The sequence below is a fragment of the Cydia amplana genome, chromosome 8 (genome assembly GCF_948474715.1).
Source record: "Cydia amplana chromosome 8, ilCydAmpl1.1, whole genome shotgun sequence".
Lineage (NCBI taxonomy): Eukaryota > Metazoa > Arthropoda > Insecta > Lepidoptera > Tortricidae > Cydia > Cydia amplana.
Window position 1 is genome coordinate 10,804 of NC_086076.1, and position 144,179 is coordinate 154,982.

Consider the following 144,179-nt stretch of genomic DNA (forward strand, 5'->3'; position numbering starts at 1 on the left):
GGCAGGTGGCGCGGGCGGTAGTGCTCGTCGCAGGACACCCACAGGCGCAGGCGCGGGTAGCCGCGCTCGGGCCGCGCGAGCCTCTCGTCGGGCAGCGTGCCGTGGTACTCGCCGTTGGGCGGGTCCGCCCGAGGGACGAAGCAGCGCCCGCGACGAGCGACGACGCTGCGCACCAAATAATTATGTACTTGTTTAGTGCAGGTATGGGGCGCTGGCGCTGAACTTCCCAGGTTGTTTAACCTGGACGCCGCGCCTAGGTGGTCGCCCGGCTAAAGCTTCCACTCAATTGGCATACTTAGAGATTGCCTTAATTTCCAGTCCAGGGGTTGTTACTTTATTTTGGGATTAATCGTAGCAGTAGAAAGTAGCTGAGGTAAAACACACCGGGCAGAAATATTAAAGGCCCAGAATAATAGTTAATAGGTACAGGGCCGGATTAAGCATGTCGGGGCCCCTAGGCAGTGCAATGCTCGGGGCCCCCGTACAGTTAATTCTGCATACTAAAGTCTATTTTTTTATTCCGTAGACTGAAATGACAGTTAATAGTATGAACATGAAATGTCATTTCATACTATTAACTGTCATTTCAGTCTACCGAATAAAAAAATAGACTTTAAGTTCAGTTGTTCAGTACAGGCAAGTAAGTTTGCGGTTTTAATTTCAACCTTCAGGTGTCGGTTGAGCCGATCCGAACATGCCGAATGTTTTTATCCCTCTTGCGTGGACATAAAGGTTTTTTATATTAGTTTTTGGCGATTCCTCCTGGCGTCCAGTGTGGGCAGAGCTCTTTTTTCTCAATAAGTAGTTAAATATTTTGCGAGGCTGAACAGCGATTATCCGACCATATGAGCCACATGATTAAAATTAACCTAATAATAAAGATTTTACATGTGTTTAAATGATTATTCATTAACCAGTCAAACTAGCATGTAAGTACAGGGTAAATCGGAAAAGCAATAAAAATCGCGAACGCAGCGAGCGCGAAATTTTTTGTGAAAAAATTGTGAAAGCGTGTTAAAAAGGCCTAAAAATCCGAAGTTGAAGTGAGGTGAGCTTTCATGCGAGGTCAAAGCCGTGCTTCAGGATAAGCTCAGCTCAGCTAGATCACAGACGACAAAACCAATGTCCATTCTATTAATAAGCGAGACCGCAGGCCGAGCTTGGCGCAGCGAGGCCAAAGGCTAAGCTGAAGAAGAGATTTGGTAGGCGAACCAAAAATTGAGGTAAAAAGTGAGGCTGAAGGTCGAGCTCAGCAATCTCCACATACTTAACAAGCCCGAAGCGTACTTAACCAGCGAGGTAAGCTTTCATGCGAGGCAAAAGGCTAAGCTTCTGAAATCAATGAATCAAAGCAGCGCTCTGATACGAACCAATCGTCAAATGTTACTCAACAATAATATATGTGTCATACAAGAGTTACTCGGAGGAGTCGGAGGGCCGAAGTTTCATTAAGGAGGTTTTAGGCCCTAGGGAGCCTGAAATTCGAGCTCGATTTACAGACTTTAAAAGCTATAAAATAACATAATTTACATAATCATTTGATGATTGTGTGTCTGAGAAACTGATATTGGACATTAGATGTAAGTAGGTAACATAAAAAATTATTTATGAATTTTGGCCATATGCCAAACTTGGCAAACACATATTTTTGGGCGCGCGCGGGGCCGCCGGGGCCCCCTAGCCGAGGCGGGGCCCATAGGCAGTTGCCTACTCTGCCTTAGGGTTAATCCGGCCCTGAATAGGTACTGTGCTTTCGTTAGCATATAATGTATGTATGTATGTATGTAAACACTTTATTGTACATAAGACAGGTTGAGATACAATTAAAAGAAAGTATACAATGTATCAATCAATCAATCAATCAATCAATTTATTTTGCTATAATAAGGGTTGGTTTACAGGTGTTATTACAATGTTATGTACATTCCTTAATTAGCCATATTCTATAGCATGCAAAATATTCACAATTATTTACATATATACAAATTCATTGAAAATTGACTAAATAACTAAATAATATTATATTATATTATATTATATATTATATTATATATATTATATATGTATAAAGGCGAACTTATCCCTATAAGGGATCTCTTCCAGTCTACCTTCGAGCAATTGAGAGTAGAGAAATAAAAATGACAGACAAACGAACACATATGTACAGAAAAGTAAATTATGGTTCAATTATTACCCAAGTAAATAATTAAAACCTAATGTTACCTATATTAGCTTTGTCAATATTCATGAAAAGGGCTCACAGAGGCATATTATTGTTCTGAGCATTGTTTCCAAAACACTACCTACCTATGTGGCTTCTTAGTCAGGGACCCGTAAAGGGCCTACAGCTAGGACAACTCACTTGGTGTTTGGCATGGTTACGGCTGTCGTTGCATTTGGATCTGGAAAGAAATGAGCGAAGCTATTAGGTTTTCTATTATACGTACCTACAGCCGCAAAATTGCATGGACACATTATGAATAAAATGAATTCATAAAGTGGCCATAAACTTTTGCAGCTCGTTGTACAATCAGCAGCAAAATATTTTTTTTATTTTATTTAACATTTTAGATCTGGCTACGCAAAAAACTCACGAAGACTCACGAAATATCTGGTCAAAATTATGGGTCTCATTTTGGTGGCAGACTGGTGGTGGTTCTGGTTTGGGCTTATAAATATAAGAAGTTCATTCGTGGGGTGAGTTCGTGAAATAACGATACCCATCAAAAACATTACATGTAAAAAGATGCAAGTCTGCGAGACTTTCGCAAAGAGACGCAATTCTTCAACTACATTAAAGTTTTGAGATGTAATGAGAAACCAAGTCGGTTATTTTAGTCAGTGCCAGGGGGTGTTAAACCGTATCAATAAGATATCTTAAGTTTTTAATACGTATAATGACTTGGCCATCGCACGGCTGAATAATGACATAAGGATCATAAAACTACTATTAAACATAATTCTAATTTAACATAAACATAACGCTAGCGCAATCACATGCAGTTTGAGCATTATATGCATAGGTATTTACGCTTATACGGTACGAGTATTTATAATTAAAGATATCTTATTGATACGGTTTTACGACCCCCTGGCACTGGCATTGACTAAAATAACCCACTTGGTTTCTCATTACATCTCAAAACTTTTTTGTAGTTGAACAATTGCGATACGAGACTTGCATCTTTTTACGTGTAATGTTTTAGATAAGTACACATCAGTTAATAATGTACGAGTAAGCTAAGTAGCAACAGCCGATAGTGTGTATATTAACCTCGTAGCGCATTAGGCGCGCCGCCGTCGGCGCCGCCCACTCCCGCCGGCACCCAGCTCGAGCGCTGCAGCACCTCTCGCCGATGCGAGTTCACCACGCAGATGAAGTATAGCGTCACTGTAACACAACAAAACATGGACTTCTTACGCGAGAAAATTAACCTCTGGTTAAGAGCGTGCGTGAAGCGGCAAATATAGGGAACAACAGTCCTGGAGCTCTCGCCCGCGTCAGCCCACAATATCCCACACAATCAGTCTACTACACGTGCTTAACATAGTTGCTGTCGTTGCTGATACCATTAGAATACTTACTTACGTATGTAGTAGAGGAGTGCGACGAGGGGCGCGAGCGCGGCGCCGCGCATGTGCAGCGCGCTGAAGCCGATCAGCATCACGATCAGCGCCATCACCATCACGGCCACGTACACCAGCGTGAACACCATCCACACCCAGTACAGCACTATACTGCTCTGCAATAGGTACAACTATTTCATTATTTAACAAGCATAAAGATAACACTCCATCTGTATACACGTTGCTGTACCTACCTATTACGTAGTCAACGACAACGATATATTCATGAAAACTTCTTACCTACCTAATATCCTAATCGTGGACGTCAGCTGCCGCTCCGTTGGTGGGTTGAGGAATGGCAGCCACCGAAACACGTAAAAAAAACAATCTTTTCAGTCATCGCGTCCCGTTTGATACTTTGCCAGATGATAGTTTAGGTGCCATTGTTAATAAAAAATATCGTCAGCCGGTTGTATCGCGGTGGAAACACCGTCAGCTGGTCACATGAACGTGTAAAAAAATTTTTTTTTCAGTCATCGCCTCCCGTTTGATACTTTGCCAGATGATAGTTTAGGTGCTATTGTTAATAAAAAAAATCGTCAGCCGGTTGTATCGCGGTGGAATCACCGTCAGCTGTGCATATGAACATGTAAAAAAAATATTTTTTTTTCAGTCATCGCCTCCCGCTTGATACTTTGTCAGATGATAGTTTAGGTGCTATTGTTAATAAAAAACATCGTCAACCGGTTGTATCGCGGTGGAATCACCGTCAGCTGGTCACATGAACATGTAAAAAAAAATTTTTTTTCAGTCGTAGCCTCCCGCTTGATACTTTGTCAGATGATAGTTTAGGTGCTATAGTTAATAAAAAAAAATTTCAGCCGATTGTATCGCGGTGGAATCACCGTCAGCTGGTCACATGAACATATCAAGCAAATAAATAAATAAAATCTAATATATGTTCATGTGCCCAGCTGACGGTGATTCCACCACGATACAACCGGCTGACGATTTTTTTATTAACAATAGCACCTAAACTATCATCTGACAAAGTATTCAAGCGGGAGGCGATGACTGAAAAAAAAAAATTTTTTTTACATGTTCATGTGACCAGCTGACGGTGATTTCACCGCGATACAACCGGCTGACGAGTTTTTTTTATTAACAATAGCACCTAAACTATCATCTGGCAAAGTATCAAAAATGGGAGGCGATGACTGAAAAAAAATTTTTTTTTACATTTTCATGTGACCAGCTGACGGTGATTCCACCGCGATACAACCGACTGACGATTTTTTTTATTAACTATAGCACCTAAACTTTCATCTGACTAAGTATCAAACGGGAGGCGATGACTGAAAATATTTTTTTTTTTACGTGTTTCGGTGGCTGCCATTCCCCAACCCACCAACGTAGCGGCACCGTCCACGAGGGTTCATCATACATGGCCGTTAACCAGTATACGAGTTTTCACCCGGGAGGCGATGACTGACGAAATTTGCGCCTGGCTCGAGGTCTATAAGAAGCGAGCGACCGGTACCTACCGGCGGCGCATTCGGCAGGCCGTGCATGCAGCTCGGTTTCGAACTGCGCCGCGTGCACTGCGGCTGGTTGTATATATACAGTGTGGAAAGTTAACTCGGGCCCTGGAGGGAAACTACCTTAAATCCTTGAGCTAGCTCATTTTACTTAAAGGAGACATTCCTTTATTTTTAAAAAGAAACAAAACTGCATTCAAAGATTTTCTAAAACTCGCTTGCCTCGCCCGGGACTCGAACCAACTAAAATTAAAAAAAACACACACACCCTATTTTTTATTATACTAATCGATAGTATTCATATTCAGGATAAAATTTCTCTAACAAACATTTGGTCTTAAAAATAAAAACAATCGTTAAATCTAACATTAACTTTATTTTACTATCAATTTGTTACACTTAAATTATTTAACTGATAAATTGTTCGAAATGAGCCCCGTGGTTCCGTCTACACAAAATTAGTCGCCGTTAAAATTCATTTCTTGTAGCCTTCATCAAAGTGTTGTGGTGTATGCTCCTAATAACATTTTCTACCGCAACCCTTAGCTCTTGAACGGTTTCATAGCAAGTTTCATAAATAACATTTTTTACATGACCCCATAAAAAGAAGTCCATGGGCGTCAGGTCTAGACTTCTTGCAGGCCATCTAATCGTCCCGTTTGTACCTATCCAGGTATTGAAATGTTCATTGAGGTAAGCCCTGGCAATTCTGCTGTTGTGGGCAGGTGCACCATCTTGTTGAAAAATGATATTATTTCGTTCCTCTTCTGGTAGAAGGTTTAATTGATTTTGTAGAAGCTCCAATATTTCAATGTATTTTGCTGCATTCAGCCCTAGTAGCACGGTCGCATTTTTATCGTTTATCACCATGCCTGTCACGTTCTAACAAGTATGTAAGTGCGAAAGTGACGGGCATAGTGATAGTCGATAAAAACGGAACCGTGCTGAGCCCGCAGATGTCCTTCGTAAATGTGCACCAAAACAACCATATTACTTTTGATTCCACACCAAACATTAAACGAAAATCTGACCTGATTGTTCGTTTCACGGACACGGAATGGATTTTGACGACACCAGTAATGATTGTTATGAGAGAGATAACAGAATTGTTACGTGTCTTTTACTTGTTAAAAGTGAACAGTAACCAAATGTTTGTTAGAGAAATTTTATCCTGAGTATTAATACTATCGATAGTATCGATTAGTATAATAAAATAGTGTGTGTTTTTTTTTTAATTTTAGTTGGTTCGAGTCCCGGGCGAGGCAAGCGAGTTTTAGAAAATCTTTGAATGCAGTTTTGTTTCTTTTTCAAAATAAAGGAATGCGTCTCCTTTAACCACTCACATGATTCCGATTTTAACAAAAGGTGCCCTGAACTGCTCTGCCATTTCGCAGATACGACGGCACAGTGTCATGATATTTTCAAAAATCGATAACTTTACTTCTGCTAAAGCATTTGCAACGATTCTTTTGGTTTTTTAATGATAAAGAAATAAAGAATTTATTTTACTACTATAGCATTGTGCTGTTATAATAAAAATAATTATTAAAAATTCACAAAGTTGACCCAATGAAATAATGTCCGCGTTATAGTAGAAAACTATTTTTAATTAAAAATCTAAATCGATAACGTATCTTTTTTTTGTATTCAATTTAAAGAAGACTTAATAAGCTTTTAATTGGTACTAAACATCTTGATAGCTCACCTATGAAATTGCCGAGTAAAACTAATTCAAATTCCGATAAGAAACTTTCGAATTGCTCAATCTGCTGTGAAACTATATATTATGTTCATGATTTTTTTGTGGCTAATTTAGACACTGAAGTACTAAAATATAGTAAAAAACAGTTTAAGACACTAATAATCTTGAAATAAAATGCATAACTTATGCAATTATAACGATGATAGTAGCTATATAACTTAAAATAACAAAAGAGTATCTACGTACCTACTAAATTTTGGTGTTTTTATAATTGCCGATCACCAACAACCGAACTAACTTATAACTACACTAACACGTTTAATACATCCACCATAACACACACTTCACAACATATTAAGCACAATAAACCAATAATAACTATTAACACATAAAATTATACTGATTACAAACGTAAATAAGCCGGTAAACTGACTTCTTCCATCTCAAAAATAAAGATGGCTACCCATTTAGGGTGGAGACACAACAGCGCGCGGTGCAGATGTTCAACAGAAATAGGAACTTTAAAATTGTAATACCTAATTAATTATTTATTTAATCGTATAATTATTTAGTTTATTCAATGTAAATAGCAAAGAAATATTAGTAAATACAAATTATAAGTAAGTAGTAAAAAAAATCCCAAAACGCGTATGCAACGCGTCTAGTACACCACATGCCTTACGATATGCAGAAATGCTTTAAGCAACCACAGTTGCCGGGTTTGTACTTACAATTTACCGTCACAGGTTTTGATCGCTAATCCTGTGTAATACACAGTGATTTAATACATTCTATGGTTTATTAATGTAACTTAATAATCGAACTATTTAATGTCTATTGGTTGCTCAAGATATATTTAGTAATCTTAGAAATGTAGGACATTCAAATAAGAAACACGTCAAGAATCTACAGAACTATTGTTTTGAAGTGATATTATTTGGTCATCAATATTAAGTAGGTCTAAAATATAGTTTTAAACTAATAGACCAATAAACGCGGAGTAGTTTAATATACATTACTAATAGAAATATCTAAATTTGAATACTTGAGGCATTTTAAAACACGCAGCAACTTTTTACACATCGCACTTCCTGAACAACTTGCAAAGTAAAATAGATAAGAAATACTGTGGTTGTGTCTATATGGTTGAAACATTTTTTAAATATTGTCACGTTGGTAGTCTGTGTTTTAAAAATTGTTTATACCGTATCTGTGCAGCCCTTCACAGATAATAAATAAAAAACCGCATACACTCCTTTTGCAACTCGAGTTGCGACGATCATTTTAGAGGTGCGCAATCTTGAAACTCTAGTTGCTGGAATCATGTGAGTGGTTAAGTAAAATGAGCTATCTCAAGGATTTAAGGTAGTTTCCCTCCAGGGCCCGAGTTAACTTTCCACACTGTATATATCGGAGAAGGATGGTCCTAATGGCGGTGGGCGCGTGGGGGTAGTACCTAGATGTATTACTTCACAGCCAAAATAGTAGGTATGCTACCAACGCATGAAATAAACATTCAGACTCGTTACCCATACTAGTGCCTACTATATTTTAGTACTAAATAATCAAAACGACCAATCACTAATTGGATCCAAAATTATTTGATTTAAAACAAAAAGATCACATGAAATCGTTCAAATCTTTATTTTACAAAAGTAAGCTTCTAATGGCACATAAGAAATCAACATAACACTTTTGGAATAAAACACTTAGCTAAACGGTTAAAGAACGTGAGAATCTATAAGCTTTCAGAAAAATCCTTCAGGTATAAGCCTTCAGGAACGTAGCGAATTAGGCACGAGGTATGGCTAACGATAACGTCCGATCTCTAGCGCGGTCCGATCAAGCAGAAGGAATTAAGCCAGTTCCAGCGGCGGAGCCAACCGCTCCCGCCTCCAATTCAAGTTGGTAAACCTGCCTGACCAGTCTACCAACATAACGACAAAAATGCCCACTCGTGCCTACGTTCACTCAAAATACACCTCTTGACGTCCCAAACCCTTCTACCTGTCATATTAGTTCAACAATACGCCAATAGATGGTGGCGTTATTCACTACGCAACTTTATTATTTCGTTACAAGCAAATAATACGTAGCCAAACATTGCTAATCGACTTTATACAGGCGTTTAAAGCTATGAACTGTAACACTGCAATACGTCCTTCTGGTGTCTCGCTCCGACATGTATATATATATATATACATGTATATACACGTCTGCATTGTTGACGCCGCGCCGCGCCGTACGCTCAGTTCAGTTTGTGGAGACTCACCGCGAGGATGCCGACGAACAGCAGGAAGCTGACGAAGCCGGCGACGGCGGCCAGCACGTACAGCGCCACGAAGAACTCGCTGCGGAAGCGCCGCGACGGCACCACGCACGCAATCCAGTGCACCTGTCACGGACCGAATACCGGTATACTTTTCATACCAATTAGCCGGTATTCAATTTAGGTATCACGGTTGTTTATTGTACCTATATTTTGCACTTAGGTAATTTAGCTAATCTGATCAATTCATTATCCTTGCCTAAATAAGTACTAAATTACCTAAGGTACCTAATATAAAATAAATATTGTGAATGCTATGCATTGGTATATATTTTTATAGGTAGAACCGATAACGTCCCTGCCTGCAACGAACAATCACACCGCGCCTTTTCATACGCTGTCGGCCAGGACGTACAGGACGGATCTCACCTCACTCGAAGCAGGCCCTGATACCGTGATACCTAGACCGCCTGCCTACCCCCACGCTGCGGGCTCATAAAGTAATCATTGACTATATAGCCGTAGGTATCATGAATTCTTGACATTAGGAATTTACTATCTATCTATAGGTAGCAGAAGGTTCAAATCCTGGTAAGGGGATTCATTTGTGTATTCATCACAAATAATTGATCCTGAGTTAAGTATACATGTTTTCTGTGTAGGTACATATTCTTCAAGTAAGTATTTATGGACAAAAATGCTTTAGGTACACAGCTCAGCAGAGCCTAGGGATTGCAATCCGGTCTGGTTTTGAATTTGGCCGGATTTTGGCCTCAATCCGGGGATCCGGCCGGATTGGTATATTGCGGATGAAAAATTCGTCCAGTCACGTATTCACGTATTTTTTTAGCGTTATATGCGCAGTTAAGGATATTTTTCTAATGGGTTAATAAAACGACAGTTTGAGGTTTCAAAAATCAACGTTTTTATTACGTAACCACAACCACTAAGTATTATTACAATAATCAGTCTCACAAATTAAAATCTTCTTTTTCTCTTAAAATATATAATAGCCCCACAATTCCCAAGTCCCACAAAAAGGTGCTTTTAATTCTTCGCTTTATTTAGTAACATAATAATAACAAAATAACATATTCTTACTTTAAATTCGACAAAACATTTAACTTGACTGCTGAATGAAGCCTTATAAATATTTCTTCATTCTATTTTAAATGCAGTTAACACTTATTATAACTGGGCTATAATGGTTTGTACTAAATTAAACGAAACAACATGTACGTTATATTATCATGTAACAACACAATTAATTAAATATAAAACAATTCAGTACTTACTTACAGTGCACGGGAATCTCAACCAACACTACGATGACACATATTTCGTCGGTAGAAGACTGGCGTGGCGTCAACTAACAAACAAGTTGTGTTGCTGTTTGCGAGCGGGAACGCGGGGAGGGGAGCATTAAAATAGAATTACGTTCGAATATTGGCGAGAACTTTTAAATTTTAGCAGTGTTTTAAGCTGTTATTTTATATTTTAGCGCTTTTATTCCTTTTACCGGATCCGGTGAAATTTGCCGGATCCGGTAGCTTGAAAAAAGTACCGGATCCGGCCAAATTACCGGATCCGCCGGACCGGATTGCAATCCCTAGCAGAGCCATATGTTATATATAGTTAAATTGATCTTAGGTATCTTAGTATCTATCTATGTGGTACTCGATCGATTAGTGTAAAATTGTCTCATAATACTTATGTACCTAGGTATAATTACGCATTACTTACCATGCCGACAACGGCAATGATTATCACGGACGTGCGGAGATCGAGACCGACAAAGGCAGGGCACTCCATGTCTCGTCATTTATACCTACTTATATCATTTCCGAATTAAGTTTAGACACAAACTGTTAATTTAGGATCGGTTGTATTGGGGATCGTGGCCCATGTTAATAATAGAATCGCTCAATTTTGTTTCAAACCGGTATTTTACCCTACTTTTACAAGTTTTACAGCAGCCGAGCCAAAATTAACAAAAGTCAGTTTTGTACTTTTGTTGTGACATGAACTTGACAGAGTAAATTATGCCATCATAAGATTCTCTCTAAACGATCTCTAAACAGGGGCAGAGAGGATCTAAGTAGATTTTGTTTGTCTATGACTTACCGCGGTATTCGGAAAACAAGATCCGTTCTGCATTAACTATAAATCGTAGCGATTAATCTGTGCAGTCCGATTTGCGCAGTTTTATCTACCGTGTGTATGACAAATCGTTACGATAATCAACGATTTGTCGTGTGTAGCCGGCAAGAGAGAAGTGAACGATACGATATGTACTAGATACCAACTAGTTTAGATTACAACTAGATATCTTTTGCAGCACAATTCGGGAAACCAATGTCACTTTTTACGTTAAACTATCTAATAGATATCTAGTTCAAAATCTGAATCGGGCCCATAGTGATGAATATAGATCGGCATCGAAAGTTGAACCAACGATGCCATAAAAAAACCGGTCAAGGGCGAGTCGGACTCGCATTCCAATTACCCAAATTTTAATAATGTATTTTTTTATGTGGAACGTGAATGAAATGTCTTAAAGAACCCGTAGAGCTCGAATCAAAATTAAGTCCGACTCACGCTTGACTGCACATTTCTAATAGGTTTTCCTCTCATCTATACATAGATATGCATCATCTATCTATAGGTTAAGAACTATTTTGTGTATTTTTTTCCCAGTTGTTTCGGAGACTTTGTAGTCGTACTTAAGTCGTTCGATATTAGCGTAAAGATTCATGATAATCATGATTGAAATAATATTTAAATTACCTACTAAATTATTTCAGATGTTTTTTTTTTCCAGTTCAATACTCTCACGTCCTTAATCGCACAAATGGAACACCTTTCAACTGTTTTTTCCCTCGGTGTATATATAGGTAGGTATACAATGAAACACACATGTCATGCGCATGAGTTTATTTCATTAGAAGCCAGTAAACATTACCTACAATAAAAACAGTACGACACTCTATTAGACGACGTACATACAAAATATCTTAACATAATTATAATATAACAACTCTTTAAATCTCATGTAGAATATGACTCGAAATGCGACATACATCGCTGTTACAAACAATAGACTTTGTTATTTAGAACCTGACTGAGAATCTAAAATAGGTAGCTAAATACGGTGTGTAGGTACAGGTACCTACCTACTTCGTACGCTGCTAATGTAAGGACGCTAAGCACGAAGAATTTCGTACACTGACCCGGCTGTATCTATCTCTGTCGCACACCCCCGCACGCGCGTATTTACCTAGGTATATTAATTGGTGTCCCGCCCACGATGCCGGCAGTCAATGACGCTGTCGTGCGACCGGGACCGCAACATAATTATGCGCGTACGATACCGATAAGAACAGGCGGCTCAATGTACGGAATTCTTCGTGTTTAGCGTCCTTAACTTTAGTAACGGGTTTTAATCTAAGGTGGCCGTTTCATATACCTAGTTCTTAGAGAACCACAACAATCGATAAAGCCATACTCGTAACACGGGAGGGATCACAGACATTAGGCAACTACAACACTAGGTACCTACCTATTAAATTAAGGGTGTCATTTAATCGATCTACAAAATATTCCCATCATGATGAACAAAAATATATATTCGGTCGGCCAAAACGTACCTATATTTGAAACGGCGGGACCGCTCGACGGTGACAATACACGGCGGGGTGAACCTCCCGGCTCCTCAAAATAAAATAAAGGCACTAGCCGTCGGCCGCTAAATAAAATATGGCACTGGATAACGACGCACTCGCCGCCGGCGTCAGGCCGCCAGGCTCAGGAAGTAGAACGTCAGCAGCGCCAGCGAGTAGAGCAGCGCGTTCAGCCCCAGCAGCGCGCGGACGGCGGCGCGGGGGCTCCGCCGCCCCGGCCGCTGCTCCGCCCCAAGCGCGCGCCGCGCCCGGGACCGGCGCCGCGCCCCGTTGTCGTAGCGCTCGGTGTCGAGCACCGCGCGCTCGTCCGCCGCGCCGCCGCCCGCCTCCTCGTACACGCGCGCGTCCTCCAGCGCGAACTGCGGCCGCGGCGCCGACTCCGGCGAGCGCAGGGACAACGGGCGCCGCGGCCGCGCCTCGCCCGCCGGCGGCGGCGGGGCCGGCGCCGCGCCGCGCCGCGACTGCCGGTACTCGAGCGGCCGCGGGCGCGCCGGGTACCCGCCCGCCGCGCGCCCCGCGCCCCCGAACACGCGCGGCAGGTCGCGCCGCGCGCGCCGCATGGGGGCGTCGCGCGGGGAGGCCGGCGCCCGCGCGGGGGGCACGCCCGCCAGCAGCCCGCGCCCCGCCGGCTCCGGCCGCGCCGGCAGCGGCACGAAGTGCGGCGGGCCCCGCGGGCCGGGCGGCGCGGCGCGCAGCGGCAGCCCGTACCGGAAGTAGCGGTCGCTGTAGGCGACGGTGGCGAGCGCGCCGCGCGACCCCGTCAGCAGGTCGTAGACGGCGCCGGCGACGCTCGGCGGCCGCGGTCGGCCGCGGCGTCGCCGGCGCAGGAGGCGGCGCACGGCCCGCAGGCGCGGCGCGGGGCCGGCCTCGTAGGGCTCGGCGTAGGTGCGGTCGGCGGCGGCGGCGGCGGCGGCGCGCGGCGCGTGGCGGAGGCGGCGCGGGTGGCGTCAGTCGGCGGGCGGCGGGCGCGCGCGCCGCGCCGCGCGCAGCTCGTGCAGCAGCTCGAACAGGCAGCCGCCGGACCAGGCCTGCGTGCGGCACGAGTCGCGGCAGGGCGCGCCGCCGGGGCCCGTGAGCTCGGGCAGGCCGCGCCACGGGGAGCTCCGCAGCTCGGCGGCGGGCGCGGCGAGCGCGGCGTGCACGGCAGCGAGCGTCCGGGCCCGGCGGCCGGCGTCGTGCGCGAACGCGAGCCGCGCGCGCAGGTAGAAGCCGAGCGGCCACGCCCACTCCGGGCCCTGGTGGTAGTTGAACCCGTGCGCGACGCTCGGGTCGGCCGAGTTGTCCGAGTTGTCGTACTCGGGGCGGTACGCCCAGTCCGCCGGGTCCAGCGTCTTCAGCCCGAGCGGGCCGAGGAGGAGCCTCTCGGTGTTGTCGAGCGCGAGCCGGGCGTGCGCGGGGTCGAAGAGGTCGGGCGCGACGGCCATGGCGACGACGGCGTTGCAGCGCAGCTGGTAGTCGGCCCAGGGCCGGGAGGCGCCGTGCGAGTCCTTGTAGATGCCGCGGCGGTGCACCAGGTCGGGGCGCAGGTCGCGCGCGGACGGCGCGGCGGGCACCCAGAAGTAGCGCTCGAAGGAGCGCCGGATGCGCTCCGCCCACTGCGCGTAGCTCCACGCGGTGAGCGAGCCGTCCTCGTGCCGGCGCGCGACGCCCGCGTGCGGGAAGCGGCCGGCGCGGTGCAGCTCCGCCAGCCACGACACGGCGCCGTAAGCCAGAGCCACCAGCTCGACGGCGCTCCCGTCCCGGGGCGTGGCGGGCTTGCCCCGCGTGCCGGCCCGCTCGGAGGAGCCCATCTTGTCCATCCAGGTGCCGCAGTTGGCGTCGTTGCCGCCGAAGGGGAAGCCGGTGTCGGGCTGGATACCGATCTGCACGTTGAAGCCCGCGTCCGTCATGTGCGCGTCGATCTGCCGCCCCGCGTTGCGCTCGCGGAACACCAGGCCCTGCGAGTGCAGAGAGGAGGTCAGTTTCGAAGAGCTCGGAGTCGGGTGTTTCTATTCCGCTTTAAAGCGTGACTCGCCTGGAAGTGCACGGTGAGCGCCTCCTGCACGACGTCGGCGAGCGGCTGGTCGGCGGCGCCGGGCGGCGCGGGCGCGCTGTCGTCGCGCGGGAACAGGCGCGCCACCGGCTCCGCCAGCAGCGCCGCGCCCTGCGGCGCCGACCTCACGTACTGAAAACGACTCATGTGTCAGCTTTTCTGTTCGCTCGGACCAGGGATGTTGCGAATGCAGATTTTTTGACATCCGCGGATGCGGATATTTAAAGGCTCACATCCGCGGATGCGGATGTCAAGATTAGGTACTTAGAAATCGTCAAATATTACATTTTAGTATTTTTTTATTAAAAAAAAAAAAACGAAACGTTTAGTATTTGAGCAAGAATATAAGGTGCGTTATACTTTATGAACAGTAACTTGGCCGACTTTTCTGGATATAGACGATTTCGTTATAGGTAATGACGAAATTACCTAGCACTTACGCCGCCGCTAAGACGTTCCCGGTCCCGTAGCCAACATGCCAATCGCTAACGCTCCGTAGCGAACGAAACGCAACCGTCACTGTCACACTAATATGGAAGAGTGATAAAGAGACACGAAGCGATTCGATAGCGATTGTCACCTTAGCTAGGCCGCCTGTACCGACTTGTTCGACATCCGCATCCGCATAAGATCCGCATCGATTTTATGCGGATGCGGATGCAGATGCGGATGTTGAAATTAATGCGGAAGTTCCGCGGATGCGGATGCGGATGTTCGCAACATCCCTGGCTTAGATTACGTGGTTTTCTCAAAGGACGCGATATGTACGAATAGGACGCACGAAACGACTCTATCGGTGGAGACGTGCCTAATACCTCCTAGACTAGAGCCTGTAGACTCTATCGGGCGAAGACCTTAAATTCTTGTGGCAATGTTCTCGTGTGATTTGTAGTAGTGTTGTGGACTTTCTTTTACCGGTCGAGTAGCCCGGTGTGTTGTGTTGCCGTTGTATTGTGTAGCAATTTTATATTTAACAGATATTTAAGATTTTCTTTTGACAAGTATTACCTGTTTGATGGCGTGCAGCCACCACCAGACGGCGTCCCTGCAGTTGAAGCGCGCGTTGTTACCGCCGTCGAGTAGGTTCGGGATGAGGCCGTGTCTCAAACACGCCGCGAAACCGAGGATGTGCGCGCGGGCCTCCTGCGAACACAAGTATATTCAAGAACGTCGTTATTCAATAGTACATTACTGCAGACGCCGGGAAAGAAGGGCTTGCCGGTTGAGTAGGTATAGCCGGATAGTGATACGAAGCCGGCAAGACCTTTTCACGGCTAGGCATGTATAGTGCTTTTTTCAAACATGCAATGAAATAAAAAAATACACCACTCAAAAAAAAATAATTTATAATCTTTATAATATAAAAATCCAACTTCACAACAAAAGATGTTTAATTTTCCTTCCAATCCCGCCATAATTGTTTTTTTTTACGGAAGTCGTCCGTATTTCGCGTGTGTAGTGTTCGAATAGACCTTATTAGGGCCATTATACACAATCTGATAATAAGAATCTCAATTTCTATAAATAAAATAAAGCAGAGGACTCTGGTGACTTACGTATAGACAAAATTTTAAATTTATTAATCAACACATTGAATCATACAGATTCGTATCGTTAATATCAGTACGTTCGTGTATAACAGGCGTTAACACGGATATTTTGGTCCGATAACCATTCATTCACTAAACATAAAAAATAAAATATAATTCGGCTGTTTAGCCTGTTCATGGGCACAGATCCCATGTTTACATTAGAATTAAAAAAAAATTACTTCCCGGCCTTCAATTTCGTATGAAATTCCTTTACAGTACTCTGGAGTCGCTCCGCCCTAAACGTGATACTTCGAAGCCTGATATAACGCCCGGAGCGACGACATTTCATTGCGTGTTTGAGAAAAGTTAGTTACCAGGCGGCCGTCGGCCTACTTCTGGCAGCGCGGGGGCGGGCGCCGCACGCTGCACAGTATAGCACACACCTGGTATCTCCCCTGGAGCAGCAACGTGCCGCGCAGCGCGATGAAGGTGTCGCGGCCCCAGCAGCGCATGTAGCCGGTGGCGAAGTGCGGCAGGCCCGCGGAGAGGGTGACGGCGGTGGGGGGGCGGGGCGGGGGCAGCGCGGGGGCGGGCGCCGCACGCTGCACAGTATAGCACACACCTGGTATCTCCCCTGGAGCAGCAACGTGCCGCGCAGCGCGATGAAGGTGTCGCGGCCCCAGCAGCGCATGTAGCCGGTGGCGAAGTGCGGCAGGCCCGCGGAGAGGGTGAGGGCGGTGGGGGGGCGGGGCGGGGGCAGCGCGGGGGCGGGCGCCGCACGCTGCACAGTATAGCACACACCTGGTATCTCCCCTGGAGCAGCAACGTGCCGCGCAGCGCGATGAAGGTGTCGCGGCCCCAGCAGCGCATGTAGCCGGTGGCGAAGTGCGGCAGGCCCGCGGAGAGGGTGAGGGCGGTGGGGGGGCGGGGCGGGGGCAGCGCGGGGGCGGGCGCCGCACGCTGCACAGTATAGCACACACCTGGTATCTCCCCTGGAGCAGCAACGTGCCGCGCAGCGCGATGAAGGTGTCGCGGCCCCAGCAGCGCATGTAGCCGGTGGCGAAGTGCGGCAGGCCCGCGGAGAGGGTGAGGGCGGTGGGGGGGCGGGGCGGGGGCAGCGCGGGGGCGGGCGCCGCACGCTGCACAGTATAGCACACACCTGGTATCTCCCCTGGAGCAGCAACGTGCCGCGCAGCGCGATGAAGGTGTCGCGGCCCCAGCAGCGCATGTAGCCGGTGGCGAAGTGCGGCAGGCCCGCGGAGAGGGTGAGGGCGGTGGGGGGGCGGGGCGGGGGCAGCGCGGGGGCGGGCGCCGCACGCTGCACAGTATAGCACACACCTGGTATCTCCCCTGGAGCAGCAACGTGCCGCGCAGCGCGATGAAGGTGTCGCGGCCCCAGCAGCGCATGTAGCCGGTGGCGAAGTGCGGCAGGCCCGCGGAGAGGGTGAGGGCGGTGGGGGGGCGGGGCGGGGGCAGCGCGGGGGCGGGCGCCGCACGCTGCACAGTATAGCACACACCTGGTATCTCCCCTGGAGCAGCAACGTGCCGCGCAGCGCGATGAAGGTGTCGCGGCCCCAGCAGCGCATGTAGCCGGTGGCGAAGTGCGGCAGGCCCGCGGAGAGGGTGAGGGCGGTGGGGGGGCGGGGCGGGGGCAGCGCGGGGGCGGGCGCCGCACGCTGCACAGTATAGCACACACCTGGTATCTCCCCTGGAGCAGCAACGTGCCGCGCAGCGCGATGAAGGTGTCGCGGCCCCAGCAGCGCATGTAGCCGGTGGCGAAGTGCGGCAGGCCCGCGGAGAGGGTGAGGGCGGTGGGGGGGCGGGGCGGGGGCAGCGCGGGGGCGGGCGCCGCACGCTGCACAGTATAGCACACACCTGGTATCTCCCCTGGAGCAGCAACGTGCCGCGCAGCGCGATGAAGGTGTCGCGGCCCCAGCAGCGCATGTAGCCGGTGGCGAAGTGCGGCAGGCCCGCGGAGAGGGTGAGGGCGGTGGGGGGGCGGGGCGGGGGCAGCGCGGGGGCGGGCGCCGCACGCTGCACAGTATAGCACACACCTGGTATCTCCCCTGGAGCAGCAACGTGCCGCGCAGCGCGATGAAGGTGTCGCGGCCCCAGCAGCGCATGTAGCCGGTGGCGAAGTGCGGCAGGCCCGCGGAGAGGGTGAGGGCGGTGGGGGGGCGGGGCGGGGGCAGCGCGGGGGCGGGCGCCGCACGCTGCACAGTATAGCACACACCTGGTATCTCCCCTGGAGCAGCAACGTGCCGCGCAGCGCGATGAAGGTGTCGCGGCCCCAGCAGCGCATGTAGCCGGTGGCGAAGTGCGGCAGGCCCGCGGAGAGGGTGAGGGCGGTGGGGGGGCGGGGCGGGGGCAGCGCGGGGGCGGGCGCCGCACGCTGCACAGTATAGCACACACCTGGTATCTCCCCTGGAGCAGCAACGTGCCGCGCAGCGCGATGAAGGTGTCGCGGCCCCAGCAGCGCATGTAGCCGGTGGCGAAGTGCGGCAGGCCCGCGGAGAGGGTGAGGGCGGTGGGGGGGCGGGGCGGGGGCAGCGCGGGGGCGGGCGCCGCACGCTGCACAGTATAGCACACACCTGGTATCTCCCCTGGAGCAGCAACGTGCCGCGCAGCGCGATGAAGGTGTCGCGGCCCCAGCAGCGCATGTAGCCGGTGGCGAAGTGCGGCAGGCCCGCGGAGAGGGTGAGGGCGGTGGGGGGGCGGGGCGGGGGCAGCGCGGGGGCGGGCGCCGCACGCTGCACAGTATAGCACACACCTGGTATCTCCCCTGGAGCAGCAACGTGCCGCGCAGCGCGATGAAGGTGTCGCGGCCCCAGCAGCGCATGTAGCCGGTGGCGAAGTGCGGCAGGCCCGCGGAGAGGGTGAGGGCGGTGGGGGGGCGGGGCGGGGGCAGCGCGGGGGCGGGCGCCGCACGCTGCACAGTATAGCACACACCTGGTATCTCCCCTGGAGCAGCAACGTGCCGCGCAGCGCGATGAAGGTGTCGCGGCCCCAGCAGCGCATGTAGCCGGTGGCGAAGTGCGGCAGGCCCGCGGAGAGGGTGAGGGCGGTGGGGGGGCGGGGCGGGGGCAGCGCGGGGGCGGGCGCCGCACGCTGCACAGTATAGCACACACCTGGTATCTCCCCTGGAGCAGCAACGTGCCGCGCAGCGCGATGAAGGTGTCGCGGCCCCAGCAGCGCATGTAGCCGGTGGCGAAGTGCGGCAGGCCCGCGGAGAGGGTGAGGGCGGTGGGGGGGCGGGGCGGGGGCAGCGCGGGGGCGGGCGCCGCACGCTGCACAGTATAGCACACACCTGGTATCTCCCCTGGAGCAGCAACGTGCCGCGCAGCGCGATGAAGGTGTCGCGGCCCCAGCAGCGCATGTAGCCGGTGGCGAAGTGCGGCAGGCCCGCGGAGAGGGTGAGGGCGGTGGGGGGGCGGGGCGGGGGCAGCGCGGGGGAGGGCGCGGGCAGGCGCGCGCTGGGCACGGCGCCCAACAGCTGCACGCTGCACAGCGCCAGTGCACGAGCCAGCTCGCCTGTAGGGACGACAATCACCTAGCTGTCAGCGTGCCGGCACTTTCATCATTGTTATCATAGATTTATAAAGAAAGGGTGTTTTTTTTTAGAGGTTTGGTTTTTAAATTGGCATAAATGTTTCTAGTGATTGTCAATGTAACAGTTGGCGGGATATTTGTGGTTAGTACGTTTTGCCATTTTCACAATGAATAGACTTACTCCAGAACAACGACTGCAAATTGTACAAATTTATTTTGAAAATCAAAATCACCATCAATTTATTGCGTGAAACATTCGATGACCGCATAATTTTCCGTAATGGACCTGTGAACTGGCCTCCACGATCGTGTGATTTCACACCTGTGGATTACTTTCTTTGGGGATACCTATGTGAAATCACAGGTCTACGCAGATAACGTTGGACCACTTGGAAGCCAACATTCGCCGCGTTATTGCCAAGCCAATATACGGCCCCAGTTGCTCGAAAAGTGGTCGAAAATTGGACTTCCCGATTACGCTTCATTCGAGCCAGCCGTGGCGCCCATATGCCCGAAATCATTTTTAAAAACTAATGGCATAAGGATATCTTTTAAATAAAACCAATAGAGTCTGTGCGGAAAGGGAAGAGTCGTGGGATTTGAGGGCGCGCCAGTGCTATTTTATGATTTTTGCTATGCTGACAACACTGGTCACGTGATTATAGTACGACACTAAAGGTCATGATACTTGAATCCCTTTTGTTCCGGTTTTTTGCCACGGCTTACTAAACGAAGCCTGGTGGTGGTGTCGGCTCGTCGACTCAATCCTCTGATTTAGCGCTGGCACTAGTTTTCTTTTTAAAACACACTCTTGTTTTTATGTCTCAGATACTAAATAAAAAGTGACAGTGCGATTGACAAAACTGCTAAAACTAGTTAAGAATCTGCCCAATACAATTGTCATTTTAGTACCAAACAAGAGTCTCATTTATGTACTGCCTAATCTGTGTAGTCCAACAGTTATTTTAATACAAAACCGGGTAGATCGGGTAGAAATTGGGCAATAGAACTGTAATTTTACTATCTGGGATATAAAAATAGTGCCTTTTACTTCGCCGAAAAGTAACTGCTAAATATGTAATATAATTTCGTAACTAACAGAACCTAGTAAACGAACTTACAAAAAGTAAAGAAATATTTTATTAGAAAAAGTTTTATTATTTGTAATCGAAGTCTGAATTAAAATATTCAATGTTACTTATGTTTGATTGAGCTAGCTTCTGAACAACCAGGGACACTCATAGAACTATCTTCATCTGAATTGGATGTGCTTGAATCCGGCACGTAGATTACATTACAAATTATTGCATATCACCTAACATAGCGGTCTTTATTCGAGATACCGTAGGTACTTTTACTCAATCCTGAAAAAGAAATTACATATAAATATGCATAAAATGGCAAGTACCAAGACTATTTGTCAGTTATTTTAAAGATCATGAATGGCCTGCATATTTATGAAATTGAATATCCCATCAAAAACATGACATGTAAAAAAGGTGCAAGTCTCGCAACGCTTTTACTACAAAAAAGTTTTGAGATGTAATGTGAAACCAAGTCGGTTATTTTAATCAGTGCCAGGGGGTGTTAAAACCGTATCAATAAGATATCTTTAATTTGTAATACGTATAATGACTTGGCCATCGCACGGCTGCATAATGACAAAAGGATCATCGTCACCTATTAAAAATAATTCTAATTGAACATAACGCTAGCGCTAATTGCAGTTTGAGCATTACACATATTTACGAGTTCTGTACGAGTAAAGCATTATTTGCGATTGCCAAGTCATTATATGTATTACAAATGAAATATATCTTATTGATACGGGTTTAACACCCCCTGGCACTGATTAAAATAACCGACTTGGTTAATTTCACATTACATCACAAAACTTTTTTGTAGTAAAAGCGTTGCGAGACCTGCACCTTTTTTACATGTCATGTTTTTGATGGGATCTCATCTCTTTTTGTAGGCAGTCCTTCTTTTCGGGTACTCATACCCATACTATGTATACACATATCATAACTAAACATAATTATTATCTTCATTCATACTCACATCGTACATCGTAGTGTACCTTTACTTCACCTACTATTTATAGGAACTGCAACAGTAACTTTGTAATATCATATATTTATATGGGATTACAAACTTACTTATGCAGTTCTTAGATCTTTAAAACGTGACTGATATTGCAATATTGTTAGGTTTTCCCTTTATGTGGCCATGAAACCCTAACTCTGTACCAAATTTCAGCTCTCTGAGTTTATGGGAAGTACTAGTTCCATTCTGATGGTCATGAGTGAGTGAGTGAGTGTCATAAATGCGAAACTTTGCTTTCGCTTAACTTCGGAACTAAATGACCTACAGACTTGAAATTTTGGATTTTAAGTATGTGATTATAGCTTACTGGATGACGAAAATTTCTGCGTTCTGGTCTTATCCAGAGGTTCTCAAATAGGGGCCTGAAAATGCGGCGAAATGGTTCCAGTAAAGGATGGTACGGCAGTGTTTGCTTGGCGCTCGACTTGGCGGGGGCACTGCCGTGCCCCCAGATATTTTAAATGAATATACTTACCAGTTATGTACCGGAAACAAGTTACTTAGCGGGCTTATTAAATAGGTAATTATTTAATATTAAATACAACATCAATACCCGTCAATAGCGGAAACACGTTCCGCGAGTTTTTGTAAGTCGATAGTCGGCTTTTAGCCGTTTTCTTCCCGCTGACAAAACCGAACAATGTTAAATATAATTTTCTTTGTGGTTTTATGTACGGTTTTATCGTGTTTTGAAAATATTTTATACTTATACATAAAACTTGCGGTTTTTGTTAATAAAAATATACAATGACAGAAGTTTGTTTACTTTTTACAAGACAAGTGTCAAAGGTTTGATTGCCATATAAAATTGAAAATGTTAGTTTCCGTTTCTGCTACGACTCTTCTCTTTCCGCACAGACTCTACCATTATAATAAAATGTATTGTTACGTTATTTATTTAATTTTGAATTAGTATACCTTTAAAAAAAACACCCTTTACTATTTTTATTATACATTTACTCAAACTTCTAGCTAGACGTACTTTTTTAACACAATCGGCCTATAAAAGTTTAAATACAAAAAATCAAGATACTTTTCCATTTCTAACTCTGCATGGATTTAGATGAAAATTACTGGGAAATTCGAATCATGTAATAATTAAGCCGTCTATCTTGTCTTACCGGAGCGGCATTCGGGCGTCATGCGCGCTAACGCGGCGCGCGTCACCACGTCGTACACCGCGCGGAACGTCGCTTCCGCATACGCCGGTACTAAGTACCTACACACAAAAAAACGCTTTAAAAAATCCAACACATTCTATAAATTCTTTCTAACCATTCTCAAGACTTCATAGGTTATCAATTATATCACTCTGAATATAAGTAACATAATAAGTACTGATGCATACCTGATACCTGATGATGGTTACCTAAGCATTGTAATTTCGCCAAGAGACAACGAAATCTTACAAATTAAAATGTCATTCAATAGAACTTGCTAACTATGTAAACAAACCGCCATACTAAAATTTACACTAAATGTCAATTTACTAGTAACTTTTGTTTACATTGTTAGCAAGTTCTATTGAATGACACTTTAAACAAAAATCAACCTTGTTTAGTAACCTCCTCCAACCTCCCGCACCACGGGAGGTTTTTTTTTGTAATCTATAATTCATAAAGCACGCCCTGTACACAGTACCTCGGTAGGTCGGAGAGCGGCGACAACAATTCCCGAAGCCTCGTGGCTACGTTCGCGAGCTGCGGCGCCGCGAGTCGGCGCCACGTGTAGTCCAGCAGCCAGTCGCCGGCGCGCAGGTTGTCGCACACGGCGTGCCCGAGCGCGTCGCCGGCCCGCACCTCTTCCAGCAGCGACACCAGCCCCTACATGATCACAACTTATCTATACCACTTATGGCAAGATTAAAATATTTAACTATTACCTGTTCATTTTGTGTCTACATTTTATTTATGCGAGTTATTTTATACGAGGAGTTATCATTAGGCATCGGAGTTTTTGTCGCATGGTAAGACTAATAGCAAGCTATGGAGTCGACATTTGCTATAAATGTAAACTCTTATTCATACTCATACTCATTTATTTAATTTATCTTAAAATGCCTTTAGAGCGGTCAGTCGTGTATATTATCTTAGTCAAATTATATAAAAAAATATTTTTCTATTACATTATGAATTCATAACTTCATCTATTTTAACATACAACTATACAAACTACATCGCTGCGAAAGACCTAATGTCATGTAGGTACTGACCGCTGATAAAATTGATTCGACCAAATCGCACATCTGATTAATCTTTCCAATTTCTCGTTTAAATAAGAATGAAAGTATAGACGGACACATGTTGAAACGTAAAATATCTTTCAAGTAAACAACTAATCAATGACAGTAGTGATAGAATTAATTCATAACTTTTTTAATTGCGGAAGGTTATTTTCTTAGGTGACAGTTCCATTCACTTTCGGCTCTATTGCAACAAATGAGGTTTAATAAATTAAACTCATATACGTAGTAACTATTTTGTAATCCGTTCTCATGTTAAATAAAATTAATCATGAGTATGAGTATGAATAAGAGTTTACATTTATAGCAAATGTCGACTCCATAGCTTGCTATTAGTCTTACCATGCGACAAAAACTCCGATGCCTAGTTATCATACAACCTTTGACAAATAGAGCAAACTAGGGTAGTGTTTACGTACACCTGAGTGGCGTTCAGCGCAGTTCCGCCGAGGCGTCATAGAGTGCGCTGTCAAAAATGAAATCCAGAACAATTGACGTTATGCTGTAAATCAATCTTCAGATGAAAACGAAAGAGAGAAGATGACGTCTGTGGCAGTTCCTGGGTCTTATCCACTGGTTTGCTTCGAATAAGAAGTGTTATGATTTGTAATCGGTCTTGTCCAAATGTCCAGTAAAGACAGTGAGTCGAATAAGGTATTTCATTGAAAGTCCTCTTCATCCGCGATTGAAGGCCCCGATATACTCCTGATAGTATGATACGCCCACGATTCTCGACATATATATTAAGCGAATCGATTTATATTATTAGAAAAACATACAAGCGGCAAAGAAATGGCAATCGTATTCATTGTAAATGTTTATCTACCCAAATATCATAAACCCTCTATGATGCGTCCAAGAACCACACATTATGACCACCATAAAAATATACTGTTTTGTTAGAACAAATTTCTTATCTGTAACAATGTTATTATTGCTAAATAATAACATCGATTTCGATAATATTATGCATTCAAATTTCGAACATCTTTGAAAAACAAAGAAATTTGATTTGACCTCTATTCTAATATCAGTCGAGATGACGTTTAGTTCGAAATGAATTGTTAATTTTCAAACAAATTTGACAAATGTCGCACGTAAGTAAGATATCGAACGATATAATAGTTGGGGCCGACTCTAGTTTGTCTCTGAATTAAAAAAAAAACTATGACAGCTGCCAGAAAACTTTTCAATACTGCCATTACAGGTTAAAATTTGTTTTGTTGCATAAAATTGTTCAATTTGTTGAATTTAAACCATAAAATGAGCGATCAAGGTGATATAGATATTTCGGCGACGCCTCCTGATATCCGTGACAACGCAACTAACGTTATAAATGACTTATTACCAGCTAAGTCAAGGAAACAATACAAAGGAACATACTTCTGTCCGAGCTGGGTAAGTGAATTATAATAATTGCACCATCCAAACTGTAGGTAAATCATTATTATTCTTCTAAATCAATTTCTTCATTTTCGCATTTGTTTTCTGTTTTATTTTACTAATAATTATTGTTAGTGGCCCTGGACAACACCGCGATGCCGGTCATAATATGCGGCTCCTGAATGCATCATGAAGGCTTATGATATGTGGGTAGATAAAGTAGTATATGTAACTGTACATAATTAGGCATTAAAACACTCGTGTGATCCTTTTAAGAAACTCACTTCGTTCGTTTCTTAAACCCACACTCGTGTTTAATGCCCTTCATTATGTACAGTCACATAAACTACTATTATGAAGTCGGCCAGGTCGGGCGGCTGTATACAGACTACCGACCTGCAGGCCGGCGTAGACGAGCGGGCCGTGGCCGGGCACGTCGTAGACCCCCCCGACGCCCGCGTCGCGCTCCTCCGCGTCGCAGCGGTACAGCAGCACGTTGAAGTCGGCCAGCTCGAGCGGCTGCAGCGCGCGCTCCAGCCCGAGCGCGTCGGGCGCGCGCGCCTCCCACGCCGACAGCGTGCGCGTGATGCCGTCGAGCGCGGCGCGGTGCGCGGCGCGAGGCGCTGCCGATCGTGACCATAGTCAATTACATATACATTAAAGAAAATATTACGATAAGTGACCTTAAATAAAATACAACAGCGCGCCAGTTCAAAATAGCAGGATCCGCGTCTCTGCACACGGCCGATATGGATCTGACTCGTAAACGTAGCGAGCACACCTAGTACACAGTCTCTCACCTATGCGCACGGCTATGACCGCGCCGGGCGGGAAGGCGCGCCAGTCCAGCACGGTGTGCAGCCCGTCCCTCCGCGCCGCCGACACGAACCGCGCGGCGTCCAGCGCCGGCCGGCGGCGGACGGCGGCCGTCCACTGCTCCAGGCCGTTGATATAGCGCGCATTTCTGGTGTACACCGCGCCGCTCCTGTACGAGTCACGTGGCTTGTTAGATCGTATAGACAAAACTAGTGAGTGCCAATGATGCAACATTTAGTACACAATTGATATACAATTAATATTTTTAAATCGAGGTCATGTTTTCGGCAGAATATTTACAATTTAGTGTAGTATAAACAACCAATTGAGTACCAGTACTCAAGTGGTTAACCGTGTGTAACAAAAGTGACGTGGGTTTTTTACAATTGGTGCCGTGACCAGGATAAACACAAAAAAATTGTTTTTTTTTTTTATTAAAGTTTTTTATTAAGGTTCAACAGTGGCAACAACTGCTTATGGAGTATTATGGACTAACACACTTGCGTACTATTAAACTATGATTGCGCCACCAATTACAGGCGCAACACAGCATGTATTTTATTCTTGATAAATTACGTAAATAAGCTTCCGCCATATAATAACCAGGCTAATAACCTAAAATCTACAAAGGGGAATGTCAAGAGGTACTTCAATCGGGAATCGAAGTAAGTTCCTTTTTAAAGCTTTTCATTAATTATTTGTAAAATACTATGAGTTGTAATACAAACAGCAACACTCCTAATGTACATCGGTGGACCTTATGCCTTTTGTATTAAGGTCCACCGAAGGACAGTTCTGTTAACAGTGTGTGTAAAGGTACAAATTGTATTACTAAATACAAATAAATTAGTATGTTCGTTACTTAAAGAATCCGTTAAAGTATTGTTATATTGTATTTGGATTTATTTACAAACAAGATATATACAGTGGTATTACTAAAAGAAATTAAAAACTAGCTCAAATCTAAAATAGGCCTTCGAGGCAAGGCCACATGCTGGCGACATTTCCTCGCCGTATCGCAATGCTGATTTAGTTCTCATTTGAGAAGTTGTAAAAAAAATATATTGAACATACTCGTAACGTAATTTAACATATTTCTGTAAAGCAATTCACACAAGCCCTCGGAATTCCTACCCGGGCTGCAGCTTCATGTCGACTTCCTCTAACGCGAGAACGTGTGTAAGATGAAGCGCCGACACGTGGACGAGTGACGGCCATGCGCCATCACCGCGCCAATCATCTGATCCACGTACTTGACGCTTGATATGTGTTACCTGGGCTGAAGCTCCATCTCAAAGAGTATTTCCTCGAGATCTCCCTCGAAGCGCAGCGGGGGAGGAAGGGGGCCGTCGCCCTGCGGCGCCGAGAACGCCGTGTGCGCGACCAGCAGCACCGAGCGCCGGGACGTGGACGAGTGCCGGGTCACCGCGGTCACCGCGTCCGTCATCTGGTCCACGTATACCTGCACGTATCAAGACGGGACCTTGCATATTTAAAACCGTCGACAACATTTTTAAAGTGCCATCTATATCTAAGAAGCGTCTCGATACGTAATATTTTTTGGGTGCCATTTAATGCAATAATATTCCTATTTTGATGAACAAAAATATATATTTGGTCAGCCAAAATGGATAATTGGTCAGCAACTTAAGGCACAGTATAATAAAGAGTACTAGCGTACAGTATGGACACTCCCTACCTCCCGTTAAAAGTGCCGCCCACCCGTTCTCGGTTACCTCACAGTTACCCTACAATGTCTTATCTCACTCACACAAGCATGGTACGCGTTCACCTACACGAGCTTAGGCTGTGTGCATAGGAACGCGTTTGTTTCATACATTTGATCGCCAGTGTCCGAGGTGTGCTTAAGGTTAGCAGGTATTTCTAAACCAGTTCGCAATTAGTGTCATACTGAGCCGCTCTAAATTGATTTGGTTGTCAAATTAATTAATTGAGCGGCATTTTTTTTTCCGACGGTCTCCACTTTTGCAAGGCGCTCATGTCGGGGTCCTCAGTTCCCCGTCGGGGTGCCTCCGTTACAGCTGCAACATACCTCGTCGTAGCCTTGTTGAGCGAGCTGACAGTGCAGCAGGTTGAGCTCCCTCCTAGCCCGTATCAGGCCGTGCGAAGCGCCCACGTCGCCCTCGTCGGTGCCCCACTCCGGGTACAGCCTGGCTTCGTCCACCACGTGTATGTGGTGCGGGACCAGCTCGTCCAACCCGCGCGTCGAGCCCGACGCGCAGAACGCCATGGTCACCAGCGCCGCTGCAATATAGAAATGATCGTAATATCGAAACCGGAATCGATTGTGGGGCGCCACGACGCCGGTCGCCATCGTCGATCCGTACGGCGACGGCGACGCGCCAGCGTACCTGTGGGCAGCACGTCGTGCACGGAGCGCTTGTCGAGCGGCGAGGGGTTGTCGTGCGTGAGGTCGAGCAGCAGGGCGGGCGCGACGCCGGGCCGGGCGGCGTCGGCGCGCGCGCGCCGGAACGCTCCCACCGCCCGCCCGCCGAAGCGGTGCAGCAGGCGACCCTGCTCGCGCGAGTCCCATGCGGCCTGCGCCTCTATTACCATACAAGGAAATATACATTAGCTTATAGTTTGTAGCTTTCTAGTAGAGCCGGAAGGCTTATCCTATTATCTATTGTTCGGTAAAACCGCCCGTGCTACTTACCTGCAAAAAAGGGTCCTAATTATTCTATTTGGCACCTGAGCGCGGGCTAGTCCGACGCTCAAAAAACCAGTGTAGGTGCGCTCTCCGATAACGCGCCTCTGTTACGCATCTCGATGACACATTTTAGACTGGTTCTGTAGCGTTCGACTCGCCGGCACTCGGTAACCGAAGTACCGATTTTTTATGCAGGCGGTCGTGGCACGTGGCACGAGAAGTTTTAGTTAACAATAGACAATAGGTTTAGCCTTCGGGCTCTATTAGAAAGCTACAAACTATACACTAGAATCAAAATTCTCTGTTAAAAACTAAACCGCAAAAAAGCGGGTCCGATGAAAAAAAGGGGAAAAAGTTGTCGGCGTGGAGACTTTAAATCGCCTCGATGGCGATGATGATGAGAAACGGCGCATCGCAAAGGCCGACCGCCGAGACGTAATCTGACTAGACTGACCGCGGATGAGCGCGGAGATGCCGAGCCGGTTGACGAAGATGTTGTCGACGTGGTCCGAGTTGGTGAACAGCTCCGCCGCCACGAACAGGTCCGGCTTCACGTTGCGCGCGCGGTCCATCATGTACTCCGCCACCTGACGCACACACACGCGACGATCGTCATAAAGTTCACATCGGTGCATTAAGCCGGCCACACACACTAGGTTATAACCGATGGTTATGCCTGCGCAGTTTACTTGTGCAGGCATAACTGAACGTGTGTATGACATGACTCCTTGCCTGCGCAAGCAATCTCCTTGCCTGCGCAAGCAAAATTGAAAATATCAAAATTTATATTTTTTGCCTGTCGGTTGTGCTTGCGCACTTCGCTTGCGCAGGCATAACTGAACGTGTGTGGCTGGCAGGCTTGATAGGCTTCAGTTATCCAGTGATTGCCGAGGGGATAGGTCGCAAGTCACTGTGCAACAATGTCGTCTCGCAAACGGAATGCAATTGTCGAGGATTTTTAGGGTTCCGTAACCAAAGGGACCCTATTACTAAGACTCCACTGTCCGTCCGTCCGTCTGTCACTAGGCTGTATCTCATGAACTATGCTAGTTAGACTGTTGAAATGTTCACAGATGATCTATTTCTGTTGCCTCTACGAGGGGTATTCAAAATATTCTCGGTATGAGAATGAAAACAAACAAGTACGAAAAGTTTGATATTTTTATTTTTCAATATACTCCCCCCCTATGTTCATACACTTAAAAGATCGATCAATTATTTTTATTAATCCTGCATAAAAATATTTTTTATCTTTGGTGTAAAAATGCTCCTCCACTGCCGCCTTCAATGCTTCATCATCGGAAAATTTATTTCCACGCAGATCCTTTTTAAGATTGGGGAACAAAAAGAAGTCGCTGGGGGCTAAGTCCGGACTATACGGTGGGTGAGTAACAGTTTCAAACCCACATTCAATAATAGCTGCCTTGGCAATATGAGCAGTATGGACGGGGGCGTTGTCATGCAGAAGCATAACACCTTTGGTTAACTTTCCTCGCCTCTTTTCTTTGATTGCATCCTTTAATTGACGTAGAATGTTAGCGTAGTACTGTCCTGTGATATTTACACCTTTTTCTTTATAATCGATCTGTAATACTCCTTCACAATCCCAAAATATCGTGGCCATGACCTTGCCAGCTGAAGGGATGACCTTGAACTTCTTGGGATGAGCTGAACCCTTAATGTGCCACTGCATGGACTCTTGTTTACTCTCTGGGTCATAATGATGAACCCAGGTTTCATCTCCAGTAACTATTCTTTGCAGCACCTCATCAGGATTTTCACCGCACAGGTCAATAAAATCGGAACAACAAGCTACACGCATGCCTTTTTGAAGCCGAGTCAGCATTCGCGGAACCCATCTTGCACTTACTTTTGACATATTAAGATGGTCATGGATAATATCATGTATGGTACCAATAGAGAGATTGGTTACTTGTGCTATAGATTTTACCTTCACTCGACCATCTTCCAATATAAGTTTTTCCACTTTATCAATATTTTCTTGTGAAGTAGCTACTACAGGCCGGCCAGGTCTAGGGTCGTCTTCAACACTCTCCCTTCCACGTTTAAACTCGCTTGACCACTTTTGAATGGTAGATAAAGAAGGAGCAGACTCACGGTAAACACAATCCATTTCCTCTTTTATGGTTTTTTGATTTTTACCCTGTTTTGTCAAGAATTTTATCACGCATCGATGTTCTAATTTAGTTAACATTGTCAATTCCCACATGATGTTCATGTTTGTTCAGCAATTGCAGAAAAACAAAAGAACATCTCGCTTCGAATTATACTTTTTTTTAATGTCAATGAATAAACCTTAGCGGCCAGTAACGAAAGAAATTTTAGAAGAGGTTGTAAGATATCAATACCGAGAATATTTTGAACGCCCCTCGTAGTACAACAAATACTACCGGCCAAGTGCGAGTCGGAGTGGGGCTCCCATGATTTTTTTTCCGTTTTTATAGATAATGGTACGGTACCCTTCGTGCGCGAGTCCCACTCGCACTTGGCCAGTTTTATTATTTTTTAAGTGTGGAGTGGATTCATGGTTTGTATGCGTGTATGGCTGACGAAATATAAACCTAATAACGCTATTGCGTCGACGTCAACCACCGCTACCGGTGCCATGATGGTTTGAACTGAGAGTTTGTGCAGGTTTGTCGTTACGTGTGTGTGCCCTATGGAACTCGGTCGTGCCTGTTGGTTTTGCTTGCACAAGCAAAACTGACACGCAAAACCTAGTGTGTGTGTGGCCCTTTAGGTGGATGTCTTCGTCTAGGGCTCTCCTGCCGATTGACCACCGAAAGACGGCGCGATTGTGCACGATTTGCGAATTATCACCATCGTTTCCAAAACTCAAACGTATTCTAAGACGTGTTATATGAAATAATGTAATCGACATGTAGAACTATGTTTTATAAAGGAGTAAATGAAATTAAATGAGAAATGTCGATATCGACAACCGTACGCCGTCGCTATAATGTCTAAACTCACGTGCAGCGGGGTCGAGTGACAGTTGTCGAGCCGCAGCCCGTCGAACAGCGCGGCCGTCAGCTCCACGTACTCGCGCATGCGCGCCCACAGCCACGGGCTGTCCTCCGGCTTGTCGCCGTACCTACACATGCCGACGACATTCATAATAACTATATATCAATATGATAGGTTTATTGAAGGATTTGTGGACTTTCTTTTTTTATATATCGATTGGTTGTAATCCTGCAAAGTTGATAGGAGATGTGGATTATGATCGGCATCCACGAGCCAACAGCCGTCGTGCGCCCTCTATACCTGAGCTTGACGCTGTCGCCCCAGGCGATGAGCTCCCTCCGGAGGTACACGTGGGAAGTGTTGGCAAAGTCCATGAGCGGGTCGGCGTCCATGACCCAGCCGTTGTGCGCCATCACGTGGCGGCCGCCGTCGCCGAACACCAGGGCCTCCGCCTCCGCCGCCGAGCCGCACTCGCCCGCCGCCGTGAAGTATCTGAGGGAACGTTACGTATCAATTATACGACCAAAAATGTATATTATTATATAATATTACCCTAGGAATTACCCTACTTCGACACACCTTTCGATAAGTACCTAATCGCAGAGTTACGAGAGCTTTCGATATCTCAAAAATCTTTAAATCGGCGCTCAAAAACTAGGAACGACACTCACCTAGGCACCAGTGGATTCTTCTCGCTAACCTCTTCTATTTTAGGCCCGTCGGCCTGCAAGCGGAAGTATCTAAAAAGGACAAAAATATATAATTTATAGGTACTCTCTTGCAATCTTTAGTAAATGAAATATTTGTTATAATTGAAGGTATAAGGATTATGATTTAGATTTAGAACTCAAATGTCGACTGTTGTTGTTGTTGTTGTGAGCAGTTGTTGAAGCTCCTAGCTACACACCTCATGCCAGCGATGCAGTTGTCGACGGCGGAGCGGAGATGCCCCTCCACCTCGTCTCTGGCTGAAGCGTTGAGTTGCTCGAGCCTGCGGCCCCCTGTTAAAGCTCCTAGCTACACACCTCATGCCAGCGATGCAGTTGTCGACGGCGGAGCGGAGATGCCCCTCCACCTCGTCTCTGGCTGAAGCGTTGAGTTGCTCGAGCCTGCGGCCCCCTGTTGAAGCTCCTAGCTACACACCTCATGCCAGCGATGCAGTTGTCGACGGCGGAGCGGAGATGCCCCTCCACCTCGTCTCTGGCTGAAGCGTTGAGTTGCTCGAGCCTGCGGCCCCCTGTTGAAGCTCCTAGCTACACACCTCATGCCAGCGATGCAGTTGTCGACGGCGGAGCGGAGATGCCCCTCCACCTCGTCTCTGGCTGAAGCGTTGAGTTGCTCGAGCCTGCGGCCCCCTGTTGAAGCTCCTAGCTACACACCTCATGCCAGCGATGCAGTTGTCGACGGCGGAGCGGAGATGCCCCTCCACCTCGTCTCTGGCTGAAGCGTTGAGTTGCTCCAGCTTCCTGCGGAGCTCCTCGCAGCATTTCTTGAGGCGCGCCTCCTCGTCGTAACAGTCGGCGCGGTACACGTTGTATAACTGTGTAAGATGTATAATTGCATATAGTTTATTGAATGCTCCAAACCATATATGTACACATTTCACCGAAATGAGATCTCCAACTAAATCTGCCAATGAATTAACCCTTTAATATACCAAATAAAATAAAATAAATCACACACAAATCAATAAATCACTTAATTAGGGTTTGCGATCCGGATCCGGAATGTATGAAATTATCCGGATCTGGATCCGGATCCGTGGATCTTCCCATACATTTCGGATCCGTCGTGTAAACCTACATTTAAAAGTCCTAAAACTGAATCCACACTATATTATCCATACTAATATTATAAAACCGGCCAAGTGCGAGTCGGACTCGCGCACGGAGGGTTCCGCACCATCAACAAAAAATAGAGCAAAACAAGCAACAAAACGGTCACCCATCCGAGTACTGACCTCGCCCGACGTTGCTTAACTTCGGTCAAAAATCACGTTTGTTGTATGGGAGCCCCACTTAAATCTTTATTTTATTATGTTTTTAGTATTTGTTGTTATAGCGGCAACAGAAATACATCATCTGTGAAAATTTCAACTGTCTAGCTATCACGGTTCGTGAGATACAGCCTGGTGACAGACGGACGGACGGACAGCGGAGTCTTAGTAATAGGGTCCCGTTTTTCCCCTTTGGGTACGGAACCCTAAAAAGGAAGTCTGTCTGTCAGTCTGTTACCTCTTCACGCTTAAACCGATTTAGATGAAAATGGCATAGAGATTGTTTGAGTACCAAGGAAGGACATAGGATAGTTTTTATCCCAGAAATCATCCTTTAAAGGGGTGAAATTTTGTACGGGGACTTAACAACTACTGCATAACAAACTTTGTCGATAGGAACTTTGTCGATAGCACCGGTGCTGGTGCACGGTTTAGTTGAAGTTTGGCATAGAGATAGTTTGAGTTCCGGGGAAGGACATAGGATAGTTTTTATGTCGGAAGTCATCCATAAAGAGGGTGTGGAAGTGAGAAAATAAATGAATTGCCTGTTAATTGGTGTAAGCAATAAAGCATTATTCTCAAAATTATTGCTATTAGATTTTATCCAGGCGCTATACTTTAACTGCTAGAACGAATTCCACGCAGACGAAGTCGCGGGCAAAAGCTAGTAATATTATAAATGCGGTAGTGTGTTAGTCTGTCTACTGTCTGTCTGTTACCTCTTCACGCTTAAACCGATTTAGTTGAAATTTGCCATGGAGATAGTTTGAGTCCCGGGGAAGGACATGGGGTAGTTTGTATCCCAAAAATCACCCTTTGAGGGTAAAAAAGGGGGGTGGAAGTTTATATGAGGAATCGTTTAAAAGTAGATCGGGTAAAAATAAGCTACCCAAATTACTAACTCCACGCAGACGAAGTCGCGTGAAAAAGCTAGTAAAAAAATAAAAAGAGCTTATTTATGTCGCGTCAATCGCGTGATCAGCTAGAACGGTGATTTTAATAATCTTTTTTTTGTGAGAATTCATAAAAATCACACTAACCGGCAATAAATGTGTGTAGGTATATATTGTAAGTAGAACCTACCTGTAGCGCTCGGTCCATGTCCACAGTGGCGTGGAGGCGCCGGTACAGCGCGTCCGGAACTAGAGTCAACTCCGCCGCGGCGCTCGCCGACACCGGGGGCACCCTGAATCACAATTCAATCAACCGAACCACGGCAAGTAATAGGAATTAAAACATCAAAAACCCGACAGCGCAAAGCAAAGTTTTAGATAAATATACCTACAGCTAGAACGCGACAGTCTATCGTTTAATTCGGCGCGAAAATTCCAGACTCGGATATAGAAAGTGGAAACGTACTTGTTCCTCGCGAGGCAGTAAAACTGCTGCAGCAGCGCGGCGACATTGCAGGTGTACAGCTCGTGCAGGCGCAGCTCCGGGACGGCCGACGACTCCAGGTAATGTCGCACGGCCTGCAACACTCACACTTGTAGCGTCCACGGTCTCGCCACCCGCACAAAACAGATACAGTACAGAAGTCAATCACATGTATGTACTTCACTTTTCATACCTACGCTCGGCGGTCGCTCTAGGGTTGTCAACTATGACTTATGCACAAAAAATTATCGTGGTAGTGGCACTCGTAGTATCTAGTAGTGGTCGAGGCGGGGTGCTCACCTACCTACCTAACTGTTCTGTTTAACGTTAAAACGAACCTTCGAATTACAAGCGGATACCTACTTACCTAATAACTTACCTCTCTGAAACCACTGGTAGTTTAAAAAACGACAATTCACAGTTTAATGTTGAATTTAAACAACCGTCCACTGAACAGTTATAATAACTTTTTTTTTGTTTCTCCATTATTGCACAAAAAAGTTCACAGACGCGTGTCTCAAGCGGATGGCACTCGCGCTCGCACTGGTCCCAACCGGTCCGAGATATCGTGTCCGTGAGCAGTGTCTATGTGTGCGTTGCTCGAGCGCACTTTGTATGTAGATTGATTTCTGTACTGTATCTGTTTTGTGCATTCGTTCGAGAGCCTCACCTCCAGCTGGTCGTGGGAGTCGAGTCTGGCGGGAATGCCGCGCGGCAGCAGGTCGCCCCGCGCGGCGTCGCGCGTGACGCGCGCCAGCGCCGCGTCCAGCAGCGCGGCGGCGCGCAGGCGGGGCGCGTTGGCTGCACACATTACAAACATGTCGTTCACTAGTCATTATACAGTCGCTTCACATTCATTGCACGGGAACGGGCTCTCACCGCAGTTGTAGGTGGCCTCGGGATGGAGCGCCAGCCACGGCGTCTCGTTGGCGGTGTGGTTCAGCACCACGTCGCACATGGAGGCCACGCGCCACTCGCGGCGCAGCTTCGCGAGCAGGTTCCCGACGTCCGCGAAGGAGGCGTCGGCGCCGAACGCGGGGTTCAGCTTCAGCTGGTCCGCCAGGCTGTAGCTCGACTCGGAGGCGCCCAGCTCCTGGACAAACAGTCGAGGGGACGCTCGGAAACATTACATTTCTATCTCGGACGAATATAAAGTATTTTTTATTTAGGCTCACTCGGTTTTTGGAAATAACAATAATTTTAAAATCATTTCCGAAGAGTCACAAAAAGTAACGATTCCTCGCCCGTACGATTTCACGAGTCGGTCCGCGAGGCCCGCGAGACAAAGGAGAGGTAAAAAAGCTCGGAAAACCTGTATGGGGGTGAAGTGTATCATGTTGTAGCCGCTCTCCTTGGCGACGCGCAGCGTGGCCTCCCACCTTGGCAGCGGGCCCAGACACTTGGCCAGCACGGTCTGGCACGCCAGCGCCTCCACCGGCAGCCCGCCCGGCCCCGCGGGCACCCGCGGCGCGCACTGCAGCCAGCCCGACCCCGTCGGACCCACCGGGGACTCCCTGCGACATCGTAATGTTTAGCCTGACCCGACCCGACCTGACCTTCCGACCTCCAGGAAAACGATTCGACGACGGACCGGTTCCGCTTCGAATACCGGGGGCCGGGGGGCCCAGCCGAGATGACGATCGTTGATAGAAAACACCAATCTAAACTTAAATAATGTATTAAGATGGTCGCTTTTCGTTGCGTCTCTGTCGTCCCGATAGAGTCAGTATTCCCCCCGCGCCGCTACGGGTCGGACGCGCGAGAGATCGCTCCGCAGTTTTTAATCACAAAATACATAAAATGTCGCTTATAAATATCGAAAGTGATGTGCAAAAAGTGCTTCAACACGTGTTTAAACTAATGGATAAAGTGAACCAGTTGGAAAGCGTTATTAGTGAGCAAAATGTGAAAATTTCAAATCTGTCTCAGCTAACTCGCGAGTTTACAACAAAAATGGACGGGAGTCAACCTACCCCCAAGTCTCAGCTTAAAAAGCCAACGGTCACACCGGCACTTGCTCAGCCGCGTCCCCCGCGGCAAGCGCGCATCAACGCAACTGCGGCGTTAACTCGTGCAACACAGAGTCGAAAGTCGAGCACTCCGGCGACGGTCCTGACACCGGTTGTAGATGCAACCGTCGCGAACTTACCTACGGATACTATGCACGAGATACCTACTGGACCTGGGTTAAATAACACGAATGTATCCCCAACGAATCCTGAAATTCAGCACAAATCCACCCCTGAACCGACAGCTAAAATCTCACCAGAATCGGCAATCATTTGTGATTTATCCGAAAATATTGATGTCACGCAAACATGGGAAGAAGTACGGCCACGAAAGAAAAACCGAAAAATCATCCGTAGATCTGTTATTAAAGGCACCGGATCGGTAGATTCTGAATTGCAATCAATGGAGCGAGTAAGACGCATTCATGCATGCTTTTTTAAGGCCCAGACCACACCCGACGTCTTACTACGATATATGAACAAGAAAAATAAATGCGACGGATACAAAGTGGAACAGCTTAAACTAAGGCATAATTACTACGCCTCATTTTCAATAACACTACCTAACGACAAATACGACTATTTTATGGACCCGAGCAGCTGGCCGGCAGGAGTAGAAGTCAGTGAGTGGTTTCGTGGCGGCACCCGGCGCGGCAAGCCCGCGCCTGACAGTGCCACTATCAGCCCGAGGGCCTAAACACAATGAGACCGGCAACAGTGGAATCATACCAATTAATGTACTCCACCAGAATATAAACCGTCTAGAAAATAAAACCTATAGATTGGAATGCGAACTCCAATTACGCGATCCTGCCGCTGACGTGGTTTGCCTGACGGAGCACTGGCTGCAGTCAAATCAGCTAAGTACAGTCAATATCCTTAACTACTCCCTTCGTGCTCAATACTCTAGACCCTCGCGCCGTGGCGGAGGTGCCTGTATTTACGCCAGGACCGAACTAATAACAATAGAGCGACCAGAAGTTGGAAACCTGTCAGTTGAGATGCACTTCGAAACCTGTGCCGTCGAGTGCATCGGCGCCGACCTCATCGTGGTGTGCATTTATAGACCTCCTAGCGGTGACGTACAATTATATTTTTCTAAGCTAACCGAATTATTAAATATGACAATCATGCAAAATTATAAGATCTTGTTAGTTGGTGATATTAACATAGATTTGCTGACAAAATGTAGCCTGACATGTAAAATGAATGATATAATCAAACAATATGGATTTAAACAATTAATTAATATGCCTACTAGAATAAGTACTTTATCTAGCACTTGTATCGATCATGCATTTACTAATGTTCCGAAATCTGACATCCAAAGTTTATCTTGTATTGAGCTTAACTTGTCTGACCACGTAAGCATAAATGTTACTGTAAATATTAAAAATAATTTAAATACAAGTAAGCATGTATTAAAGCGAACTTTTTCAAATAGTAACATAAACAATTTTATTTCAAACATGGAACAATATAATTGGGTTGAAATTCATAATAAATGTATATGTCCTGGTGCTAAGATAGGTTTAGTTATGAACGTAATAAAACACTATTTTGACATATGTTTCCCACTTAGAAAACAGTTGGTAAAAAACAATGTGAGTAACTGGGTTACCGAAACGGTTCGACAAATTCGTTACCGAATACACAAACTTAAGTTAGAAATATCTAAAACGCCTAACGATTGTGAGTTACGCCTGACCCTTGAAAAAATGGAAGTACTGTATTGGTCCACGTTGAAAACTACACGTTGTGAATATGTAAACAGTCAGATAGCTAGATCGAATGAAAACTTGTCTCGGTGCATATGGCGCGTAATCGCCTCCGAAACATGCAAAACCTCTAATAAGAATAATAGTGCCATAAACGTGTTTATTTCTAAATCAGCTGGTGAGAGCGATACCGCCCGCGCCGCAGCTGCCGCCGACCGCCTAAACCGGTACTATATACAAACAAATGTAAACAATACAAAGCCGTGTCATCGCTCCGCTCTTACCTATTTGTATAACTATTTACCAGTGTATGTGCCTACATTCCAATTTGAACCCTATACTCTAACTGAATTAATTAAAGCCTTCAAAACAATTAAACGAAAAAAATCTCTAGATATTAATGACATGTCTACTTGCGTGCTGGATTATCTACCGCCAGTGGTCGTGTCATTATTCCTACTATTATTCAATGAGTGCCTACTTAACGGAGTATATCCAGATATATTGAAACTTATAAAAGTACAACCTATATATAAGGGTAAGGGAGAAATGGACCTCGAGAAATATTTTCGACCAATTTCTCTAATACCCATTATGTCTAAAGTGTTCGAATATCTTATGAGTTCATCTGTTATGAGATACTTCATAGGGAATGGTTTATTAAATAAACAACAGTATGCCTATCAAGCGGGGCGGTCGACGACAGACGCGACACGCGACGTCGTGGCGCGGACGTTGTCTCATCTCGACGCCGGGCGACAGGCCGCTGCTATTTTTTGCGACCTGTCGCGCGCCTTCGAAATGATCGACCATTCTTTGCTCCTTGAAAAATTATCTAGGTATGGTATCGGAGGCCAGTTTCATAATACCATACGCTCCTTTCTAAATAACCGCAAACAGAGTACATGCGTTAAGAACTCTAAATCTAATTTAGAAAACATAGGAAATATGGCTGTACCACAGGGGTCCACAATGGGAAATGTCCTATTTTTGATCCTGGTAAACGACATCTCATCGGCTAGTCCTGATTTGGAGTTCATAACGTATGCCGATGACACTTGCATCCTGGTAAGTGCTGACAACCTTCAAACTTTAAATTCTAAGGTCGAAATTGCTATGCAACTAATATCTCAATGGTTTGCAGCAAACGGAATGCTATTAAATTTAGAAAAAACCAATATTTTACATTTCCAGCTTAGACATAACATCAACAATAAACTAGTTATAAAGCTAAATGGCGTTGAGGTACCACAAGTTAAAGAGGTAAGGTACTTGGGCTTCATTCTGGATGCCGGTCTCACGTGGTCCCCTCACATCGACCGTATGTGCGACAAACTGTCTTCTGCATGTTATGCGCTTTCCAGAATAGCACCGACCTTGTCACATGAAAATGTGTTAAAAGCGTACTATGGATATTTTCATTCCGTTCTTATTATGGGTGCTGACCTGTGGGCGACGGCGGCTGACCGCGAAAGGCCTTTCAAATTACAAAAACGTGCTGTTCGTATCATTAGCGGAAAGTCATTTGATCATCCCGCAAAAAGTTTATTTAAAGAGTATAAGATTCTCACTCTTCCAAGTGTTTTCATATTAACCGCATGTAAGTATGTTAGGGCTAACGTGGATCAATACGCTACCCATTCGCAGGCCCGTAGAAATAACCGGTTAAGAGCGCTCCAACAAGAAAAGTCAAAATAATGCAAAATTGATGATATTCCTCGATGACATTCAGTACTTTAGGGTAATTATTAGAAACAATGAGTACTTGTTACGGTAAAAGCGTCTTCTTATCTTTAGGAATTACTTTTTAAATATTAGAAAAATAATTTATTAAATTAGTAATGATTTTTTTTCTGATGGTCGTTTCCGAAAAACCACGTCTAGTACTGAATTATGAGCTCGTATTTGTAAATGTTGAGAAGTTTACTCTGGTAAAGCTGGCTATTTTGTATTACTAATACCCTGTACATTAGGAATTACTTTTGACATTTTTCCTAAATACCTTTGAGAAAGAGAAAATCGAAGAAAAACAAACTCAATTTTCTCTCCGAAACAAGTGTCAATTCCTACGAAATTCTACTTAATATCGAAGTCATTTTCATACTCAAGCAATCTACAGCGTTTGCTTATACTGATGGTATACATTAGTGTTTATGAAATTCTACTATAATTTTTTGGCAATTTTTTGAAAACGACTCTAATATTACCGATGACGCGCGGTCGTGAGCTCAGTGCCGCGGCAGAGCTTGTAGAGGTAGGACGTGTGTCGGTCGGCTCCGCACGTTTTCAACGGCGACGACGAGGTTTTTTATCATTGTGTGCGGCAGGCGCCGTGTAAAATGCTATACTGTGTGCGTGACAGTGCGTGTATACGGCGACTGAGAAACTTTGATCCTAGTACTGTGTATTTGGTTTTATAGTATAGTATGTAACTACCGGACAGCATTAAAGATATTTGAAATGATCTGATATTTTATAGGTACTAAATTAAAAAATGGCTGAATACAAATGCTTTTGATGACATGTCAGAATCAGAATATATAGGTCTGATGATGGAGCTGGGAGGTGGTCACCGGTACCAATCAACCATGCAACTAAACCACTTCGTGTTTCGGCTCGTTTGATTCGTCTCAACAAGATCTTTGACACAAGATAGGACTCAGGGTCTGATGATGGAGCTGGAAGGTGGTCATCGGTACCAGTCAACCACGCAACTAAACCACTTCGTGTTTGGGCTCGTTTGATTCCTCTCAACGAGATCTTTGACACAAGATAGAACTCAGGGTCTGATGATGAAGCTGGAAGGTGGTCAACGGTACCAGTCAACCATGCAACTAAACCACTTCGTGTTTCGGCTCGTTTGATTCGTCTCAACAAGATCTTTGACACAAGATATAACTGAGGGTCTGATGATGGAGCTGGAAGGTTGGCACCGGTACCAGTCAACCACGCAACTAAACCACTTCGTGTTTGGGCTCGTTTTATTCCTCTCAACGAGATCTTTGACACAAGATAGAACTCATGGTCTGACGATGAAGCTGGAACGTGGTCAACGGTACCAGTCAACCATGCACCTAAACCACTTCGTGTTTGGGCTCGTTTGATTCGTCTTAACAAGATCTTTGACACAAGATAGTACTGAGGGTCTGATGATGGAGCTGGAAGGTGGTCACCAGTACCAGTCAACCATGCAACTAAACCACTTCGTGTTTGGGCTCGTTTGATTCCTCTCAACGAGATCTTTGACACAAGATAGGACTCAGGGTCTGATGATGGAGCTGGAAGGTGGTCACCGGTACCAGTCAACCACGCAACTAAACCACTTCGTGTTTGGGCTCGTTTGATTCCTCTCAACGAGATCTTTGACACAAGATAGAACTCAGGGTCTGATGATGAAGCTGGAATGTGGTCAACGGTACCAGTCAACCATGCAACTAAACCACTTCGTGTTTCGGCTCGTTTGATTCGTCTCAACAAGATCTTTGACACAAGATAGTACTGAGGGTCTGATGATGGAGCTGGAAGGTGGTCACAAGTACCAGTCAACCATGCAACTAAACCACTTCGTGTTTGGGCTCGTTTGATTTGTCTCAACAAGATATTTGACACAAGATAGTACTGAGGGTCTGATGATGGAGCTGGAAGGTGGTCACCGGTACCAGTCAACCACGCAACTAAACCACTTCGTGTTTGGGCTCGTTTGATTCCTCTCAACGAGATCTTTGACACAAGATAGAACTCAGGGTCTGATGATGGAGCTGGAAGGTGGTCACCGATACCAGTCAACCACGCAACTAAACCACTTCGTGTTTGGGCTCGTTTGATTCCTCTCAACGAGATCTTTGACACAAGATAGAACTCAGGGTCTGATGATGGAGCTGGAAGGTGGTCAACGGTACCAGTCAACCATGCAACTAAACCACTTCGTGTTTCGGCTCGTTTGATTCGTCTCAACAAGATCTTTGACACAAGATAGGACTCAGGGTCTGATGATGGAACTGGAAGGTGGTCACCGGTACCAGTCAACCACGCAACTAAACCACTTCGTGTTTGGGCTCGTTTGATTCCTCTCAACGAGATCTTTGACACAAGATAGAACTCAGGGTCTGATGATGGAGCTGGAAGGTGGTCAACGGTACCAGTCAACCATGCAACTAAACCACTTCGTGTTTCGGCTCGTTTGATTCGTCTCAACAAGATCTTTGACACAAGATAGGACTCAGGGTCTGATGATGGAGCTGGAAGGTGGTCACCGGTACCAGTCAACCACGCAACTAAACCACTTCGTGTTTGGGCTCGTTTGATTCCTCTCAACGAGATCTTTGACACAAGATAGAACTCAGGGTCTGATGATGAAGCTGGAATGTGGTCAACGGTACCAGTCAACCATGCAACTAAACCACTTCGTGTTTCGGCTCGTTTGATTCGTCTCAACAAGATCTTTGACACAAGATAGTACTGAGGGTCTGATGATGGAGCTGGAAGGTTGGCACCGGTACCAGTCAACCACGCAACTAAACCACTTCGTGTTTGGGCTCGTTTTATTCCTCTCAACGAGATCTTTGACACAAGATAGAACTCAGGGTCTTACGATGAAGCTGGAACGTGGTCAACGGTACCAGTCAACCATGCACCTAAACCACTTCGTGTTTTGGCTCGTTTGATTCCTCTCAACGAGATCTTTGACACAAGATAGTACTGAGGGTCTGATGATGGAGCTGGAAGATGGTCACTGGTACCAGTCAATCATGCAACTAAACCACTTCGTGTTTGGGCTCGTCTGATTTGTCTCAACAAGATCTTTGACACAACATAGTACTCACAGGGTCTGATGTGCAGCTGGAAGGTTGTCATCCCAGACACGAAGTGGTTTAGTTGCATGGTTGACTGGTACCGGTGACCACCATTCAGCTCCATCATCAGACCCTGAGTATCACCTAGTGTCCAAGATCTTGTTGAGACGAATCAAACGAGCATAAACACGAAGTGGTTTAGTTGCATGGTTGACTGGTACCGGTGACCACCTTCCAGCTCCATCATCAGACCCTGAGTATCACCTAGTGTCAAAGATCTTGTTGAGACGAATCAAACGAGCTCAAACACGAAGTGGTTTAGTTGCATGGTTGACTGGTACCGGTGACCACCTTCCAGCTTCATCATCAGACCCTGAGTCCTATCTTGTGTCAAAGATCTTGTTGAAATGAATAAAACGAGCCCAAACACGAAGTGGTTTAGTTTCATAGTTTACTGGTACCGGTGACCACCTTCCAGCTCCATCATCAGACCCTGAATATCACCTAGTGTCCAAGATCTTGTTGAAACGAATCAAACGAGCTCAAACACGAAGTGGTTTAGTTGCATGGTTGACTGGTACCGGTGACCACCTTCCAGCTCCATCATCAGACCCTGAGTCATATCTTGTGTCAAAAATCTTGTTGAAATGAATCAAACGAGCCCAAACACGAAGTGGTTTAGTTGCATGGTTGAATGGTATCGGTGACCACCTTCCAGCTCCATCATCAGACCCTGAGTATCACCTAGTGCCAAAGATCTTGTTGAGACGAATCAAACGAGCTCAAACACGAAGTGGTTTAATTGCATAGTTGACTGGTACCAGTGGCCACCTTCCAGCTCCATTATCAGACCCTGAGTGTCACCTAGTGCCAAAGATCTTGTTGAGACGAATCAAACGAGCCTAATCATGTTACTACATGGTTGATTGGTATCCGTGACCACCTTCATCATCATCATCAGGCTTCATCATCAGATGCTTAGTATCAGCTCGTTTCTAAACTTAAGATACAAATTAAAGGTTTTATTATATAGCTAAAATAGTTTCACTATACAACCTATACCATATGCAATGACGAAAAATGAAAATAAGCGAGTACCTAAGTAAGTACGTATAATTTCTTTCTAGTAATAATGACCTACATAAGTATGTATATTTGCACTGGATTTAGTATTTTCGTACCAAATAACATTTTTAGGACTTTGATATTAAAGTACAGTTAGTGTTGTTATGATTGATTTCAATATGCTTCACGATCGGATCAAGAATGTTTAATCCATCATTGTAGTGCGACCGAGGGAAAATGCGGTGGAAGGGTTCGGCGACCTGAGATCGCGGGGCCTGCCGCAGCGCGTAAAATACCTAAACTCGCTCATCCCCGAAATGTAATAGCACTCTTAATTGTCCCGCGGTGCAGGCTCGCAAAGGCCCGGAAGTCACTTGGGATCTTAGGCCTAAAATTATATAACTTGCTACCTGAGGAAATAAAACTATCAAAAACTGAAAAAAAGTTTGACGGAAATCTTAAAAAAATGTTAACTGACTTAGCATGCTATAGCGTCGACGAATTCGTTGAAACGTGCACTAACCCTAAGTAATTTATGTACTATGTATAACCTGAGATGTATAATCAAATGTATACCATGTATGTATTAGTTGAATACGTACCTACCTGACCTGTAAAACATTGACTTTTATGAATAAATGTCTTGTATCTTGTATCTTGTATCTTGATATTATTTTTTTGCCTTTGTCGATGTACGATTGTCATCTTGGCTACACCCGCAGGTGTGATAGCTATTCCTCTTAAGTAGCTAGCTGAGACTTGTAGAACTGAAGATTACTATGAAGTGACTCACGTGCGCGTGAATAGACGAAGTTGTAGTGGAAGGCTCCAGATCGTGTCATCTTCGGCTCGGCGTAGATATCCATATCGGTGATGAGGGCCCCTTTGTCGGGTTCCTCTATCCCTTAAGGTGGAGGTTCGCGCCACGACGGAGACGAGCGACCGAGACAGAAGACCGCGACCGGAGAAACGCTGTCGCGTATATGTCGCCTATCGTCGAGTGATGGTCGCGGTCTCCGGTCCCGGTCTTCTGTCTCGGTCGCTTGTCTCTGTCGCGGCGCGAACCTCCACCTTTACTCGTCCTCGCGTCGTCACTCTAGTAGTACTAGTTTTTACGAAAGCGACTGCCTTCTGACCTTCCAACCCAGAGGGAAAACTAGGCCTTGATAGGATTAGTCCGGTTTCCTCACGATGTTTTCCTTCACCTACTAAAAGTGACTGGTAAATATTAAATGATATTTCGTACATAAGTTCCGAAAAACTCATTGGTACTACCCGGGGTTTGAGCCCGCGACCTCCGGATTGAAAGTCGCACGCTCTTACCGCTTACCGCCACCAGTACTTCATGCGTAATACCTAGATCTAGTAAATGGAGTATGTAACTCACGCGCTGTCATAAACGAAGTAGTAGTGGAAGGCCCCAGCGCGTGTCAGTTTGAGGTCCGCATACAGATCGGTGTCTGTGACGAGCGCTCCCGTGCCGAGCTCCTCCGTCCCTTGCTCGTCCTCGCGTCGCCACTCCAGGGCGTAGTACTGGTTGCGGACGAACTCGGACACTTCCGCCTTTTCATCCTCTGGACAGAAACAGAAACAACTCATGGGAAATGATTAAAGACACCGTTCAGATCCGGAAAGCCTGCCCATTACCACCAACTTTTAATGTTGTTGCCGTTGTCGGACATGATAATGGGACCTGAAAACTGTCAGAAGACAGTAGTGCAAAAGTTGGCGAAGATCTTCGGCTCTGAAGTCTGCATTGTTCCCGTAATTCTATGTAAGTATCTAATACGATGCGTGATCGCGTTCGACGATATTTATTTCGAAGTCAGCATCAAATGAACTTATAAAATCTTTGAACAAAATGCTGCAGAACTTACGGCTGTCGGTGATGATGTAGTTGGTGTAGAGGAACACCTTGCGGCCGAGCAGACTGGGCCCCGGACAGAAACGGATGGTCGTCCCCTTCTCAAACCTAAAACGGAAACTCGTATCAGATATCAACAGTGAGGCTGCCTTGCCACTGAAGCGGAGACAAGACTCCTCTCATCTCGCCAGATAGACACTCGCCGTGCACTCACCGCACGGGAATCAACCAATAGCATTGGTAGTATGTAATCCAGCGGAGCGGAGAAGACAACCAATGCGCATTTGTATTTTTAACCGACTTCCAAATCTAAAAGGAGGAGGTTATCAATTCGGTTGTATGTTTTTTTTTATTTTTTAACCGACTTCCAAATCTCAAAGACGGAGGTTATCAATTCGGTTGTATATTTTTTTTTTATTTTTTTTTTTATTTTTTTTTTTTTTTTATGTTTGTTACTCCATATCTCCGTCATTACTGGACCGATTTTGGAAATTATTTTTTTGATTGTATGTATATGCATACAGATTGGTCCCGTTTTTGTCAAAACCCAGTTCTGATGATGGGATCCATGAGGAATCGAGGGAACTCCTCAAATCTTAAAGGCACACATATAGTGATTTTTGTATTTTTATCAACAAATCAAGCATATACATTCAAAAAAGTGACATTTGATGAGGTGGAACTGCTGATGATGATCAGAACGGAACTCTTCAACGATGCATAGCACACGTCTGACGATTTGTCCTCTTCGTTATGTTTGTTAAGCAAGTTAAGTTTTTAAGCTACATTTTTGTCAAGCTCGAGTGCTGATGATGGGATCCATGAGGAATCGAGGGAACTCCTCAAATCTTAAAGGCATGCGTATAGAGATTTTTGTATTTTCATCAGAAAATCGAGCATTTTTATTAAAAACTGTCGCATTTGATGAAGTGGAACTGCTGATGATGATCATAACGGAACTCTTCAACGACGCATAGCTCGCATTTGGCGATTTGTCCTTTTCGTTATGTTTGTTAAGCAAGTTAGGTTTTTAGGCACATTTATGTCAATCTCAAGTCCTGAACGTCCTGAAATCCATGAGGAATCGAGGGAACTTCTCAAATATTAAAGGCATCCGTATAGAATTTTATATATTTTCATCAGAAAATCAAGCATTTACATTAAAAACTGTGGCATTTGATGAAGTGGAACTGCTGATGATGATCAGAACAGCGGGCTCAGCACGGTTCCATTTTTATCGACTATCACTATGCCCGTCACTTTCGCACTTACATACTTGTTAGAACGTGATAGGCGTGGTGACAAATGATAAAAATGTGACCGTGCTACTAGGGCAGAACTCCTCAACGACGCATAGTACACGTTTTGTGATTTTCAATTTCGATTTTGACTTGGATTGGGCCCCGGACTCCGGACTCGGACCCGTACTCGGACTCGGACTCGGACCCAGACCCGGACCTTGACCCGGAAAACCACTATGATACCTAAACTAAATCAACCACTATGATTACCATAAAATGTATACATATTACCAAATAAAGTATAAGCACCGTTAAGTGGGTTAGGCTAGTAGTTAGAGAAGTCGGTTTTTTTCTATTAAAGATTATGTTGTAATCCAGTGGAGCGGAGAAGACACCTATGATATATTGGATTAGTTGATTCCCGCATGTCTCCTCTCATCTTCGCCTCAGTGGAAAGGCTAACATATGCTGTTGCTGTTGTCTGTCTCGCTACGTACTTTTTACGCGCACATCACTAGTATCTGGCACGTTGCAGATCCTTCATTCAATTCTGTCCGGTCTGAGCTTTGTAAACAATTCGGGAGTATCTGTTGATGATTAAATGGCCCAGTGGAGCAAAACTCGAAGGTATCCAAGGTGTTACCGACCGGTAGATGGTGGAGTCGTGGTGCTCGCCGTGCGCGAGGGTCAGCAGCCGGGTGGCCGGCTCACGCGGGGCCTCGTCCGGCGCGGGGCTGGCGGCGCGCGGGGTGGGCGCCACCTCCGCCGCCGCGCCGCGCTCGATCGCCATCTGCCTCTGAACATGTAAAACAAAACGTAACGCCATCTTGACTGATGGAGAATAGTGGCCAGTCTAAATCGGGGGTCTCCCAGATTTTAAACCTGACCAGGCCTTCCGCTCTTTTCGGCACTTTTCCATGGGCCAATACTTAAGTTTAAAGAAGAGTCGAGGCAGTAGAGTAGCATAGGGTTGTATAGGTATGCCTCTCTAGCTGTTAAAGAAATATCTAAAATCCATCCATAATTGATTAGCCCGAATCTAATAGACAATAAATTATTTTTATATCCATACTGTTTCCAAGAATAATCTTAAGAGGAACTTGAACTGAATGAACCGAAAGTGTATTACAAATAAATAAGTGAAAGACAAAGTGATACGCGAGATCGCACCCTCGCCAGAACAGCTCCATCGGGCGTGCGCGCTCTGGGCCTGATCTCCTTATCGCGCTTGTCCTTGTCGCGCCTGTCAGGCTTTTCTCGCTTGTCGTGGTCGAGCTTCTCGAGCGCGCGGCCGTAGTCGGTCTCGCGCTCGCGCGCCGAGTCGCGGCGCAGCATGTCGTGTCGCCCGCGGGAGTGCGCGCCGCGGCCGCGATCGGCGTTTATACACGACACGCAAGCGCCCAAGCGTACATAGCCCCACCCTTGTCTTATAACACAAAAGCACTAGTGATATACTAACAGCAGCAATCTTGACTGATCATCGGTGAATCTTATATCTTTGCAATAAGGTTTACAAATTGTCAGTTAACTGTATGGACGATGGCATTAATTTTAGACGTTCTTACTACCATTCTCTATTGCGTAAGCTTTGACATACCCTCTGAATGACAATAGCTGTAACTTCCCTACATTTCCGTACGTTGTAAAGTCCTTTCTCTTCTGCTGACAATCCGTTTCAGGTTTCACGGGACGCGTGAGCGACGCCGCACAAAGCCGACACTCTAAACCCCATTGTGCCTGTTTCAGGTTTTCCTACGCAACTACGCATAACTGTTACCATGCACTGATTTGTGTTTTACTTATTTAGAAATGTGTAATGCAATAAAGAGAAAATGTGAGAAAAACATTTCCCTTTTTAATCATTCAACATGTGTTAGAGACAGGCAATTAAAGTACCTACATGTTGACAGCTAATGCAGTTTAATCTATTGAAGATTGGACCTTTAAATTTTAAATAGACATAAGTATATTCTTCAAATATTGTAGAGGTCCACTAACACAGGATTTTCTGATATTAAACTGAAATTATACTAAAATCTATTAACTAACAACTACACTGTTAACTAACAATTATTAAGATATAAAGTCCACCAGCAGTCAGTAGGTACAGTGACTACAGTCTACACTCTACAGTAATCTACTGTATGAGTGAACTCTGAGCATGTCTGGTCATTATTATTATTTGTAAGAATCCACAAAAATCCTTTGTTTGGAAAAAATGAAAAACCATTTAATTTCACAAGTCAACAATATCATGTGTATTACGAAATTAACTTAACTTAATATTAACTAATAACCTAAAATGTACATACTATTCACTTTGTTTGAATACCTAACTAAAAATCTCACCATAAGTGATTCTGAGCACCCCATTAGTACAAGGAGTTAGTCCCAATCCCGAACCATTTACCATCACTGAGAGCAAAGTACTGCAGAGCTGCATTTGCCCAAGCTCAGATAATGCTGATAACCGTCACAGTCCACAACCTACAGCTATGGTAGAAATGCACGCCCATTGTTAAAGTGTAATGTAATGGAAAGAAAACTAAATCATTTACAACGTTACATTATTATTGTATTCTAGTTAAAAATCTAACACTCAGGGGACCATGCATTTTGAGTAAATATTTATTTATTTAAACTTTATTGCATAGTAAAAGTTGTACAAAAGTCGAAATTAATGCCAGAAGGCATTATCTGCCAGTTTAATAACTTTTGGGCCAAATAGAGATCAAATAGTAATAGGTGCGGAAATATTTACAATAGGTATAAGAGAAATTGAATACTAAATACAAAAATGTATGCCAAATAACATAATTATTAGTAGTAATTCTAAACATAGGTATACTTCGTTTTTTTAGCATTAGAAATTAGGTAAACAATCTTGATGGGTCTTTTAATTGAAAAACACATTTTAAAAATAAGTTAAGGTAAATATGTAACAATTATGAATCTAATACGATCTTTTATAGTCTTCTGCTTTCATAAGTAATAGTTATTGATTTTTAAAAAGTGTTTTTCAATTAAAAGACATGTCAAAATCGCTTACCTTCTTTCAAGTTCTTTCTAATGCTAAAAAAAACGAACTATAGAAACATAGATTTATAAGGCATTGCATTATTCGTTTAAGGGTAGAAATATGCGTTTGTATTTTATGCAGCTTTTATACTACATTATTTTTACACTACAAGGTGAGCAAGAAGACAAGATGGTCCATAATTATAGATAAGAGAGATTCATGATCTGTAACATTTCAGACACAATCAATTGGAAAAGGTACTGTTGGTTTTATGTGCAGTTGTATTCAGAAACCCTCAATCTCCATGTATTGAGCATACAAACACCTATTTACCCAGATGATTTGTAAAATGACAGAACAAGATGCTGAACTTTCTAATCCAGGTATTATGGGACAGAGCAGTTTTTCTTATTACTTTTCCAATGTACTTGACCTAGGATTTGCACGACGGATCTGAAATGTATGGGAATATCCGCGGATCCAGATCGAGATACGAATAATTTCATACATTTCGGATCCGGATTGCAAACCCCAACTTGAGCCATTGTTTAACAAATTCATTGATCTATCATCATAGTAATACAAGGGATAAATTTAATACTAGGCTAGCACTCTAGTAGAAGTAACCTGGGTTTTGTACTAAACTTGCGTGTTACTTTAATACCTTTCGAGTAGGTGGTATTGCTAAAAACGTAATTATCACGAGTATCAATACCTCTAATTGTGTAGACAACGTAGATTGCGTGTTTAATTAGGTGGGTATGAGAGGTTTTCGATGGGCAAAAGCCAGCGGAAGCCGGGCGCTTACACCTAATACACTTACCGTTCAAAGTCACTCCACAAGTTGCATACGCCTTCTCTCTGCTCTCGCACAATGCGTTTTACTCAGTGCACTTGACTACACCACTTGTAGCTATCAGCTATTGACTAGTTTAAAGATATTTTAAAATGTTCAAGCAATGTTGTTGTGAACTAGCCGATTTGATTTTGATATATAAAGTTTTGATTTTGACAGCTGCGTCCTCTGCGTGACCTTCACAGCTGATCGGGTGTGTTTACGAATCTTGATACGAGTTCCAAATTTTTGTAGATCAATACTACATAGATTCACGAACAAAAAAAAATACTGAACTTTTTGTTGATGATCTCTTGTTCTAAACTATTGAATAGAACATTAGAGTCAGACCAAGAAAAGTCTGCAGCGGATTTGATAGCCCACGCAGTGCAAGTGTTATTTTAAACGTCAAACTTCTATGAAATTATGACGTATACATAACACTTGCACTGCGTGGGCAGAGATGTGAAAAATACTTTATAAAAAGTATTTAAATACAAATACTTCCTTGATATACTATTTCAAATGCAAAATACAAAATAGTTTTTGAATTTGTATTTAAAATACAAAATACGAAATAGGTATTTTCAAAATACTTTTTAAAAATACAAATACTTTGCGATAAAAGGTACTCTGAATAGTGAATACCTAGTCTGAATTAAAAAGTATTAGGTACTCAAAATATCCGAATTGAAAAGACTCTCTTCATTCTTTGAAAACAGTGTGTCAATCAGTCCTCTAAGTGCAAATTTCTTGTTGTTTGCTCATATTAACCGGAAGGATGGATGGATGATGGTTTATAACGGACAATTTTTAAAAGCATTAATTTAGATTTGTAATTTTTTACAGCTAGTATAATGCCTCTCGTTAGTGTGATGAAAACGTCTCGTTTGTGCAGAAAAGTTTCATCAGGGCAGAAAAGTTTGTTCTCCTCTCGTACCTTGAAACCCTCGCAACACTCAAGATTCCACTTTTTTAACCACTCGCTACGCTTGTGGTCATGTGCGACGTTACTAAACAGATTCAACAGTATGAGAGAGTTGCCAGGATTGTAACATCAGAAGAGATTGTAACTCCTACCTACATTATCTACTATAAAGTATTTTGTATTTTGAAAATAGAAAATAGGTCCCAAAAACTATTTCAAATAAAATACAAAATAGTTTTCTTCAAAAGGTATTTAAATACAAAATACAAAATAGGTATTTTGCATTTAGTATTTGCATTTTAAATACAAGTATTTCAAATAAGTCACATCTCTGTGCGTGGGCTATCAAATCCGCTGCAGACTTTTATTGGTCCGACTCTACCTACTTTCTTTAAAGTCCGTATTCTTCTTTATTGAAGCCAAAGATTCAGTTCGGATTTCAGACATAGCATGGGCACAACATGACACTCGATCACCATCAAAGAATATAAAATGATCACCAATATCACCATTCAAATAAAATTATACCTACAACTTCCAATACCTAGCAGCACAAACAACAATGTTGAGCTAGATGGGTGGGTTCACAAATACTTACAACTACGGACTCGGAGCAGCCCATCTTCTTAAAAGTCCAGGAGCCGCAAGCCCCGCGCAGCGCTCAGTCGCTCACGTCACGCCGCACCGCAACCGAACACGGCCAGGCGACGGCTCTGCACGCCAGGCCAGAGGTCATACGCAAGGGGTGACCCGTCATCTCTATCTCTAATCGCCAGTAATCGCGTATTATTAGAATAAGATTAAGCAGATAAACCTATTAGACTCGCATTTAACAGATCGCCCTGTTCTGTATCGAGGGAATAGGTAGGTAAAATTAAATTATACCTACCAATATACCTACGCGCCCATATAAGGACCAAGGGCCGAATGTTTCGGGTTGAGCACTCCGAAATCGCAGAATTATCAAGTAATTCTGCTTTATAAGTTTAATTTTAGACATCTACCTACTTATTTTATTGGAGTGGATTTTATTAATGATCACGCGGTAGGTACCTACCTAAAAGTATATAAGTTAAGGTCAGCATGTCATCGCGTAGGTATGTACCTACCTATATACAAACAACCGCATAGGTACAGGCGGACATTACCCGATTGATATTAAGTAGGTATAGAGGTACCTAAAGCTGATAAATGACTAGTTAACAAAGTCGTCGATAGTACCTACACCGTTATCTCTGCTTCAATTACATAACTTCTCGAAAGATTTACTTAATTAACACCAATATTATCATTATCACAAGTCAAGATTTATTTACTTACTTAGACCAATGTTCCTACTCAGTAATACAAATAGGTTTAATCAGTTTAAAAACAACGCTCGAAGAACTCACATCGGAAATATTCTGGTAGAAAGATACATACCTATAAGATGAAGTTAGTAATAACGGGAGCCGCTGGATTTCTGGGCGCTCGGCTGGCAAAGGCCTTGCTGGCCCCAAACTCCGCATTGGCCGTGTCCGAGCTGGTGCTCGTAGATGTGACAGCGCCAACTCCACCTCCTGCCAGCATACCGGTGCGGGCCCTGGCTCTGGACCTAGCCGCACCGGGTGCCGCAGAACAAATCATCGAGGCCGATACAGCTGTGATCTTCCATCTGGCGGCCATCGTCAGCGGCAACGCGGAGAAAGACTTCGACTTGGGATTCCGCGTCAATTTCGACGCGACCCGCGCGCTGCTGGAGGCGGCCCGGCGGCGTCGCGCGTCGAACCTGGTATTCGTTATGACTAGTACTGTAGGGGTGTACGGTGGAAAGTTACCGGACTCGCCGGACGAGGATTTCGCACCGATGCCGCAGACGTCGTACGGCTGCGCCAAGGCGATGGCGGAGCTGCTGGCAAGCGAGTACGGGCGGCGCGGCTGGGCCGACACCCGTGTAGTTCGGCTCCCGACGGTCTCGGTGCGCGGAGGAAGCGCCAACACCGCCATCTCGTCTTTCGCGAGCGATATTGTCAGAGAAACGCTCGAGGGCCGCGAAGCGACGGTGCCGGTACCGCCGGAGCTGTGCATGTGGCTGTCGGGTCCGGCAACGGTGGTGCACAACTTGATTTACGCGGTGACGTTGCCGGCGACCGCCTGGAAGGAGCGGCGCGTGCTGTCGCTGCCGGGGCTGACGGTGGCGACGCGGGAGATGGTGGCGGCGCTGGGCCGCGTGTGCGGGCCGCAGTACGCGGCGCGCGTGCGCTGGCAGTCGGACCCGCGGCTGGCGGCCATGATGGCGTCGGTGCCGGCGCGGCTGGCCGCTCAGCGGGCACTGAAGCTCGGCTTCCGAGAGGACGAGACCTATGACGACCTCATCCGCGAATACATACGCGACGACCTCGGCGGCCGCATACCCAAGTAGCCGCATATCATTTGATTTTAAATTGAACTAAAATTTGGCAATACTTGATTCATTTATTCAAAAATAAAGATGCTCAATCAAATGCAGCTTCAAAACATTTTTTATGCTTCGTAAGTATGTACCTATTAACTTTGTACGACATAAGTGCATTAAACTTATCCATAACAATAATAATAGAACTATTACCTAAGTATACATATAAATGTAATAAAATACAAATACGGTCAAATTAAACGTTGTAAGGACTATATGTAAACATCATCTCAGGGCCACCGCAGACAGATCAGAACTCTGTTAGACAGACGTGTTAGTCTGTCAGTTCTTTCTGACAAATTTCTGTGACGATATCATATCTGAATCATTTGTCTGTGGACTCTGTGGTGGTCCTTTAAGAGGCAACAGGAGTGGTCATTTCTCCATACAATAAACGTACTCGACTGTTTCCTCCGTGGATTTTGAAGCTAGAGCAATGTTTTTTTTCAACACAGATTGTTATTATTATTATCTGTGTCGGACTGTTTTGTTGCTTCTTTTGATATTTTTGTTTTTAAGGCGCTAGAGCACATCAAATATTCGCAAAAACGGCCTCATTTACTAGGCCGCAAAGAGAAGCATGGTATTCAAAACTGACATCAATTAGCCTAAAAAGCAAAACAGTCCGATAAAAATAATTTCATTACCATTTAGACCTCAAAATATCGTTACATTACTTACATTTGGTTAAGTTATGGGGGAGGTAACAGTCGAGTACGAAACCTTGTGTTTTGAGATTTTTATGCAGGATTTTTCGCCTTGTCCTTTCGCACTAGTTGTAGGAGCCGCTTCCATTAGCGGGACGGGTATATTTACCTAAAATATTTAAATCTCAGCTCCCGTATCCTCTTAAATGTTGAAATCAACAATTTCAAAACAATCCTGTTTAAGTTATTGCAGAAACAATGGAATTCAGATTTGAATAAATTATAGCTTTTGAATACGTTACCCCTGCCCAGGCAGAATCGGCTGAATTCCTTTACGTCTCCATTGAGATTTATACACGATTATTAATTTTTGTAAAATACATGACTCAAAATATGTTGTTCCTCTGATGTTCATCACTTAGGTACGATAGAGCGTTCGATCACTCCAAATCAGTACTTTTTCTACTCCCGTACACACACCGTACATACCTTTAAACGGTTTTATAGCATAATTTCTAAAATCACATTTCCTAAGTACGAAATTCTTAAAACAGAACATCGAAAATTAAAATGTCTAATGTATGAAATTCCTAAAGACGCATGTCCTAATACACTTTTAATCGAACGATCTCATTTTCGAAAATCAATATTCCTTTGTACACAATACCTAAGGACAATACTTTGAAAGTCAATATGTCTAGTGCTCAAAATAGCTACGTTCAAAAAGCCTAATGACAATATATTGAAAATCAATATTTCCGAGAACATTTCCTTCTTACCCTAAGTTGACGGAGCCCCGAGCGGGGCTCCTATTTCTGGGCGGTTGCCCTTCGGGCATCTGAAGCTACCTAACGAACCTAATCTACCTACCTATTGATTTAGTTTAGTGTGACGTCCGTGAAAACAGTACACTTTGGGGGAAAAAGCGTAGGGAGGTAGGTAGGTTAGGTTCGTTAGGTAGCTTCAGATGCCCGAAGGGCAAACCACCCAGAAATAGGAGCCCTGCGAAGCGGGGCTTCGTCTAGTTAAGTTGTAAAGGAAGTTTTTTGGAAATAAAGTTGCGTACGTTTGACTCTTTAAGCTAAGGTCAGCTAAACGTAGGACAAATGTCGTTAGAAATTTCGCAGTTTATACATTTTAAACTTACTTAGGTCAACTGAACGTAGGAAAAAAGATCGTTAGTATTTTCGTGCACTAGCAGTATTGTACTTTAGACATTTAAATAGTAGGTTGATTAACCGTAGGACATGTATTTTTAGGAATTTCGTACATTAGACATTTTGATTTTCGATGTTGTCTTTAGGAATTTCGTACTTAGGAAATTTGATTTTAGAAATTATGCTACATAACCCTTTAAACCCCTATCTTATAGTTGTCAAGACAAGTCTTGATTATGAAGTAGCAAAGAATGGAGGGTACGAGCGGGAAAATAATGAATGAAAAAAAAGCGGCCAAGTGCGAGTCGGACTCGCCCATGAAGGGTTCCGTATTTAGGCGATTTATGACGTATTAAAAAAAAAACTACTTACTAGATCTCGTTCAAACCAATTTTCGGTGGAAGTTTACATGGTAATGTACATCATATATTTTTTTTAATTTTATCATTCTCTTATTTTAGAAGTTACAGGGGGGGGACACACATTTTACCACTTTGGAAGTGTCTCTCGCGCAAACTATTCAGTTTAGAAAAAAATGATATTAGAAACCTCAATATCATTTTTGAAGACCTATCCATAGATACGCCACACGTATGGGTTTGATGAAAAAAAAATTTTTGAGTTTCAGTTCGAAGTATGGGGAACCCCAAAAATTTATTGTTTTTTATTCTATTTTTGTCTGAAAATCTTAATGCGGTTCACAGAATACATCTACTTACCAAGTTTCAACAGTATAGTTCTTATAGTTTCGGAGAAAAGTGGCTGTGACATACGGACGGACAGACAGACGGACAGACGGACAGACAGACAGACATGACGAATCTATAAGGGTTCCGTTTTTTGCCATTTGGCTACGGAACCCTAAAAAACATGTCTAATAATGTTCACTCATCTGTCAGAGATGACAATTAAATGACAATGGCAACAATGTATTTCGTACAATATTTTTTAAGCGGTGTTTAAACGAAGTATCGTAAAAGTGCCAAAAAGATACTGCGTGCATGTACAAATACTTTTTTTGGGGAATAGACTAAAGACTCGTCTCGACAACTATAAGATAGTCGTTTATTATTACGACCCTTTAAATGACAAATAAAAGTACGGGAGTAGAAAAAATACTATAACACGACATAATTAAAAGTCGAAGAGGTTCTCCTCGATGGCCCGCTCGGAGTCCCACACGGCGGCGTCGTCGCGCCGCTTCTTATCTCTCTTTTCTTTTTTGACCTTCCTCTTCCGCGGCGGAGACTCCCGCTCCCGCTCGGGCTCGCGCGGCCCGGGCCCCGAGCCGCGTCTCCGCTTGCGTTTCCTCCGTTCGGGCTCCGGCTCGACCTCCGGCTCGGGCTCCGGCTCGGGCTCCGGCTCGGGGTCCGGCTCGGGCTCCGGCTCGGGGTCCGGGCGCTCCCCGCGCTTCTTTCTCTTCTTCTTTTTGTCTCGCCGCGCGTCGCGATCGACCTCGTCGACGACCTCCTCCGAGCGGGCGCCGGCGGCGGCCAGACGTCTCCTCACGTCGGGCGGCAGCGCGCGGTCGAAGTCGGCGCCCAGCAGCGGGTGCCTGGGCCTCGTCTCGGGCAGCGGGACGCGCTCCGGCTCGCCGTCGTCCTGCTGCCGCGGCGCCGGGACGCGCGGCGGGCGCGCGCGCAGGCGCAGCTCGCCGCGCACCGGCACGGCGCGCACGCAGAACCCGCGCCCGCGCGCCGCCGGCGCCAGCAGCGCCACGCGCGCGCCGCCCTGTCCCGCCGCCGCCGGCGTCGCCTCGTACGCCCGCCCGCCGATCTTCACCTTGCTCCTGAAGTCGACGTCGAGCGCGATCCCCCTCAGCGCGCCGACGGGCAGGTCCCGGGGGCAGCGGACGATCCACACGTCGTCGTCGGCGGTGACGGCGGCGCCGGGCGGGAACTCGCCGAGGACGGGGCGCATGTGCGCGTGGGCCCGGAGGAACCTGCCGAGGCGGCCGGCCGCCTCGGCGCCGCGCCCCGGGGCCGGGGGCGAGGCCGCCCGCGCCGCGGCCGGCGGCTCGGCCGCCCGCTCCGGCTCCGAGTCGGAGTCCTCGAACGTGATCCTCTCGGATATCCTCCGGCGTTCGACGGGCGGGGATCCCCTCCGAGTTATCTTTTGAGCCGGCGCGGGAGGTTCGGGCCCCGCCCGCGAGTCCTCCTCGAACGTGATCCTTTCCGATAGTCGGGGTCGGCGGGGAGATTCCGTCGACGCGTGCGATTCTTTTCGAGTTTTAGATGCGGTCTCGGCCCGCGACTCCTCCTCGAAGGTTATCCTGTCGGACGTTCTCGCTCGCCGGGGAGGTTCGACGGACTCGGCGTCGCTCGGGCTAGCTCGGGAGCGCGCCGGGGGAGCCGCGGGCCGCTCGTCCTCCGAGGAATCGTCGTCGCTGACGAACTCCTTACTCGTGAAAGGCTCGACTTCTTCCTCGCGCTTCTTTGGCGTCGGGCGTTCCCGGACGACCGTCTCCTCCGCCTCGAATTTCCACCTCCCGTCGAAATGTTCCCGGTCGTTTGAGGATTCTCTTACAGTTTTCTTTCTTTTCTTTTTTTTCTTGGGGGGCTCGGAGCCCTCGGCCGGCTCGTCGGTGGCGGCATCGTCGGGGTTCTCTGCGGGCTCCGCGGCGGGGCCGTCGACGGCCTCAGGAGCGGAGGATTCCTGTTCGTCTCTTTCTTTGTCGCGCTTCTTCTTTTTTTTCTTTCGAGGCTGTTCGGGCTCGGCCTCGGGCTCGGGCTCGATGTTGGCGGCGGAGGCGCGGCGCTTGCGCGGGGAGCCCCGCGGGACGGCGAAGCTCGCTTTTTCTTCCTTGATCTTCCTCTTGAGCATGTGCTCGGCCGCGGCGGAGTCATCGTGCCCGTTGGCGAGAGACTCGCGTTTGACGCGGCGGGGTGAAAGGGATAGGGAGGAGGACTCCTCTCGCTTCAGCTTCTTGAGTTTTTTACGCTCGTGAGACTCATTGTGGTCGCCATTTTGAAACAGCTCCTTTTGAAGTTTCTTTTTGTAGATTTTGCCAGACTCTGATTCGCCATCATATGGCCTGAAATAAAAGAAATAGTATGTGAAAATGAATGCAAGTCTCTCAGAATATGCTAGTTATTCAATCACCTACAATCATCTTTATTAAACTAACAGATAGACAGGGTATGGGTTGCGAGGGTCATAGTCAGAGTGCGCTTCGACCATGGCCGGCTCTCTGTAGGAGTTGACGGCGCCCCAGGTCATATATCGGTTTGAAGGCGGGAGCCGGTGGGGTTGGTACGTGTCTGCTTCTGGTTCGGGGGATTGGAAAGATGGTGTGACTGAGGAGAAGACGTTTTTGATGGCGCTGAAGGCGGTGTGGAGGATGGAGGAGGGTGGTTCGAGGAGGGTGTGGCCGGTGTGTGTGTGCTGGGCCTCGCTGGTGCCGCCATCTTCCAGCGGCGTGAGTATGATGAGTCCGGCGTGAACTCCGTTCAGTTTACCTCGCCCTGTCTCGGAGAATCAGTTCTTATTAATCATAAAGGTATATGGAACTTAACTAAACATGGGCATATGGGGATTAGCTAGCGTAAAGTTATTAAGATAAGACGTCTGTTATTATTATACTCTTTATTTACTTGAACTCTTAGGCTAGGTGATTTATAATATGAATATAAAAGTAAAATATAAAAACACAAAACAATAAAAAAATACATATAAACATATTTATTTATTTATTATAAAAAACCTAACCTATGGTGCCGCCAGCAGCGGGGCAAGGCCCAAGCTGCCGGTGCTCAGGGTCGCAGAGAGGAACCGGCGGACTATCCGCGCCGTGTCCAAGATCACCGCCTTCTGCATCTGGCCCTTGATCCAACCACCTAGCAAGAGTCTCTCAAGATGTTGGTCGAGACTCTTCGCTATTAGACCGTTCGCTGAAACAACTATCGGGACAATGATCGTCGAATCAACATCCCACATGACGGTTATCTCGTGAGCCAAGTCTAGGTACTTACTGGACTTGTCCTTCTCGGCTTTCACGAAATTCTCATCATGGGGGATGGTGATGTCAACGGCGTTGCGCTCGATCTATTATCACAATGTCAGGCTTATTGGCTACAATAGTCCTGTCAGTGATGATAGATCGATCCCAATAGAGCGTGGCACGACCATTCTCGAGAACTGGCGCAGGTGAATACTTGTGGTACGGTACTTCGCGGTCCACAAGGCCGTATAAAAGAGCAAGCTGCTGATGAATAATCCTGGCTACGAGATTATGTCTGTGCAAGTACTCGCCGTTAGCAAGATGAGAGCAACCGGAAATGATATGCCTGAGTGACTCTCCGGGACGGCGGCATGCCCGACAAATGTCGACCGTACCGTCCTTCAGGATATATTTCCGATAGTTGTTCGTCATCATTACTGCGCCGGTCCGTCACCGTAAACGCAAGTTCCTGATGACACTTCTCGGTACGAAGTGAAACATGTCGAGCGTTTTTCGACTTAAAATACGTGAGTGACCCGTTTTTAATATATTTACTATGTCTTTGTCTCACGGAAGTTTTGTTATTAAAATTACTTCGTCCGCAATATTATTATTCACTTTATTTATTTTTGATCTTAGGTTAGGTTATTTTATAATATGGATATAAAAATAAAATACAAAAACACTTACAAAAACAATACAAAATACTAGAGATGCAACGGATAGTTGTTTGGTCGGATACCGGATATCCGGCCTGGTCACTGGCCGAATATCCGGTATCCGGCCGCCGGATATTCGGCCAGCGGAACTATACCTATAGTTTGAGTTTTGCAGGTGCGCGTCGTGCAGGTTTCGACCTGGGGGCCGACTTTTGAATTTCGATTTCGTGTATTTCGTTCAATAATATCTCCACTGCTAAGCATTTAAAATCTACTAATAGAATTGAAATCTAGTGGTCAATACCACTAGATTCCAAATTTCTATTGCTCGTATTATGACCGTGACTGTTTTTTAGATTCCATTTTTTACCCCAAAATGTGTTAATTTTACTAACGGTATCCGGCCGGATAGTAGGTCACTATCCGGTATCCGGCCGGATACTAAGATAACGGCCGGATAGGCCGGATACCGGATAGTAACCGGATATCCGGTGCATCTCTACAAAATACATATAAACACATTATAAAAAACCTAACCTAGGGTGCCACCAGCAGCACCACCATTATTATTATTATTATAATCTGAAAAGTCCTACTGGCTTGTGATAATCTCCTTCATTTATTACACATTAACATTATACATAACTAATGAATATATTCAATAATATATTTCAGCCAACAGCTCTGAAGCCTGTGTGAATGATTAACTGAGAGTGAACACTCATTCTATGTTCACTCACTTGCTGTTTCTGGCTTGAGAGACTTCAGAGTGGTCAAGTATATCCAATGGATACAAAAAATTAAAGTTACACTCATACACTGGCATAAAAAAGTCCACAAAATTGCAATACATATTTAATGAAGAAAAAAACTCTGGAATAATCTTTTTATGTTTGGCAAACAATTAGGTAACTGATATTGTTTAATCTGGCTATCTATGCAATAAGTATGTCAATACAACAAAACTAACAAAGATAAGAGACAACACCAATTTATCTTGTCAAATCAGAATTTGGGGAAATGTTATTTCAGCTACTTTTAACATAATATTGTCTTCGGTTACTGCAATAGTTACTCATGAAATAAGACTATTAAAACGGAGGAAAATATCACGTATATTGAATTTATACAACATCACAACATTTCGAATCCTTTACAGCGTTCATGGTCAACAGGTGACTGAGGAAAAACTACTTTGAACTATGCAACAAGCACTGGAGTTGGACCAAGCTAAGTTGGCACCATAATATTGCATTTTGTCACCCAACTTACATATATTATGTATGCGAAGTTTCGACTCAATCAAATAATGGAGAGTGGGTCTAGTTTAGCTTGCAAGAGTTGACCCGAATATTACATTACATACAAACTTTGCAAGTAAAATAAAAGTTTGTTAAATAAGAGTGCGTAATGGCTGGTAGTTAAATGCTGTAAACTTAAATCTGACTTAGTTAAAATAAAAACATCACTCTTATCAATGGACATACAGTTTTTGTCTACAATTAATCTTGTTAAATAAATAAAATGTTATTGTTAGTGTTTACTAGTGTGTGAATTTGGGTTTTGAGCGGAAACCAGCCAGCAGGCGTAAACCAACTAATATTTAAAAAATCTTACTTTTCCGGTTCCGTATTGGAGTCATCATTTGATGTGTTCGTCCAACCAAACTCCTCGTCTGACGACCCCATTGCTACAGTGGACGGTGCACTATTCTTCTCAATATTTTATTTAAATAACTAATTTAAGGTTATAATAATAACATAACCTGTAAGAGCATGTATATCGGTTGTTTTGACAAATTTTTGTTACCATAACCAAAAACTCATTTTTTTCTTTTTTTAAAGTATGTATTCATAAGCTCCCTCCACACTCGTGCGCGAGTGTGGAGTCAAGTCTTTTTTATTACATACAAAATACAAATTAAAAAGATGTCGTCGTAACTCCTCTCCTTTTTTTGGTGCTTCGGTTCAAATTGTTTCAAATGTCCTAAAGATCAAATCAAACGTATCGATTTTCATACTTTTAAAGGCCCCAGTACACAAAGGGCCATCGCTGGCCACTCCAAGGGACGCATTTATGCGTTAGAGGGAGCAAGTGATATTGCTATCTCATTCTACGGCATGGCTGCGTCCCTTGGAGTGGCCGGCGATGGCCCATTGTGTACTGGGGCCTTAACACCATTTGCAGAATTTATTTAATGAATGTCAGGTGGTACAGCTAAATTCACTATGGTAGTTTTCGAGATTTTCGTCGTATTTTACCTTTAATTCTACGACTCTTCTCTTTCGGCTCTACAGCTTCTCTACAGTGTTTTGACTTCAGTGAATTACTAGTCAGACCGCGAAAAGTCTGCAGCGATTTTGATAGCCCACGCCATGTCCACGCAGTGCAAGTGTCATTTTAGACGTCAAACTTCTATAAATTTATGACGTGTAAATAACACTTGCACTGCGTGGGCTATCAAAATCGCTGCAGACTTTTCTTGTTTTAACTCTATACCAGGGATGTAACGGATGTTATCGGAACCGAAAACGGAAACAGATGTTTTCAGTTTAGTTTATCGGAAACGGAAGCGGAACCAGAAACGGAACCGAAAACGGAACTAGAATCGAACCTGAGTGATAGATATACTTGATCAACCAGATCTTGACAGTAGAAAAAGGCGGCAAATTTGAAAATTGTAGGCGCGAAGGGATATCGTCCCATAGAAAATTTGAATTTCGCGCCTTTTTTTACTGACAAGATTTGGTTGACCAGCTATAAGTAGGTGGAAGAGATGTTATAGTCCGTGGTAGTGTTAACGACAAAAAAGTGCGATTTACGGGAAATGATGATGATGGAATTTCCTTGTCAACCGAATTTCTGATGCAAAATTGACTTAAGGGGGGGTAGGCCTCCCGAAATTTGTAAAAAAATTAAGTTTTGCTATGTGGTATCGATATTTTCATGTAACTCAAAGATGCAATTAAGAATTCAATTGGCTCCCCTACTAACCTAAATCAATCTGTTAGTCAAAAGGAGCAACTCTGCAAAAGGAAATTCCATCATCATCATTTGCCGTTGCCGTATAATTAAGTGAACACCACGGACTATAAGGGTAGGTCTATTAAAAACAAAATTCCAAATCGAACTTTGAAACTGATTTTGATTTCATTGTTCGTTTTTTTACTCACTAACATTCACCACACACAGTAGCCTGTACTGTCCGTAGGTACACATTACGCAACACAACACATACGAATAGGTAGTTTTAATTTCAATAGGTAACACGAATAATACTAAACAACAAATTAGTGCAGCACGTGGCAAGCGGGGCGATGAGCGAATGACTGGTATAAACCTGTTTGTTTTTGATGGACGCTGCTCATGTCCCGCTGCCGCGCTAAGCATTGACATTCGATATACTTCCGTTTCAAAAGTAACGGAACCGGAACAGAAGCGGATGTGTAATACCAAACGGAAGTTCCGACTTAACGGAAACGGAAACGGAGCTCCGTAACATCCCTGTTGCCCACCATAATCAATACTAATTTACGGTGGAGAATAAAAAAATGTGAGACTGTGACAAGGACAAACAATAATAGGGCTTTCGCTGCTACTCCTACTGAAAGATACATAAGACTATCCCGTTCGGTCATTTCCCCCGACCCTTCATGCCAGATCCAGTTATACTAGATTCATGATCAGCCCCCTTTTTTCGCACAGAAAGTGGCCTTCTTTTTCGTACTTTCGGCAAATTCCGCCGTGGCAGACTATTGAATTCGGACTTAGCATCACTTTTATGGGAAACCATTGTACATTTCATCGTGGTATCAAGTCGGTTAGAAATTTTGCGGCCGGCTTTTCTACTAAAACAAATTTTTGGGGCGCAGATTTTGTAAGCAAGCGTTTTGTTAACAAATGTTTGCTTCGTAAATTAGCAATAACGAAACGCTTGACGCAAATGCTCAATACTCTGTGACAGTGTATGTAAAATTTGACATTTCCTTTCTGTCAAAAGTTTGTCTTAAACATGGTGAGTCTAAGTAACTTTTAAATGTAAATCCATAAAAATCGCCCATTTTATGTGCATAAAACTAATTTAATCCTATTTGTAAAATTTGCGTAGTGTCTGGGGATTGATTAGACCGCGTATTTTGATTTATAACCTTATATTTACATAGTTATTGTGAAGACAAAATTTGCGGGTTACTTGTCGTCGTCGATTAATAACATGATATAAGTTTACGGTACAGTGATTATTTTCTCTCGTGAGAGCTGTCTATGCGGCGCTGCCGATCAGGCCGTTCTTTGGCCTCATTTGCGGTTTGTCGGTAAGTGTGTTTGTGTGTGCAGGCTCGCGGCCCCAAAAAGCACTTGAAGCGTCTGAACGCGCCCAAGGCATGGATGTTGGACAAGCTTGGAGGCGTATACGCGCCGCGGCCGAGCACGGGCCCGCACCGGCTGCGCGAGTGCCTGCCGCTCGTGGTGTTCCTGCGCAACAGGCTGAAGTACGCGCTGACCGGCGACGAGGCGCTGCGCATCGTGAAGCAGCGACTCGTGCGCGTGGACCACCGCGTCCGCACCGACCCCACCTACCCGGCCGGATTCATGGGTGAGTGCTGCTTCACTACTGCACGCCCTTACTGCCGGCTGAGGACTGGCAGCGGACAGTTGCCATGCTAGAGACATCTAGGTCTAGATCAACGCCTACCTCTATGCATTGTCATAAACAATTTTCTGTGGTCATTGTGACTAAGTTGCGATTAAGTTGTCAAGAAGAAGTTTTCTGTCACAGCTCTACCATACCTTGAAATGGAAGGCTATAACAGCTACTTTCTGCAAATCCTAACAGGTGGATTTTGATTTGAATGGTTTTTATGTATGTTGTATGTGCTCTACCGCTATTGAACATTATAGAATCAAGATGTCGATTAATTCGTGTTTAATGTCCTGGGTAACATCACTACATAGTATAAAACAAAGTCGCTTCCCTGTCTGTCTGTCTGTCTGTATGTATGCTTAGATCTTTAAAACTATGCAATGGATTTTGATGCGGTTTTGATTTAATAGATAGAGTGATCGAAGAGGAAGGGTTTATGTATAATTTGTTAACCTTTGCAAAGCCAGGGCGGGTCGCTAGTTGACTATATATTTGACTGCCAAAAACTTTGGTTGTTTGTGTCTATTCTTCATTATATTATGCTGGTCAGTCTAAATATTCAACACTTTAATATAATTTTAATAACTTATTGTAATTTCCCAGCATTACATCCTGTATTGATGCCTAGTGTTATATTTTGCTTGACGTGTGGTATGTTCTAGATGTGGTGTCGATTGAGAAGACCAATGAGCTGTTCCGTCTGATCTACGACGTGAAGGGACGCTTCACCATCCACCGCATCACTCCCGAGGAGGCCAAGGTTAGACACTTGCTCTATTTCATATCTTTTGTGTATTTGTGTGAGAGCAAAAGGTATTACTGCCAGAAATATGCAGTAACTTATTGTTGCTACCAACAAATGACTACAATATGGTATCTCTAATTAAAAATGTCACATTTTAATTTGTCATAATATAATTAACATCACATATATTATATCAAAAGTGCCAAGGTCTATAATATCTGAACATGCATGTTTTGGTAATAGAGGCTTTGTTCAAATATTTGCAATGATCTATATTTGATGATGACTTGAGGAAATTAAGAGTAAATAAAAATGATGTTTTAAAATGGCACGGCTTACAGCAGCGGTCGGCAACCTTTTAGCAGCCAAGGGCCACATAGTAGGTAACGAAGTTGACGCGGGCCGCACTCTGTTAATATTTATGACTAGACTAGACATTGTCGTTTGTCAATATTACATACAAAATAGCCAGAGAGGCTCGCGGGCCGCAAGTGACAGGTTCACGGGCCGCGGGTTGCCGACCGCTGGCTTACAGTAACCTAACTGCAATGTTTATTAACAAAATTTCAGTTTCGTAGTAGTAAAAAGTATAAGATGTCTAAACAAGTCTTCTAGGTTTTATAGAAAAATGTTTTTGTCACGATTGTCGTGTAAAAAGGTTAAAACTATTAATTAAATTAACTCGTACTCAGCGGAGTAGTAATATTGCTTTCTGCAAGCATTTTAGGTTATATTAGATGGTCGTTGACAGTGTTCAGTTTGCTTTCCTCTAATGGTGCCGCTAACGTTGCACGGCCTTAATACATTCCCCGCTAGCGACCCGCTAGATGCTTCTCTTTCTCGGCTCGCGTCGGCAGGGAAAGTGTTAATACTGACGCTGTCGTTTAGGAGGCGCTAGTGTGGGTGGTGATGTAGCGTGTGTGGGTGGTGATGTTAGTGTCGTGGTTGCAGTACAAGCTGTGCAAGGTGCGGCGCGTGGCGACGGGCCCCAAGGCCGTGCCGCTGCTGAGCACGCACGACGGGCGCACGCTGCGCTACCCGGACCCGCTCATCAAGGTCAACGACTCCGTGCAGCTCGACATCGCCACCGGCAAGATCATGGACTTCATCAAGTTCGAGTCCGGTGAGTGGACACGCTGATTACATTACTGAAATGTATGGAAATTATCCGCAAATAAACATGAATAAAACTCTAGATTCTAGTCGGGACAGAAGAATATACATATTTACTATCTCGTGACATTGTCAACGTCGTCGAAAAGATATAGACAAACGCGGGAGGATACATACCGATTAGGCAGTTACAAGTATACTCTTGGCTCGCAATTTGTAAACGTGATTGCAAAGACATTAAGCTTCACTGGTGTTCAGTTTTTGTTGTTAGTACTAGGTTTTGTAGGAACTACAAATACATGAGAATTTTATTAAATTTTTTCCATATCCTCATCTTGATGTTTTTTATGTTTCGTCCATATTTTCGTTACCTCATATTTTTGTTTAAAACATTATTACTCATCATTTTCCTCGCGTCGTCCCGGCATTTTGCCACGGCTTATGGGAACCTGGGGTCCGCTCGGCAACTAATCCCAAGTTATTGGCGTGGGAACGAGTTTTTACGAAAGCGACTGCCATCTGACCTTCCAACCCGGAGGGTAAACTATAGCCCGTATTTGGATTAGTCCGGCTTCCTCACGATGTTTTCCTTCACCGAAAAGCGACTGGTAAATATCAAATGATATTTCGTACATAAGTTCCGAAAAACTCATCGGTACTAGCCGGGGTTCAAACCCGCGACCTCCGGATTGCGAGTCGCACGCTCTTACCGCTAGGCCACCAGCCCTTTTTTTACAACACATTATTACTAATTGTTGTTAATGTTGTTGCATAGAGAAAACTTAAAAAGCGGCCAAGTGCGAGTCGGACTCGCCCATGAAGGGTTCCGTATTTAGGCGATTTATGACGTATAAAAAAAAAACTACTTACTAGATCTCGTTCAAACCAATTTTCGGTGGAAGTTTACATGGTAATGTACATCATATATTTTTTTTAGTTTTATCATTCTCTTATTTTAGAAGTTACAGGGGGGGGGGACACACATTTTACCACTTTGGAAGTGCCTCTCGCGCAAACTATTCAGTTTAGAAAAAAATGATATTAGAAACCTCAATATCATTTTTGAAGACCTATCCATAGATACCCCACACGTATGGGTTTGATGAAAAAAAATTTTTGAGTTTCAGTTCGAAGTATGGGGAACCCCAAAAATTTATTGTTTTTTTTCTATTTTTGTGTGAAAATCTTAATGCGGTTCACAGAATACATCTACTTACCAAGTTTTAACAGTATAGTTCTTATAGTTTCGGAGAAAAGTGGCTGTGACATACGGACGGACAGATAGACGGACAGATAGACGGACAGACAGACATGACGAATCTACAGGGTGGATTTTCTTTTTGGGTCAGTGAGGGCAGCTACCAGATCCCGTGCTGCTACGAGAAAATGGTCTTAGAAGACCTTCCCTCGATTTCAAATTAATGAAGATTGGCTTTTACAGATTTTGAAAAAAACATACAGGGTGCGAGAAAAAGGGCATTTTTGACAATTTTTTTTTTTGATGCCAATCGATCCCATTCCTATTCAGGATCAAAAACTTGTATGGAAGCAAAAAAAAAAATTCCGGCTAGAAAAGCCACAAATCGAGGAAAACTTTTCCCATACAATTTGTATGAAAATGAAAACTTTTATTTTTCATATGCTATTTTTGTATGCCAATCGATTCCATTCCTATCCAGTATCAATAGTTTCCTAGGGGTCAACTTTCGATAATGTACTAAAAAGCCACAAATTAATAAAAACTTTTGCATACATTTACTATGGAGAAAACGTGAAATTTAATTCACATTTTTCTATCTGCCCAATCAGTCCTGTTACATTTAAGGATCATAATACTGTATGAAGACATTGCTGTAAGACTGATGGGCGAGATAGAAAATTGTGAATAAAATTTCACGTTTTCTCCATAGTAAATGTATGCAAAAGTTTTTATTAATTTGTGGCTTTTTAGTACATTATCGAAAGTTATAGGAATGGAATCGATTGGCATACAAAAATAGCATGTGAAAAATAAAAGTTTTCGTTTTCATACCAATTGTATGGGAAAAGTTTTCCTCGATTTGTGGCTTTTGTAGCCGGAATTTTTTTTTTGGTTCCATACAAGCTTTTGATCCTGAATAGGAATGGGATCGATTGGCATCAAAAAAAAAGTTTGTCAAAAACGACCTTTTTCTCGCACCCTGTATGTTTTTTTCAAAATCTGTAAAAGCCAATCTTCATTAATTTGAAATCGAGGTAAGGTCTTCTAAGACCGTTTTCTCGTAGCAGCACGGGATCTGGTAGCTGCCCTCACTGACCCAAAAAGAAAATCCACCCTGTATAAGGGTTCCGTTTTTTGCCATTTGGCTACGGAACCCTAAAAATCAGTCTTTACCACAGCTTGCACATTTGTACAAAGATTATAGTTTTAAATTCGTATCTTTACGGTTATTTGATTATTTTCCAGGAAACCTGTGCATGATCACTGGCGGAAGGAATTTGGGTCGCGTGGGCACCATCGTGTCCCGCGAGAGGCACCCCGGCTCCTTCGACATCGTGCACGTCAAGGACAGCACCGGACACACCTTCGCCACCAGGTCAGCCACGTGGCACCATTATAAAGATAAAGATAAAGATAAAGATATATTTATTTGCAAAAATGTAGTGATAGACATAGGTGGACAATAATTTTGGAGGCGTACATTTCACTTGAAGAAGCATGCAAATTTTTCTTACTAGCTAGGTACTAAAACTAAATATATACAAATTGAAGCTAAGTTTAGTTATACAATAATAACATCATCAAAATACACACACATATCATTACATTTCTACCTTTGATTTACAATATTACCATTATATAAAATTATTTATTCATTTATAAATGTCAAATTTCTACCTACGATTTACAATAAGTATTACCATTAAGTATAAAAAATATTTATTCATTTACAGATGTCAAGTATTCATTAATTTTGTAATAACATTTATCTAAACAAAATTTATACAATTTGAATTTAAATTCAGGCATGTCTGAGTTCCGTATTTCTATGGGTAAATGATTAAATATTTTTATTGACATACATAGAACGTTATTTGCAAAGAAAGCTGACTTTGAGTGGTAAGGATAACATAGGTCGCTGCCGTTTCGAGATTGATAAGCGGTGGTAGATGTCTTATTTTTAAATAAACCTATATTGTATTTGACAAATAGACCTATTTCATATATATATAATGATGGTAGCGTCATCACTTTCAACTCATGGAAAAGAGGTCGACAGGGTTCTGTATGATGCACGCCACATATAGCCCGTATACATTTCTTTTGTAGAAGAAATACTTTTTGCATATTACTGCAGTTACCCCAAAGTATTAGGCCATAACGCAAATTTGACATTACATGTCCATTGAATGCTAATAGGGCAGTTTTTTGTGAAGAGATTTGAGAGAGCCTTCGCAGGGCAAATATGAACCTATTCAATTTATCTATGAGCATTTCAGTATGGTCTTTCCAATTTGTGTGGCAATCTAAAAGAATACCCAAGAAGCGAATTGATGACACACATTCTATTGCATGACCATCATAATTTATATTAACATTCCTAGGCCTCCCTTGTGGTGCATAAAATTCCATAAATTGTGTCTTAAGGAGGTTGACTTTCAAATTATTATTTACGAGCCACAGGTTTACATCCTCAAAGACTTGGTTGATGGCATTTTCATAATTTATGGTGTCTTGCTCCTGTACTACTATCGAGCAGTCGTCGGCAAAAAGCGTCATCTTATGATTAGTAATAGATGGCAAGTCGTTGATATAAACGAGAAAAAGCAATGGTCCAAGGACACTGCCTTGTGGGACCCCAGATGTAGCATTAAGATAATCAGATCGATATTTTATTAGCGTTTTTGTGGCATCGTCATATTTCGGTATTTCTGTACATTGCACACGCTGGTTTAAGTACGTTCTTATCCATTCATAACAGTTCCCCCTGATACCATAGTGGTGTAGTTTTGTTAACAAGATGTCATGACTTACTCTGTCAAAGGCCTTTGACATATCCATAAAAATTATAACAGTTCTGACTTCCCGGACGATTCTAAATTATGTCCGAAAATTAGGCGAGTGGGTGGAAAACGATTTCTATGGATCCTGCACAACTGAGAGCCTACCGCAAAGATCGAAGAACGAAATATCATTTTCACCTCAGCAGCTCGAACAAGGGTACATTGCTACTTAAAAACAGTGAGCAAAATCGCATTTTGCTCACTGAATGAGACAAAATGAACAAAATGCAATTTTGCTCATTTTTAAGTAGCAAAGTACCCTTGTTCGAGCTGCTGAGGTGAAAACTTAATTGTTGGTATATCTTAAGAAAACATGAGTGAATAGGTAAGTGATGAAGAAGGAATACCTTTTTACGGGTTTTCTAATATGTTCTCACTGCTGAGGTGAAAAGTTTTGTGAACTACACGAGATCAAAGTTATTTACATCTCGTGCGCTTTTGAGTCCCTTACTACGCTCAAGATTCTAAAGTAGTATAGAATCTTTCGCTTGCACGGGACTCAAAATAAGCACTCGAAGAAATATCAAACTTTGATCTCTTGTTGTACAAATAACTATTTCCCGCATCTGGGGCCCTGTTGCATAATTATTATTACCACTTAATACGAGTAGAATTAAAATCGCCGGGAAGGCAGGACCATTCTACCGGCCAACACAAAATGTAATTTCTCATTCTCCGTTTTTGAAGAATAGTTACGAGCCGGGGCCTATCGCATAATATAATACGAGATAATTTCATACACACTATTAGTGATCTTGCATGTAAAATTTGCATTTCCCATTCTGTAACTTGTTACGGGATGTATCATGGCTATCATACAGGGTGCTTCCTGTAATAGGAACAATAAATTAAACTGTAGGCTGTACTCCTCAAACTGACCAACATTTGTTCAGCAACTTTTGAAAATAACTCATGTTTTGATTTTTATTACACTTTAAAGTTTATTCTAAGACGCAATGTATTGCAAATTTTGTTATGTTTAAAGTGTGACAAGCAACGTCAAACACACTGATGTCAGCGTACATTGAAGGCAATATTTATTTTGTATGAAAAAGAGGAAGTCTAAAGGATTCATAATTTTTAAAAGTTGCTGAACAAATGTTGATGAGTTTGAGGATTACAGCCTTTAGTTTAATTTATTGCTCCTGTTACAGGAAGCACTCTGTATGTAGGTACTAAATTGTTTGAAAGATAAAGGCCTGGCAAAATGTAATTGAACGCGATCGACGCAGGGCTTGATGCGTGCGTGTTGTTTGTGCGCAGGTTGAACAACGTGTTCATCATCGGCAAGGGCACGAAGGCGTACATCTCGCTCCCGCGCGCGCGCGGCGTGCGGCTCACCATCGCCGAGGAGCGAGACAAGCGCATCGCCGCCAAGCAGCAGGCCGGATAGGTTAAACCGCGATCTAAATAAAAACATTAAACCCGATACCGTGTTCTTATTCTATCTTGTTAGAGCTAAAATCCAGGCCCCTATTTCACCACGGCGACAGGTGGGACAGTTATAAAACATCACTGGTTGCTGACGTCACAGGCATCCATGGGCTACGGTTATCGATTACCATCGGGAGGGCCGTATTCCTGTTTGGCATCATCAGTGTATTATTTAAAAAAAACTATTATATGGGAAAAAACAGACATTTCTCTTACCAAGTTTCTGACAATTGTCACAAGATTTAAAAGAATTGTCGGCAATTCTTGACAGGAAATGAGTTCTGTGTCGGAATTATGTGACAATTGTCGTGTTTCTTGTGACAATTGTCAGAAACTTGGTAAGAGAAATATCTGTTTTTTTCCCGATATATTTTTTTTTTAATAATACACTGATGGTGGCAAACAGGAATACGGCCCACCCGATGGTAAGCGGTAACCATAGCCCATGGATGCCAGTGACGTCAGCAACAGTGATGTCGACAATTGTCGCACCTGTCACCGTGGTGAAATAGGGGCCAGGTCGCACCGGTTGCGTGTGCGTAGACGTGCATGTTGCGGTGTGCATTAGTCTGCGGAGTGCGGAAAGAGAACACTTAGATGGGGACTTATAAATACATTCTATGACTTCTCTTTCCGCACAGACTTAAGCCCTTGCTACACGGTCGCCGACAAGCCCCTCAGACCGCGTGGCCTTGGTCTGGACGGACCGTGTACAGTTGTTTCCAACAAAATTTGACTAAAACTGACCAAGGACAGACCAAGGTCAGACGGTTAGAAGGCTTGTCGGCGACCGTGTAGCAAGGGCTTTAAGGAATATTACGCGAAACTGCGTAGGGGGCGCCATTTCCATGAGGGTCTGTCTGTCTGTCTCGCAAATGAGAGTCGTTTTGTTATTTAACCTCTATCGTCACTCGTCGGCATATTCGCCTGAAAATTTGTCAAAGTAAATGTGTATAAATTACTCTATGGTTTACGATGGGTGCTAGTGCTGCACTCTGGCGGCAGAACATTGCAGTAATGCTCCCTATTAGTCATCCCTTTAGTTGGGGGGGAGTAAAGAGGGGTGGCAGTTTAATGTATGGGTAATAAACAGTAGATACGTACCTAAATTATCCTTTGGATCCACAGTGTCCACTGTCACAAACGGCACAAACCGTTTGAAATAACTCATTCAAAAGACTATTCCATCGGGTAACCAGTTCCGGGATAAAATATTATAATTTGAAGCTTAATAGAATATCAGCTATAGGTACCGGTTATACGAGTTAAAAATAGTAGATTGTTAACCAAGGGGTGAAAGGCCCTCATTTCTAGAGCGCCAATAGTCCGGGGCTGAAATTATGCCTTTCACCCGAGTTAAACACTCTACTACTTTTCATTTCGAATACGAGGAAAATAAAATGCATGTGATTTTAACAAACATGACTGAGTGTCAGATTTTTATACTGTTTCTCGAGGGTTACTTTCAATTAACAATTTGGGAAAATAATCGTTATTTATGTAATATTTGGGGATTGTAGGTATAACAAATCCATTTAAAACCAAATTTCAATTGTTTAATCTTAAAAAATGAAAAAATATCGTATACTTGGAAATTTAAATGCTCTAGTCTAGTGCAGAAACGTATCACTCTCTGCAGACCTTTTAGAACAACAATGACCCTCTTTCAGAGCATGAGAAATGAAAATAAATAATAAGCGAGCGCAATGTGGATGTATTCAGATTTTTTTTATTGAAAAGTAGGTAACTCGCCTACACTTAAACTTACATATTAAATTTCATTATTAAATACTTATTATTCGATAAAGTATCGTCTCTATAAGCATGTGTAAAATATAAATACTATCACAGTTCAAAAATGACTCAAAGGTCGACATTTTATCTCGTATCCATCATTAATGAAGGTCACGTTATAGCCAAGAATTGATCGGTCAGGGTGTCGGGGAGCGGCGGGGCGTGCTCTCGCTGGTGCCGGGCGCGCGTGTGGCGCTCGAGGTCGCGGCGCCGCGCGAGCAGCTTGCCGCACACGCCGCACGAGTGCGCGCCGCCGCCCCGCCCCGCGCCGTGCAGCTTCACGTGCTTGTTCAGGTTGCTCGGGTCGCCGAACGCGCGCCGGCAGTGCGGACATCGCAGGGGCTTGTAACCGGTGTGCGTGCGGAGGTGGATCTTCAAACCGTAGCGGCGGGAGTAGAGCCTCCCGCAGTACACGCAGGCGTGGCCGGCACCGCCGCCCGCGCCGCGGCCCCACGCCGTCGCGAGCGCCTCCAGCGCCGCCGGCGCCAGAGTCGGCGTCGGCGGAACCGTCGTGTAAGGCCGGAACGCGCTCCGCAGATCCAGTGGTGTAGTTGTGGCGTGTATTAATGCGGAGAGGAAGAGCGGAGCTGAAGGTGTCCGGCAGGCTAGGAACAGGTGCACCCGTAGGATGTGTGGAGCCTCGAAGCGGGCGTCGCAGCGGTGGCAGCTGTACTCGCCTGGACCTGAAGGAAATTTACACTTTATATAAGATATGAGGTAGGTACAACTTACTTAGGTACATGAAAAAGAAAACGATGAATCTTTGCTGCTTACTTGCTAAACCTTTGCTTCATAAAGCGTTATATATTATAATATTTTATTTTAATTTTTCTTTATTTAGAAACAAACAGTCTCTTATAGTAATACATTATTACAATGAAGGGTTATCAGACTTATAGACCTACAGTTTCCTTAAATAGAATATATATTAACCATATAACTTATATAAGTAAGTATTTTATATCTAGTTCTCATAATATTACATTCGGTTGATGTATTGCGTATCCATTTAATTTCTATTCAAAAAGTATAAACATTAAGTTTAATAATTATATATTTAGTAGGATAGGAAGAAGTACTTAGGTACCTAAGTACCCACCTAATTTGTTATCCGGCGTAAGCTGCGGCACACCTGCGCGCGCCAGCACATCCTGACTGGGCCAGAGCAGCAGCTCCGCGTGCGGCGCCGCCGCCGCCGAGATAACCACGCGCCATGCGCCCGGCGCCGACGCCGCCGCCGCCGCCGGCTCGAGGACGGCGTTCCCGGGCGCGAGCCGTGCGCGCGCCGCCAGAGCCGCCGCGCCGCACGTGCCACGGGCGCCCGCCGGCACCAAGTAGCCTTCCGCGTCCACGTCCACGTATATCTGTTAAAAATAAGTTGTGTTTACAATGAACCCACATCACATGCAGTATTTTGCATAAGAGTTGGACCAAGCTATATTACAACTCTGCATAAACTTTGCAAGGACAAAGTGTGGGAGTGACAATATTCACACTCCTACACTTTATGTTTTAAAATCGGCACAGAGCTGGCATTGGCACGGCTATCTATAATCAATTAATCACCTAGTAGGCATTAATATATTATTTTCGACAAAAGGCATCACTACATTAAAACATAAATACTTAGACTTAGACATTGTTAATTTGTATCTTGAATTCGTATAACATCAGGGAGCCGATTTTTTAATTTCGAGCGCTAGATTTCGTGGGGCTCCCTTCACCACCTGCTAGGACCCCGCAACCCAAACACTTAACGCCACTTGCACCATCCTACTAACCCGGGGTTAACCGGTTAAACCGTTAACTCAGTGTCAAATTGTACTGGTAACCATGGTAACTCCAGGTTTAACCGGTTAACCCCGGGATAGTGAATGGTGCAATTGGCCCTTAGTGGTTTGACTGGTTGTAGAAATAAAACTAAAAAGAAAGAAGCGTTTACTGACCGGCCTGTCATCCGCGTCGGCGGCGGCGGCGGCGGCCAGCAGCTCGGCGGCGGCGACGGCGCGCGACGCGCGGCCGACGCTCAGCCCGCGCAGCGCCACGCACCCTGCGCCTCCCAACATGCCACACGACTTGCTGTTGTGACGACACGTCCACACCTATTGTCCAAGCTACTAGTTGCTTGGCACGACGATGATAATAGAGTTCACTACACTTTAACTTAGCTAGGTACTAATTACTTTTTGGTGTCACAAGGTTGCTGTAATTTCTTTAAGAAGAATTGATCAAAAATAAGAATAAATAATCTAGTTTTTTTTTGCAAAATTTTACTGGCATCAGAAAACAAATAAGGTACTTTGCAAAATGAGTTCTATTTTAACACTTTTTTTTATGTTGACTAATTAGTGCGACCTGTGGATAAGGTTGATGGCAAAGAGTACCCAGAGAGTGACCGGCGCGGGCGCTTGTCGAGGTATATATGCCCTCCCGGATCCTCCTCAACATTTCTCCACGACTTGTACATTTCATACGAATCTGAACCTTATTTCTTCAGGGTTGTAGAGTGACAAAGGGGAGTGCCCGCCCTCTGAGGGCGTGGAGAATCACCCCGCAGCATCCCTCGCTAATCGCGCGACGATTAAACTATTGTTAAATTTGCTAAGCCCGCTGACAAGTGACGGTACCAAAAAAATAAAATATACTTGTCGGGGATTATGGCTAAAAAATATTAAATTAATGGCATAGAGATTAACTACGCTACGTGTTGCATTGTACATAATATACGTAATATCCTCTACCTAACCTGATTTTTGCGTAATTTTTTCTCTTGTGTTACTACTCGTACTTAATTATCTTTGACTGGTAAAGTGAGTGGCATGAAGCCTATAAACGCCTAAACGCTGAAATTACGACTTAGAGTAATAACATAATTGCTAATAAGTACTATAATCTATGCTGACGACCACGAGAAGAGTAAAATGACAAAGAAGCGAAGACATAGGTAAGTATGTAGGTACTTACACCTTCCTTCTCCGAAATAAAACACGTTGCTGTTTGTAAGAAAAAAAAATCATACTACTTGTTTTTTTGTCAACCATACTTTGCTACCAATACAGCACGTTGATAACGATCACTAGTAATCATAAGAATTTTATTCCATAATAATAATAACAAATAAGGGTTTAAATATAAGTATAGAACTACACCTACACAATGTACAAACGTCGCGGCTCGACACAAACAATAAAAGGTTTAAACAATAGGTAGTTTACATGATAGTTATAAGAGTACAAAATGAGGCTAATTTTAACAAACATAGTACTTACTGAGAACTTGAGATACATATAAAAATTTATAAGTGAGTAATCACTGCTGTTGTAATAAATATTTCAATATGAAAAACGATTACAGGTTATCAAAAAAATTACAGTTATTGGTTTCCTACATAATACTTACTTCATAATTTAGTAAGCCGCTTGCTAAAATGTTAAAGCCACTTTATTAGGATTTCGTACAATTCGACTTTTCCTATAACTCTCCCTTTATGTAAGTAGGTAGGTAATTTATGTGGTAGTCAATGTATTAAGCTTCTAAGAATCTACTAAGTACCTAATAGCTTTCTTAAAAACTTGCGCATGGACGAAGTTACAGCTACCAGCTACGATATTTACAGAGAGAGATTTCTTGTGATAAAGTCAGCGTTCTCCAAAAAAGCCAATTAAAATCTTGCGAACTAAGCGGAGGTCTTGCTTTGGCTCTCTGCTCAAAAACTTGAACAGGTGAACAATGAACATCCCTACTCTAAATTTCTGTCAATTGAAACTCTTGAAGTAGGTAGACGCTTGGCATCCGTCATCCGTGATATTGGTAATATTTTGGAATAGGTATTGTTTTCCGTGATAATTCCGCCTGATGGTGAGTTGAAGTGGAAATGTTCGTGCGCCATATATGTATGTTCACAGGACGCTGTAGTATTTAAAGCCGCTCGGTGATGTTCTACGTGGCCACTGCAACAGGAAAGACAAGTTTAGTAACAGAATAAGCGTGTTTTAAGGGCGCGTGTTACTAGGTTGAAAGTCAGTTGTTTTCCGTGAAAAGGCCAATTATTGCGTAATTTGCGTACCTAAGTATATAATACAAGCTTTTATTTAACTTGTCCTATTACTTTTCATTATAGTTTGTTAGGCCAGTTATTTTGGGTCAAATCTTGGGTTAGATGTCTGTTGAAAGAAACGTACCAGCAACAGTCAGCAAACATATTAAAAGTTTTGTACTTTTAGGGTTCCGCACCTCAAAAGGAAAAAACGGACCCTTACATATAGGAGTACTCGTCCGTCTGTCTGTCTGTCCGACCATTCCCCACCCTTTATCTCCGAAACTACGAGGTCCAATATTTTGAAAAAAAAAAAATCACTAAATAGTTCATTACCTACAGATGACAGGAAACTCTATTAGAAATGTGCAGTCAAGCGTGAGTCGGACTTAATTACTTAGTTTTTGATCCAACCCCTACGGGTTTTTAAAGACATTTCATTCACGTTCCGCATAAAAAAATACATTGTTAAAATTTGGGTAATATACGGAACCCTTGGAACACGAGTCCGACTCGCACTTGACCGGTTTTTTTATATCGGTAGAATTATTATACACCGTGTTTTTATTGAATTCCGTTAACTTCGGAGTATGGTTAAGTATATACGTTTAAGAGAACTAAACGGCATAGTTACTTTACAAAAAAAAATTTTTTGTTTTTTTTTTACAAAAAAAAAGTTTAAAAAGTAATTAAATGTAGCATATAGCGTTGTTGTAACACGGGCATTACATTTAACTCAACCAAACAATTGAAATCTGTGACATATCAATGTCATTTCGAACATCGATCGACCGAGATTGTACTTAAGTTTAGTAGCAATAGTAGCAAATGTATGAACTCATTCTAAACACTAATCAATATGTAAACCGGCCCTAAGGCAAGTGTACACGCTTGTAGAGGCCTTATAGGAAAAATATTAATTATTGATTATCTCCGAAATGGAGTTAATTAGAATATCGGTGTCTTTGAGAAAGTTACTTAATCTAAGCTCAGGAATGCACCCTTGAAATTAACGGAAATAAAAAAAAAACACGGTGTATACGTTTAACAGAAACGAGATCCGAAAATCATTTTTTCTTGGTGGCGATTTTCGCTTTATTTTATTCATGACTACGGGAACCTGGCTGTCATCTGCAATTTGTCCAAGCTAAATCTGCGTAAGTAAGTGCTTAATGCCAACTTCAAACATTAAGAACATTACAAAACGCTTAGATCGCATCCACCCTGTTTGCCATTAGTCTTAACACCGTTGTACCGTCGTTCACACTGTTGACTGACAGTGACCCTTATTGCGTAGACTTAAAGTTCATCAATGGTTAGTGAAGTGTTGGTGTTAGACTTAGTACGCTGGATTAAGTCGGCGAGTGAGGCCAGTACTCGCGCGAGTGACTGCCCCGGTACTGCCTCGGTGTTTACACAAGTGTTACGGCAGTCTTTTAGACAATAAAATTATTGATAAGTTAATTGTCAATGATAACGTAAAGTTAGTTTAGTATCAATCTTTCAATATTCGTAGCACGTAGTAGCCATAGTTGGGTCGTAGCACGTGCTACGGTTACGACGCGTGCGCCTCTACGTTAGGGTGGTATTCCACCTGTCCAATTTCTTGGTCCAATGTGCATTGCGTCTCTTTCTCTCACTAAGCAAAATGTGAGACGAAAAACACATTGGACAAAGAAATTGGACAGGTGGAATACCTACGTTAGCTGATGTTTCAGCGTAGCACATGCTCCGTCAAGCTTTAACGTAGCAAAGCATTATGGAGCGGCTTTAAGAGCCAACAGGAGCTGAGATTTAAATATTTTAGGTAAATATACCCGTCTTGCTAACGGAAGCGGCTCCTAAAACTAGTGCGATAAGGACAAGGCGAAAAATCCCGCGTAAAAATCTCAAAAATCGAGGTTTCGTACTCGACTGTTTCCTCCTCCAAAACTTAACCAATCGTAACCAAATTTGGAAATCTAAATGATTATGACATTATCTGTGTCGGACCGTTTTGCTTTTTTGGCTAATTGATATAAGTTTTGAATAGCGCGCCTCTCATTGCGGCATAGTCAATTAGGCCATTTTGGCCATTTTTGAAGGGCTCTAGCGCCTTAAAAAACAAAAATATCAAAAAAAGCAAAACGGTCCGACACAGATATTGATAATATTAATCTGTGTTGAAAAAATCATTGCTCTAGCTTCAAAACCCACGGAGGAAACAGTCGAGTACGTTTGTATGGAGAAATGACCACTCCTGTTGGCTCTTAACGTAGCAAACCAGAGCGGCTTTTTTAGGAATCCAAGTAAACCTTTTTAGAGGTGCCATAAAAAAATAAACACGACTTTTCGTATCACCACTTTTTATGTACCTAATGTACCTATTAGTTTTGAGATGCATTCTTAAACTAATAGGTCTGCACATCAGTCTTTAAAACTTTTTTATAAATATATGGTAGTAGATCAAATAAGTGATAAATGAGTTTTACACAATAATTGCTCACTTGATATACCTAACCCACCCAGTTAACTAAAGCAGCAAGCAAAAGGCAGTCGGTTTACATTTCAAAAGCAACATTATTATAAAACCATTTAAAAACTGCACCAAAAAAACATCCACCCCATTAAATGAAATCACCACAAATGCGACACGTATTGTGCCTTCATTAAGTGCTCCAAATTGTAACGTTTAAGCTCTTTACACTATTGTTGGGCGCGCGGCGTGTTGACGCAGCTGCGCGCGCGCAGGCATGCCAAAATCAACTCTAAATCCTGTGCAGTACGGCTCAAAATCTGATGTAACGACTATTATGGTGAGTCTCGTAGTCCATTTCAAACAGCACTTGCAATTTTGAGGACAAATGCATGAGAATTAAAACTAAATGCGGCATACATAAGAGTCAGTTTGGTATGGGTCCAGATATGGCCCTATGGGCAGACAGGACTTACGAAAATATTGACTCTGGACGCGGAAGAGCATGGGACAAGACAGGTGGCTCTAGGGAACTCTTCGTCAATGGTCGTGTTTACTACAGACAGAGTGCTCTGTCTAATTGTTTTAATAGATGGCACTAAGAGGAAGCAGAATAAATAGTTTAGGTAAGTTGGATGTAAAAGTGAAAGCAGATGGTCCTAACTGATGTTGATGAAAACAAGAGCCTGGAGGAATAAGTAATATTAGTCCACATTTACCTCATTTACAAAACCGTGGACACTAAGTTTCGCAGTTCGCAGTGCATCTTGCAGTAATATCAATCAACTCAATATTATCACACATTAGTTTAAAAAAAACCTTCGTCCTTCCTAGTAGGCGGCTGGAGTCAGTAAATAGGTACTCCAAGCCGTGTTTTTTATACCTACCCCAGCAGACACGTTACTGAAATTTAAACTCGTAAGCATCTCTGACAGTTACAAGCTGGCTTCCCTGAATATCAAAAGTATCAAAATAGTATGGTGACCGCAATAAAATTATGTATTTATTATTCCAACATACAGCATCTCATTCTCAACCGCACCTGCGTCACAGATTAACGATTTGCATCAGGACAGACCCCGCATGTGTATATCAATCAACTAATGCGCGGTCAAGTGCGTGATTGCATTACGCGCCATCTGATAACGTTATCAGTTATCAACCATCTAACACCCCGCCCGCCCGCGCCCCCCGCTCGGCCGCAACTCGCACACGTGTTTTGATACCATTGACCAATCGCTCCCCTATTCCTACACATTTTGAACACTTCCCAGTATAAATTGACCCCTCAATTCCTAACTGATATAGGTGGTCTTTTTGAATCAAGATACACTGGCCTCAGTCATGGGCGACTGAGAATTACAGGTCTGATACCATCGCCATCGCGGTAATGCATCGACAATGCAATTTAATTGCTGCGCCGATTACAATTGAATCTGCGTAGAGTGCGTGGAGCTTATTTGATTAATGCGGATTTTGTACGGTTGTTTATGAAGTTTAGTAAATAAAATAATACTCGATGTAGATGTTTAATGCAGATACAGTTTTAGTAACTGTGCTTAAAAGATTATAGGTATACATTTTTATGTATTTGTAATGTATACGACATGTTTCTCTATTCTACAGACTACTCAGCTACTGACTGGCTGATGACAAGTCCGCCGGACGATAGGTATCGGCTTGTCAGTTGTTCCGAGCTGCCACCTTTTGCGTTTAACTGACAGGCCGATATCGTCCGGCGAACTTATCATATTAAAAAAAGAAACAAAAGGAGGAGGAATCTATTTGACTATATTTACAATTAAATTTTTATACCTAATACGTCTATTTCAATTGGTAGGAGTCGACAGCAGCGATCGACAATAAAATAGAAATCCAACTTTTATAATGACGGTATGTTACACAACAATGAATACTGTTAATAAAATGATGGCATCGTCAATATGTTACTGATACGCCATTGTGAAGACACGTGACCGCCGCTGTCGGCTACTATGGTCCCCCTGTTGCATTGCTACAGCGGACAGCGGAATATACCAGACAATTGCCTACTATTTTAATTGTAAAAAAAAAAGACTTTATTTCAGACCTGTTTACATGATCCATATTTAAGTTAGTAAGCATATTTAAGCTTGTTGGTATTTGATTAACGTTTTACTTTAATTTTTGCTTAGAAAAGCATTTTTTCTTCATCACTGTTGTTTCCAAGAACTAAAACAGCAACAGACTTCAAAGAGGCTAAGCATTTCAAAGATTGCATATACTCGAGAGATATTGGGATGAGTATTGAGTATTAAGGCCTGTGCACACCGGCTTGCGTGTGCGTGACGTGCACGTGCGCGTGCGCTAAAATTTTGGAGCCGCACACGCACACGTCACGCAAGCGGTGTGCCGTCTCTCATAAGGATCTGTATACTACAACGCTGCACGCGCACGTGCACGTCACGCACACGCAGCCGGTGTGCACAGGCCTTTAGGTACCGTCTTGACCGGATGGCCCAGAAGTTATGGCGTTAGCTGAGAAAGCTGAAGATGAATTCATAGAAATGCCCTCTGGGCATATTTGCAGTAGGTAGGGTGATCTCATCTAATTGGGTGATAAAATTGAAATTTGAATAAAAGTCCATGTTATTATCAATAAATGTCTTTACTTTTAATAGGAACTGCAGACAGTCTTACTATTGGCATATTCAGACATTTAAATCTTAATTATAACAAATAATACTGTGCATAATCTTCTTTTTTTTATGCAGCCTGAACTTCGCTAATTTGGTGACAATAACCTTAAGTCGGTGATACGTACTACTCTAATTAGACTATAACCAAATTACACAAGTTTTTATTTTTTTTATCACATAATTAGGGATAATGAAATTTTATTAAAATATATTTAGAAAACAATATTAATTATAAGGTATTAAAATAAATTGCTTGTTTAGATAAAACGTCTTGAGAATACAATCCACTACAAGAACGACACCTCCAGTCATTTTCAGTCTTTTCCTTCATTTTCTGTTTTTTTTTTGTTTTTTCTGCATTCGATTCACCTTTATTTGAACTTTTCCTTCCTTTTTTGGATCTAATGTTCTGAGAATAAAAAAATTACAATAATAAGTAAAAAAAAATAACTCATGTAATTTGGTGATACAGACCCGCAAAATAATATGCTAACGTTACTTATGTATCGCCAATTTATTAATTATAGACTTTTCAATACAATACATGCATTAAATAATTAAAATACGGCATTGTAACTACATTTCACTCATTTATTTATTTCACACTTAACTTACCTTGTCTTATTTGGTGATACCGTTGCGGCGTCAAACGTTTGAAAATGATAAATTTTTGACCGGCTTTCACAACATACTGTGAAAAAACTATGCAAGTTGTGTTAAAAATAATAATGGATATACCAAAAATAATATCCTTTTACTACTCTGTGCACTTTTTGTACAAATTAAGGCACTTTTAGTATTTAAAAACGAATTATAAACGGAGAACCAGTTTGTACAAGTCCGCGCGGCGCCGAAATGAGGTCTAGCGCGAGAAATTTGCAAATATTAACTATCTCGCTCTCTCAATTTGACCCACAAGAATGCAAACGGAATTCTACCTTAATACTTTGCCGTAAAGTCACATTTAAAAGGCCCTAAATCACTAGCTTTACTGGGTGTCATGCTTTAAAACTTGTATCACCGAATTAGGCGTGTCACCAAATAATGCGAGTTTACCCTATGTCATATTTCGAGCGGCAAAGCTGCTGCACTTATTTAATCCCTCCATTAAAAATAATAAAAAAGCATTGTATTATAACTGTTCCAGTTGAACGCCTCGCGAGAGGTTTTGTCGAGCGACATCACGCCGCCGAGCGACAAGTGACACGACAAGTGTTACAAGTGACTGAAGTGACAACGCACGTGCAGGCATTGTGCGCGCTATCAAAACGATATGTTGTCTCTGCTGTTAGATTGGAACTCAGGGTGACTGGCGCTTACGCCGTCTAGCGCCGCATTTGTCTGGGGCATTTTTAATGGCTCTTTTGCCGGAAAGCCACTTTTATTTCTATTGGGTAAAATGTTAGAGAAGAGTTGTGAGAGAAATTTTCCCAAAATTTCTAGAAATCTTTCATATCATCCATTCGTTTTTCGTCATAGACAGTCTATGAAAAATGGTAATGGAATGAAAATGTGGAGTTCCACATTTGCATTCAAGTATCGAAAGAGCCTGTGATTACGATTAGAAATAACTTAAAATTTTCCAAATTATAAAGCTGTCAACTTTCAAAAAATGGCATAAGTGCCAATTACATCACGGTCGCTTTTTCCAGGGTCAGAAATGACCCCACTCGCACTCGGACCCCTCGCTGAACCGACACCGTCCCCGCACCGGCGGAATGGCGTCATACCACTTTGATAGGATTTGGATACACTGGTTTTGCGGGGATCATTTTATTTGTGGTGAGTTTGTGAGTGTTGAAAATGGGCCAAGTTTCGACAAAGCATGGCAGTTTTGTAGCTTCAACCTTTAATCATTTTTAGGGTTCCGTAGCCAAATGGCAAAAAACGGAACCCTTATAGATTCGTCATGTCTGTCTGTCTGTCTGTCCGTCTGTCCGTCTGTCCGTCTGTCTGTCCGTCCGTATGTCACAGCCACTTTTCTCCGAAACTATAAGAACTATACTGTTGAAACTTGGTAAGTAAATGTATTCTGTTAACCGCATTAAGATTTTCACACAAAAATAGAAAAAAAACAATAAATTTTTGGGGTTCCCCATACTTCGAACTGAAACTCAAAAAAATTTTTTTCATCAAACCCATACGTGTGGGGTATCTATGGATAGCTCTTCAAAAATGATATTGAGGTTTCTAATATCATTTTTTTCTAAACTGAATAGTTTGCGCGAGAGACACTTCCAAAGTGGTAAAATGTGTGTCCCCCCCCCTGTAACTTCTAAAATAAGAGAATGATAAAACTAAAAAAAATATATGATGTACATTACCATGTAAACTTCCACCGAAAATTGGTTTGAACGAGATCTAGTAAGTAGTTTTTTTTTAATACGTCATAAATCGCCTAAATACGGAACCCTTCATGAGCGAGTCCGACTCGCACTTGGCCGCTTTTTAGAATTGAATCGTGCCTAAGTTACAAATAATTAGAATATAATTTAATTTACATTTTGATTTAACACTAGAACTCAAAACTTGTAAGTTTATTCAGTTCTAGAATTTATAGTCAATTAGCAGATGCGGATGGATCGTGACCATTATTTGTTACCTAGTATTTAAAGTAACTTTGGTTTGAAAACCTTGCATGGAACACAGCCTAATATTGAATTATTACATGTATAAACTGTAAATAAAAACTGTTTTCCTTTAAGAAGTTAAATAATTGTGTTAGGTAAAATTTAATACTTCATAGGTATTTATTTCGTTAAAATCCATTTGTAGAATTTGATAAGGCTAAAATAAGTTCAAAAATTGCATCGCATTTAACATCGATTCAAAGTTTCCAAATTTTCATACTTGGCGCCAACTCTACCCTGTCCCCAACACAGTGCATTGTGATGCTCAAGCAATGGCTCCGTAATGAGCGTATTCATGGCGCGACGAATCTGCGCCCGCGCCGCACCGGCTGCGGCCGCACGTGCACCGCAGCAAATCGCCACACCACCCCTACTGGTCGCCTACCATGCTTATTGCTTATACTAACCTGTACTTTATCTCTTAGACATAAAGTTCGAAACATGCTGTGTTCATGTAGGCGCGTTCTTTCTTACTGCTCGTCAACATGTTTACAAATCTGTACCTTAGCTCTACGGCATAAAGTTTTAAATAAATTGAGGAAATAGTAGACGTGAAAGCCCTTTTTGGGATTTTTATGGTTGTGGCGACAGGTTGTGTCGCCGGCGCCGGGTGCCGCTGACAGCGCCACCCACATATTGAATCCGCATGTATTAGGTTATTTGTAATATATTTCTAATATAATTATGTTAGGTGGTCAAATGTGATGTACTGATATAACACCCACTGAGTACAACTACGTGTGGCTAAAGCTTGTCTAAATTACTAAACAGTTTGTCTTAAAATTTTTGGGCGTACTAATATATCGGTAATTCGAAGCAACTTTTATAACAAGACCCGAAATCCCGTTAATGCTTTTTCTGATAATCACTCAGATTAGTCATTTAGCATGCATGATTCGGGGAAGAATCTCCAGAAGAGAGATTTAAACTGAAAAGCTGCCCGTAACTGAAAGAAGAAAACTGCCTGAAAGTCCCCATAAATGTTGATACTTTTCTTGTAGCTCATGGCAAGCGCTCGCAATGGATTGATCGGTCGCACCGTGGTACGTGCTGCCTTATCTTATTGTTTCGGGGGCCTTTGCGGATACACTTCGACCCCTCGGCTTCATTTGCGCAATCACATCCTCGAGAGCGACCCTTTGCTTACTCAAGAGCTTTTTCGATCATCTCATGTATGTGCTTCCCAAAAGAACGAGCTGCTAGCGCGTACCTTCTGGTTCCTCCTCCTCCTCTTCATCGGTGGACGGCGGAGTGATGGATTCCTCCGGTTCCACAACTTGAGCCTCTGCTTCTGCGGCAGCGCGGTACAGTTCGTTGCGGGCCTCCACCACGTCGCGGACGATCTCTGCAACATGAGGGTTTCAGTCGTTATTGTTAATGAAAATTTAGCTGATGGTATGATGGAATTGGAATTGGACCAACACTTTACGGAGATCTTATGGGGTTAGCAGATAAATCCCCAGGTCAAAGATCTTACGACACGAATTCAGTTTTAAATAAGGGAGATTGTAACTTGTAAAATAAGTGGAAGTATTTTTCTAATCAAAGAAGACGCAACTTACAACTCAGTTACAAGTAAGTACTGATGAACCTTTCAAGACTTTGACAACTATCATGAAAGGTCATGTCGTTGATGATGAATTGGTGATCGGTGAACATACCCGTGATGACGTCGCGGCTCGTGATGATGGAGTCGAGCTCTTCGGACACAGCGTTCACCAGCCACGGCATGAACTCCTCGTCCACTCCTGGAAGGATACAATTGAGTATCAGATCTCATCATGGTCACATCACGAAAGGTCGTAAAGACTACTTGTCAAAAGAAATACGTCAGGGTCGGGACGAATTTTTAAAATATTTTTTTTATAAGCCTATTAGACTCTTACCGTCCCACTACTGAGCTCAAGGCATCCTTTTTATTATTCCACTTATCCTGGTACATATTGAGAATTTTTTCACCATACTTTGTCACAGCCGTCAAGCCATCTCCGACGAGATATGTGGGATGGTGGGACCCAATTGGCTGTCTTGGTATGTATGCCAAGCGATGTATCGCAAGGTTATCCATCCAGCATATGCTGGTATGACCTGCCCAGTCCCATTTTTATCGGTACTAGGTACGGCATATGCTCACTGTAGCGCATATACTCGTATACCCTGCAGTAAAGGCTGGGTATCAAAATCTAGGAAGATATATGTTTCTGGAGATTGCCCCACTTGTGCATACGTACCTCGGTGCACGCGCTCCAGCAAGTAGCCCTGGTCGCGCAGACCGGCGAGCACGGCGGGCAGTAGCTCGGCCACGTATCCCTGGACCAGGGTGGCCGCAGCAGCCCGCGCGCGCGCCTCTTCGGCCGCCACTTGCGCCACGCGCGCCTCCGCCACGCGCCGCTCTTTCTCGTCGTAGAGACGCTGGAAAATGCCAAGTATATTTTCATCAGTCATCCTTTCATGAGTAACATGCCATATCTTATGCTTGACGTTGCATTGCAGTAGCAGTTTTTACCATATATATGTACGTCGTAACAAATATAATATAATACAGGGATGCCGTGGCTGTTAACTTTAATATGCTTATCAGGGCACTCTATATTTAACTTAGGCCCACTTGCACCATTCCACAAACCCGGGGTTAAACGGTTAAGCCTGGAGTTACTATGGTTACAAGTACAATTTGACACTTGGTAAACGGTTTAACCGTTTAACCCCGGGTTAGTGGGATGGTGCAAGTGGGCCTTAAGCATGTATTTTATTTAGATCGCCACTTAAATGGAAAATTTTAACAGCAACATACGAAAGATTTATGAGGATTTTATATGTATATTCTGTCCTTCTTTATTCATTATTGGCCGTAGCCTCAAACATTACTACAACCTTTAGCAGCGTTTGATCCTGGTTCTCCGAGTGAAGAAACCCTAGAAGCAGATGTAGCATATGGGTTGAAAGTTTTTGTGAGAGATTAGATTCGGTCGGAGACGAATGTTGCCTCAAAAATATGTGTAAAACCATTCGGCATCAAAGGAATGTACCGGGTCCATGCCAGCCGCTGCCACTCGGCCTACGCACTCGGTGCGTTCTGCGTCTGCGTCCCTGAGCTCGGCGTAGCGTCGTGCTGTGCTGCTCCCTCAAGGTGGCTAACTACTCCTGCATTATTATCTGCTCCATGGAGTGTAACTCCCTGTAACCTGGAATGTACCTGGTCCATGGCGGCCAGCCGCTGCCGCTCGGCGCGCTCGGCGTCCCTGAGCTCGGCGTAGCGTCGTTGCTGCTCCCTCAAGGTGGCCAACTCCTCTTCTTGAGCCACCTCCGCCAGCGCCTGCTCCGTCGTCTTCCCCACCAGCACCTCCAGGATCGGAGACACTTCCAAGTCGAAGTCGAATAGCTGTGGGTAGCACAATTACATGATGAGCAAAATTTTGGAATGTAAAATTTGTTCAACTACAACTGGGATTTCCATTAATCATAGAAGACAGTCATAGAGCCATAGATTGTTCTACCGCAGGTGGCTTCAGTCATGAGCGTAACAAACGATAGGGAATTCTCTGTAAATTTCCATAAGATAAAAGCGTGCAGAGGTATATAATATGTACTTACGTCACCGGGATAGATCTGCGTAGCGGCATCAGCACCAGTCTTAGCCGGCACGTAGACGGGCGTGGCGGGCCGGTCGAGGAACAGGTCGGTCTGCACGCCGACCTCCATCTCCACGCCCTTGTCGAACAGCTCCTCGAGGTAGTACTCGGTCTGGATGGGGTGGTGGCGGCGGCCGGGCGCGGGCGGCGGCGTGCCGGGCCGGAGGCGCGCGGCGGCGGCGCGCCGGGCGAGCGCGCGTCGCCGAGTGCGCGCTGCCTTCGCTGCGGCGCTCTCGATACCATCGCCCTGCGGACACATCAGAATTAGGTACTTGGCTGTTACAATCTATAGTCTGGCAAATCAATTTGTCATTAAATATTATTCTTTCAGTGCTCTATTATGCTGGCCTGAGTGTCCACATCCTCGATAATATTATAGAGTTCAATATTTAGACAGTAACACGGTTTACATTTTATTTAAAATATGTAGAACGAGAATAGATACCCTGGAACTTTACATTTGTATTGCATTTATTTAAAAGTTGAATGCAACACAGTAGTTAATTCCAATTAGCTAATTGTGTCGTCACGACATATGAACGTATACTTTAAGCACTGAAGGTTTCTTATAGAATTAACATTTTACGGTTGAAATTATTTCTTCTATCTTTTCTGTCTATTACCGTTGCACGTTGAATGTATTATTTGCCTGAACGAAGCGAAGGTATCCGTTTCAGCTTAGTCAAAAAACCGGCCAAGTGCGAGTCGGACTCGCGCACGGAGGGTTCCGCACCATCAACAAAAAATAGAGCAAAACAAGCAAAATAAAACAAGCAAAAAAACGGTCACCCATCCAAGTACTGACCCCGCCCGACGTTGCTTAACTTCGGTCAAAAATCACGTTTGTTGTATGGGAGCCCCACTTAAATCTTTATTTTATTCTGTTTTAGGGTTCCGTAGCCAAATGGCAAAAAACGGAACCCTTATAGATTCGTCATGTCTGTCTGTCTGTCTGTCCGTCTGTCCGTCTGTCTGTCCGTCCGTATGTCACAGCCACTTTTCTCCGAAACTATAAGAACTATACTGTTGAAACTTGGTAAGTAGATGTATTCTGTGAACCGTATTAAGATTTTCACACAAAAATAGAAAAAAAACAATAAATTTTTGGGGTTCCCCATACTTCGAACTGAAACTCAAAAAAATTTTTTTCATCAAACCCATACGTGTGGGGTATCTATGGATAGGTCTTCAAAAATGATATTGAGGTTTCTAATATCATTTTTTTCTAAACTGAATAGTTTGCGCGAGAGACACTTCCAAAGTGGTAAAATGTGTGTCCCCCCCCCTGTAACTTCTAAAATAAGAGAATGATAAAACTAAAAAAAATATATGATGTACATTACCATGTAAACTTCCACCGAAAATTGGTTTGAACGAGATCTAGTAAGTAGTTTTTTTTTATACGTCATAAATCGCCTAAATACGGAACCCTTCATGGGCGAGGCCGACTCGCACTTGGCCGCTTTTAGTATTTGTTGTTATAGCGGCAACAGAAATACATCATCTGTGAAAATTTCAACTGTCTAGCTATCACGGTTCGTGAGATACAGCCTGGTGACAGACGAACGGACGGACGGACAGCGGAGTCTTAGTAATAGGGTCCCATTTTTACCATTTGGGTACGGAACCCTAAAAAATGCTTTCGTATGTACGGCTGTTCGCTGTTCTTCTTTAGAGGGTACACTCTTCAGCTAATTGTAGTGCAATTTTGTGAGCAGTTTCAATAATTAGGTACATAATATACCTAATATATTTTTTTATCGATTCACTGTTTGAAAATATTTCAAGATGGCGGAGCCATTGGGAGTTCGCTATGTCTTCAGCTCACAAAGCCAAAGGAGCCTCTACGGTTCGACGCGGCGGTCAACGGACGAGTAACTTGGTCCAATTCGGGCCGCGCGCCGCTAAGCCTACTTTCTATTACTTTTTTGGAGCGACCGGAAGCCCCCGACACACACACACACACACACATACAGAAACATTCACCCCTGTATCCCTTTGAGCAAAACTAAGGCATGCTACGAATCTATTGTTTATCTTTGCATGCCTTTGACATAAATTTTATAGGTGCGTCGTTTACCTGTGACTGGGATGATTTCAAGCCATGTTTAAGTTCGAGTTCTGGTTAACTGATCCTTTTCTGACCCTCTTATCCCTTATTCATAAAACTTTGCAAGCCTCATTTATGTTTTATCTCTTTCTTACAAATACACATGTAATTTAAAATGACAAATAACAAACGAATAATTATAGCTAATTGAGGCTTGTAAGCGCGTCTTTTAATATCACCGTAATTTATTTTTAGTAGACGTTCAGACGCCGATTGTTGGCTATCCTGGCCCGGCCTCCTATCCAGGTTTGAGCAATGTAAGTATGTTTAGTAATTAGGTACATAAGTACTATAAAGCTATGTAAGGCGGAGTGCGTGACCGCGTAAGGAAATGCGTCATTCAAGGCTAGGGGAGTTCTAGGCCCGTGGCCGCCACCGCGTAGGACATATATTATTAATATATAAGTACATATATATTAACATATTATAAATAAGTATTCGTGTAATAGTTGGTCTTTGCCCAGCGAAGCTTTTTAATTAAAACTTGCGAAATTGCGAAATTTCGATACGGAAATATTTGGGAAACTTCTAAATTTTTTGTATGGGAATCGAAATATTCCAGTTTAAAAATAAGTTTATTATTTCCTGTCAAATTTTCCCGATTTTTCAGAGATTTTTTTGGTAACTTTCCACAACTTGCTCAATATGGTTAATATCATCGTCTCCGTAATCCGGACAGAAAACTATATTAGGTACTTACGACGCGTCACCGATATTGAAGAAATACCATTGGTTTGTTGCCCTCAGATTCCTAATTCTCCTATTAACCAAAATAAGACGCTCTGACTAATAAAATAACGCTTCTTAGAAATACTAATCTTGTAGTTCATCTTTCGCGTAGCCCTATACTACTTAAGTCACTTCACCTTGACTTGGCATTCAATGGCTAGAGCTTAGTCATGGCGAGTAGGTAGTGACTATTGCTGAAATAAGAGTGATAAGGCTTACAAGCGATTTCGCAGGCGTTGGTCTATAATCAACGGTCATTTATACTAAAGTTGCATCAGGGTCTACATTTGAGATATAACACCTGTATTTTACACATGTCAAACAATTATTTAATTGATAAAAGCTGACCAAAAGGCTTTTGCGAAAAGATGGCAAGCAAAGGGATAATCACGCATTAGACGGGCGTTGGCAGACTTGTTTAGTAGGTATCTATGTAAATGCAAGGTATAAAGTGTAAAAGGGGGCGCATTGCGTGCGTGCTTTGCTTCTCGGGCCCCGAGCCTCAAGCGTCGAGTTTCACTAAGCACCACGTGTATAACCACACGGCTAGTGGCGGTATGATATTATTGCCCGTAAATAGTTGGTCTGTTACTACTTGCATACTTGAACTAAACTAATGTATTTTCAACGATGACCTCCACAGATAGATATGAATATTATATCTGTGCGAGACGCTGAAATCTGCGAGCCGCCTTACTTATCGTAGGGTAAATTGTTTCTTGCCAACTGCAAAATTATCTAAATACACAATTATGTGAACAAAGCGCAAAACGTAAATCGGAGGAAATTGCTAGCAATCGTTAATGAAAGACATGTCAAATGATTACTAAAATGACAGTAATTTTTCTATTCTTGTCTGTATCGATTACAGGTAAACAAGCGGGCTAAAAGATTTACATTTTAATATAGTAAACATGTCCGTTTGTACAAGAAAATAGGAAGAATGCAGAACAGCGGCGCCAGGCGCCGTCGCGGCTAAAGCATAGTCAACTCTACTACCTTAATGACAGAGTTCAAATTGGAGTCGGTAAGTATCCAAGGGTCATTTATAGCAATTTGCCCGAACACTGACTGACATGCTAATGTTGTTTTTTTACTGAATTATTTGCATGTGAAGGAATTACGATAAGTTTCTTGGGTGGACTTTTAAGTCATAGTGGAAGAGCTGCAAGTCATATGGCGGGTGGCGTTTCATGTTATTTCACGATGATTGGGATGCGATATCGCGTATTGTTAGTGCATGATATGATAGAGCGATTATTGCGTGGCCCGCTGCTATAATAATGTCAGTATTGCCACTGCAACAACTTGTTGACTTTCGCTTTGTGTCATTACAGTCCTGCACTTGTGTTTTTTATGCCGAGGACCACCAACTCCTGGGTTGGGTTGGGTTGTTCTGTTTATAATTTCACATTTCAGTTCCCTGGGACTATCAGTAGTCTCACCGGTTATGACCAGTGGCCACTGGTCTAGTTTCCATTTTGTCTGTGAGCTAAATTTAAAGCGTTATTAAGCTCGCAGACGTATTACTTAGATACGGCGACGATATACAGCCGGTTAAACAAACAGCAACACAGTGACCGTTAATATACCTTATATAATCGCATTAAGGACTACTATTGGTCAGGAACCCGGCAGACTGCGGGCTCCGGGCAGTCAACGGCCGGCCCACTTACGGCGCCCAAACATCTAATATTGATCACTGTGTGGCGTGGCCAGCGGGCCGCGGGCCACATTTCGTATGCCCGCTCATTTCAGTTATTGCGAGTATAATTGGGTTGCTGTTTGTGCGATATTTTTTTCTTTTATTTTTATTTTATTTTATTTATTCGGGAAACATACAGCACATAATAACACAATAAGGTAAAAGATATAGGTAGAACATAAGCCAAAACAGTTTCCACTTATAGTTATTACAAAATTCCTTTGCTCCGAGAAAGAAAGTACAATTATTAATTATTTTGAATTTAAAAGTAGAATCTAACAGTAACATTCAGTAACGAGCACGATTAAAAATATAACAAGCATAATCTAGAATTTGGAAAATACCAAGCACAATTTTTAATTTAGAATTTAGAATTTGAAATTTCAAACAATAGGTACAATTACAACAACATACAATTTAAACAATTAGAACAAGAAAAGATTACAATTTTATTATTTTATTACAAGCTACGAATGAACGGAATTTGCCAAATTATGTGTTATTTTTTATTTTGTCTGACTCTAAATTATCGGGATTAAAAGATTTGAATTTATACTTCATACGATTAAGAATTTTTTTTTGAATACGTTCTAATGAATTAATGTGCACTAAAAAGTGGGGACTCCAAACTGTAGATGCATATTCCAAATTTGACCTCACATATGCATTATATAAAAGAAGTAACGTTGTGGGGTTTTTAAAATCTCTACTTTGCCTAAAAATGAAACCAAGCATTTTATAAGCTTTAGATGTAATCTTATCTGTGTATGAAACCAATTGAATTTCACTGTCTAAATATACTCCTAAATCTCTAACCTCAGTAACTCTAGTAAGTGGTTGGTTTCCAATAGTATAATTAAATGTTATAGGGTTGAGCTTCCGCGTGAATGTAATAATCGAACATTTATTTATGTTCAAATACAGGTTATTACATAAACAATAGTTGTTCAATCTATTAAGGTCATCCTGCAAATTGATGCAATCAGCTTCGGACTTCACAACGGTAAAAATGTTAGTATCGTCAGCATACAATAATACTTTAGAATTTAAAAAACAGTTAATGACATCATTAATATATATGTTAAATAATAGTGGTCCTAAATGCGACCCCTGCGGGACCCCTGACGTAATAGGCACAAAACTAGAGGTGTATCCTTTAATAGTAACTGCTTGAGTTCTATCCCGCAAGTAAGATGTAAGCCAACGCAACAAGTCTCCATGTATACCGACCATTTCAAGTTTATTTAATAAGACTGAGTGCGAAATTTTATCAAATGCCTTTGAGTAATCGGTATAGATAGCATCAACTTGATAATTCTTGTCCATTGCGCTCAAGACATAATCAAGTAGCTCGCACAAATTAGACTCGGTTGACCGTTTATTAATGAAACCATGCTGCTGCGTTATTAACATCGGTCTTATTGTTGGGTAGAGCGTGTCATAAATTATTTTTTCAAATAGTTTAGGAAGTAGGTACTGATAATTTGGAAATGCCACGGTAGTTTCTAATATTATGTTTATCACCGCTTTTAAAAATAGGCACAATGATAGATTTTTTCCAGATTTTAGGTAAGGACCCAGACCTAAGTGAAATGTTGTAGAGTAAACATACCGGTAATGCAAGAGATTCACTGCAACGTTTTAAAAACACAGGATGAATGCCATCTGGGCCACTGCCTTTGGATTCATTTAATTTATTTAAATAAATACCTAAATAAATAAAAAGATGTTTATTAACCGACACAAAAAAACAACGAATTGCAAGTACAGTGAAAAAAACAGGTAGAATTTACAAATATTTGTGCATAAATAGTAGTAAATATTTAAGTATTTTTCCACCAGAGGTACGTCAATTTGGACGCTATTAATAAGAATCAGAATCAGAAAAATATTTATTGCCACAAAAAAAAATAACACAGTTTTGTGGGCTATTTACACTAGGCAAGGAAGAATGAATAGGTTCAAATACTGAATGAAAAAAGTCATTAAATAAATTAGCCGTGCTGATTCCATCGTTTACCGTAATATTGTCTAGATAGAGCGAATCGGGAATACCAGGATTTTATAAATGACCAAAACGACTTAGAGTTAACTTTTATATTATTTTCAGCCCTAGTTTAAAAATAAATTGTAGCAAGAAATTTCTTCGTTTTTAATTTTACAGCGTAAATTAGAAAAAGCGTTATAGTCAGCTACTCGTCCATATATTTAGACTTTTGTTTACATAGGTAGCAAATTCCATAGAATGACACTTTACAAATGTTTGTAAACAATACACATACAATACAATGTGGTAAAAAGCTTAGGAAGGAAACCAACAGTTTCAGTCAACGCCGCTCACCGTGTCACCGTGTAGGGCGTGTAGAGTGCTGTCGGCTTATTCAAATAATATAGTAATCATATGTAATAGGTTGTTTTTTTCTAAGCTTACAAGTTTACAGTTACACAATACAGAGCATTGTATGTACGGTCAAGGAATTTAATTTCAGTAGCATTTGTTAACTTATGTTATGTCACAGTGTCACTAGTATGAGGTCCCTAGCGACTTTAATATTCATTTCGTACTGCAAAATGATATCCACTTTGATCGCCTGTAGTTAGCACATCGATTCAGGAGTGCAGAAGAACCTACGTTCCCCCGAAACGTCCCTTCGGGACGTCCCGCTTTCCATACGATACGATAGTTAGAGGAGTGTTCTCCTAACTTAGACCAGGGGGGCCCGTTCACGGCCCGTTTCTCAAAAGCTTGTAACTTGTAATACAAGCGGATGTCACTTTTTGACAGCTTTAGTTAGAAAAGGACTTCAACTTGTATTACAAGCTTTTGAGAAACGGGCCCCAGGCACTCAAAAAAATGTAACTTACATGAGATTGGGGGTGCGCAGCGAAGGTGCTCCCGCGCACGACGCGCTTGTCGTGCATGAGGTTGCCGCCGCCCGATGCCGCCATGCTGCCGCTGCAACAACAACACACTATATAGATACACTATCAGAGGTTAACAAACATTTTCAAGGCGTGCCACTTGTCCTCTGAGTTTGGATATGTCCTTGAATTTGATACTGGCTTTTGTTGGGGATTGGTTGAATTTTATTTTCAGTTGTGCAAAAAACTGGTGATCATGGTAGGACTGTGTTTACAGGCAAAATCGTTGAGTTGATGTACTTAGTAGTCAGAATAAATAAATAAATCTTAAGAAGTGCGGCTTAAGTGAGATTGTTTTAAAGCTTTGTTTTTTAAAGTACCTGCTTAGTAGGTCCCTAACCTAATATGGCAAATTTGTCATACTAAGTGTTTTCAATTTGATCGATAGCAAACTTCAATCAAATCCGCTAACATTCGCGCTTCATCACATCGGTGCTAGAATCATTCCCATTCCGAATGCCAACTAAAAACTGCAATAAAGCGGCATCGTGATAAGATAAGCACTACAAATGAGGGCCCGACTCAATAATGGACGACCCCAATTCGGCCATGAATCGTTAATGTTACTCTCAGCTGGCAGTTCTCTGGGCCACTCGTCATGTCGAGGCATACCGAGTCTATCACTTGTCAATTTCGTGTTAAAAATTCACACATATATCGCCGACCTGGTTTACGTAGGTAAGGTACAGCAATTCACAAAACCTGGAGCGCTGTGCTGGAGACAGACCAGCGTGACTCTGACCTTTGGTTAAGAATTGTAGGTCACTGTGTCTGTGTCACTGTAAATGCTTTTATTGAGTTGTGAAATAGCCCTTGAGGTTTACTCGCAGAATTGAATTTTGAATTAGCAGCAGCAGAAATAGCGTATTTAGTGGGCTAGGTGTTCACTTTACAATAAAAGGCGTGCTAATAGGATGCGGATAATAGGAAGCGTGCGATGCTTAGCTCTTTCTGCAGCTAACTGGAGAGGTATGTATGCCTATAGATTTTAGTACCTATGCGACTGGGTGCGACTTTCGACCCTCTACGTTGGAAGTTCAAAAGTTTGGACTTGTGGGTTGTGGGCGCTTGTGCATGAAAACTATTAGTCAGAAAGTGTTGGCATAATTGCATAATGCAGTTTTTCTTGTTACTAAAATCGATGACATGGTTCCTAAGAAGAGATCGTCGTATGTCTTATAGTTTCAGATTTTCCCATACTGACCGATCTAAATGGGCCACCCTGTATATTGTGTAAAAGCTGTTTCATGAACAGCCATGCATTGCACTTGAATCAACCGCCACCGATCGCGCCTCGGCGCTGTTTCATGATTGAATTTGTTTGGTTCGTGCAGCAGTGTCGTGTCCGCCGCAGATAGAATACCTCGTCGAACGGAAATGTGTCAGTTCCGTTCATAGACTATTGAATATGGGTTAAGGTTGAGTAAATGCCGACTGCCATGAAAGTGTGGAAGGGGTAGTCGTGTTTAACATACATACATATATTAATGAGTAAGAAGTTTTAAAACTAACACGACTAAGTATAGACAGATTGTCTTCGCATAGTACTCATCTCTACTACAAGGTAATCAGGAAAATTTTGACACATTATCAACATTGGCTATGTGGTTTCAACGCTATTGTGGAATACAATACCTTACACGTAATTAATAAGAATACAAACATGTAATGCTAAAATCAAAAGCCTTTCGATTTGTTGTGTTTGTCTCCATACATAATGTGTCTGTGCAATTTTGCAACCTAACCTAAGAGATAATGAATTATGGACTAATACCAAGTTAAATTGACATTCAGAATTAAGCAGATAAGCTCGCTTCCGCCAGCAGGAGCGTCTTAGAAATGTGATAAAGAATCTTGTGCAATAAAATGGGAAGTGAGGACATATTACGCGCTCTCTCTCTGTTCAACCATGTGCCGCAGGCCAGCCACGCCAGCAATGAGCGCCCGGACCCCGCTGAACACATCGCCCGCTGCAGGCCGCTTCGCCACCGGCGCCTCCTTACGTTCCGGCGCCGCGCGTTTACTACGCCCAGCTACCGCCTTCGGCCGGCTCGCGTATGAGTAAACTACAGGCGCTGGTGCTGGGTACAGAGAGTCCAGGCCAAGAAGCTCGGCTAACTCAGGCGGTGGAGGAAGGAACTGCCCAACTTTGACAGTCGTGACAAAGCGAGGCCGCTCGCCAGGACTCGCGTGGCGTTTAGCGCGTCGGCTACCACGCCCGGGCGACGGAGAAGCCTCCGCTGGCGGGCCTGTTGGCGAAGCATCTTCTTCAGGCGCTATCACATCGATACGTGGATGTGATCTGCTCATGCCTTCAACACAGTTATGCGCTTTGGAACCCAAGCTCGGATTGGAAGCAGCAAGCGGCGCCGCGCGCGCTCTCCGTGTAGGTCTGCGTAAATTCGCCTGGAGTATCTCTTTTTCTTTCAACCGGCGAAGTTTGAAATCAAGCGCGCGGGAGAACTTCGGGTCAAGTAGGGAATGTGGTGTCGGAGCGACCATGTCGGCGCGCGGCAGCGGCCGCACCACGTTGACGGGCGGCTCCTGCAGCACCGTGAACGCCTCCTCCGACAGGTCCACGGGCGGCATCCTGTTACATGCTGGGGCACGGGCGGTCGCGGCGCGGGCTAACGATCACTGGCGGTCGGCGGTGGTCGCCGCCGGTCAGCCGCGCACGCGCGCCGACGACTGACCATTAGTCCTTATCTCGAAGCGATAAGGGTTACGAATGGTCAGTTTCTAGCACGCACCGTCTTACTACCATCCACACTGTTCATTGACAGATCCTATACCTTCTTGCAAACACTGAAGGTCCATTTATGGTTAATAGTGTTGCTGTTAGTCCTGTCGCGATTACATGATTGCAGTTTGTACAACAAATAGCTCATACACTATTAACATGCGCCGGTAATTGTGCATTTACGACGTCATTATGTCATTTGTAGAACAAGCAGTTCAGAGTCCTTTAATGCACTTTGACGACTTTTTCTTATGTTTGTATTGTAATGCTCGTCCATGTGATTGTCCTGGTAAGTAGGCCGGCGAGAATCATCGATCAGCTGACGCGACGTCATCAGAAGATTGAAATACAAACGCACGGAACAGGGGGAAAATTTTGAACGCCTTTGCGGCCAACGTGTTCACAATATCTAAACAAACACTCTAACGTCGAATTGAAGCGTGTTCAGATATTTGTGAGCACTGCCGACTGTACGAGGAAATAAAATGAAGCTTCAAAAATTAAGGGGCACGCATTAGACTAAATGTAGTTAGGTACCTAAAATAACTCTCTGCAGACGAATATCTATTCGTCTGCAGATAGTTATTTTATTATTATTAGTTCTCAGAATTATTTCCGTATAAGATTGATGGCAGCCAACCGCACATTTTTTTTTAATAGAGTGATTATTTTATTTATCAAGTCGGTACAGTTGTCTCACCGTGGCGAAGGGCCGCTCGCGCTCGGTGCATGGGAACCGCCGCGTGACGACCTTTATCCTACTGATACGGATATAACATGTGATTACTGCCACGATTACCTGTGACTTGTGTTGGGTTAGACTGCAACGCCCTTGCAATTATTGTATAGTCGCCATTAGATAGGTATATTGAAGCGGCCAAGATGTTCAGAAATATCTGAGCAAATCCTCTGTCAAGACGTAAAGTACATGTTCAGATGTTTGGGTAATTGCGGCTAGTGCGATCAGGTTTTGCGATAGCAAATAGACGTTACGAAGTTATCCCTTCAAGGTATAGTTAGTTGAAGCTAATCGAAGCGTCTCAATTTATTGAGCTTGGGTAAAAAGGTTTTCATAAGTAATTAGGTGTATCTGTCTGTCTGTTATTTAATTGTTCTCCTCTAGAGGTCGCATTTCTCAATCGATTCTTGTGAAATTTTGTGAACAGGTTCTACAAGTATAAGTATATGTTTTTTGTTTCCAATAATTTAAGAAACAAAGGTTCTCTCGTCTAAAGACTTTACAATAGTGCATTTGTTATTTTTTTTTTTGAGCGGGTTTTTTTTTACGATAATCTTGCCAGGCAAGATGGTATTTTATATATTTTTTTTAATGTATAGTTATTTCAGCAGTATGTAATCCTGGGCTTTCGCGTGCAGTGTGGTGTTAAGGTTTTCCTCGAAGACCTCCGTAATGACAGGTTCCGCGGCCTTGCGGCTACGCGGCAGGAAGTGCGTCACGCGTAGCCTGCGTAGCGTAGCATGCGTAGCAGTTCGTAGCGCTACGGTTTCGTCTTTAGTAAAGCGACATACTTACATGACGTGACGATACCACCGCAACAGCATAAAAAATATGCGTTTTCAACTTTTCATTTTACCTAACACAGCACAACCACTGCGGCCATAATGGATTGCGCGATTCATACACTTGCCAAGTCATTCCCGAACAATAGTCGCTAATAACATTGTATGGTTATATCACGAGGGCTACCGCCACACCACACCGACGGACGTCGTATTAATAGATTCTCGAGAATGGACAACTGGCCCTGGCAAGACTAAGACACTCAGAAGCTCAGAATAGATGGCTGATGGGATGAGACAGAAAGAAGGCATCCAAAAAGGTGGTCCGATACTTTAGTCAAGATCGCAAGAATTAGATAGTCGAAATCCTTGGTGGAAGCTTTTATCCAGCAACAGGAGTGGACCTCTTTCTGCTGACATGATGGTAAAATTGATTTAACCCGTGACGGCCGTGACACAAAAAGGGGATAAGTAAAGGGGGGGTTTATCACGGCTTGTGGCTCCCAAACGTATGAGCCGATTTGAATGCCGTTTTTGGTGAACGATTTGTGATACAAGGAGATGCTGTTGTTTTGTCGAGTGTTTTAAATAGAAACCCACATTCATTAAAGTATACCTACATATATTTGAAATTCAACAATCATTATTTAATGAACCTATTCAAAGAAAAGAGTTTACGTCAAAGGGTAGCTAGCCTTATTGCTTTGAATCCATGATTGAGTCTAATATCAGGTTAGCAATCCGTACAGCAGTTCAAGTGGTGATTTATAGAGCCAAGGGCACTAGATATGATTATTTACAAGTATAACCTTCAAAGCGGTTTTTATTGAGTAAGATTTCGAGTTGGGCGGGACATCAACGCGTTGATATTTAAGTACATGTAATTATTACAACTGCCGATGCCGATTAGTTTTGGATTATTTGATATTAGTATTTTAAGATGACCTGATGTTAACTTTGAAGTTCAGTAATAGTTTTAAATTACGTGTACACTTACTTATGTGCAGATACATTTATGAGTAGAAATAGATACGGAGATTTTACAACCAACCATAATAAAATAAAAATAAAAATGTTATTTATTAAGGTATCAACCCATTGGAATTACATACATACCAAAATATTAAATTTAATTATTACAGTAAAACTACTCTAAACTAATAAACTACTAATAATACTCTAAACTAAACTACTAATAATACTATTATGAAACTCTGCTTATGTTTTGAGTGTGTTTTTAACCGACTTCCAAATCTCAAAAGGAGGAGGTTATCAAGTCAGTTGTATGTTTTTTTTTCATACATATACAAATTTAATTACTTGTCGAAAAATGTAAAGTTTTGAGATTTATTAATTCGTAAAAATAAAATAAGAAATAATTAAATTTAGTATTTTAATATCGCGATTAAAGTGTCGCCGCCAAAACAGTCACGCCAACACTTAACCACGTTTAGTCCACGGTTAGATTTAGTTTAGTCGGTGCCAGATAAGGGAACAGTAATAATATAATGACGAGTATATTAACTCGTAGTAACCTTCACGACAGGCGTCACCCACTACTCGTTAGTGGGCGACAGAGTGGATGAGAGATGAGAAAACCGATAAAAAGAATTGCAGACTACTTGTGTAGTATAAAACAACCACGGTTTTAGTATTCGTATGCTGAAAATATGTTATGGGTTTGCCTTTTGTTCATAGATTCGTGCCACATTTGCCATGCAGGTTTCACGGAGTCACGGACATTATTTGTTCGTAAATCCCAATTGACAGACGGGCAGCGCCAGCGTTGCGTACAAAATAAAATACTGCATTTATTATTATACCCGGCAATGCGGCGGGATGGTAGTGGCCTCGCCAAGGTCGCAAGGTTAAGGGCGTTGCTCTCAGCGTTTACGTTTATAAGTGACCAGGCGGTGACCACCCACTACCACCTGCCACCTTCACACGAAGGCGGATTGAGCGACTTGGGTTGAACTATACAGACTGGAAGTCGCCAGCAACATGATGAGATGAGGCTATTTCCTTGCACTTACGTCATTGTACGTTTTTCTAAGGGCCACTGGCGCGTTCCTTAGTCTTTAACTAACTCGGAGATAATCGCATATACCTATATACAGTACAATTTAATCCTGTTAGTTAGTTTAACTCCGAGTTAGTTGGCTAATCCAGCGAAAGTGACACATAAGGGTATGTATTTTGTTTCATTTGTATTTGTGTTTACGAATAAAAACTCTATATTTCTATGCAAGTTACTAACCACATAGATCTGCAATAAATTGACTCTGGTTCGAAGCCTCTTGGAGTTTTGATTACTTACCTATGATCGAATTATCTAATCTAAAAAACTCATTGTGCTACTCTCTTTAGATGAAGTGGAAATGGAACCACTATTATACATACAAACTCTTATAATATTTTTCTACCGTAACTAAACTAAATTACACTAAATTTTTGTTCATAGGAACAGTCGGCATCACCTCACCTGCTTAGTACTTAAGCTGCTAAAGTGATAACTCAAAGATTCTTACTCATTTCAATTTTTTTTATCATTTATATTTAAAATTTACGGTTTTCTCTCACTATCTCAAATAATAACTCTTGAATTTAGGCGCCATTCACTACTTATAAGCTTACTTATACACGTCCTTACATACATACGCCCTGTCACTAGTAATAAAACATAGGTAAGACTTCTAACTGCGACTGCTTCTAACATGTTTATTATTAAAGCCCAGTGCACACCGGATGTGTGTGCGTAGATGTGCACGGGCAGGTGCGCGTTGTAATATACATCATACAGATCCTTGTAATGGCTCCTCTAAACGATGGGCCAACGCCGGCCACTCCAAGGGACGCATTTATGCGTTGGAGCAAGTGATATTGCTATCTCATTCTACCGCATGGCTGGGTCCCTTGGAGTGGCCGGCGTTGGCCCATCGTGTAGAGGAGCCATAAGAGACGGCACACCGCTTGCGCGACCAGTGCGCACGGCTCCAACATTTTACTGCAAGCGCACGTGCACGTCTACGTACACGCAGCCGATGTGCTTTGGTCGTTTCATTTCTTATCTGATGGTTAATGAAAAAAGACCTAGAGGGGTAAGTATATACAAGTGTATAGGGGTAGGTACGACTTGGTTGGGAATAGGTCGTAGAATCTGTATTAATAAGGTCTCAAAACCCCTGTCTAAAGACCCTTGCTCAGAGCCCTTGAGCGGTTGAGCGGACGGGTCAAGGTTCCGATCACAATCTTGGACGTGATGGAGTACCATTAGTAATTATTACGTGCCTCGTTAATCCTTGTTTATGACGTAAGTGGAACCATAGAGAAGCTTAAATTAAAGAATGGTGTAAGAAAGTTAAGCAGCTAGATTCCGAATATACAGCCGAGTATGTGACCGGGATAAACGCTTTGAGTGTCTCTGTATTGTTCTTCAGACCTACTGAAACTTATGCGAGATTTTTTATATGGAAAGATCTTTTTATGGTATCCTATGGAAAGTTCTATAGATAGGTAATGGTTTGTGGTTGAATCGAGTGGACAATCTTACTTAGCGAAATGCACCGTCGCTACATGGTATAAATGTTTAACAGAATATAAATAGATGGCATGTTGGAAGACTAGTATTTTTACCTAGCTAGCTAGCTGGCTACATGGCTTATAAAAGCTATGAAAACTGAGAGTTTCTTTAGTGTCATTCCCAACAATGATAAGTAACATGACTTTGTATAGTGGAGAGTCAATCAGTGTTGTGATGGTCAGTTTGAAGTGAACAGCTATTACTTACCTAGCTCTGGTTGCGACTAACAACCACACCTCTTAACTGAAGATTGGTGGGCCTCTTTCACACCGACATTGGTGCACATAAACGTTTCATCAAATGTTTAGAAGGTGCCTTTTCCTAACCACCGGCCGTGGGTCACGGACAAACAAATGAGGTCATTTCCTTTTGTCCTTTCCAAATAGGTAAGTACCGCATAGCATGATTACAACTTAATATGACTTATTATGGAACTTATGGTATTGCAAGTGTCACATAAGTTGACATGTCGTTAATTTTCACACTTTATCTAGAATTGCTTTGTTCCGGTAGGTACCTACCGGAACTAAAAGAAAGTGAAAGTGTCTGAAAGTGCGACAAGATTTATGAAGTACTTTTTCTTTACAATGTAGGTAATACCTAATTGTAAAGAACAAGTCTGGCACTCCTAGTAATGTGTGCCATGGCAGCGTGTCAGACCAGCAGTAACTAAGCAGTCAAGCTGGTGTTCAAAATGATGTCAGTAACACAACTTTTACTTTTTAAAGAGTAATATAAATAAATAATGATCTTATATAATATACCTATTGTTCTTATAGCCACACGGCTTGTGAAATAAACTGTAAATAAATTGTCTAGGAATTAATTTCCTACGTATAAGTGAATTTGGTTTTGGTATGAATATTACCTATATCATTTCGTAGGTCATTATTTATAGCAAATTTAGGAATTTTGCTTTGTTTTTATCCCACAAATGAGATTGTAAGTATATATAGATAAATAAGTTTGTAAATAGATAAGTGAAGCCGAGAGGGTAATGCAGGTGCTGGGCATCCCTGCGTTTCCTTAATTCCGTCCCAGGCGGTGTTAAGTCCGGAGAGGTCATTGTCTCTCCGATTTGCACCATAAATCGTCTGCAATAGACGCAAAGGCCAATGAATGAAATAGATAAGTATAAACACTATAAACAAGTATCACCATGACCAGGAAAACAAACTCACTTAAAAAGATTGCACGATTAAGTATCTCATCTTACAATGCAAGTTTCCAAATATTACCTACTTCCTTATTATTTATCTTCCTACAAATTTCTTGGGATAATATAAACATGTAAAATGCTAATGTATTGTTTACCTTACAAATAGTTGGTATGCTATTTTAAGCCTAAGGTAGGAAAGTTTACAATACCTACTGAACGACCTTCATTTTGCTGTTTGTGTACATAACATAATAGACACAATACAACAACGTTTCACCAAGCAAACCTTTTCATCAAAACATAAACAAGTTTTGTTTGTCAATAAATGCTACTTACCAAGACGGATCCTTCTTCAGCCTCATATTATTGTAGAGGCCCCGAGGGACGCTAGAGTAGGTATAGGGCCCCTTCGGCTTTTGGGGCCCCTCCACGAGAACCGACCGCACGGACACGCTCATCGCGCCGCCTCGCGACCAGGCCCCAGCACTCCTCGAAAATACTTAGAAACACACAACACATCCACCACACTCGGCACGAGAGGCTTTGACACTGACATGAGACACATTCTAATTTCAAAACACGAAATCGATGTGTACGGACAGTCACCCTAACGATGTTGTCCTATCAGATCTCCGTGGCTACGCGTCAATAGGCTGTGCTGAGCCGTCACTACGGATACCGTTCACATAATGAATTCATCATTCCTCAACCTTATTTGCAACTAGATAAGGTACTATCTTTTAAGTGTAGTTGTTAGCTCATGGGTGTCATTCTAATTGCTTGACATGATGATCGCTCTAGTCGACCAGTATGACAATGCTCTCGTATAACACGTTGTCACTTCAGACATAGATGTCACGATACAATGGAATGCCTAAAAACGAAAATCACAGGCGTAACGCGAAAACAATGAGAATATATGCCCTTGACCGTATGTACATGTCGCAGTCGGATTGTATAATCCGCCGTATTACATTACGGCTAGCCGTTTTACAAAACAGGGGCGTTTTGAAATGCGGCGGTTCGACGATTAGCCGGATTGTCATTGCGACAACAGGCAGAAATTTGAATCATACGATCTTACCCGGTGTCCGATCTTAGTCGAACTCACCTTAGTAGATACGATGCGGCTAAACGTAGGCCGCCTTATTGAAGAACGCTTCAATAAGGCGGCCTACGTTTAGCCGCATCGTATCTACTAAGGTGAGTTCGACTAAGATCGGACACCGGGTAAGATCGTATGATTCAAATTTCTGCCTGTTGCGGGGCTTTTTTTTAATGCTGGCAAGGTGATGCAATGCCCGGGACAAAACAGCGCATTGCATGGGGTAGGTAAGTACCTACCTACGCTTTTTTCCCCAAAGTGTAATGTTTTCACGGACGTCTCACTAAATCAATAGGTAGGTAGGTTAGGTTCGTTAGGTAGCTTCAGATGCCCGAAAGGGCAAACCGCTCAGAAATAGGAGCCCCGCGAAGCGGGGCTCCGTCTAGTTAAGTTGCGAAGCAAATGTTTTTTGAAAAGAAACAGTCCGACGAACTCCAGATTTGATGGACACCCCAGCGTTTTTCATAGTTTGTTGTTGTTATGTCAGGCAGCGCCACGAGTGTTAAAAATGGGAACTAAAAACTGTCAAAGCGGCGGCTAATGACTCGCTGTATTACATTACGGCTAGCCGTGTTGAAGAACGTATGGCGCCGAATACATTCCGGCGGATTTTCATTCAGCCGCATTCAATCCGGCTAATCGTCGAACCGCCGCATTTCAAAACGCCCCTGTTTTGTAAAACGGCTAGCCGTAATGTAATACGGCGGATTATACAATCCGACTGCGACATACATACCGTATCAACTTTAGTTGAGGGGTTTAGCTTTATGGGAAGCCTCAGCTGCTGAGTGGGTAGTATTATGGTTGAGACAGTTCAGTCTGTATAGTTAATGAGTGTTAAGAATTAGTTGACCGCTTACATGGCCATTTCGTGTTTAGTTCAGACGGAAATAAGAAATAACTTTAATGATTGATTGGCTGTGTTCCGATTTTTGGTATCATTAACTAAATATATGTAGGTATGTACATATAAGTATACTTTAAAATTAACTAAATGGGGTCATCTGAACAGGAACAATTTGTTCGAATTATATCACAATTTTCCTTTTAAAATGACTAAGTATGACTATTAGCGCTATTTTTATTAGTGAGTGTAGTGGGTCCAGGTAAAAAGTTGTAATTTGTATTTCACCCCATTGTCGAAGTAGTCGCAGTAAATGAGCCACCTATTAAAACTGTGCCAAGGTGTAGCCGACGATTGCATCCACAGGTGGAGAGGAGCGAAATAAGAACAACTAGGGATACTTTTTGAGGTAAGTGTTAGAGCGCATGGACATGCGTGTATCGCTCGGAAGCGTATAGGGAACTGACGTTGATTGGTCGATAGCCGAGGCTCGTTGCACACATATGCATGCTCTCGCGCACACTTTATTAACACATAGAAAACAGCAGTGGTAAGCAAGGTAAGTACCTACATATTATTTTTATAATATTTAACTAAAATGTATATTAATTACTAAGTTTTATGTTTCAGGTTACTCATTTCAGGTCCAGTACATTGCGTCGTCTACATTCTCGGCCCCATTGTCCGTCAAGGACAATCATCATCAGCTGTGGGGAGCAACGCTAAACGCGCCACTGGTCTGGTAAGCATTCCGGATTGTGTTTTTACATCGACGATTCGAATGCGCCCATCGGCGCCAGCGTGAACTTCATGGACCCGTCCTTTGGGCCAGACATTTCTAGGCATCGCTGGGTCTACGATTACCACGACATCGCCCTTTTTTAGCTGTTTGCCCTCTTGGCACCATTTTTGTCGTGGTAGAAGGTTTGGTAGTACCTCGCGCATCCAACGCCGCCAGAATGCATCGGTAAGTCTTTGTGCTATTCTCCACATTTTCTTCCGGAACAGGTCAGTATCATCAAATACTCCAGGAACTGGGAGGTTCGAAGAGGAGCCTATGAGGAAGTGGTTTGGTGTCAAACTTTCTGGGTCGCCGTGGTCTGTCGATACGTAGCTAAGCGGACGACTATTTACAATATTTTCCACCTCTGCCAACAATGTGATCAAAACCTCTTCGCGTGGGGCTCGTTCCTTTAAGATCACTTTCAGGGATGTCTTGACGCTTCTAATTAATCGCTCCCAGGAGCCGCCCATGTGTGGACTCGCCGGTGATATGAAGCGCCATTCAAGTTCATGTGTAGTCAGTAGGTCTCTGACGCTAGCTTGGTCGTTTATCTCTTTAAACGATCTCCTCAATTCGGCATCGGCGCCTCTGAAGTTGGTACCGTGGTCTGAGTACATTCTGTACGGCCAGCCTCGTCGTGATGCCATTCGTCTCAAGGCCATGATAAAGGAATCGGCAGACAGCGAGGGTACCAATTCTATATGGATTGCTCGTACTGTCATGCAGGTGAAGAGTACTCCGTACCGCTTCTCGTGACGACGGCCGACTGTCACTTCCATATGCCCAAATAAGTCAACGCCGCAGTGAGTAAACGGGCGTTGATGATGGGCGAGTCGCGCCGCCGGTAAGTCTCCCATCCGTGGGTTACTAGGTCTTGCTTTTTTAATTCGGCAATACAAACATCGTGTCGCGACTGTACGTACCGTAGGGCGTAAATTGACAATCCAATATTTTTGACGAATATCGTTGACTACAGTTTCGTTATTGCCGTGCGCAGCCATCTCGTGATAACGCTTGATTATCAATCTCGTTATATAATCATGTCCGTCAAGTATAACGGGACGTTTCAGGTCGAAATCAACATACGAAGCAGCGTCGATCCTCCCGCCGACGCGTAGCAATCCGTGATCATCTAATATTGGGGTTAACTTGCGTAAACGGCTGTTTGGTTCGATTGCCTTATTATTTTTCAGTGCATAAATCTCTTCTGGAAACGATTTCATCTGTGAGTAACGCAATAATTCAGTTTCAGCGCGTTGCATCGTGTCGGCATCAATCTGCGCATTACCAGGTCTTCTGCACCTCGTAATAAACAACAAAACGTTTGCCATACATCTCCATAGTCTGGTCCACGAAGAGAATTTATTCAAATCAGGAACAACAGGTAAGTCTTCAACCTTTATTTCATATAGCGTGTTTACTTGTAACAGCTGATCTTTGTTTATGTTTTGTTTTGCAGCGTCATACTTCGGCCAGGTGTCCCGCGGCGAGTACAGGAATTCAGGGCCGCGGAGCCAGTCGCAGTCGTTATTCAACTCGTAAGTATTTAACTTTGTCGCTTTGTCAGCTATATTCAAGTCGGTAGGTATATAATTCCATTCACAGGATTGAGATAATTCATCAATTTCGCCAAGTCTATTAGCGATAAAAACTTTATAGTTGCGCGTGTCGTTTTTTATTTGATGTAAAACGATTAAGGAATCGGTCCAGAAGTATCGTGTGCAGGCGGTCAACCTGTGTTCGCGCGCTATTGTGTCAGCGAGTCTGCAGGCGATAACAGCTGATTCCATCTCAAGTTTAGGTATAGTTATATATTTCTTCACAGGTGACGAACGACACTTACTCGCGATGAATGAAACTTGTACTTCATTGATGTTATGTACTTTACGCCAATAAGCGACGGCAGCGTATGCAGTGGGAGCAGCATCGCAAAAGATGTGAAGTTCGAGTTCTATAGTCGTCTCATTCTGGCGCAAGGTGTGGCAGCGAGCGTTATCAGTATTATCGCGCTCGCTCATAACTCGTTCGTCGTGAAAATAAAACCTTGGAATGCGCAAATCTTTCAAAGTTTGTAATTCCGTTATCCAGTTGCGAAATACTGTATATTCATTCGTAGGAATCTCATCGTCCCATTTAGTATCCGTTCTCCAGATATTTCGTAGCATTATTTTTGCTTTAACAGTAAATGGCGCAAGAAAGCCAAAAATGTCAAATATTGACATATAGATGCGCAGGAGTTCCCGCTTCGTAGGTTTTCTTTGCAGGTTAATTATCTCCGTCGGAATGCGTTTAAGTGATAAATCAAAGCCGAATGTGTCGCTGGCCGGGTACCATAGCAACCCGAGCGTTCTCTCAGGTACGTCGTCGCATCCGGTTTTGAACCTTATTGCCTTATCACTTAAGGTTTCTTTTGGCGTGCATTCCAAGACTTCGGGTTTGTTAGAAATCCAATTTCTTATTTCGAAGCCACCTTGTTTGTGGATTTCGGAAACTTCTGTTATCATCTTGATAGCTAACTGCTCGTTGTCCACACTCTCGATGTAGTCGTCCATATAATGTGACTTCAGAATGGCTTTGACCGCTTCAGGCAATTCGTTTTGGAATCGCATTGCATTTTTATTTTTAATATGTTGTGCAATGAATGGAGAACAATTGGTTCCAAATAACAATGACGTCATAACGTAGGTTTTTAGTTCGCTGTTTGCGTTTTCGCGCCATAAAAATCGTAATGCGTGCTGATCTTCTTTCGTTATCTTGATGCGAAGGAAGAATTCTTTTATATCGCCCATAATTGCAACAGGTTTTTCTCGAAAGCGTAGTATGATGCCCAGTAAAGACTGAAGTAAGTCAGGACCCTGGAGTAGGTAGTCGTTCAGGGAGCGACCGGCGGTGGCGGCTGAGGCGTCATGCACAAGTCTCAATTTTTTCTTGTTTTTGTTATCGACTCCGAAATGGGCTAAATAAAATATGCGTTTATGTGGCGCTAACAATTCGTCGTCTGATAATAATCGGGCGTAATTGTTTTCAAGTAGATGATTAATACGCTCCGTATACCTAGAGGCGTATCCTTCATCTGACAGCATTCTTCTTTCCACAGCGAGGAATCTCTTGTAAGCATTTGGGTAAGAGTCAGGCAGTTTAGCATCGTTTTTCCATGGTAAACTAATTTCATAACTCCCGTTAATTAATTTTGCAGAGTTATCAATGATGTTGACTGCGCGAATGTCGTCCTTATTTACGCGTGGCTTAGAGTTCACTCCTATTGATTCGAGCGCAAACGATCGGCGAACCAGTTCATGAAGTTGTTTATCTGCGCTGTCGCTAAGTGCATCGCTTGACGATTGAGGTGATGAGTGTGTGTCTGCGTTTGTGCATGTGTGCGTCTCCCGCCGCGCGGGAAGTATGTCCGCGGGGGTGGCGGTGGAGGGCGGAGTGCATGCGTTGCAGATTTCGGCGGCCGGTTTAGCGCGCTCATACAGTACGGTTGTCAAGGCATGCTCGGCGGTCAAAGGTCGGCCGAGCACAGCTGCAGGTAAGGTTCCATGTAAACACCAACCGAGTTTTGTTAATGTGGCACAAGGTTCAAAATTGCCCCGATAAACGGTCTTTAGCGGCATTATCAAATGGTAAAAATCCTGTCCGATTAATAACTTCGGTTCCATATTACAGCGGGGGAAAACACTTGTTAGGTCGCGTAAATAATCGTAAGAGTCTAAGTTCACGTTAGATAGGTCCAGTGTTGGTAAGTCTAGCTCACTCATTTTTCGCGCACGTAAGTCATACATTTCACCACTTGAGTTCGAGATTTTAAAGTTCACAGTTTCACTTATACACTCGAATTTAGATTTCCATGCACATTTCATGCTTATTGTCTTTGGCTGACCTTGAAGGTTGACACAGTTAGCAAGATCAGCTGATATGAGACTCACTGCGGCCCCATCGTCTAGAAGGGCGTATGTAGCAATAGTGCCGGCAGGGCCATGCAGATTCACTCGTACAGACTTTAGGTAAACACTATCACTAGGTTCCACGACAGTATTTGTTACGATTGCAGTCGTGGGATTGTTATTGGCAGATTCATCTGTCGCGCTTAATGTTGGCGTATTATTTGGGTCTTCGTTAGTGCTGTTATTGCGTGGCGCTGCACTGGCTGCGTTAGGTTTATTCGGCCAGTGAAGGAGGCGGTGGTGGGGTAGCCCGCAGCCGTCAACATCGCACGATGCGGCCGGGCAGGTTTCTTTCCCGTGGCCTAGCAACAGGCATTTATGGCATATTCTATTTATTTTGACAAAGCGCCATTTATCCTTGCGTAGCGCGCGTTTAAATTTAATGCAATTAGTCAGCGGATGATAAGACACCTTACAAAACGTGCACTTCGTGTTAGTATCATTATCGTTGTTTAAAATGGGGTGAACTTGAAGTTTTCGGTCTTCCATCTTTTTGGAAAACTTGTTTTCATTTTGAGAATGGATATGAGTTACACCAGCGGCGGCGATCTTCGTAGCTTCTTTGTGCAGGAACTCGGAGAATAACTGCAATTTAGCTTTATTTGTATCGCTATGTTCGTATATATAGTCTGCCCACTTGTTGATAAGCGCACTGGGACACTTTGATATAACGATGCTTAGTAACTCAGGGCTTCGAAGATGATCGGTCTGCTTAATAGACTCTGCAGCTGCCACGTAATTCTTCACTCTGACGGCGAAGTTCACCAACTCGATATGATACGCTTGCGGTAAAGGTTGCAATTTTTTAAATTGTGTTAAGATTTTATTTATGATTAGGTCGGGTCTTCCGAATCGTAGCTCTAGTGCGTCTAGGATGGCGCGTGGTGAGGTATCAGTCGTAAATAAAGATGAGACCGTTTCTTTAGCTTCACCACGGAGACATTTCTCTAATCTCGCGATATTTTCGGTATCACTATAGTTGCATAACTTCGTGGATTGTTCGTATGATTTTTTAAATTGAATCCACTCGAGCGATTCACCAGAAAATAACGGTAAGTCCTTAGACGTGGCTAATCGAGATAACAGGCGAGTATTAGCACTTTGAGTTGTAGTAGCTAGTTTTTCCATTGCTTGTGCTAGGGTTTGAAGTGAGCTGGGTCCGGGGTTCAGTTCTTGCCAAGGGGTCGCGAGAACGCGTTCGTCTTGATCGTCTTGGCGACTTTTCTCGAGCCACTGTTCCACTTTTTGAGATGTTTCGGACAAAATAGATCGTTGTTCTCCACTACAACGGGACTTTTGAGAATATTCTTCATCCAGCTTAGCGAGTTCAGCGTCTAGCTTTTTATCTATTAACTCTTTCTCGATCCTAGCTTTAGCTTCGGCGGCGTCTAACTCTAATTGTTTTCTTTTTGCCTGTAGTGAAGACATCGAAGTTTTATTTGAAGTATTAGATCGGTGATAACCATGTTCAGTTTCAGTTTTGATGCTACCCTCTTTCGCGGTGGGCTGAATCTGCAAACTGAGTGCCTTCGCGTTGAACTGGCTCGCGTGATCCATAAATTCTTCTTCTTTGGAGTTCTTTGGGCATGGCACTTCACTCTGAGCATCCGTGGTATGTTTCAACTTCTCTCTTTCGAGAGCACCCCGCGTTTTAACCATTGTGTGCGGAGGCGTGTGGAACATTCCTTTGCGTCCTGACATCCGTGCTCCTCTGGATCCGGTTTGATAGGACCATGTGTAGCCGACGATTGCATCCACAGGTGGAGAGGAGCGAAATAAGAACAACTAGGGATACTTTTTGAGGTAAGTGTTAGAGCGCATGGACATGCGTGTATCGCTCGGAAGCGTATAGGGAACTGACGTTGATTGGTCGATAGCCGAGGCTCGTTGCACACATATGCATGCTCTCGCGCACACTTTATTAACACATAGAAAACAGCAGTGGTAAGCAAGGTAAGTACCTACATATTATTTTTATAATATTTAACTAAAATGTATATTAATTACTAAGTTTTATGTTTCAGGTTACTCATTTCAGGTCCAGTACATTGCGTCGTCTACACAAGGTAAGCTGCCTATCGTGTCAAATCTACCCCTCCGAATTATATTAAAAGTTTATTTTTGGCACGTTGTGTTGTGTCGTATTTGTGTGGCTAAGAAACACCTTAGACATACGTAGTGACATGACATGAGGTAGTTTACCTATAGGTAAGGGTTCCGTTTTTGCCATTTTGGCTACGGAATCCTAAAAAGAAAAGCACTTATTAGGAATTTATTCACGCTAGAAGAGAAGGCAAAATAAAAACTATGTAAAAATGGTACCGTTTCAGGTACTTAGACTTCATTTATTTAATCTCTACCTTACTACCATTGTTTTTAGGGTTCCGTAGCCAAATGGCAAAAAACGGAACCCTTATAGATTCGTCATGTCTGTTTGTCTGTCTGTCCGTCTGTCCGTCTGTCTGTCCGTCCGTATGTCACAGCCACTTTTCTCCGAAACTATAAGAACTATACTGTTGAAACTTGGTAAGTAGATGTATTCTGTGAACCGCATTAAGATTTTCACACAAAAATAGAAAAAAAAAAACATTAAATTTTTGCGGTTCCCCATACTTAGAACTGAAACTCAAAATTTTTTTTTTCATCAGACCCATACGTGTGGGGTATCTATGGATAGGTCTTTAAAAATGATATTGAGGTTTCTAATATCATTTTTTTCTAAACTGAATAGTTTGCGCGAGAGACACTTCCAAAGTGGTAAAATGTGTGTCCCCCCCCTGTAACTTCTAAAATAACAGAATGATAAAACTACAAAATATATATGATGTACATTACCATGTAAACTTCCACGGAAAATTGGTTTGAACGAGATCTAGTAAGTAGTTTTTTTTAATACGTCATAAATCGCCTAAATACGGAACCCTTCATGGGCGAGTCCGACTCGCACTTGGCCGCTTTTTTGAGCTGCAGCAATTGCATATTTAGGGTCCGGGAGGTGATTGCATTACTAAATGGGAAATGATTTAAATTATACATTAAACCGCTTAAAAGTAGTGTATATTGGGCACTCGGTTTATCGTTTTGTTTTCCGTGATCGCATTGTAAGTAATGTTTGGCATTGTTATCGTTGTAAAATATATAATTGAGTTTGAGGCCATCTAGCGATCGCTGTTAAAACTACTTGCTTCACTGGAATGCTGACTGCACTAAGGCAGAGGGGCGAGAGAGCCAAGCATGGGCGAGTGTTCGTTGTTTGTTCCAACGTGTACTGTGGGTCTTCTGGCAAATGTTAGCGGTTAGACGTGCTGTGTAATTCGAGGGTTGATACATAGGTGGCGCTTTTGTTAATATGGGAAAATGTTCTCTGTGTTTGATAATGACTTGATGATTGTAATATTTTGCATGAAAAATATTAAAATAAATAATTTACTCTAAGCTGAACCTAACCCAACGGTTCGTCACTTACGTGAGCATTTTAGAGCTAATCTTTTAAAGCTGACTTGAGCGGAGCGGTCACATTACTCATTTAAGCAGCAATTAACTCGTTTGCATACCTACGCTCTATGGAAACTGAGAAAGATAAGCACGAAAGATACTACTGCAATACAGGTATAGGTATCAAGGTATCATGGATACATTTGTTCCCGCTTAGCTATGGAATACTTTTATGGGGTAACTTGAGCCATGCCGAGCGAGTGCTGATAGCCCAAAAACAGTGCATAAGAGCAGTTAGATGTTATATGTATAATCTTAATGTATCATTTGTATGATGTGTTTATTGAAATCAAACATCTCAAGTGACTTGTAAATAAATAAAATAAGTATGTATTTAATGACGGGGAAGTGATTTGCAGACGTGCCACCGCCCTCGATGAAGTTGTCATAAAATAATGACCTCCGTAACAACCCTCGCGAGGGCCCTATCTTCACCGCTCCACCCCACCCGAAAACCAACCCTAACAACTGTAAGATACGGTTGCTATTTGAATAGAAAAAGCGCGCGCGTGGGCACTCCGCAGCCCTCCCGCAGTCGGACAGGGTTGTCAAACCATGCAGCAATAAATATAGTTGTGCTTTCAGTGCTTTACTCGGCTTAATGACCTGTGCTTGGAGCATAACTTCCGCAGTGTTTTGTCGTAAAAAGTCTCCCCGAGAATTGCCAGCTTCCGGGCCTTTAATGTTTGCATTCGTTTTTTAGGGTGGTCATGGGAAAGCTATAGAAAGTCGAGCAGTCATATGTAATTTATACGAAAGTGATCACCATTAATCAAATATTTTCTTTAAAGATTTCAACCTCTATGATTCCAACTAACATTATGTTATGAGTTGCAAAGAAAAGTTTAAAGTGTCCTTTTAGTTTCTGCGGTATAATAAAATACCTTATGAAGCGCCATTTCAAAGCTTGCGGCATCCTTGAGCTTGAGCTTGGAAGAGCTTACGGTTTTCTAACACAGTCATGCATGGAGTCCAGAATGGCGCAATGAGGTGAGATAAGATGTAGCTGCTTCCGAAGAAGCCCGGCAGCTAGGCCTTACGGCAGTAACTCTTATTAGCTACAAGAATTTATAGGAATGCTTAATGATGTGCTGTCGGAATGTTTCCAATATTGCGAAGTATCCACATTGAAAAACTTCGGGAACTTGTCATATTTTTGTATGGGGGATGAAATTTTCCAAGAACTTCACAACTTTTTTAAAGGGTTCTCAACTTTACACATCTGTAGGAATGCCCCTTCGAATACAGTTAAAGCGTGACCGAAGTGCAGACAACGCTTCATCAATTATCCGTGTAGCTACAAACATCACACTTATCTGATCATCAGTAGGCCTTATATCTTTACGATAAGGTTTACATTAGGTCAGTAGAGTGTCTTCGCCTACAGAAGCAGCGACGGTCTGGGAGAGTCGAATATAACGCCGTCACGCGTGTTCCATATGCAAATGCAAACGATCACACTATTAATTATCAATTATAGTAAACACAACGGGTAGAATTATAGCAGGAATAATAGCTGCTACCAATTTTTTTTCCGATACACTTGGAAGACTTTAAATCGAAAAATCACTCACTATTAGAGCGAGAAGTTGGTTAGACGCCATACAAATAATGATGCAGGTATCTAAGTCATCTCGGAAGCTTAAAGATGACACTCGTTGATAGAAAACGCTAATCAAAATTTAAATAATGTATGGAAATAGTCACGTGACTTTTCGTAGCATATAGTCATAGCATCTGCTGTTTGCACAATTTCTTTTCGTTTGACGTTTGTCGATGTACGATTGTCATGTTGGCTAGGCCCCAAGTTCTTTACTCACGATATCTGTTACTCCATTTCGCAGCATTATCTAGAATTCTAGATACTTACCAATAATGCCAACAATGACGACTAATGAGTTTCCGCTTCCGGCCGCTGATTTATCGCCACTTTTTGACCCCCTAAAAAGAGGGTATTTCCCGTTCCTGTAACTAATGTTTGGAACTTGAACTCTATTCCTTTCATGTGTGGAATAAATGGGACGCCTTAAAAAAGGGGGCGCGGGGCCGCGGGTCGCACGCGCATAACAACTGCGAGGTTTATTGCACAAAAATAAACCATTAAGCTTTTCATGAATTAAATGACAGTGAAAGGGTAGAATGTTTAAAGCGTAAACGTAACCTTAATATGAACTCCTTCAACTCATTATCGAAGGAAAGATCCAAGGGAAAAGATTATCCGGACGAAGACGTAACTCATGGCTCAAAAATCTCTGAACATGGTTCAAGTAGATCACGCGCTTACTTATACGCGCAACTGTGTCTAAAGTTCGTATAGCCCTCATGATAGCCGACCTCCGGTAGATGGCACTGGAAGAACAAGAAGTCACCTTGTTGGTGATTTTACCATAATTTTGTTACCCTATTCTGAGCCATCATAATTTTCAGTCAGTCGTTCACTAATATGCTTTTACTATCTTAAAGGCCCGCAAACGCACTTGCAAACCCTCTGGTGTAGCAGGTGTCCATGGGCGGGGGTAATTGCTTACCATACCATTAGGCGATTCCTCTGCTGGTTTGCCTCCTGTATCATTAAAAAAAGCCTTTACTGAACGTCTGTCTGAAAGTGGGCTCTATCTCAAAAAACGGAACCGAAAAACGATTGAATGATACTTATATTTTTTGAAATTTTGGACTTTCAGATTTTAATTTCTGAATGTATTTACATACATTGAAAATTGCTTTGTCGGATGGAAATACAGACACAGGTAGGTACTACCGGTTTGTAGGTACCTACAAACCGCCGCCGCCGGCACTTTTGACACTGAACCTTATAATAATATTATACAATACAATCAGAATACGCCAGGGAGGGATGCCCTGAGCAGGTAAATCACTACTCATAATATCCCTTTACAAACCGAGTGGTGATTAAAGGGACAGGTGTGATGGGCATTCCGGGCGTAGCCTCGCTGTGTATAGATCATTCATTATGAATGGGCCACTTAACGAAATACTTCGAATGCTTGCTTTGATTGAAATACATAATTTTATGTTTGCTGATCTTTTTATTTTACTCATCGTTAATTAACAACAACATTAATTAACAAACTAAAGAAATTGTCTAGTTTGAGTTACAATTACAATATTGTTTGTAATTTGTATTGTATTGTTTTAAATATAATACGTTAAGTTATCAATTGAAACTCTCAATTTACCCTTGACTAAATATTACTTAGTGCAGGTAAAAGGCTTGAAACGGCGGACATGTTTTATTTGAGGAATAACAACTATTGCGGTATCTGAAAATTATCCGGTACCGGTGTTGATGACGCATCTGAGCAATCACGTACTTAGCAAAAATGTAGTACACGTATAACACATAAACTTCATGTCTCCTGTTGTAACACGAGCAAATAATTAATAGGGTAGTCCTCAAACGATAAAACGTTTGTGCAAAAACTTTTGAATACTATGAAGTCTTTAGATTTTCTCTTTTTCATACAAAGGAAATGTTATTTTTCACGAACTCGTACGCTATCCTCAGTGTATTTGACGTTTCTTATCACCCTTTAATTAAAAATAACAAAATTCGCAATACATTGCGTCTTAGAATAAACTCAAAGTACAAGTTGTTTTTTAAAGTAGCTGAGCAAATGTTGGTCAGTTTGAGGAATATAGGCTACAGTTTAATTTACACAACGGGACAGCGGGGATTAGATTTCTAAAATATATATATCTAATGTAAAAGGAAGACTATAAATAAACACACAGTTAACATAAAGCTACCCGAGCGCGGTGAATGCTGCCGAGACATCCCGGAGACTCATTAGACAATGGGATACATTACTCTTATTGCCCGCATTTGTCGAGCCACTCGCCAGCGCCAGGTACCCCAACCAATTTATTAGAGCGCCATCCATATGTATCGCGACCCGGCTGAAAAACTACCGCTAATGCAATCAATTGAATTATACATTAGATGGCCATTTTAGGGATTGCGGGAAAAAACACAGTTCGGAGATTCGAAGAGATAAGGGACCAATTCCAATTCAACTATTTATTATAGTTATGATCTTGTTTTGATACGACCTTGACAGCGAGTTGCAAAATTGCATGAATACATTGTAAATAAATTCATTCATAATGTGGCCATGGGATTATTATGCGGCTGGGTGTACCTACATCTCTCGCGCACTAATAAGTGCGAGCAAAATTCCTTAAGTTGGGTACTGACACGACGACTTTATGATAGGAACGCGCGCGCGGGGACTAATAATCGAGAACAGTCGTGTCAAAACAAGACCAAACCTTAACAAATAGTGAATCACAATCGGCCTCGCAGGTCGGAGATCCGGTGAGATAAGTGCAGTTTATGCGACTGCCTAGACGCGAATGAACGACTGCCACTGCGACTGATGTATTTAAATCTGTCAGTTTAATAAAGTGTGTAAAAACGGTAATGCAATCAGAGCGATTGCGATCGGGCGCATTGTTTCGGAAAGTTTTTTTAGATCAAGACGAGTGTTTCAATTTTTATTGAAACACGGCTTCATCGAAGTTGATGTTATTTATTTCAGAATATTTAATAAGATTTCGGTTGAATTATTCATTTTTTATTTTGAAAGGTTCAGTAGGTATACTACATATCTGATACATGTACCATATCATATAAATCATATACGTAAGTAACTACATTAATGACAGAATAGTATCTAAATAACTAAACCATCAGGTTTACACAATAATCATATTGTTTTCGGATATTGCGATAGTTATTACTCAAATAAAACAAGTCCGATGTCTCGACTCTCGAGCATTTTACCTGCACTATTCACGGGTAAATTGAGAATTTAAATTGATAACTAAACCAATTTGAAGCAATACAATACAAAACAAATAACCGTGTACCCACGAGTAAAATATGGGTATACATTGCATGCATATAAAAATGTATTTATCTAACAAAATCATGATATCAAGGTTCAAATGTTATGTTAGCTTAAACAGTTCCCATACAACTCGGATGCAGCCTATCTGTGTATTTCGTCCCTGTCCGTGACAACATCACACTCTCGTCGCGTCGCGTCGCCTGCGCTTTCCTTTTAGGCGGGGAAAGAAAAAATTTTGCTTGCATTAATTCGTACAGTCTCGAAAGCTTTTTCTAATCAATATTTAGGGTTTACAGATGCCCACGATACGATTATCTCGAGTACCGTAATTGAGCTCTTCATGAAATTAATGACCCTAGGGTCAATATCTAGAACACTATACAGACTAAGTCATACAGTCGGGATAATGTATCAATTATATGTCTTAAGTTAGTTCATGATTAATAACAAAGAAATCCCGAGAGTTTCCTGTGAGCTGTGTACAGTAAGCTCAATCTATAGTTATTTTTTAAATAATCGATATAAATGTAACTTAAAAATTCCTACACAATTCGAAAATTTGATGATTAGGTCATAATATTAATCTCAATTGATATGGAAATTTGCACCACTCGGATACCGTGAGATCTATTTATTATGATTTTTTATTTTTTATTTTATGCTTAAAAAATATGTTTATTCATCCTACACTCGAAAATTTTATATTTCTACAATTATCTGTTTATTTAACACGTGTTATCAAAAAAATATTGGAATAATAACAAGTGCTTTGCGAGAAATCAAAATAAATAACAAATAACTTGAGACCAATACTTTTAAAATTGCTACGCTTAAAATAGCTACGTTCAAAAAGCCTAATGACAATACTTTGAAAGTCAATATCAAAAAAAAAAAGTCACCTTTCTCACTTGTTTGACCCTGACATATCCCATCCATACAAGTGTCAAGAGTGACGTTCCTTCAAAAACGTCACTTTTGTCACTTGTTTGACACTGCCATAGCCCATCCATACATGTCAAAAGTGACGTTTCTTCAAAAACGTCACTTTTGTCACTTGTTTGACACTGACATAGCCCATCCATACAAGTGTCGAGAGTGACGTTTCTAAAAAACGTCACTTTTGTGACTTGTTTGACACTGCCATAGCCCATCCATACATGTCAAAAGTGACGTTTCTTCAAAAACGTCACTTTTGTCACTTGTTTGACACTGACATAGCCCATCCATACAAGTGTCAAGAGTAACGTTTCTAAAAAAAACGTCACTTTAGTCACTTGTTTGACACTGACATATCCCATCCATACAAGTGTCAATAGTGACGTTTGTAAAAAACGTCACTTTTGTCACTTGTTTGACACCGACAATCCCATCCATACAAGTGTATTAGTGACGTTTCTTAAAAAAAATTCAGCTTTCTCACTTGTTTGACCCTGACATATCCCATCCATACAAGTGTCAAGAGTGACGTTTCTTCAAAAACGTCACTTTTGTCACTTGTTTGACACTAACATAGCCCATCCATACATGTCAAAAGTGACGTTTCTTTAAAAAAAAGTCACTTTTGTCACTTTTTTGACACTGACATATCCCATCCATACAAGTGTCAAGAGTGACGTTTCTTAAAAAAAAGTCACATTTTCACTTGTTTGACCCTGACATATCCAATCCATACATGTCAATAGTGACGTTTCATAAAAAACGTCACTCTTGTCACTTGTTTGACACTGACATAGCCCATCCATATGTCAAAAGTGACGTTTCTTTAAAAAAAGTCACTTTTGTCACTGACATATCCCATCCATACAAGTGCCAAGAGTGACGTTCCTACAAAAACGTCACTTTTGTCACTTGTTTGACACTGACATAGCCCATCCATACAAGTGTCAAGAGTAACGTTTCTAAAAAAAAACGTCACTTTAGTCACTTGTTTGACACTGACATATCCCATCCATACAAGTGTCAATAGTGACGTTTCATAAAAAACGTCACTTTTGTCACTTGTTTGACACCGACAATCCCATCCATACAAGTGTCAATAGTGACGTTTCATAAAAAACGTCACTTTTGTCACTTGTTTGACACCGACAATCCCATCCATACAAGTGTATTAGTGACGTTTCTTAAAAAACTTTCAGCTTTCTCACTTGTTTGACCCTGACATATCCCATCCATACAAGTGTCAAGAGTGACGTTTCTTAAAAAAACGTCACATTTTCACTTGTTTGACCCTGACATATCCCATCCATACAAGTGTCAAGAGTGACGTTTCTTCAAAAACGTCACTTTTGTCACTTGTTTGACACTGACATAGCCCATCCATACATGTCAAAAGTAACGTTTTTGAAGAAACGTCACTTTAGTTACTTATTTGACACTGACATATCCCATCCGTACAAGTGTCAAAAGTGACGTTTTTGTTTGAAGAAACGTCACTTTTGATAGTTCATGAACGACCAAAAATCGTGATATTAAATAAAATTATCAGTTTCGTACGGTAGTTCCCACGCTAGCCCAGTGCGGATTGGGGACTTCACATACACCTTTGAATGTCTTCGCGGTACACTAGACTTTTTAAACTTAGGTTAGCTAAACGTGGGACACATGTCGTTAGAAATTTCGCAATTTATACATTTTAAACTTAGGTCAGTTGAGATACGTCAAATGTTAGTTATAGAAACGATATGGATCGGATATATCAGTGTCAACAAGTGTCAAAAGTGACGATTCTTAAAAAAAAACGTCACTTTTGCCACTTGTTTGACACTGACATAGCCCATCCATACATGTCAAAAGTGACGTTTCTTTAAATAGAAAAGTCACTTTTGTCACTTGTGTGACACTGACATATCCCATCCATACATGTCAAAAGTGACGTTTCTTTAAAAAAAAGTCACTTTTGTCACTTGTTTGACACCGACATATCCCATCCATACAAGTGTCAAAAGTGACGTTTCTTAAAAACAAACGTCACTTTTCTCACTTGTTTGACCCTGACATATCCCATCCATACAAGTGTCAAGAGTGACGTTTCTTCAAAAACGTCACTTTTGTCACTTGTTTGACACTGACATAGCCCATCCATACATGTCAAAAGTGACGTTTCTTTAAATAAAAAAGTCACTTTTGTCACTTGTTTGACACTGACATATCCCATCCATACATGTCAAAAGTGACGTTTCTTTAAAAAAAAGTCACTTTTGTCACTTGTTTGACACCGACATATCCCATCCATACAAGTGTCAAAAGTGACGTTTCTTAAAAACAAACGTCACTTTTCTCACTTGTTTGACACTGACATATCCCATCCATACAAGTGTCAAGAGTGACGTTTCTTCAAAAACGCCACTTTTGTCACTTGTTTGACACTGACATAGCCCATCCATACTTGTCAAAAGTGACGTTTCTTTAAAAAAAGTCACTTTTGTCACTTGTTTGACACTGACATATCCCATCCATACAAGTGTCAAGAGTGACGTTTCTTAAAAACACGTCACCTTTCTCACTTGTTTGACCCTGACATATCCCATCCATACAAGTGTCAAGTGACGTTTCTAAAAAAAACGTCACTTTAGTCACTTGTTTGACACTGACATATCCCATCCATACAAGTGTCAAAAGTGACGTTTTTATTTGAAGAAACGTCACTTTTGACAGTTCATGAACGACCAAAAATCGTGATGTTAAATACAATTATCAGTTTCGTACGGTAGTCCCCACGCTAGCCCAATGCGGTTGGGGACTTCACATACACCTTTGTATTTCTTCGCGGTACGGTAGACTTTTTAAACTTAGGTAAGCTAAACGTGGGACACATGTCGTTACAAGTTTCGCAATTTATACATTTTAAACTTAGGTCAACTGGACGTAGGAAAAAAGGTCGTTAGTATTTTCGTGTGACAAAAGTGACGTTTTTTATGAAACGCCACTATTGACACTTGTATGGATGGGATATATCAGTGTCAACAAGTGTCAAAAGTGACGATTCTTAAAAAAAAACGTCACTTTTGTCACTTGTTTGACACTGACATAGCCCATCCATACATGTCAAAAGTGACGTTTCTTTAAATAAAAAAGTCACTTTTGTCACTTGTTTGACACTGACATATCCCATCCTTACATGTCAAAAGTGACGTTTCTTTAAAAAAAGTCACTTTTGTCACTTGTTTGACACCGACATATCCCATCCATACAAGTGACGTTTCTTAAAAACAAACGTCACTTTTCTTACTTGTTTGACCCTGACATATCCCATCCATACAAGTGTCAAGAGTGACGTTTCTTCAAAAACGTCACTTTTGTCACTTGTTTGACACTGACATAGCCCATCCATACATGTCAAAAGTGACGTTTCTTTAAATAAAAAAGTCACTTTTGTCACTTGTTTGACACTGACATATCCCATCCATACATGTCAAAAGTGACGTTTCTTTAAAAAAAAGTCACTTTTGTCACTTGTTTGACACCGACATATCCCATCCATACAAGTGTCAAAAGTGACGTTTCTTAAAAACAAACGTCACTTTTCTCACTTGTTTGACACTGACATATCCCATCCATACAAGTGTCAAGAGTGACGTTTCTTCAAAAACGCCACTTTTGTCACTTGTTTGACACTGACATAGCCCATCCATACTTGTCAAAAGTGACGTTTCTTTAAAAAAGTCACTTTTGTCACTTGTTTGACACTGACATATCCCATCCATACAAGTGTCAAGAGTGACGTTTCTTAAAAACACGTCACCTTTCTCACTTGTTTGACCCTGACATATCCCATCCATACAAGTGTCAAGTGAAGTTTCTAAAAAAAAACGTCACTTTAGTCACTTGTTTGACACTGACATATCCCATCCATACAAGTGTCAAAAGTGACGTTTTTATTTGAAGAAACGTCACTTTTGACAGTTCATGAAGGACCAAAAATCGTGATGTTAAATAAAATTATCAGTTTCGTACGGCAGTCCCCACGCTAGCCCAATGCGGATTAGGGACTTCACATACACCTTTGAATTTCTTCGCGGTACGGTAGACTTTTTAAACTTAGGTCAGCTAAACGTGGGACACATGTCGTTACAAGTTTCGCAATTTATACATTTTAAACTTAGGTCAACTGGACGTAGGAAAAAAGGTCGTTAGTATTTTCGTGCACTAGCAGACATTTAATTGCTGGTGACTGTACGCGTACGCTCGTATAAAACGCTACTCTGTAACCGCCCTAAGATACCTTCATCCTATCCAATCCGTTGCTTTGCGGCCGTGCGGCCTTGAGGTATCGCCATCGCTTCCCCTCCCGCCCCGCGCCGATCATTTAAATAATTTAACAATAGCCATTTTTACAATTGTGACAAAAGCTCATTGTATTAATAGGAGATTCTTTGACGTTGTGATAACATTAATTACAGGCTGTATGGTGCATTAAAAAAATATACTGTAGAATTAATGCGCGTGGGGTAAAATACGTTATAATTGTTTAAAAAATAGTAAAAATAAAATCCCCTGGTTTTTTATTTTATTAGATTGAGTAGAATAATTGGCGTAACAATATAGTGGAAAATCACCAAGTGTTTAATTAATGTTGTATTGTAATTATTTATTTCAAACATTTTTATTGCTCGTGACGTATGCACCACTAAAAAAGTGGTGCATATTTTACTTACAGTGTAAAATATTTAGTTATGCCTTTTGAACAAAAAATCGCTACTGTAGAATTTTATGTTTACATCTTTTTAAAAACTAAATTTTTAAAATTTTTTTTTCCAAAAATCTCAATATATTTTTTAGAGATTACTTTACACATACATTCACAAAATAGTGTTCTATTATATTCCAAACACAAATATACTGTAGGATATAATGTGATGCTCTCGAACAATTTAAAGTTTAGTAACCGGCCTATTTGCGTTTGGCGACTGGTCGCAAAAACCTGCGTCGGCCGACATGATCTTTGTTGTTCGCTTTTTGCCGATGAATTAATGAGTGTAATCCTGATTTCCAATGCTTGTCGGACGGGTGTGTAATGCTTAATATAATTATAAAATAAAACTATCATACATTTGTTATAACGCCATTTCATATATTATTATACGTTATAATGTAATTTTTATTATACGTTTCCTTTGTTATATTGTGTTTTCGTCTAAACTGTCATTGATATAATGCCTATTGTAATATAATTATTAATTAGTATAAATACATGTTTTATAATGACATTTGTTATAATATATTTTTGTATAACGTAATACTTCATACAGTTTTATCAAATCTAAATACATATATTGTATAACATTTTTTGTCATATTTCATTTAATGATAACGTAAAGTTTTACAAACTTTTTAAGTTTTTATTCTAGGGAGGTCGCAGTTCTAACCTAACCTAACCAATTTTTCCGCGGTTTTCAATTCTGCGAGGGCCGCAGTTCAAACTTAACCTAAACCATTTTTTGCTAGGTATTTTATTCTACGGAGGCTCAAAGTTCTAACCTAACCTAACCCTCCTTTTGCTAGTTAGTTATTCGTTTGTGCGGAGTCGCAGTTCTAACCTAACCTAACCCATTTATGTCATGCAACTATTACGCCATACAAATAATTATGTGATATCACTTGTTATAACAAATAATATGCTTTAGAGTATGTAATAATTATGGCAATGTATATTAGACGAAGTGTAAATAAACCTTATGACCATTATACCAATAATAACATGATGTATATCCTTAATTAGTTATTGCGGTAGTATGCCATTTATTACGTTATTCAAAATAACGATATATCAATAATATATGAAAAGTAATTATAAAAAATGTAATGCACCCTTGTCGGACAACAGACGAAACAGTATTTCTGATCTAGGGATAAATTCAGTTGCTAAAAAGCTTTGGCCGAATTCTGACTATTCTGAGACGGTTGTCACTGTTTTCATGGGTGATATTTTATGAATAAGGCATAAGGCTGTGTACTCCATTTTTTCACTGTCCCGCCGGTGATGCTAATATGAAACTGTAACAGAATTTTAATGAAGAGATTCATATATTTAATTTTGTCAATTCCTTCCAAATTAAACATGAGTTTTTAACAAGTTTCCAATACACACTTACAATGTTGCAGAATCATCATAACAGAGTCCGCAGGAGGAGGTGACATAAGAAGGGAATTAAATCATATAAGGAGAGACTTTTAAAATAAAATGTCCTAAAATAAAAAGTCCATGACCGTTCCTTCTGATTTGGCCGCGCTTTGCTTGACCAAAGTTAATCTCTTTTTTTGTATTAGAAAAGAAAGCAAAGGAAATCTTTCTTCCGTCACACTGCGTATAGTTCATTACATCCATACATTTATATGAATAATATTTGAAACAGTTGTCGTGCAATTTTCAGTGCCCAGTGTTGCAGTAAACCACGACGCGTGAATATCCAAATAAAGCGCAGCTCACGTAAGCAAACCTTCATCTTACGCCGAAACAATCTTTTATAACTAAAGGCCTCATGTGCTGGCCAAGATTAAACAGCATGTGACCTTTCTATATTGGACGGTAAGCTGGAAATATCTGCGGAGATGATCCGTGTGGGGGGAGGTGGGGGGTGTGAGCGGACAATCGACAATAGCCGCGGAAGCCTTTGCGGCCGCGGGTCGCGCCGCGAGCGCGAGCAATGGCCAAACAATGCACTGTGAGTGAAACTGCGCAGTTTAAGGTTGCCATTCCTCTGAGGCGGAGATGAAAGGAGACGTGGGAACCAAGCATTGGTTGTAATCCAGCGGAGAGGAGAAAAGAATTAATGCTAATGGTGGATTCATGTCCTGCACTTGGTTTACTAATGAATGGGCCAAAAACGTTTCCCAAAGTATCACATCCCAAACTATGTTTCCCAAATTATCATTTCCCAAAAAAATGTTTGGCAAAACAACTTATCGCAATTTTTCACTTAGCAATAGTCTTTTTTGGCAAGTTATTGTTTAGCAAATAATTACTTGGTCAAGTTTCATTTTACCAAGTATTATTTAGTCAAATGTATCATTAAGCATAACTTACATGTCCCAAAATATTACATGGCATACAATTTACATACCAAAAGAGGGCCTGCAGTATTTTTATTTTTGCTTTCATTTGAAATACTTTATCATTTTGGTTATGTTTTACGCAAACGGATGTAATTTGTTGAACCATGAACATATCTGCAATAATATTTTAGAATTATATAAGGACCTAAAATAAAAGTTAAGGAATTAAGATTCGGTAATCAATGGGATTGGCCGGTCAAAGTATTTAGCAAATGGCGCCAGCATAGATTGCTCTGTCAATCCCTAGAATTGTGTCAAATTCTTGTTTATTATATAGAATTTTATGCCCTAGATGCCAGCCCTTTAAGCCAAATCTCATAGAACTCAACTAGAGAAGGGGCAAGCCCCGGCAAGCTATGATGGTGCCATCTATGCAAACCATTGACAGTTGCCAATCCCATTCAGTATAGTGTAACTCGTAAAGCGGTATCCAGACGGGATGATCAAATCAATCGATTTGATCAGAAATGAAATTGACTTGATTTTGAAATTTTGGTGATTAAAAATTTAATAAACATAGTAATTTTTTTTGTACTGCATTGTACCTACTATAACTTAATTGATGAAGATTACCCCCAATCTGCATTACACACAACTGTGATTTTTTGTATTATTTCCAGTCAGAATCACGAGCTCTTTCGACCCTAATACGAGTAAAAAGTGACCCCAAAATTTCATACAAATGCACCAAAAACTTGTGGACATTTTTTCTCAGTAAGAATGGAGAAAGCTACTGATCCTGAGTAGAAATATTATATAAATTCAAAATTCTAACAGAACGAATTTAGGTTCAAATTTAAATAGAGATGCCTATTTGCCAAATTTGCGAAGTGACAATTTGAGCAAACATCTTTTTGGAATATAATATTAGCCAATAAAAAACGTTTGCTAAATAAGTTTTTGTCCTAATAACATTTGACAAAGTAAAATCATGCCAAATGATAATTTGACCAAATAAGTTATATGCGAAGTGTAACTTTGCTAAAGGTTCCTTTGGGAAATGAAACTATTGCGATAAGTTTGTTGGGAAGTGAAATTTGGCGAAATGTATTTGGGCCAAACGGAAGTACACCCCTGCACTTTTCGTCATTTTGGATTGGGCACAAAATCGTGTGTGATCTAATATGAATAAGGATTCATGGGATTCTATGAAAATTTATTTGTTTTTGTTATTATAACAACAACGCTGCTATTTATTTATTTAAAAGGGTTTCCTGTACATAGTGTGTGCGCTACGTACAGGAAGCCCTTCTAAATATGGCCAGCCACAGCGAATGCGTTTTTGTCAATAACACAGATTACATGCGTCACTCATACACTTGTTTAGTTAATGTGAATAAAAACGCACAGACTATCCCGAAAGAACAGTTTCTTTTGCGGTTGCTAAGACCTCGAGGCTGCTTTTTCACTCAGGCGGAGATGAGTGGAGATAAGAGGAGACGTGCGGGAATAAACCAATAGCATTTGCTGTACCTAATCCAAGTCTTTTTGACTCCGCTGGGTTACAACCAATGATTCCCGCGCGTCTCTTCTCATCTCCGCCTTAGTGGAAAGGCATGTTGAAGCACGGGAAGCTGTAAGCTGTGAGCGAAAAGTCGCTCACGCAGAGTTGTAGCGAAAGCGCGCAGTCTATCCCGAAAGACCGGGCTGTTCCCTCTGCATTCGGCAAGAGCTCGAGGCGCTCGGGAGCCATAAGTTACACGCGTATGAGCGCCATGAGCAGCTCGTTTAGTTAGTGCAAATAAAAGGCGCAACAAACAATAGTGCGGTCAATACGCGGCCATTTGCATATCGCGCATCGCGGCGCAGCGCAGGCGCACCGCACGGAAGGGGGGGCGCGGGGAGCGATTGTTCGCGACCACTTACACTACACCATTGTTTTAAACTCAATAACAATAACCTTTCTATTTCGACTCGTTTTAAGTAAAGTCCATATGTGGGCGCTGGAATGCGTGAGGCTTTTCGCGGGGTTGCTAGCTGGGCGTTGCTAGGTACTTAGATAGCTGTATTTTTCAAATAGGTATACTAAAGTATATTGTTTCACTATATTTTTTTTATTTGGCTTCCAATAAGTTCAGACAATTGCGAGAATTACAATATTAATACAGGTACCGTAAAATGGGGTGAGTAGGGTTCGCGGGGAGCGATGGGTTATGAATGGGGAGAGAAGGGATGAAAGGGGGGGCATTTCATATGAAGCGGACAGGAAAAAATAAGCGAGGTTCCCGAATTTGTTTATATTTGGTTTAGTTCTTCTTCTAGTAGGTATAAAACCGGACGCCAAATATTTTTTATATATGACGTTTATTTTAAAAATTATGAACTTTTCAAAAATTACCGTAATTGAAATTCCGATTTTTTTAAACTCGAATATCGAATAATTAAAATATATAACTTATTATTAAACCAAGCGTTTTGTATAGAATTTTTAATGATCTTTTCAGAGAAGAAATCAATTTTGAAAAATAAATAAAAAATAATGGTTAAAACCGGAAGTAAACTTTTCGAAACCATTTTTCGAAAACTTTGACCAGTTTTTTTTTATTTATTTTTATCTCAAAATATAGCCCTAAGTATGTACAAAATACACTAGAAGTTGCAGAATGGGATCTCCATTGGTTAAGACAATAGTTCAATAAATGTACATACATGTCGCCCTGAGTGCGACGTACCGTACTGGTCAGGGATGTTACAGAGCTCCGTTTCCGTTTCCGTTAAGTCGGAACTTCCGTTTGGTATTACACATCCGTTTCTGTTCCGGTTCCGTTACTTTTGAAATGGAAGTTATATCGGATGTCAATTTTAATAACAATTCGGATGTCAATGCTTAGCGCGGCAGCGGGACATGAGCGGTGTACATCAAACACAAACAGGTTTATACCAGTCATTCGCTCATAGCCCCGCTTGCCACGTGCTGCACTAATTAGATGTTCTGGTTTATCCGTGTTTTCGAATTTAAAGTACCTATTCGTATGTGTTCAATGATTTATAACTTAAGATAGGTTATAGGCGTTCCAAAATTGAAGCGCTTAACTTGTGACAAATTGGACAAGTTGCCTTTAGTCGCGGCTGGACAAGCGAGAAATGTGCACGTGCTAACGAGCTCCCGCACACCGAAAGAGAAAGAGACGACCTTATGTTTAACAACAAGTGTGAGAAAGATGGATGGAATTAGAAAATTAATCAAAAATAACAGATTTCTTCGTAGGCATAGAAATAAATATGGAAGTATTTTTTATGCTCCTCAAGTATGAGTATAACCTATCTATGGTTATATATCATTGTATGTGTTGTGTTGTGTAATGTATACCTACTGATAGTACTGACTCAGGCTCCGGTTCTGGTTCGGGTTCCGTTTTCGGTTCCGATTCCGTTTCTGGTTCCGATAAACTAAATTTAAAACATCTGGTTCCGCTTTCGGTTCCGATAAAACCACATCCGTTACATCCCTGGTACTGGTATACATACATATAGCAGCTGTTTTACTTATAAGAACATGTATTCAGTAAGACTGCTGGTAAATTCTAATCATAACATTCATAACATAATGAAATAAGAAAGTCAACAATTCTGACCAGTTTATTTCATAATTTTTATTATTTTACAATAAGAATTATAAGCTAAACAGCTGCTATATGTATGTATACACTGTCGCACTCAGGGCGACATGTATGTACATTTATTGACCTATTGTCTTAACCAATAGAGATCCCATTCTGCAACTTCTAGTGTATTTTGTACATACTTAGGGCTATATTTTGAGATAAAAATAAATAAAAAAAAACTGGTCAAAGTTTTCGAAAAGTTTACTTCCGGTTTTAACCATTATTTTTTATTTATTTTTCAAAAATGAATTCTTCGCTGAAAAGATCATTAAAAATTCTATACAAAACGCTTAGTTTAATAATAAGTTATATATTTTAATTATTCGATATTCGAGTTTTAAAAAATCGGAATTTCAATTACGGTAATTTTTGAAAAGCTCATAATTTTTAAAATAAACGTCATATATAAAAAATATTTGGCGTCCGGTTTTATACCTACTAGAAGAAGAACTAAACCAAATATAAACAAATTCGGGAACCTCGCTTATTTTTTCCTGTCCGCTTCATATGAAATGCCCCAGGGGGGTGAGATGGGATTTTAAGGCTACTGCTACAAAAATAATGTATTCCAATTTAAAATGGAGCTATATAGTAATACTCATAATAAAAAAAATCGATCCAACAATCTTCCAAAATCACCTTTGTATGAAAACCCAACTCACCCCAAATACGAGGGACTACGGGGTGAGGTGGGATTTCCTGTTTATCGTCAAAGTTATGAAATGGAACTACCCAAAATAAAATAAAAATTAAAATACAAACGTCCGGAACACTTATTATGTACACCATTCAGTTTGCATATGTAAAAATAAAATGTTATCGAGGTTTGAATGTCAGTTTTGCACCTACTCACCCCATTTTACGGTAATAAAGTTCAGATCATGTAATTAAAAAATAAAAATAATTTATTCCGGACGATTCAATCCAAAGTTGTTAGTTACAAACTTACAATTAGACTTAAATTACTATGTTAGTACCTAAACTAAGATTTTAGGAGGTCCAGTGCCTAACTAATGTGCTATCCCATCTCCATGCCACGACGGCCAGGAGACTGTGGGCCAGGCCACATGTCAGCGGTGCGGCGCCGCCGCCGCCGCGCGGCGCGGCACCGCAGAAATCTGCGGCGCCGCAAACCGCTCTGCGGCGACGCCCGCCGCAACGCAAAATTTTGCGGTGCCGCGCTGCGGCGCCGCAAAGCGGTGAGTTTCGCCGCGCGCGGCGCCGCGCGCGGTGCCGCAAAGCGGTGAGTTTCGCCGCGCGCGGTGCCGCCGAGCGGCGTGCGGCGCCGCAGATTTCTGCGGTGCCGCGCCGGTATTTTCTTTTGAAATGATTTGCATCTTCATTCATTATACGAAGATATGGTTTCACCCAAAATTTTCTTTTCAATTGTTTTTTTATTTCTGCGCCTTCTTAATAGCGCTGGCAGTACACCGAAAAATTCAGTAAAATGCTGCAAATGATGTTAAAGGTATGAAAATCGGTATGATTGATCTTTAGGACATTTGAAACAATTTGACCCGAAGCACCATTAAATAAAAAAAAAAACGAGATGAGTTATCTTTTTTTGTATGGAATTTAAAAAAACTGTTTTGAAACCTATCGTGTGTGGTATTAAACGAAAGGGCTTTCTGAGCCGATTCCAAAAATATCATATCATTACATTTCAGTCATTTTTTTTAATTATAATAAAAATAATTTTGTAAATTGGCAGCAATGCACTTAGTACTCATCTGTCAGAGATGACAATTAAAATTAGGTTGGCAACAATGTATTTCATACAATATTTTTTAAGTGGTGATTACACGAAGTATCGTAAAAGTATCAAAAGGATACTGCGTGTATGCACAAATACTTTTTTGGGGAATAGACTAAAGACTTGTCTTGACAACTATAACATAGGAGTTTAACGGTGTGTGTACGACCTTTTAAATGACAAATAAAGGTACGGGAGTAGAAAAAAATTAAAACAAATATACTAAATGTAAATATTTTCAAAATTGCTTTATTAGAATTAGATATGAGGATATTAGGTATAATTTGAGTTATATTTAACAAAAATAGTAGTTTATGTGACTGCTACATAATGAGAGGCATCAAAATACGAGTGTGGGTTTAAGAAACGAACGTTAGTGAGATCTACATACCGTAGGTAGAAGTCCACTAGATGACATGAAAAATATTTGTTAAATTTACAATTTTATTTCAAAGTAAGTGTTTGCTCGTAGAAAAAGTATTGTATGCAACGTTGTTTAACTAAGTCAAAAAATACTCGTGGCGTCTTTATTAACAATGTTCGGCTTCGCCTCAAATTGTTACTCACGCCACTCGCCTTTTTTGACCCCTCTTAAACAACGGTTGCATAAAATACTATTTATTATAATTGAAAAAAAAATGACTCAAATGTAATGATGTGATATATTTTTGGAATAGGCTCAGAAAGCCCTTTCGTTTAATACTACACACGATAGGTTTCTAAACATTTTTTTTTTAAATTTCATACAAAAAAAAGATGACGTCATAACTCCTCTCGTTTTTTTTTTATTTGTTGGTGCTTCGGGTCAAATTGTTTCAAATGTCCTAAAGATCAATCGTACCGATTTTCATACCTTTAACACCATTTGCAGCGTTTTTTGGCGAACCGCTATCGCTATAACAACAGCAAGAGCAGAACACGTGTGAAGGGATCCATGTCTGATTAAACAACTGGTAGTCGAATTTTATTCTTTACTATGCAGCGTGGCATCGCACGCGGCGCCGCACGCCGCTTGGCGGCACCGCGCGCGGCGAAACTCACCGCTTTGCGGCACCGCGCGCGGCGAAACGCACCGCTTTGCGGCACCGCGCGCGGCGCCGCGCACCGCTTTGCGGCGCCGCAGCGCGGCACCGCAGAATTTTGCGTTGCGGCGGGCGTCGCCGCAGATTTCTGCGGTGCCGCGCCGCGCGGCGGCGGCGGCGCCGCACCGCTGACATGTGGCCGGGCCCTAAGATTTTATGACGCAAATGACGATTGATAGCAATTATATGACGAGTCATGTTTGGACATTACATTGTAATTATGTATAGAGAAGAGATGGATTGTGTTAGATACAATTTGCCATGTAAGTATTAGGTACGCGTACCTATCAGCTTATTAAAGAAAGCGTACCTATTTCTTCCATTTTATTAACGCAGTCATCATCCCCGCTTTATACGATTTTTCTCCATTTCTAGATTGCGATAATGACGACCAGATTACTATTTTGGATAGAAAACGTTATTTAATACTCTACAATATTCTAAATTTATTTACTGTGTAGGTAAAATATATTATACGTAAATCAGTTAGACATAATTGCAACAAGAGATTAACGCAGTCTGGCGTCGGTCATTCGTCATCCAGCGGGAGGGGGGATAATTCAGCCAGACGCATTAAGATAACAGTTCTGCCTAACCGTAACCGTCCTAACCGTACCTCATATTAGTCACACACCTCCTCCCTACTTGTAACTATCATTGCAGTGTAACATTTAATTGTAGTTGTTAATATAACCGTATGTGACTTCGAAAACTCATTCAAATTGTCTACCGTATTTTTGTGCAATACTTATTTTCGAAGTTCAAATTGGTTTTACAATAAGACCTGTGTACTTTTTAGCTGCAATTGCTAAATGTTCGCTAAGCGTTAGAACGTCTAGGACCTAGGTAGAGTGTCCACATGGCGACGGCATGTCTACGCGCTACGGACTACGTGCGTAGCGGCCGCTCTATAACTAGCTAACACTAATGAAAATATTTAGTGTATTGGCGCGAACGAGACGCACGGGCAAATGAGAACAAAGTGACATCATTTTGAAGTCAGATGTAAGTTTGAATTGTCCTCCGGGTAACACTAACTTCTGCCTTTACGACGTTTATTAAACGTAAAGTAAGTACAACCTGAAAGTGGACATCATTGGCTTGGGACAATTTAGACACACTTTCAAGGTATAGCAGATCGAGAATCAGAGGGTTACTCAAGGTTTCAATTACATTTCTACTCATGTTTTTGGGTTGTTAGAATTATGTTTGGGTTTTTTAGAATTTTCTCGATGAGTTAAATAAATTAAATACATAATAGGTACTCTTTTTTCTAGATGAGTTGAGTGTTGAAAGAAAAAAATGTAATGAAATTTTTGACAAAATCTTTCTGAGAATGTACAAGTACGAAAGGGGGTCAAACGCGGGATGAAATTTAGCAACAGAGCACTAAGTGGGAGTGGAAGGATCCAGTTACTGACAAACAGATAAGCAGGGGTACCTACTAAACCATATTAACCCAAGTTATCCTGTTTATTGCCAACACTAAGAATACATTACATGGATCATCTCATATGTACGAGGCGGTCACGCGGCGCCGCGTGCGCATTTCCATGTCACATACATTACGCTTGATTGACAGCTGTAGGTCCAGAAAGATCCATGGCTTCACACAAAGAGACACGAGGCGAGGCGCGTGTAACACAGGTGTTAATTGCGTAATGATCTTCTGAACACATTAATTTTAAGTGTTTCACTCAATTGTTTAGACGCGCTCGGCTCATGACTGCTCCGGGCAGTCGTTATAAAGCTAGAATCCATCGTGGCTATTTGTAAAATCCAGCTGTCAGTTTACTAATATCAAATAGGTCGGTAACTATTTGATATTAGTAAGCAACGTATACGTCATGCTTAACGAGCACTTCTAATGTATTTAATTTCAATTTAATAGTGATGTAGTGAATTTAACAGTAAATAGACGAATATAGATGAAGGCGGCAATACATAGCAATAATGGGGCTCTAGGCTGGGTAGACCTGCCCAGATTTTTTAAAGCTATAAGGATTTTTTTGTTAATCTAAATTTGAGGCGTGTCCCATGGCTGCACATGCTTGTAGGTCTACTAATTATGGAAATTGTGATGTTTGATCTTGTGTTCGTCGATCACACTTTCAACCTATACTTTCAACATGGCGTTTTTTTTAAATAAAATCTATATAGTGTTCTTACATTGTATTTTTATTTTAAATCAATGTGTTCTAATTAGTTTCTCATTGGTTGTTATTTGTCACCACTATTTCGAGGAAATCACCGTGTTGATTGATCTTGATCCTACACGTGTGGATCGCAACAAATTATCAGATACGATCTGCCAACAACTGTTATTGTTATAACAATCGTCCATCTGATAGAGACAGGTAGCGGGTCGTTTTTTGGCCCCGAGATTCCTCGAAGCAACTAATGGCGATCATTCGTCGGAATAACGGTGACGTTCAAAAATAAGTTTTAGATGAAAAAAATGTTTGTATATAAAAACAGTAGCAGAATTGTAAATAAGATGTTTGAGGGACGAATCTTAAATATAATTTGCTGTGTGACCTTTAAATGGTCTTTCTATTTGTTGAGAGCATTTACACAGTTCATTTTTATACGGGTCGTAGGTCGTAGCAGTAGGCCTTTAATGTAGTTGTGTTGTTACTAGCTTCTGCCCGCGACTTTGTCTGCTTGGGAAAAACCTAACCTATCTCTATACCAAATTTCATCTATGTAAATCGGTTTACCGTTTTAAGCGTAAAGAGGTATAACAATCACAGAAAGCTAGAGTTACTTTACGCATTTGTAAGGATAAATATCTACTCTGTCATTTTGAATGTTTGTTTGTAATGCATGTTTTAAGTATGTTTTTTTTCTTATTAGGATCAAAAAACATATACAAATGGATTCCGAAATAAAAAGTTTGTTTTTAACATGGCTCCATCAAAACACAAAATACCTAATTAATGTCAAAATGTACCTACCTATCAATTAAATTTAAACTTTCTGCCAAAAACATAAGTATTTATTTTCAATTGGGGCTGCATCCTTGACTTACGTCCAACTATTCGCCCGTTCCGTTTAAATCTATATTAAACTTTTCTCATAAAGTTAAACCTCTCAGTCAATAGAGTTCCAATAAAGCGAACATCGGCGGCGACGCGACAAATCGCCTTAGTTTTTAATTTGCGTCATGGCGGGCGCGGATAATCCGGGGATCGCCGGCCGGGTCGGGGCCCGGCGGGCGGCCGGACCGGCGAGCCCGTTGGCTCTGCAACGACCAACTAGAATAACTATACAAGTCCGACTAAAGTTCAAACATTACCTCGCGTGTGTTGTGCCGCGACCGACTCAACTGCGCGTAGCTTGACAACCTGAAATATTGTAATTCCGCGCAACTTATTAGTGATACCTTTAGGGGCATCGCCTGAATGAGTAAACTTTGAAGGGTAAACTTATGACTATGTAATATAAGAACTATTATAATATTTTGCTGACCGGCACAGTAGCATTACGAGGGGCGTTCAAAATATTCTCGGTATTGATATCTTACAACCTCTTCTAAAATTTCTTTCGTTACTGGCCGCTAAGGTTTATTCATTGACATTAAAAAAAAGTATAATTCGAACCGAGATGTTCTTTTGTTTTTCTGCAATTGCTGAACAAACATGAACATCATGTGGGAATTGACAATGTTAACTAAATTAGAACATCGATGCGTGATAAAATTCTTGACAAAACAGGGTAAAAATCAAAAAACCATAAAAGAGGAAATGGATTGTGTTTACCGTGAGTCTGCTCCTTCTTTATCTACCATTCAAAAGTGGTCAAGCGAGTTTAAACGTGGAAGGGAGAGTGTTGAAGACGACCCTAGACCTGGCCGGCCTGTAGTAGCTACTTCACAAGAAAATATTGATAAAGTGGAAAAACTTATATTGGAAGATGGTCGAGTGAAGGTAAAATCTATAGCACAAGTAACCAATCTCTCTATTGGTACCGTACATGATATTATCCATGACCATCTTAATATGTCAAAAGTAAGTGCAAGATGGGTTCCGCGAATGCTGACTCGGCTTCAAAAAGACATGCGTGTAGCTTGTTGTTCCGATTTTATTGACCTGTGCGGTGAAAATCCTGATGAGGTGCTGCAAAGAATAGTTACTGGAGATGAAACCTGGGTTCATCATTATGACCCAGAGAGTAAACAAGAGTCCATGCAGTGGCACATTAAGGGTTCAGCTCATCCCAAGAAGTTCAAGGTCATCCCTTCAGCTGGCAAGGTCATGGCCACGATATTTTGGGATTGTGAAGGAGTATTACTGATCGATTATAAAGAAAAAGGTGTAAATATCACAGGACAGTACTACGCTAACATTCTACGTCAATTAAAGGATGCAATCAAAGAAAAGAGGCGAGGAAAGTTAACCAAAGGTGTTATGCTTCTGCATGACAACGCCCCCGTCCATACTGCTCATATTGCCAAGGCAGCTATTGTTGAATGTGGGTTTGAAACTGTTACTCACCCACCGTATAGTCCGGACTTAGCCCCCAGCGACTTCTTTTTGTTCCCCAATCTTAAAAAGGATCTGCGTGGAAATAAATTTTCCGATGATGAAGCATTGAAGGCGGCAGTGGAGGAGCATTTTTACACCAAAGATAAAAAATATTTTTATGCAGGATTAAAAAAAATAATTGATCGATCTTTTAAGTGTATGAACATAGGGGGGGAGTATATTGAAAAATAAAAATATCAAACTTTTCGTACTTGTTTGTTTTCATTCTCATACCGAGAATATTTTGAACACCCCTCGTAAGTTGCAAGCGTTCATATTAGCAGGTAGTAATACCTGTCGGGTGTGCCCTACGTTACGTCACCTTACCTATATACCTAATTATGAAACTTGTTTTTGATCTGCCTGAAAGTCGGCGACATCTGACCCCAGCTGACCCCTGCCTGGAAGCTAATAAACGCCGCTAGGGCTAGATGTAGGTAACTGCAGGGACTCGTCAGCGCGGCTGGCGGCGGGACACCGCTTTAATTCGATCCGGCTAATCCACATGCTGTAAATAACGGTAGCTATGTACCTATTTTTAGCAGGCTAGACAAGTTCATGAGCGTAATTTTGTGTTAACAAAAGGTACCTTATCTTAGGTGCCTTAGTACAAGATAAAAAATTTAAAGGGCCGGCTAATAAGCGCACATTATACGCAGTCGTAGGTGAACCCTTGGAATGGCAGGTGTCCATAGGCCACGGTGCCCGCTTTACCACCAGACGAGCCTAATGCTTGATTGCCATCGAAGTGGTATTAAAAAGAAATTAACAGAATCGTAGTTTGACAGTTGTGAACTCAGTTCACAGAAAGCAAACTGCAAAAACTGAAGTTAATTTTTTAAACATTCGACACATTATTTTTTATTTGATTAATTTTCTTATCTGAGGAGAGTTGCGTGGGTTTATATTTTTATCTAACTGAAACCAAACGTATGTATTACCTTCAAAATATCCTCCCTTGGCTTTGATACGCAAACGTTTGCTAAACTTATCAACATAAATAATGTCGCAATAAATGATTTTTTTTTATTGCGACATTCCTGTACCTACTTCTATTTATTTGGGACAATTTGTCTACTACCTAGGTATACATACACTAGAACTCTGTTATTACAGCCTGCTTCTTTTAATAAGCGTTTTACATCCCAATTTCAATCAGCACGTTCAAATTAAAACCCAGCGACGCGTCTCGAAGAGCGCTCCACGCCACGCGCCGTACACAAACAAACACGCAAACAAACAACCAAACGAACACGGGTGCGCAATTATTATTGCGCAACACACCGGAAAATGGACCCGACAATGACATGTCATTCCTAAAATCCTGTCGCTGGACAAACGAGTATTTTCTGACCTCTAATAACGTAGTGTTATTATGATATTAGGGAGCAAGTAAAAGCAAAATGTAGAGATATGAAAGAGTATTAGAATGGGGGTTGTTTGTACTTTACACTTAGGGAATATTATTGCAGTTGAATGAATGCAGCGGGGTCGGGGGCGGGGTGGGACGTGGGTGGGACAGTAATGTTAAATGTCAACTGCATCTCGTGGTGTGAGTTTAACTTTTATTGCGTTGTTAGTTTACTAGGATTAGGATTTTTATTGACAGTTAAAAAAAAACCTTTTGGAAAAAAACAGAGTGAATGCATTGCTTATAATAGCTTAAAGATTCACGGGTTAATAGTTAGTAGACACTTCATTAAGTAAGTAAGTTCGAGCATAATAAACAAGTAGACATTGAAACATACAACATATACAGGGTGCTTCCTGTAACAGGAGCAATAAATTAAACTGTAGGCTGTACTCCTCAAACTGACCAACATTTGTTCAGCAACTTTTGAAAATAACTCATGTTTTGATTTTTATTACACTTTAAAGTTTATTCTAAGACGCAATGTATTGCAAATTTTGTTATGTTTAAAGCGTGACAAGCAACGTCAAACACACTGATGTCAGCGTACATTGAAGACAATATTTATTTTGTATGAAAAACAGGAAGTCTAAAGAATTCATAATTTTTAAAAGTTGCTGATCAAATGTTGGTCAGTTTGAGGAGTACAGCCTTTATAATACTTATTTAAAACCTTCGCGTTTTGAACACATATTAACTCACATTTATAGACGGGTCTAACGCGAAATTTATTCAATTACCTTTATATACCGACGTTTCGACACAGGTTTCACTGGTCATGGTCGCGGCCAACTAAAGTCTCAGCAAAATGTCAAAACAGAGATTTGTGCAACTACCCGACGAAAAGTGTATGAAAAAGTTTGGGGTAGACATCACATTTTCAAACCACCCACTACACATAATGTTAATTGTCAAACGTCGGTATATAAAGGTAATTGAATAAATTTCGCGTTAGACCCGTCTATAAATGTGAGTTAATATGTACAGCCTTTAGTTTAATTTATTGCTCCTGTTACAGGAAGCACCCTGTATGTACCTATCACCTTGAGAAACGGTGTTTCAAGCAAGCAAAGAATTAAAAAATATGACTTATTCCGACCTAAAATGAAAAGTAGAGTAGGTAAATTAAATTTCACTCATTTACGACCACTTACATGTAAAACTAAATCTTTATGCTGTTGTTTCAACCATTAAGACCGTATCATAATATTTTGCTTATCAGGGCCTATTTGGTTTCCTTTAGCCTTTAGTACAGATAGGTAGATACCCCACATATCG

The 144,179-nt window shown here is 42.3% G+C and overlaps 7 protein-coding genes across 7 annotated transcripts; 2 read left to right on the plus strand and 5 right to left on the minus strand.

Moving 5' to 3' along the window:
- Positions 1 to 13,436: 13,436 nt before the first annotated feature.
- Positions 13,437 to 49,519, minus strand: LOC134650609 (glycogen debranching enzyme). The gene is made up of 25 exons (XM_063505561.1): positions 49,309 to 49,519; positions 48,786 to 48,934; positions 46,911 to 47,005; positions 46,421 to 46,607; positions 36,761 to 36,962; positions 36,328 to 36,541; positions 36,119 to 36,249; positions 35,431 to 35,543; positions 35,155 to 35,257; positions 33,455 to 33,615; positions 32,747 to 32,815; positions 32,376 to 32,567; positions 32,082 to 32,202; positions 29,542 to 29,674; positions 28,789 to 28,983; positions 28,470 to 28,681; positions 27,691 to 27,878; positions 26,401 to 26,585; positions 25,997 to 26,223; positions 23,617 to 23,798; positions 23,097 to 23,194; positions 19,628 to 19,851; positions 15,797 to 15,931; positions 14,771 to 14,920; positions 13,437 to 14,693 (listed from the first exon to the last, which is right to left on the minus strand). Exons 1-25 carry the CDS (start codon positions 49,471 to 49,473, stop codon positions 13,704 to 13,706), a joined length of 4,821 nt encoding a protein of 1,606 aa, XP_063361631.1. The 5' UTR covers positions 49,474 to 49,519; the 3' UTR covers positions 13,437 to 13,703.
- Positions 49,520 to 54,349: 4,830 nt separating this feature from the next.
- On the plus strand, positions 54,350 to 55,343 carry LOC134650449 (D-erythronate dehydrogenase-like). Its single transcript, XM_063505404.1, has one exon. It carries the CDS (start codon positions 54,350 to 54,352, stop codon positions 55,319 to 55,321), a length of 972 nt encoding a protein of 323 aa, XP_063361474.1. The 3' UTR covers positions 55,322 to 55,343.
- A 2,949-nt stretch (positions 55,344 to 58,292) lies between these two features.
- Positions 58,293 to 63,545, minus strand: LOC134650384 (serine/arginine repetitive matrix protein 1-like). The gene is made up of 2 exons (XM_063505339.1): positions 63,375 to 63,545; positions 58,293 to 60,192 (listed from the first exon to the last, which is right to left on the minus strand). Exons 1-2 carry the CDS (start codon positions 63,443 to 63,445, stop codon positions 58,293 to 58,295), a joined length of 1,971 nt encoding a protein of 656 aa, XP_063361409.1. The 5' UTR covers positions 63,446 to 63,545.
- Positions 63,546 to 65,656: 2,111 nt separating this feature from the next.
- On the plus strand, positions 65,657 to 73,730 carry LOC134650611 (small ribosomal subunit protein eS4). The gene is made up of 6 exons (XM_063505562.1): positions 65,657 to 65,772; positions 66,093 to 66,351; positions 67,062 to 67,159; positions 68,096 to 68,267; positions 70,704 to 70,833; positions 73,565 to 73,730. The coding sequence occupies exons 1-6, from the start codon at positions 65,770 to 65,772 to the stop codon at positions 73,692 to 73,694; spliced, it is 792 nt and encodes a 263-aa protein (XP_063361632.1). The 5' UTR covers positions 65,657 to 65,769; the 3' UTR covers positions 73,695 to 73,730.
- A 1,910-nt stretch (positions 73,731 to 75,640) lies between these two features.
- Positions 75,641 to 87,963, minus strand: LOC134650385 (zinc finger protein 333). Its single transcript, XM_063505340.1, has 3 exons — positions 87,832 to 87,963; positions 76,629 to 76,893; positions 75,641 to 76,212 (listed from the first exon to the last, which is right to left on the minus strand). Exons 1-3 carry the CDS (start codon positions 87,961 to 87,963, stop codon positions 75,641 to 75,643), a joined length of 969 nt encoding a protein of 322 aa, XP_063361410.1.
- A 564-nt stretch (positions 87,964 to 88,527) lies between these two features.
- LOC134650386 (radial spoke head protein 3 homolog B) lies at positions 88,528 to 101,198 on the minus strand. The gene is made up of 7 exons (XM_063505341.1): positions 100,315 to 101,198; positions 98,370 to 98,460; positions 90,923 to 91,207; positions 90,525 to 90,710; positions 89,560 to 89,740; positions 88,990 to 89,076; positions 88,528 to 88,673 (listed from the first exon to the last, which is right to left on the minus strand). Exons 1-7 carry the CDS (start codon positions 101,013 to 101,015, stop codon positions 88,528 to 88,530), a joined length of 1,677 nt encoding a protein of 558 aa, XP_063361411.1. The 5' UTR covers positions 101,016 to 101,198.
- Positions 101,199 to 110,062: 8,864 nt separating this feature from the next.
- Positions 110,063 to 115,765, minus strand: LOC134650387 (uncharacterized). The gene is made up of 2 exons (XM_063505342.1): positions 114,043 to 115,765; positions 110,063 to 113,685 (listed from the first exon to the last, which is right to left on the minus strand). Exons 1-2 carry the CDS (start codon positions 115,763 to 115,765, stop codon positions 110,063 to 110,065), a joined length of 5,346 nt encoding a protein of 1,781 aa, XP_063361412.1.
- Between the last annotated feature and the right edge of the window lie 28,414 nt (positions 115,766 to 144,179).

Bases quoted from the DNA above. Each gene is read 5' to 3' on its own strand.
- LOC134650386 (XM_063505341.1), bottom strand. From the start codon at position 101,015: ATGCCGCCCGTGGACCTGTCGGAGGAGGCGTTCACGGTGCTGCAGGAG. The intron at 90,711-90,922 runs GTAAGTACATAT...TGCTACCCACAG, and splicing joins CGCAGATCTATCCCGGTGAC to CTATTCGACTTCGACTTGGA. The intron at 88,674-88,989 runs GTATGTTCACCG...CTCATGTTGCAG, and splicing joins GAGCCGCGACGTCATCACGG to AGATCGTCCGCGACGTGGTG.
- LOC134650449 (XM_063505404.1), top strand. From the start codon at position 54,350: ATGAAGTTAGTAATAACGGGAGCCGCTGGATTTCTGGGCGCTCGGCTG.
- LOC134650609 (XM_063505561.1), bottom strand. From the start codon at position 49,473: ATGCTGCGCCGCGACTCGGCGCGCGAGCGCGAGACCGACTACGGCCGC. The intron at 15,932-19,627 runs GTGTGTGCTATA...TTGTGTTCGCAG, and splicing joins TGCTCCAGGGGAGATACCAG to GAGGCCCGCGCGCACATCCT. The intron at 14,694-14,770 runs GCGAGTCACGCT...CTGCACTCGCAG, and splicing joins CGCTCACCGTGCACTTCCAG to GGCCTGGTGTTCCGCGAGCG.
- LOC134650611 (XM_063505562.1), top strand. The intron at 68,268-70,703 runs GTGAGTGGACAC...ATTATTTTCCAG, and splicing joins CTTCATCAAGTTCGAGTCCG to GAAACCTGTGCATGATCACT. The intron at 70,834-73,564 runs GTCAGCCACGTG...GTTTGTGCGCAG, and splicing joins GGACACACCTTCGCCACCAG to GTTGAACAACGTGTTCATCA.
- LOC134650384 (XM_063505339.1), bottom strand. From the start codon at position 63,445: ATGGGGTCGTCAGACGAGGAGTTTGGTTGGACGAACACATCAAATGAT. The intron at 60,193-63,374 runs GTAAGATTTTTT...CTTTTATTTCAG, and splicing joins TCCAATACGGAACCGGAAAA to GCCATATGATGGCGAATCAG.
- LOC134650385 (XM_063505340.1), bottom strand. From the start codon at position 87,963: ATGTGGGTGGCGCTGTCAGCGGCACCCGGCGCCGGCGACACAACCTGT. The intron at 76,894-87,831 runs GTACAGATTTGT...TATTTTTAACAG, and splicing joins CTTTATGCCGTAGAGCTAAG to ATATACGTGGACGTGGACGC. The intron at 76,213-76,628 runs GTGGGTACTTAG...AATTTCCTTCAG, and splicing joins TACGCCGGATAACAAATTAG to GTCCAGGCGAGTACAGCTGC.
- LOC134650387 (XM_063505342.1), bottom strand. From the start codon at position 115,765: ATGGTTAAAACGCGGGGTGCTCTCGAAAGAGAGAAGTTGAAACATACC. The intron at 113,686-114,042 runs GTCAGCCAAAGA...CCTTACCTGCAG, and splicing joins TAACTGTGTCAACCTTCAAG to CTGTGCTCGGCCGACCTTTG.